General features: G+C 39.5%; 4 protein-coding genes across 4 annotated transcripts; all 4 read left to right on the top strand.

The window, feature by feature from the left end:
* The first annotated feature begins 2,445 nt into the window (after positions 1–2,445).
* LOC134312438 (SUN domain-containing ossification factor-like) lies at positions 2,446–37,861 on the top strand. The gene is made up of 23 exons (XM_062994387.1): positions 2,446–2,582; positions 5,081–5,204; positions 6,067–6,168; positions 10,234–10,433; positions 12,801–12,902; positions 14,280–14,391; positions 16,190–16,301; positions 16,466–16,587; positions 16,976–17,043; positions 18,158–18,265; positions 18,651–18,756; positions 20,695–20,750; positions 22,131–22,213; positions 22,464–22,529; positions 22,714–22,791; positions 23,726–23,810; positions 24,791–26,122; positions 28,350–28,437; positions 29,167–29,271; positions 32,614–32,771; positions 32,900–32,988; positions 34,276–34,331; positions 35,493–37,861. Exons 1-23 carry the CDS (start codon positions 2,518–2,520, stop codon positions 35,928–35,930), a joined length of 3,855 nt encoding a protein of 1,284 aa, XP_062850457.1. The 5' UTR covers positions 2,446–2,517; the 3' UTR covers positions 35,931–37,861.
* Positions 37,862–41,197: 3,336 nt separating this feature from the next.
* Positions 41,198–50,250, top strand: LOC134311958 (zinc finger protein 620-like). Its single transcript, XM_062993609.1, is given in 6 exon segments — positions 41,198–41,527; positions 45,807–45,879; positions 46,414–46,456; positions 47,033–47,267; positions 48,776–49,691; positions 49,694–50,250. Coding segments are annotated over 6 exon segments (1,713 nt in total). The 3' UTR covers positions 49,810–50,250.
* Positions 50,251–54,833: 4,583 nt separating this feature from the next.
* On the top strand, positions 54,834–76,821 carry LOC134311957 (carcinoembryonic antigen-related cell adhesion molecule 5-like). Its single transcript, XM_062993608.1, has 14 exons — positions 54,834–54,900; positions 60,895–61,164; positions 66,723–66,983; positions 67,157–67,429; positions 68,509–68,784; positions 68,875–69,189; positions 71,741–72,019; positions 72,464–72,709; positions 72,803–72,907; positions 74,071–74,172; positions 74,320–74,370; positions 76,017–76,088; positions 76,576–76,638; positions 76,763–76,821. The coding sequence occupies exons 1-14, from the start codon at positions 54,834–54,836 to the stop codon at positions 76,819–76,821; spliced, it is 2,439 nt and encodes an 812-aa protein (XP_062849678.1).
* Positions 76,822–87,450: 10,629 nt separating this feature from the next.
* LOC134311956 (Fc receptor-like protein 5) lies at positions 87,451–111,315 on the top strand. Its single transcript, XM_062993607.1, has 15 exons — positions 87,451–87,472; positions 87,581–87,616; positions 88,173–88,442; positions 90,471–90,731; positions 93,135–93,404; positions 95,832–96,101; positions 97,185–97,493; positions 98,700–98,960; positions 99,215–99,487; positions 101,231–101,506; positions 101,596–101,910; positions 109,976–110,254; positions 110,548–110,793; positions 110,938–111,048; positions 111,198–111,315. The coding sequence occupies exons 1-15, from the start codon at positions 87,451–87,453 to the stop codon at positions 111,263–111,265; spliced, it is 3,267 nt and encodes a 1,088-aa protein (XP_062849677.1). The 3' UTR covers positions 111,266–111,315.
* The last annotated feature ends 11,342 nt before the right edge of the window (positions 111,316–122,657 follow it).

Below are 122,657 nucleotides of genomic sequence, written 5' to 3'. Positions count from 1 at the left end.
TTCTTAGTAATAGATGACTAAACAAAAGCATATATGCACAAAAAAGCAAAGCATAAAATAAATAAATAAATAAAACAGAGCAATAGCTTCACCTGGTGGTAAAACTTTTGCCTTGAGTGAGTATGTTGGAGTATAACAAATGAGATACAGGTCAGGTTTAGTTAAAAAAAATAAATAAATAAAAAACTGTCATTGTTTCAAAAACCTGTTTGGTTCTATTATAAAGTAACTTTTCCATATTCCATTGCTTTGCTTTCATAAATGTGACCTTAAAAATAAAAACACAACACACCAAACATAATTTATGCAAAAAACCACTGTAACATATTACCAATAAACCAATATTACCAGTCAAGCTTGCAGTACATAAATCTCATCTTGAAAATTACCTTCAAGGTCAAGCAGTCATGCTATTTTTATCATGCCACAATTATTTGTCTGTAAATTCTTATTTATTAACAAATAGTTGTATAACTCCACCGTTAAAGCTATTACTTCCAAATGGAAAAATTCAGGACAGTAATAACTCACAATTATCACTGAACACAATTTTGAGCAAGTGAGTGTTAAGAGTCTTGCTCATGAACCCAACAGCGACAACTTGGCAATGGTTGGGTTTGAACCTGCAACCTTTTGATTACTAGGTTAGTACATTAACTCTGAGCTACCACTGCCTACCAGAGACTTGCCAGCTGCTTGTTGATTATCAGTAGTGACTAGATAGATAGATAGATAGATAGATAGATAGATAGATAGATAGATAGATAGATAGATAGATAGATAGATAGATAGATAGAGATAACATAGAGAGATAGATATAGATAAGATAGATAGATAGATATAGATAACATAGATAGATAGATCCCGTGGAACCGCATATATTTTAGACTAATGTAAAATAATGGGGTTGTTTCTGACACTTATACACTGAAAATAACACAAAAATAATATAAAAAACACTTAAATACAATTAACAAACAGTTTAAAATCAATAAAAAAAACAATAAACCTGTTATTTACCTTTACTTCTTTATTATTTACTTATGCTTGTTAATTAGTGGAGAGATCTTACAGAATAAGCAGTAATAATTAAAGTTTGGTGTTTCTATGTTGTTATTTTATTACATTAAGTCATGTTAAGCTTTTTAACAAACATTTTAGACTCTCGGAAAAGCTCTTACAATTTCTCAGAACCTCGAGCTGTAACACAAGTTTAAAAGGGAAACAGGAGGAAAATCCAGATAAACACAGAAACATGTGGAGCTTTCAGAGTGAATCAGACGGTTATTCCAAACAAATGCAGTTTCGTCTCATATTCGCACTTTGATGACGTATTACTGCACCGCTCAAGCCGAGCACTGAACAAAGCAGCAGTTGCACACACGTTTAGTTTAAGGGAAATGTTGAGTTTAAGGGTACAAGTTTCTTGACGAAGGGTGTTGAGTTTTAAAGATTTTGAGTTTAGGGGACGTTGATTTAAAAGGGGGCGGAACGGTGGCTGAGTGGGTAGCACTGTCGCCTGACAGCAAGAAGGTCCTGGGTTCGATCCCCAAGTGGGGGCGGTCCGGGTCCTTTCTGTGTGGAGTTTTCCGAGTTCTCCCTGTGTCTGTGTGGGTTTCCTCCGGGAACTCGGGTTTCCTCCAACAGTCCAAAAACATACAGTCAGGTTAATTGGAGCAGGGGTGTAACTACTGGGGGGTACACGACATGTACTTAACCCCCCACCGCAGTGACAGCACTGCCCCCCCATTGGCTGCACTCACCAGGTCGTTATTATTATATTACAATATTTTCATTAAGTAAAATATTAAAAGTGAGTGAATACTTTTAATTCATTCTGCTATCAGCATACAGCATTTATATTTTATGTTTCACATATATATATATATATATATATAGTATATATATGAAATTTGTTGAGGGGGCCCAAATTAGTTTGTTTTTTTGCACTGGGGCCCATGAGCTCCTAGTTACACCACTGAATTGGAGACACAGAATTGCAGTGAATTTCCCTATAGGTGAATGGGTGTATGTGTGTCTGCCCTGCGATGGAGAGGCGCCCCGTCCAGGGTGTTACTGTGTGCCTTGCGCCCACTGAAAAGCTGGAATAGGCTCCAGCACCCAACCCTTGGCTGATTTACAAGGTACGACTGTATTTAGTGTAGGGGGCTCTTTAAAGAGGCGGGAGCTTCTACTATCATCTACGTCACGTGTATGCGCTGATCTGATTGGCTGACGGATTTGTACACAACGTCAGCTGTCCGAAACTGCGCGTTCGCTTGTCCACGTAACCTGCTAATGCTAATGCTAACGCTAATGCTAACGCTAATGCTAAAGTTCATAGTGCTAGTTCCACAGAGAAACTTGCTGTGTGACTCAGATGACTAGACGTTTAAATAACCGCGGTTTGTCCTGTTCACTAAATAAACCGGTACAGAACTGATAAACAGCAGCACTTTGGTTGTGTGTTAGAATATAGAGGACGCCAGTAACAATGTGTCTCTTTACTTTTGGAGTATGATGAAGAGACTCAGATGTGACATCACATTGTTTTGTGTGAGCGCTGTATTGCTGTGTCATTGGTAAGTAAAGTATTTCATTGCTCTTTATAGCCTAATTTATTTATTTATTTATTTTAATTGTGGTAGGTGTAAGTCACTACATGAACGTTGTGCTAGCACTTACACAGTGTCTGAGCTAATGATGGTTACAGGAGGTGCAGCAGGTGCTACCTAGTTCACCTTATTTACTTTATTAATAGTTTTTTATACATGTGCTTTAAATAACATCACTCAGATTTATTGTTATAGACTTTAAACATTCTGTCTGATCGTCCTTGTTTGTTTATTAGGATTTTAACGTCATGTTTTACACTTTGGTTACATTCATGACAGGAACGGTAGTTACTCATTACACAAGATTCATCAGTTCACAAGTTTAATATCGAACACAGTCATGGACAATTTAGTGTCTTCAATTTACCTCACTTGCACGTCTTTGGACTGTGGGAGGAAACCCACAGACACGGGGAGAACATGCAAACTCCACACAGAAAGGACCCGGACCGCCCCACCTGGGGATCTGGGCACCTACTGTGAGGCGACAGTGCCACCCACTTAGCCACCATGCCGCCTGTATACATAGAGTATATTTAATAACTAATATGAGTTTAGATGTTACACTCATAACTTGGGAATCATGTCTGCTTATGGCTAGCACGTATAGTGTTACTGATACAGCATAACAGTAATTCGAGTTCATCTCGAATTTCCCCCATGGGGATCAATGAAGGAATCTTATCTTATAAAGTCATTGTAACACACACATAAAATGCTACAGAAAGCAATACTGGATCTTATCTAAGCTTAATAATTTATTGCTAGACAAAAGGTCTTATTACATGTAGCATTTTACCCAGTGTAGTTTCAGCCATGCCCTTGTTCACTCATGCTTATTTTGTCCCTATATGCCCTGTATATAGGGCTGTGCGATATGACTAAAAAACTTGATATGTCTTTGAGAAGTGGCGATATGCAATACGATACGATATAATGTAAACGTAAAGTACAGTGGCAGACCACTGCTCGTATTTTAGCTTATATTGTTTATAAGTTATCTTCAAAACACAAAACATTGTAGTTCTGATCAAAAGAATTAGTGTATTATTACAGGCTGTATTTGTATTCATATTGACAATATTTATATCAAACAAACAAGCAGAATTTGACATTTATGCTGCCCGTTTTACTTCTAATAAATGAGCATCAAAAAAATCCCGAAAAAGTTCAACATTTAATAATGCTTTACTATCCTTGCAACCGCACCGCGACCCAGATCAACCACACAGCAGCATAAAATCATAACTGCTTACCTGCGTGTTGTTTCATTAGGGATATAATTACCTTGTTTTTCTTCTTGAAAGCCACCTTATATGTTTCCAGAATATTTTCAGAATATATTAATACATTTTCAACTGTGTTTATCCTCCTATAGAGTAAAAAGCTGAAACCAATCAAGAGAGAGATTGGAATTCCACCCAAAATCTGAATTCGGAAGCTCTGATTGGTTCATACAGCTGTTTTTCAAGGCTTGAACCACAAATGAATCTCGTCAACAAATGAACTGATTCATTTGTGTGAGCAAAACAAATGAATCTTTACCATAGATAAGTGCACAGCTCCCTGATTCGATTCCAATGAATAATTCGTTTGAAAAGATTCGTTTCTGACTCTACTCAGTGATTTAGTTTACTACAAAACTACAAAAAACACAAACAAACATGATCCTGACCAGGTGTAAAAATGAATGCATTGGTTTGTTTACAGACAATAATTAGTCTTCTAGGTCAAAGACTTGTTTCACAGGATCTGAATTTGTTTACATTGATGTTACATGATAAGGGTTGACTCGTATTTTATACGTGTTTGGGTGATTGTACATCTGGACTTTACCCCATTCTGCTCTAAAGAATTAAAACAGTGTTTAATGGAAGAGCAGGTGATTATTAACAGCAGGTGGAATCATAAAAAGCCTTCTCTGAAGAGAATAGATCACTATGTGCAGCTATGAGGGACAGAATGCTTTAGGATTTAGGCTGAACAGTGCATGCCTGTAATACATTAGTGATTTAGCTACGACAGCTGCAACACAAGATATTTCCGCTTTTGCTTTGGGAGAAATGCCTCAGTGAATGATGGTGCCTGGTTTGTTTTACTGGACTGAATAATCTACATCGCCGTTAGCTATAGTCCTCAATCTTATTAAGTCCTTGTGTTTAACAAAGCGCTCAAGCCATTTCAGCTGCTCCCATATTTAGAAGTAACCAAATCTGATCATTCTGGTCCACAAACCTGATTTGGCACAGGTTTTATGTCAGGTGATCTTTCTGGCGCAACCCTCCATATTTTAATTCAGGCTTGGTACTGACACTAAGAGCGCACCTACAAGTGCACTTTCCAAGGACTAAGCTGTTTGATTTACTGCTGTACAAGTGCCAAATATTACATTACCAAAAGTTTGTGGATGAAATTCATTCTTTACAAGATCAAAACAGTGATAAAATATTCTGGACTTTTTACAGGTACCCTATTTTACATGGCTATTGCTCAGAGCAGAATGAACTTGATTTACAAAATCAGCCCCAGACCACACCGGACATCCCTATGCAGCAGGATGGGAACAAGGAGAATGAAAGCCATGACAAGGTACAGTTTCTGGTAGTTCTTTTTATAGTCACCTTCTGGTATATTTACAGAAATGTTCATTTTATCCAGTTTCATTTTCATCAACTGTTTTATCTTGGTTAGGATTGCGGCTGGTCCGGGTCCACCAGAAAACACTGAGATCAAAGAAGGAATACTCTGAATAGGTTGCCATTCCATTATAGGGCTTCGGTTAACTCGAACACCCCCTCTTCCCTCACCCACTTAGACATAGCCAGTCAGGTATGTGTAGACTCTGGGCTGGCCAGCAGCATTTCTGAGATTTGAAACCAAGTCTCAGTGGTGGTACACTATCATAACAGACCGCCACACCACCAGTGGGACCTCTACACAAACATGTCTGTAGAATTTGTACACATTTACCAAAACCAGCAGCAAAGAGTGACTGTACTGGATTCCGTTATATCCAAGTAGATTTTAAATGGATCCTTGGATGGTGCAGCAGTAAAATATTCTAGCCCACGACCACTGAGATCCAGGGTTTTAATCTGAGCATTGAAATTGGCAGATTGGGTGTCCACACCGACATGATTGCCAGTGTCTGGGAAGGGGGTAAAGGGGTGTGGCCAAACAGCTTAGCCATTGGGATGTCCACTTCTCAGAGTGCTCTTGGTTCCAGTCCCATTGTTTGCAGAACAGAATGATCCACTGTGGCGACCCATAAAATAAAATACGAAAGCAGCTGAACGAAAAAAAATCTGCACATTTCAAATGCAAATGTAATGCAGTTAGTTAAAAAGACAGGCTTCAGAAACCTCATCCAAAACCTACTTTAAAATCCACCATGGAATATTTGCTAGCTGAAGCTTTTTTGTGTTAATGCTCTGGTTTTAATGTTGAACAGGACCTGCACCAGAATCCAATTATAGATCAAACACAGGATGACACGGAACCAGTAGAAGAGCTACACACACAGGAAGCTGGACAGCAGCAGGACAATGAGAAGGTAGATCAAATCAAATCAAGGTTTATTTGTCACATACAGTCATATACAGTACAACTGGCAGTGAAATGCTTTTGTGACTGCTTGTCCACAGTAGTTACTAAATAAACAAAGTAGACAAAAATATATATTTATACAATGAAATAGCTTAAAAAAGCTTAAATATAATTTAAAAATAGAAGTAATTTAAAGTGAACCAAGTGTGCGAAAGTGACAACAGTTGTGCAAGAACTGAACATAATACTGAATCTATATTGTGCAACATAATGCAGTAAGAGTTGTGACTATTGTACACAAATACAAATCTCTGTCTCACTCTCTCTCTCTCTCTCTCTCTCTCTCTCTCTCTCTCTCTCTCTCTCTCTCTCTCTCTCTCTCTCTCTCTCTCTCTATATATATATATATATATATATATATATATGTGTGTGTGTATATATATGTGTATATATATATATATATATATATACAGTGTATCACAAAAGTGAGTGCACATCTCACATTTCTGCAATTATTTTATTATATCTTTTCATGGGACAACACTATAGACATGAAACTTGGATATAACTTAGAGTAGTCAGTGTACAACTTGTATAGCAGTGTAGATTTACTGTCTTCTGAAAATAACTCAACACACAGCCATTAATGTCTAAATAGCTGGCAACATAAGTGAGTACACCCCACAGTGAACATGTCCAAATTGTGCCCAAAGTGTCAATATTTTGTGTGACCACCATTATTATCCAGCACTGCCTTAACCCTCCTGGGCATGGAATTCACCAGAGCTGCACAGGTTGCTACTGGAATCCTCTTCCACTCCTCCATGATGACATCACGGAGCTGGTGGATGTTAGACACCTTGAACTCCTCCACCTTCCACTTGAGGATGCGCCACAGGTGCTCAATTGGGTTTAGTCCATCACCTTTACCTTCAGCTTCCTCAGCAAGGCAGTTGTCATCTTGGAGGTTGTGTTTGGGGTCGTTATCCTGTTGGAAAACTGCCATGAGGCCCAGTTTTCGAAGGGAGGGGATCATGCTCTGTTTCAGAATGTCACAGTACATGTTGGAATTCATGTTTCCCTCAATGAACTGCAGCTCCCCAGTGCCAGCAACACTCATGCAGCCCAAGACCATGATGCTACCACCACCATGCTTGACTGTAGGCAAGATACAGTTGTCTTGGTACTTCTCACCAGGGCGCCGCCACACATGCTGGACACCATCTGAGCCAAACAAGTTTATCTTGGTCTCGTCAGACCACAGGGCATTCCAGTAATCCATGTTCTTGGACTGCTTGTTTTCAGCAAACTGTTTGCGGGCTTTCTTGTGCGTCAGCTTCCTTCTGGGATGACGACCATGCAGACCGAGTTGATGCAGTGTGCGGCGTATGGTCTGAGCACTGACAGGCTGACCTCCCACGTCTTCAACCTCTGCAGCAATGCTGGCAGCACTCGTGTCTATTTTTTAAAGCCAACCTCTGGATATGACGCCGAACACGTGGACTCAACTTCTTTGGTCGACCCTGGCGAAGCCTGTTCCGAGTGGAACCTGTCCTGGAAAACCGCTGTATGACCTTGGCCACCATGCTGTAGCTCAGTTTCAGGGTGTTAGCAATCTTCTTATAGCCCAGGCCATCTTTGTGGAGAGCAACAATTCTATTTCTCACATCCTCAGAGAGTTCTTTGCCATGAGGTGCCATGTTGAATATCCAGTGGCCAGTATGAGAGAATTGTACCCAAAACACCAAATTTAACAGCCCTGCTCCCCATTTACACCTGGGACCTTGACACATGACACCAGGGAGGGACAACGACACATTTGGGCACAATTTGGACATGTTCACTGTGGGGTGTACTCACTTATGTTTCCAGCTATTTAGACATTAATGGCTGTGTGTTGAGTTATTTTCAGAAGACAGTAAATCTACACTCTTATACAAGCTGTACACTGACTACTCTAAGTTATATCCAAGTTTCATGTCTATAGTGTTGTCCCATGAAAAGATATAATGAAATATTTGCAGAAATGTGAGGGGTGTACTCACTTTTGTGATACACTGTATATACATATACAGTGTATCACAAAAGTGAGTTCACCCCTCACATTTCTGCAGATATTTAAGTATATCTTTTCATGGGACAACACTGACAAAATGACACTTTGACACAATGAAAAGTAGTCTGTGTGCAGCTTATATAACAGTGTAAATTTATTCTTCCCTCAAAATAACTCAATATACAGCCATTAATGTCTAAACCACCGGCAACAAAAGTGAGTACACCCCTTAGTGAAAGTTCCTGAAGTGTCAATATTTTGTGTGGCCACCATTATTTCCCAGAACTGCCTTAACTCTCCTGGGCATGGAGTTTACCAGAGCTTCACAGGTTGCCACTGGAATGCTTTTCCACTCCTCCATGATGACATCACGGAGCTGGCGGATATTCGAGACTTTGCGCTCCTCCACCTTCCGCTTGAGAATGCCCCAAAGATGTTCTATTGGGTTTAGGTCTGGAGACATGCTTGGCCAGTCCATAACCTTTACCCTCAGCCTCTTCAATAAAGCAGTGGTCGTCTTAGAGGTGTGTTTGGGGTCATTATCATGCTGGAACACTGCCCTGCGACCCAGTTTCCGGAGGGAGGGAATCATGCTCTGCTTCAGTATTTCACAGTACATATTGGAGTTCATGTGTCCCTCAATGAAATGTAACTCCCCAACACCTGCTGCACTCATGCAGCCCCAGACCATGGCATTCCCACCGCCATGCTTGACTGTAGGCATGACACACTTATCTTTGTACTCCTCACCTGATTGCCGCCACACATGCTTGAGACCATCTGAACCAAACAAATTAATCTTGGTCTCATCAGACAATAGGACATGGTTCCAGTAATCCATGTCCTTTGTTGACATGTCTTCACAAACTGTTTGCGGGCTTTCTTGTGTAGAGACTTCAGAAGAGGCTTCCTTCTGGGGTGACAGCCATGCAGACCAATTTGATGTAGTGTGCGGCGTATGGTCTGAGCACTGACAGGCTGACCCCCCACCTTTTCAATCTCTGCAGCAATGCTGACAGCACTCCTGCGCCTATCTTTCAAAGACAGCAGTTGGATGTGACGCTGAGCACGTGCACTCAGCTTCTTTGGACGACCAACACGAGGTCTGTTCTGAGTGGACCCTGCTCTTTTAAAACGCTGGATGATCTTGGCCACTGTGCTGCAGCTCAGTTTCAGGGTGTTGGCAATCTTCTTGTAGCCTTGGCCATCTTCATGTAGCGCAACAATTCGTCTTTTAAGATCCTCAGAGAGTTCTTTGCCATGAGGTGCCATGTTGGAACTTTCAGTGACCAGTATGAGAGAGTGTGAGAGCTGTACTACTAAATTGAACACACCTGCTCCCTATGCACACCTGAGACCTAGTAACACTAACGAGTCACATGACATTTTGGAGGGAAAATGACAAGCAGTGCTTAATTTGGACATTTAGGGGTGTACTCACTTTTGTTGCCGGTGGTTTAGACATTAATGGCTGTATATTGAGTTATTTTGAGGGAAGAATAAATTTACACTGTTATATAAGCTGCACACAGACTACTTTTCATTGTGTCAAAGTGTCATTTTGTCAGTGTTGTCCCATGAAAAGATATACTTAAATATCTGCAGAAATGTGAGGGGTGTATACACTTTTGTGATACACTGTACATACATAAAATATATACATATATATATATCTAGATTGGAGTAAAAAAGGCACAAAAGTGTTTCCCAGACCGTAACAAAGAAAACAGTCCATTGCTGAGATTTCACTTTATTACAGCATTACATTACATAATTAGCTTTGTGGACCTGTTTTATACATTTTGGGGACTTGTGTATAAGTAAGTGCATGTGTTCTTCTCATGCAGAACATACAGAAGTAGAAAGATATGCTGGTAAAGTCTTGGTAGAGATACCACAGCACTCCTTTAGATGTCTTGTTGAGTCCTTTTAGTTTGTGGACAAATTTCAGAAACAGTTGCAATTCTGTAATGTCTTAAGTGAAATTATTTATTTATTTATTTTTACTATATTCAGGTGGATGGGACTCCAGAGGGAGAACCTACGGTACCCGAGCATGATTCGAGATCGGAGTCTTCCAGTGCCTCAGAGCAGGACGCTGACTTTCAGAGCGCTTCCCTTTTACCCCCAGAGACTGTGACTGCTAGTCAGCCTGTTCTTGACTCTGAGGACATTTCTTTAACTTCCACTGATCTACCCAGTTCATCTACATACAGGTAAGAAGCTGGTCAGAACTAACCAGGTTATGCCTAGTTCACACGACTGCCCTGATTTTCGCTTGCCGTCTGGTTTTGCTAGATTTGCCGGCGATCGAAACTCGCTATGTGTGAACTGCTCAACAACTCAGTCCAGGCGGAGTGCTCGGCGACTGAAAATAAATGTCTAGCTTGCTAGATATCTAGATATGAGTCGGCAGACTGGCAATGAGTGTCGAACAGCCAATGAGAACGCAAGATACGGGTTGAGGGGAAACACAGGGGAGTTGTAAACAGGTGGGACCGGGGCACACAATCAAGTTTTACAGTATTTCTGACCTTATCGTTCTCTATAAAACATAACACCAACGTTGCATTGCAAAAAATTTTTATTAACCTCCAACTCACTATAGAACAAACAATCCCTGCTGGCCATGTAGCCAAATCCTGGTCGTCACTTCTCGTGTGTGTTTTCGTGACAAAATGTAGTTTGGGAGACCATCTGAGATTCCTCCTGGTGATAAATGGTGTAGTGTGAACCCCCTATCGCCGATTAGTCGTGTAGTGTGAAAGCCACACCGACTTAAAAGACTCCCGATTACAAGAGATCCAGTTGTGTAGAGTGAACTGTACAGCGACCTGACGACTTGGAAAGTGGTGTAGTGTGAACTTGGCATTAGTTTCACAACATGTAGGACTGGAAAATATAATATGAGCTTAATGCTGCAATAAACATTGTACTGAGTAGTCTTGAATTTAACAGGACCTAATATCCGGAATACACGAGAAAGTCTTTTTATGACCTGGTAACAAAGCCTGTAAATGCAAGTGGAGGCTACAGGTTTGACCGTATACACCCTGTCTATTGTAGTCTGTGCTTTTTTATTGTCTGATGGAGCTCATTTTATAGCACAAATAAAATAGCATCAGCAATTTTTATGTCACAGCTAAGCTTGAAAGCACATTTTAGTGATTGTCTTTTACACACACATACCCCCCCACATATTTTACCACTGGTTTGGTTTTGTGTGTAGTTTGGTCAGTGCCATTAGAGCTTATTTTACATTCCTATCAAATTTAAAGATGATCCCCCAAATTTTTACATGTATGTTCTCATTAATAGTTGATTAGTCAATGAATCAATATGTATCTGTATAGCACTTTTTACAATAGACACTTTATAAGCAATTTACAGATTTCAGGACTAAAAAACTTTAATGAGCCAGCAGAGGGCGACAGTACTTTTAACTTTTAGGAGCTGTTAACTGAGCTACTAAGCTAACTGTTAACGTCACAAACACATTAATGTGTACTACATAGTGCACTAGATAGTGTAAAAGATAATAGCTTTATGTTCCTTACTTAGTGCACTAGATAGTGTACTAGATAATAGACTTATGTTTCTTACATAATGCTTTAGGTAGCGTATTAGTTAACGGATTTAGGTTCCCTACATAGTGCACTAAATTGTATATCAGGTAACGGATTTATGTTTCCTACATAGTGCAATAGATAGTATTTCAGATATGAATTTATGTTCCCTACGTAGTGCACTAGATAGTGTATTACATAATTAATTATGTTCCCTACATAGTGCACTAAATTGTATATCAGATAACGGATTTATGTTCCCTACACAGTGCGCTAGATTGTATATCAGATTTAATACACAATCGGGGAATAAAGTCTTTGTCGCCTGCGTGTGCGTTTGTGTCGCTCTTGGCCGCTCGTTCTAGATTCCAGGAGATTTTATCTGACTTGTGGACATCAGGGAGCCGCTATGTATATGCGGGAGACTCCCGGAACTTACGGGAGACTTGGGGTGTGTGTGTGTGTGTGGGGGGGTGGGTGTGTGTGTGTGTGTGTGTGTGTGTGTGTGTGTGTGTGTGTGTGTGTGTGGTGTGTGTGTGGTGTGTGTGGGGTGTGTGTGGGGTGTGTGTGGGGTGTGTGTGTGTATCAGAGTCCATTGTGTGTGTGAGTGTGTGTGTGTATCAGAGTCCATTGTGTGTGTGTGTGTGTGTGTGTGAGAGTCCCATCGTGTGTGTATCAGAGTCCATTGTGTGGGTGTGGGTGTCAGAGTCCACACAGTTTTGACTGTGTGTGTGATTTACAGATAGATTAACATTTCACTGAAATTAGCGTTTTCAGATTTTTTTTAAAAAATCATAATGTCCAACTCTAGTAAAATCATAATATTTTATAAATCTGTTTTTGTACTACTTTCAAGCTAATTGGATACCATCTGACCAGGCATCTTTATCATTTAAGCTTATTGAATAATCTAATTTTAAAAACTCCACTTGTAGATCACATGGCACGTTATCATAGTTTATCATAGTTGTAAAAATCCTTACCCATCTTTTAAAAGTGCTTTTCTTCTCTTTTCAGCGTTGGTGATGACTCCTGTACCTCTACTTCCATCAGTGGTGTTTCTCCCACAGCTGCGTGTGATGCAGGAGAAAACCCATCATATGACACAGACCTCACCAGGTGTGACCCCCTTACATAAGTGTTGGTAGAAATCAAGCACAAGTCATTGTTGAGTTCAAATGTTCTTCTAATGTTTTGTTTTCTCTTAAGTTAAGCATTTTGCACACATGTACAGTTGCAATCGAAAATATTATACACCAATCAGCCATAACATTGAAACCACCTCCTTGTTTCTACACTTATTGTCTATTTTATTGGCTTCAATGACCATATCTACAATTACTGACTGTAGTCCATCTGTTTCTCTGCATGCTTTGTTAGCCCCCTTTCATGCTGTTCTTCAATGGTCAGGACTCTCCCAGGATCATTACAGAGTAGATATTATTTAAGTGTTGGATCATTCTCAGCACTGCAGTGACACTTACATGGTGGTGGTGTGTTAGTGTGTGTTGTACTGGTATGAGTGGATCAGACACAGCAGCGCTGTAGTGCTGAGAATCATCCACCACCTAAATAATACCTGCTCTGTGGGAGTCCTGACCATTGAAGAACAGGGTAAACAGGGGCTAAAAAAGCATGCAGAGAAACAGATGGACTACAGTCAGCAATTGTAGAACTACAGAGTGCTTCTATATGGTAAGTGGAGCTGATAAAATGGACAAACAAGGATAAAATGTAGAAACAAGGAGGTGGTTTTAATGTTATGACTGATCAGTGTATATAACTCCTTAAAGAATACAGCAAATGAAGAAAGAAAATAAATAATGTCAACTCCTACATAATATCACTGATCTTAAAACCTACTGCTAGTCTGTATGACCTAAAGTTGGTTTTCAACATGATTAAACCAGTGGGACTCAATAACCACCCTTCATTTACTTCAGCTGTGTTGTGTTATATAAACACCACCCAGTGATTTAAGTGTCCAAGGTGTGTTGCAACCATGGTTAAACCTATTAAGTGATATCAGTGTATCAAAAGGGCAATTTTCAGAAACCTTGAACATTTCAAGTGACACTATTGGGAGTTTCGTCCAGAAGTTCCAAACTTTTGGCACAGCAGCAAACCTGCCCGATTATGGAAGGAAAGCCTTAAATTTTTTCCAGAGGCATTAGCAACATCATCAGGACAATAATGAAAACCTAGTGTTACTGCGGAAGACTTACAGGACGACCTAATAAAGGCTGGAACAAATGTCTCCACAAGATGATGAGTTGATCATCTGGGACAGTGTTCTATGAAGTGACAAATCAAAACTGGATGTGATTGGCCATATGGATCAGCAGTTTGTCTGGTGCTATAATGGCAGGGCTTATGAAAGGTTTATGAAAAAATATTATCCCTCTGGTTAAGCATGGAAGGGGGTCAGTGATGATGTAGGGATGTTTTTGAACATATTTAGGTTTAACATATGTACTTTTTTTATATTTACACTAGTCTTCCCATTGCTTTGGAAAATGGCAGCACCCACGGGACAGGAAAAAGTACCAAGGCTGGTATAAACAGAGGCAGTAAGGGAACCAACGCCTCCAGCATGCTGAAAGAACAGGTGAGTGCTGCAGTGCTTATGGAAACAGTGTCCATGAGAACAGACATGTTGTTTGGTTAAAGCATTTCAATTTGTTGATCATTACTAGACAATAAAAAAACAACCCCCACATAAACATTCATTCTTCATTTTACCCATTCTGGCCAAAATGTTTTCTTAATTTCATGCTCTGTTGATTCCCCCCTAAAATAAGCAGGAAGTACAGGTACAGGGTCTATATATAGAGTTGGGGCTATTAACAGAAATAATATGTATTTTGGTGAGCTCGGGTGGTGCAGTGGTAAAACCAAGGTTCGAACCCCTAGCTGGGCTAGCTTATTGTCAGGAGTCTACATGCTGTATTGATTTGGTGAGGTATGTGGTGAGGGGCATGGGATGGGGCATTGCCAAGGCCCTGTGATGGATTGGCAACCTGTCAAATGTGTGTTACTGCATTTTACCCAAAGAAGTATGGGGACACAGGATATACCCCAACTTTGACCAGGATGAAGTGTTGGTAAACGATGAAAATTAATGAATGAATTTGGTGATTTTCCAAAATGTAAGTGCACTTTTTACAATATTTAAGTAGCAAAGAGCTTTTTGAGTTTTAAAGCACATCACAACATTAAAAGACAAAGACTACATATGTCCAAACATAAAAAAAAAAAAAAAAAATTCCAATCTTTTCCCCCCAATTTTCTGTAATCTAATCTAGTCACTGATTCAACCCTCCACCGCTGACTGAGGGCGCTTCTCAACTGACACACGCCCCCTCCGACACGTGCTCAGTACAGACTGCATTTTTCACCTGCATGAGTCGAGTTCATATATACCAATCAGCACTGTGCACGGAGAGCCACACCCTGATTAGCATTATTCCTCAGCCCTGTGCAGGCGCCATCAATTAGCCAGCAGGGGTCGTAATTGCACCAGTTATGAGGACCCATGATCCGGCTTGTCCCTAACCCTATGAACAACAGCCAATCGTTGTTCATGCAGCCGCCCTGCCCAGCCAGGTGGCAGAGCTGACTTTTGATACGATGTATTCGAAAACCCAGCTCTGGTGTGCTAGCGTGTTTTACCGCTGCGCCACCTGAGCGGCTTCCATATGTCCAAACATTAAACGAAACTCTCACATAGATAATACAAAAATAATCATCAATTTATTTAATAATATGAAACTGAAAACATGTATATAACACAAAACAAATAAAACTAGCATAAAATTCTGCTGTGAATATCATTAATATGACAACATGGTGCTTCACAATCTGACTATTATGATTTATTTATTTTTTGTTTATTTGCTTTGTTCTGCTATATTTGGAAAAACTTGCAGCATGCCAGGATTGCACCCTGGACTGGATGCCACTTAATCTCAAGACACTGCACAATTGCTCATTAACTTGTTCACACCAAGGAATGAGAGAAATACACACTTACATTTATAGCATTTTAGCAGACAAATGTATTCCAAGCGAATTACAACTGTGACTGAACATAATCCAGTCAATTCTGGGTTAAAGGCCTCGCTCATGGGTCCGTCAGTGGCAACCTGGCACTGGTAGGGCTTCCAAATACTAGTCCAGTACCTAAATTGTTAAGCTATTGCTGCACTTTTACAATATAAAGCAGTCAATACACCTGCTGCATGTATTTGGAAGGTGGAGAGAAACCTAAGTACCCAAAAGAAATTCACACTATAAGATGCAATAAGAACATACAATGTTTCTCAGGTGCCACTGTGCCACCTAAGAAAATGAAACTTATTTACAATTTAAATCATGTAATTTGAATAACATTGCCTTTTCAACAGAGGGTTCATGGTACCACAGAACCAGATCCCACTCCTCCCAGCAAGGATGCCGAAGACATTCCTACTTTTGATGAGTGGAAGAAGATAATGATGGAGGTGGAAAATGAAAAAAGTAAGATACTTTACAGCTGTTGTCAGAACTCCTGTTAATAATTTGAATGTAAAATGTTTTATTTGTTTACTTAAAAATACCCTTCATGATCTGTTGTGATCTGCTAAACACAGTATCTTCTTAGGGCTTGTTTTACTCTAAAGCTTCTCCCTCAACTTTTCCAGGTCAAAGCACACACACGTCCTCCAATGGGGGTTCAAGTGCTGTCAAGAAAGTGCAGAAAACTACAAACTACGCTTCTGTGGAATGTGGAGCTAAGATTCTGTCTTCTAATCCAGAGGCAAAGGTATTCAAGTCATTATACAAAATATGACCAAAATCTCAGATGTTTCAGCCACAATCACACACACATTCAACTTTCCATTTTTGAATCAAATCTATGCAGCCACTGTTGGGCCCTTGAGCAAGGCTCTTAACCCTGTCTGTTCCAGGGGTGCCATACAATGGCTGACCCTGTGCTCTGACCCCAGCTTCCAAACAAGCTGTGATGTGTGGAAAACTAATTCCATTGTATTGTACACTATATATATATATATATATAAAACAGATAAAGCCTTCTTGTTCATATATTGATCATATTTGGACTAGAATAAACATTCTGGGCTTTACTGCAGTATAGAAGAGGTGCGTTGGACCTAAAAGTTTCCTTTACGTGTGTTTTTCTTTTCATTAAGAGCACTTCAGCAATCCTTATGGAGAATGTAGATGTGTACATGCTGAACCCCTGCAGCAACAAAATATGGTGAGTCTGACGCTAGATGTATTATAATGAGCTTCTTGTGATTGATATTCTTCGTCTCTGTACTGTCAAAGTGTTAACTAGGCTTTGGACCACATGTATTTTTGTTTAATTATTCTTTGCCATAAAAACACTGTGGAATGAAAAAAATAATGTTTAGCATTTAATGTATTCACACTAAAGCATTCACTTTAGCATTTATTTTAATGTCTATAGCTGCGTCCGGAATCGCATACTTACATTTCGCGTACTATTGAGTATGGAAGTATGCGATTCCGGACGCAGCTTATGTTTTTCTGAGCATCAAGCCTTGTGCCTTGTGTGACCTTTTGCGAAGTGTGAAATGTATTCATAGATGCAGACTCAGATATCTGCTCACCACAGAGTTTTAGTTCACATTTATTTTTCTTAGTCTGTGGATGCACAGACACGCACACTTAATCGTTATTATTTCATATCACTTCTTCTTTTTCTTCTGTCCATCGACACAAATTTAAATACTATTAATACTTACATAAGCCACACACAGCTGGCTTATGCACACTGAGGGTGGGTAAGGTTGCTTTTCAAATTAGCATCGTCATCAGCACTGAAATCCTAACACTACACACATGCAAATCCAGACAAGAGAATGTTTATCTCGGTGGGTAGGTCCATGTAAATGGCCACATCCACCTCAGTGCCAGCGTCCACTTCAGCGGGAGTGTCCACCTCAGTGCTAATGCTTATTTCATCTGTTACATGCACTTTTTCCCGCCATGTCCACCTTGAAATTAAGCCTCAGCATTTGAAAATACATGTAAATGACTTTATTGTAGGTTAGCAGATCATTCTGGTCTTATTTGCTTATTTGCCACAGTTTTTATGCCCTTCCTGACTTAATCCCCCTATTTTTATCTGGGTTTAGGACCAGCATGTAGAGTAAACTGACAATAACTAGGCTGTTCCAGCCTTTTTTAAAATCCCACATAATATGCTTCAATCAGACATTTACCCCTCACTCTGATATCTTCCCTGTCCTCTCTTCCCTTTCCTCATTAATTCTTTTCTTCTTTCATCAATAGCATTCACAGTTTGTTCAAGTTCACCCAATCTCTTCCTCTCTGTGCACCTTTAGGTTTATCATTGAGTTGTGTCAGCCCATTCAGCTGAAGCAGCTGGACATTGCCAATTTTGAACTCTTCTCTTCAACCCCCAAAGACTTTCTAGTTTCAATCAGTGACAGGTCAGAACATTTCAAGTCTTTGATTTTTTTTTTTCACTGAATGGACTGATCTAATCACCTTGTAGAACATGTTTTAGATTATTTTTGATAGTTTCAGTTTGGCACTTGACGCCTCAGATCTTCTAGGGGTTTAGGTGCATCCATGCTGGGTATGATGTGAAAAATATCTTCATGTGTTTATTATTGCATAGCTTTTTTATTATCAGATAATTATAGTCCAGGGATTCTGCAGAAATGCACTAGCTGACTGTATGTGGACAGACCTTTTAATTATTGGGTTCAATTGTTTCAGCTGCATTTATAGCTAACAGGTCTTAAACAGGTCTTGTAATTAGTCTGTAATTAGTCTGTAATTAGTCTTGTAAACTGTCTGGTTTGTCCACAGATATCCAACCAACAAATGGGCCAAGCTTGGGACCTTTCATGCCCGCGATGAGCGCACAGTTCAAAGTTTTCCACTGGATGAGCATTTATATGCCAAATACGTCAAGGTATGTAAGCAGTAGCCTGTAATTCTGTTTTCTGTCAGCTAATAGCCTTTTACTGTGAACATCTGATCCTCAATGTATGCATTTGTAAATGTCCTGGTGTGCAACCTTTTACCCATGCATCACTTTTTTCCTTTCCCAACTCTGTGTGTGTTTTTCTTTTTCTTCTGCTTCAGATGTTCACCAAGTATGTTAAGGTTAGACCTCTCTTTCTCTTAGATGTTCTTGGTTGAGTGGGGGTAACAAGGTTCTGCCCTGTGGTTTGTCACACTACTGTAATGCGCCTCACACTGTGGTTAACTGCTTTCCTAATGCTAAACACTGTGTGCAGCACTTAACACTTCTTAAACTATATGTGCTCACATTTTGAACTTGCTAGTTCAAGTATCGGCTTAGCTATCAATTAGCCGAGCGTCTGCACAGACATAATAGGCTTAAAAAATAAAGAGGGCTGGAGGGATTCCTCATAATTGCTGTAATTATGGCCTCTGTTGGCTAATCAATGAGGTCTGCACAGAGACGGGGGATAATGGGTGACTCGCTGTCCATGATACAGATCTCCATTTGATCCCACCTGGTGCAGATGAAAATAAGCGGTCAGCTACTGCACATGTGTTGAAGTTAGTTATGGCCCTCAGCCAGCACTGGAGGGCGGCAGCAGTAGAAGTGGCCAGCGACTACAGGTGTAGCCTAGTGGTTAAGGTACTGGACTTGTAATCAGAAGCTTGCTGGTTCAAGCCCCACCACTGCCAGGTTGTCACTGTTGGGCCCTTGAGCAAGGCCCTTAAACCTCAATTGCTTAGACTTCATGAGCTAAATGCTGAAAATGTAAATGAAAATGTCAGCTACACAGCCCCATACACAGAAGGGTTCGAGGCACTGTGTGTTGTGACACATTTATCTCATCACCAGTATTAACAGCAATCTGAGCTACAGTGGCATTTTCATTGGTCCGTATCAGATGGCCAAAGCTCCACGATAGACTGGCGTCCTGTCTGAGGTGTGTTTCTGGATTGCGCCAAGTGATTCCAGGTAAACTGGACCTGACATGTCCTTGACCTGGAAACTGCGGTGGTAAAACATGACAGTAAAATGCTATACTGTATTATTTTGATTGATTCTGATAAGGGTTGCTGCAGGTTCGGTTCCACTGGGTAGCACTGGTGGGAAACCAGCCTGGTCAAGGAAACGAATCATTGCAGGGCTTCGAACCCGGATGTCAGCTGTGGTGGGCAAGTGTAAAAGATCACTGTGCCATTGAGCACTCTCTATAACAGTATTATATTTAAAAAATAGTTTACATTTTGTTTCCTTGCACTGAAACAGTATAAAAATGAAACATTTTATTGGAAGTAAACAAAAAATTGTAATTTGAAGAAAAACAATATACCCTGCTGGCCTCCCACTTTGTTTCAGAACCTTTGTGGTAAATCCTTCAGTATTTTGTGTAAATAGATTTCGTCATGTTTTAGGCATTGGTAAGTTTGTGTTTTTTTATTTAACTGCACTAACAAACCTGAATGCTTCACAAGCACACTGTTTTTACCCAGTAACACAGTGCCTTAAATATTTTACCTCATAATACTGTTTTCTCTTTGGTTATAAATTTAAAACATGGTTGCTTGGCTTTTTGTTTTGTTTTTCATTTGATCCAATTGAAGGTTGTGGGTTCAAATCCTGGGTCTGCCATACAGCTATTGTTGGGCCCTTGAGCAAGGACATTTTCACTCTCTGCTCCAGGAGCGCCATCAGGCACTCTGATCACAGCTTCCAAACAATAGCAGGGATATGTAGAAATGAATTTCGTTGTACTGTACACATGTACATGTATAAATGACAAAGCCATTCCCTTCCTGTTAATACTGGATGTGTGTTTTTCATACACATATGCTACCATTTCATGTCAGTGGAGTTACTGTCTCACTTTGGCTTTTACTGTAGGTGGAGTTGCTGTCTCACTTTGGGTCTGAGCACTTCTGTCCCCTCAGCCTCATAAGGTAAGTCTAAAGAAACATTCTAGTGATTCTTCTAATCATTCTTTAACCGTTAATTAGTCACTTAGTTTAATATATTTTTGGTCAGGTTCCCGTTCCACCTGAAACAGTAGCTCTGATATTCAAACTTTAGGTCTTAGTTGTTAATATACACCGATCAGCCATAACATTAAAACCACCTCCTTGTTTCTACACTCACTGTCCATTTTATCAGCTCCACTTACCATATAGGAGCACTTTGTAGTTCTTCAATTACTGACTGTAGTTCATCTATGTCTCTACATACTTTGTTGGCCCCCTTCCAAGCTGTTGAAAGGACCACCACAGAGCAGGTATTATTTGGGTGGTGGATGATTCTCAGCACTGCAGTGACACTGACATGGTGGTGGTGTGTTAGTGTGTGTTGTGCTGGTATGAGTGGATCAGACACAGCAGCGCTGCTGGAGTTTTTAAATACTGTGTCCACTCACTGTCCACTCTATTAGACACTCCTACCTAGTTGGTCCACCTTGTAGATGTAAAGTCAGAGACGATCGCTCATCTACTGCTGCTGTTCGAGTTGGTCATCTTCTAGACCTTCATCAGTGGTCACAGGATGCTGCCCATGGGGTGCTTTTGGCTGATATATTTTTGGTTGGTGGACTATTCTCTGTCCAGCAGTGACAGTGAGGTGTTTAAAAACTCCATCAGCGCTGCTGTGTCTTATCTTTTTATACCAGCACAACACACACTAACACACCACCACCATGTCAGTGTCACTGCAGTGCTGAGAATGACCCACCACCCAAGTAATACCTACTCTGTGGTGGTCCTGGAAGAGTCCTGACCATTGAAGAACAGCATGAAAGGGGGCTAACAAAGCATGCAGAGAAACAGATGGACTACAGTCAGTAATTGTAGAACTACAAAGTGCTTCTATATGGTAAGTGAAGCTGATCAAATGGACAGTCAGTGTAGAAACAAGGAGGTGGTTTTAATGTTATGGCTGATTGGTGTATATACATACACATTTAACCTCTCAAACTGGATCATTTTGATTGGTTAATGTATGGAATTCTTAGACTGGTATTGATTTGTGGCCGAATAGCAATTTTTGCAATAAATAAAAGGAAACCAAAGTATTCATGTGTTTAAAGCACATAGTATAGGGTTAAAGTGTTATAAAGCATAAGTGTTTATAAGCATAAATTGTTTGATACCTAATTTTTACAACAGTTGTTGTCATGTCAGTTTTAAAATGAGTGACTGGGCAGTCAGTGTAATCCCAGCCTCACAGCATATTTATGATCACCAATGAATATAATTCAGCCAATGAATTAAAGCCTGCATAGCATTTAAACCTGTGTTTTTAAGACAGCATCTGCTTCTGCTTTGTGTGTAAAGGGTTTTTGGCACAAGTATGATGGAGGAGTATGAACTGAATTCTGAGCCCTCAGAGAGACTCACTTCTCAGGATGAGGATGATGGTAAGGACAAAGTGTTAACCTCTTAACTGTTATGGAATGATGTATTAGAGGTCAATAAGCACTAAACCCAGATAAATCATATCATTATATTCTATAAACAATCTGAGTCTACATGTACTACACTGATTGAGGCTTCAGTAGACTACATACTTTGTTATAAACATCTCTTCTGTCAGCATATTTGTTCTTTTTGGGTTTTTTATTATGTATAGAACAGTTCTTTCATCCTGCATTTTATGTTCTTCTGTAGACTGCCCCCCTGGATATGTGCCAACAGATGACAAATCTTCAAAGAATCTGATTGGTTCTGCCAAGGGTGAGTTTTATAGCATTTCTTTTTATGCCACTCTTTTAAATCTATAATGGCAGTGTTATGGTTCAGTACAGTCATTAAAGGCTATATAAGGCTCTGATGCTTTACAAAATTTGCAAACTACAATATAATGCACTGTTACTGTTACTGCCAGCAAGAACTGAATGTTTTGTGTATATCTTTATAGATGTTATAATAAATATGGTGAACAATATAGCCGCTAATGTGTTGGGTGGAAATCCAGAAGGTGTGGATCAGACTGGAGGTAAAGAATTTTGATGTTATTTGTCTGTCTGTTGTCTATCCATCCATTCACCTATCCACCCATTCACCTATCCACCCATCCACCCATCGCCCTATCTCATCTGCCTGTCTTTGTATCTGTCTATCTCGTTTGTCTGTCTGTCTGACTTTCTTTCTGTTGGTTAATTTGTCTGTCTTTGTCTCTTATCAATCTAATCTGACTTGTCTGTCTATCTATCTATCTCTCTCTCTCTCTCTCTCTCTCTCTCTCTCTCTCTCTCTCTCTCTCTCTATCTATCTATCTATCTATCTATCTATCTATCTGTGTATTTATCTATATCTTTCTTATCAATTAATCTCACCCATCTCATCTATCTCATCTGTTAACACATCCATCCATCCATTCAACATCCATCCATCCATCCATTCAACATCCATCCATCCATCCATTCAACATCCATCCATCCATTCATCCATTAACATCCATCCATTAACATCCATCCATCCATCCATTAACATCTATCCATCCCTCTATCCATTCATCCATCCATCCATCCATCCATCCATTAACATTCATCCATCCCTCTATCCATTCATCCATCCATCCATCCATCCATCCATCCATCCATTAACATTCATCCATCCCTCTATCCATTCATCCATCCATCCATCCATCCATCCATCCATTAACATCCATCCATCCCTCTATCCATTCATTCATCCATCCATCCATCCATCCATCCATTAACATCCATCCATCCATCCATTCATCCATCCATCAACATCCAGCCATTTATTCATTCATTCATCCATCCATCCATCCATCCATGCATTAATTCATCCAGTCATCCATCCATCCATCCATCCATCCATTAATTCATCCAGTCATCCATCCATCCATTCAATGCATAATTAGATGTTTATTGCCCTTATTTTTGTGTGTGTGTGTTTACCAGGCAATTCTTCCTTCCTGGATTTAAATTTGACAGAGACGACTGGAACTCCAGTTCAGAGCGTCTCCTCTACATCATCCAATATAATGTAAGTACTTGAAAACTAGAGAGAAACTATATGTTACAAAACACTGGTTTACCATAATTCTGTGACTATTCAAGAAATGTGTTTTTTTTTTTTTTTTTTTTTTCATCCAAAAAATTTTTTTTTGCAGAAACTGTAAGATGTTCCTGCTTTTGTGGCTTTATTTTTAGCTGACAGTACATTTACATGTTTACCATTTAGCAGATGCTTTTATCCGAAACAACTTACAGTTGTGACAGTCTACAATCTAAGCAATTGAGGGTTAAGGGTCTTGCTCGAAGACCCAACAATGGCAATCTGGCAGTGGTGGGGCTTGAACCGAGAACCTTACTAGTCCAGTACCCCAACCACTGAGCTACAACTGCTCCCCCCAGAACAATAAAACAATAGTTTATAACCAGGGGTCATTAATTGTAGATATTTTAGTAGTTTGTGCATTGACCCAAAGATCTCTTAAAACTGCTTTATCTTAGTTAGACTGTAGTATGTCCACATCTTATGAGCAAAAAGTGTGTCTTATGTTTTAAAATGATTTATTAAGTGTATAGTTGTTTTATAGTATATAATTGTTATATTAATATGCCAATAATTAGGTAGTTTTGTCAATCATGTCTGTGCATGTGCCCAACTGGCCAATACCAGAGCTGAGAGTTTTTAAAAGTCTGTAATTCTTATGAAGTTTAGTTTTGCAGTTTAAGGAAAGAAACATTCTGATTGCTCTGTTCTTTATTCCTTCTTGGTTTTCAAATGCAGAATCAATAAATCTCTCTGGATTTCTTTTTACATTCCAATAAATGCATTAACCGAATAGTGCAGCTAATAAATAATGAATGGACAATATTAGGCTTTATAAAATCTATCTAGCTTTATAAAAAAAGGTTCTTGCTGTCTAGTTTTAACCAGATTTAGTTTACAGTTGTGAATCATCAGTCTATTGGATGAACTATGACTTTGTTTTTGTTTTTTCATCTTCCATAATATAGCTTGGAGAGTTTGGAGGTGGAGCAGCATGATGTGAAAACGGTCACAGAGATGACTTCTATCCCACAAGACCAGGACATGGACCAGACCATTACTTTATCCAAAACCCCAATTTTAGAAGCTTTATCAGCAACACCAACAGTCCTAGAGTCCCTCAGCCCATCGCCCATTAAAGAGGAGCAGATTGTCACTTTGCTGCCGGAGGAGGAGGGGTCAGGTGAGACGGACCAATCCGAACAGCTCTTCAGCTCCAGACCACAGGATGAGGAACAAGGAGTTAACGCTCAACAGGATCAGCAGTTCGACCGAGTGCTCGAGAATGTAAAGTGCCGTAAGGACTCCACTGATTCCTGCTCTTGTCTCAGTTCTCTACAAGAGTATCTCCTGCATAGATGCTTTCCTCCTCAGGTTCACCAGGAGAAAACGAGAAAGACGTCCCAAAAATCACAATCTCAACCCAGCACTCATTTTCAGCAAACCAACACTTTACTTCCTCTCATGAGCTCATCATTTCCTGTGCATGCACTCCACACCTGGACTACGGACACACCATCTTCTATAGAAGCTTCCGTTGTGGTGGTGCCATCATTGTCCGAGAAGTTCGATGCTGGTTATCTGGAACTCACTCCTAGTCTCACTTCAGCCCTGGCGACAGTCACTTCCACTGACAGTTTTGCCTCTCAAGCTACCCATGCTTTGGATTTCTTGGACCCTTCAGTGGTTGATCTGCCTGTCCTGAAGCTTCATGAGAAGAGCAAAGAAAAACAGCCCGGAGCTAAAAGGACTCCACTACCAACATGCAGCTTGGAATCACCATCTAATCAAGAGTCAACCACTAAAAGTGTCGAGAGGGATCATGACCAAAATACTTTTCCTCCAGTAGAGAAATCCAGCTCAGAAAGGAACTCTTTGACTCCCAGTATGACAGCCAGCACTGTGGAACAGGCAACCTCGACCCCTCTGTCACCTGTAACTGACCAGCCCTTAGTCCAGCCAGATGAAAGTGAAACGGTAGCACCTTCTGTGGCATTGACAGCTACTCCAGTAACAGAACCATTAGAGGCAGCCACAGTTGTAGTAGAACCCAAAGCTGAGAATCTGCTAGAGGAAGCTTCTCCTGGGGACAACAGTAACATTCAGTCAGCTCTAGGTAATGGACAACCAGTTCAGACATCCACTTCAGACTTCTACGCTGAAATGCAAATCAGCAGCGAAGCTCCAATTCATGGATCCAATCAGAAGGAGTCTGTCTTCATGAGGCTCAATAACCGGATCAAAGCCCTGGAGGTGAACATGTCACTCAGTGGACGATACCTGGAACAGCTAAGTCAGAGGTAAATACTGTCATTGAATTACAATTAAGCAATAGAACACGAGAGGGAGTGTGTTATAACACACAACCTCGAGTGTTCTATTGCTTTTATACAACAGTTTTTACAAAATAAAGAAAGAAAATAAATCAAAAAAGCCCTGAATTTCATAATAAATATGCTTTAATATTGACAATACCTTTCGCCAAAAAGTAGTTCCACAACGAATATAAAGTACAAAGTAGTATAAACAAGTATAAAACACTACAAAGCAGACATTCCAAGTTGCAAAAACTCATTTCAGGGAGGTAAGAACAACAAGAAGAAAAAGGTAAGAACCTCTGAAGGGAAAAAAAGAAATAAAAAACCTCTCGTACACACCAAAGGATCTGGGTGATAACAGGACTGCTAACTGGGCTATTAAGCTAACCGTTCACGTTACAAACACATTAATGTTCCCTACATGGTGCACTAGATTATGTATCAGATCACGGATTTATGTTCCCTACATAGTGCACTAGATAGTGAATTAGACAACTGATTTATGTTCCCTACACAGTGCGCTAGATTGTATATCAGATAACGGATCTAAAAAGGCTGTGTCGCCTGCGTGCGCGTTTATGTGCATGAAGCTTGTGCAGTTGTGGTGTGAAAAGACCGTGCTGTTATCACGAATATCAGCACAGTTAGAACGCTTCTCAACCAATCAGATTGTAAGGTCGGAACTACCTGTTGTATAATTTTGGATATATTCAGTTCCTTTATGCATTTTATTGTGACACTTGTGAAGCCATGGCCACCGCTGGATTTGAGTTCTAACCCATACTGAGAATCGCTCTGCATTCTGATACCCTACCTGACCTTGTTGGTGGCCCCAATGAGACTCAAACTCGAGGCTCTGCTGTGGTTGGGTAGTGCATTAGACTGCTGTGCTGCTTGACACACTCCCACATTGCAAGCGAACAGCCATATGCTGTGCTGTAACATTGCACTGATTTCACCATCAGATTCATGTTGTCTTTTTGTTTCACAATGTTATCATTTTTTAATACAGATGTAGGGGCAGGGGTAGCTCAGCAATTAAGGTACATGACTAGTAATTGGAAGGTTGCTGGTTTAAGCCTCACATTTGCCAGTTTGCCACTGTTTGGCCCTTGAGCAAGGCCCTCAACCCTCAATTGCTTGTAATGTACACTGATCAGCCAAAACAATAAAACCACCTCCTTGTTTCTACACTCACTGTCTATTTTATCAGCTCCACTTACCATATAGAAGCACTTTGTAGTTCTACAATTACTCCCAGGACCACCACAGAGCAGGTATTATTTAGGTGGTGGATCATTCTCAGCACGGCAGTGACACTGACATGGTGATGGTGTGTTAGTGTGTGTTGTGCTGGTATGAGTGGATCAGACACAGCAGCGCAGCTGGAGTTTTTGAACACTGTGTCCACTCACTGTCCACTTTATTAGACTATCCTACCTAGTTGGTCCACCTTGTAGATGTAAAGTCAGAGACGATCGCTCATCTATTGCTGCTGTTCGAGTTGGTCATCTTCTAGATCTTCATCAGTGGTCACAGGACGCTGCCCACGGGGTGCTGTTGTCTGGATATATTTTTGGTTGGTGGACTATTCTCAGTCCAGCAGTGACAGTGAGGTGCTTAAAAACTCCATCAGCATTGCTGTGTCTTATCCACTCATACTAACACACCACCAGTGTCACTGCAGTACTGAGAATTATCCAACACCACCTGTGGTGGTCCTGGGAGAGTCCTGACCATTGAAGAACAGCATGAAAGGGGGTAACAAAGCATGCAGAGAAACAAATGGTCTACAGTCAGTAATTGTGGTAGGTGGAGCTGATAAAATAGACAGTGAGTGTAGAAACAAGGAGGTGGTTTTAATGTTAAGGTTGATTTTAATGTTAATGTTGGTTTTAATGTTAAGGTGTATACTCTCAATTGTAAGTCGCTTTGAATAAAAGGTGTCTGCTAAAATGCAAAAAATGTAAATGTTACAAAATGATCATGCATTTATTTTTGGCCATATTTAACTAGCTTGGTTTAAATACCTGAACAGCAGCATGTAGAAAGTAGCATGCCATCTGAAACAAATAGCGCGTCCTCTTTACATTTTTGCCCAGTGTGTGTCGGTGGAAAGGAAATCACAAAATTGTAGTTGGGTGTTTTTTAGTTGTTTAATTTAAAACTTTTGTGTATATTTTCATTTTTCCATGTGTTCTATGTGTAGATATCGAAAGCAGATGGAGGAGATGCAAAAAGCCTTTAACAAAACAATCATCAAACTCCAGAACACTTCAAGGATTGCAGAGGAACAGGTGAAAATAGTTTTAAAAATCATTTTGGGGGGCTCAGGTAGTATAGCAGCCTAATGCACTACTGCAGAATGTTTGATCTTATGAGTTAGAATGTCAGTAGAGCCACTATGGAGTATAACATGGTTCTCTGTACAAGATGCAGCTGTGATAAGAAGCTGCTGGAACTAGACTAGACGGTCTGCAGCACTCCTTGGCCAGATCGGGGGTTATGCAAGTGACAGCAGAGTTGTAATTGGGAACTGGAAATGACTAGATTGGGAGAAAAAGGGGAAGAATTTTGCATGGCTTAAACTTGTGTGCTGACCTTGACATTGTTTCCCATAGAGTAAAATAGGGGGGTGGTTGTAGTGTAGCAATTAAGTGCTGGACTAATAATCGGAAGGCTATTGGTTCAAGCGTCATTACTGTGAGCAGGACCCAAACCTTTAATTGCTTAGATTGTATGCTGTCATAGCACTGAAATCTGCTACATGTCGTAAATGCCACTAACCTTGCCTTGTCATGCACAACCAACTAGTGTACAACCTGTAGGGAGGGCTTTAGGTTCAAATATCACCTGTGTTACTGGATCCACAGTATGAGGACCACTGTAAAGGAGGGATGATTCTTTATGCTTTATCAGTACTTTCAGTATGGTAATTTTCATAGTAAGAAATGTCTGAAGGACTGGTTATGCATCAAATATGCAAAATTCCTTGGGCTTGATTGTTGTTTTTTTCTTCTCTGTAGGATCAGAAACAGACCGAATCTATACAGGTACTACAGAAGCAGCTGGAGAACGTAACTCAGCTTGTTCTTAACCTCTCAATGCGAGTGAGCCAGCTTCAGACTGAGGTATTTACCAATTTATCAAAATTAGCACCAACTCTGCCATCTTTGGGGCATCCAGTGTCCATATGACACTATGTTTATTAAGTACAATACAATAGCCATAGGGGTAAGTAAGTAATAGGTTTATTTCGGCCCTGCACCTTGGTCTTATAGCATCAGTTGTGTATAATTTTGAATATTTACTTATTTAATCATTTACATAATTTGCTTTATTTTGGTCAGGGTTTCAGTGGGTTTGGTTTCCCCTGGAATCACTAAGCACCTAGCAGTAACACCTGGGACAGGACGCCTATCCATTGCGGATCCTTGGCCACAACCCCCAGATATTGTCACTTCTGTATGTAGACACCTGATCAGCCGTTATCACCACTAGAGATTCAAACCCTTAATCCCAGTGGTAGTGGGCTTACATCATTTACCACTGTGCTAGCCAAACGCCTTTCAAGTCAAGTCAACTTTATTTATATAGCGCTTTTTACAATAGTCGTGGTCTCAAAGCAACTTCACAAAATCCAGAACCAACAGATACAAAAACCCCTGTTGAGCAAGCCGAGGGCGACTGTGGCAAGGAAAAACTCCCTGAAAATTACAGGAAGAAACCTTGAGAGGAACCAGACTCAGCAGGGCCCATCCTTCTTGGGTGGCCTGGAGGTTTCCTCACTTTTATATTTTGGTTGGAAACAGTGAGGGCGGGAGGAGTAGTAATTGGTCAGTGTCTGAGAGACTGAGAGACGCTTATAGTCCGGATTTAGTGCCATCTGATTTCCACCTTTTGAATGCTCAAAGAAGCTTTAAGGGGAAGAAGATTTTCATGTGACGATGATGTGAAAGCAGCGCTGCATCATTGGCTACACGCTCAACCAAAAAAATTTTTTGCTGATAGTATTAAAATGGTATGATGCTGGGAAAATGCATCGCAAAGGAAGGTGACTGTGTAGAAAAGTGATGTCATTTGTTTTGAAATTCTTAATAAATAGAGTTTTAAAAAGTGCGGAAACTTTTTGAAGAATGTTCGTATAATTATCTGGCTAAAGATAAGACTATTATATATTTTAACTCACATTTATTAATTTCATTCCATTTTCATGTTTTACCACTACTTTATCTCAGTCAAAGTCAGGGTGTGTCTGGATTTCCCTAATCACTGGGAGCAATGCAGTAACACACCCAGACAGGACGGCAATCCATTACAGGGCCTTGTCATCCCTCTCAGACATTGCCAATTATATCTGTATGTAGACCCTCAACCGGCCATTTGCACCAGCGATTAAAACCCAGTAGTTTATTTTAAGATGAGACTGTTAAATATTTTGTGACAGATGTGGGTATTTTGTGGGTCCAGTTTTCCCAGAGTCACTGAATGCAATGCAGTAACACACCCTGGACAGGACAGCAATCTATTGTAGGGCCTTGGCATCCTCCTTAGACATAGCTAAGCATGTGTGTATGTATGTAGATGCCCAAGCAGCCGATAGCAGCACTGGTGATTCAATCCTTGTATCCCAGCGGTAGTGAGCAAGCAAAATGTACCATTACACCATAGTGCCCTGACTGATTTAGATCTTGGTTTGAGGCAGAATTTTTTGTTTATTGTTATATTTGTTATATTTGTGGCACTTTATATTTATGTATTTATATGGGGGTTTTTTTGTGTGGATGTTTGCATTCTTATGTAATTTGATATATGAATAATTGTTTTTATTCGCATGTGTTTACTCTAGGGGTGGGTTTATAAAATCGATTTTTCGATTCGAATCGATCTTTATTTGAATTATCCGATATCGATTCATATAAACGTGAGATCGATCTTTTAAATACGCCCCTTTTTACGGTGTACACGGAGATCTGGGCATTGTACGGCCCGCGGGCCACATCCGGCCCGCGAGACATCCCCAACCGGCCCGCATGAGGTTCGTGGCAAATACAAATTAGACGTAAATAAAGGTACATCACACATGCAATATAACAGGATTGATTTTGACGGGAGCGCCGTGTCTTTAAATATCCGGAAGTTTTGATTCACGTATGCGCATGTGTGCGCGAGTGTGTGGAGCTTCACCGTAACAGAACAGAACTGAATGTGACTAACCGTGAAGTTTTTAACAAGACATGAACTTCTGAAGTATTTATTAAGTCAGGTGTAACGCTGGTTAAGGATCCCAATTTAGGCTTTAAATCGCGGTACAAAACAGAAATACAAGAGCATGAATGATGCGGAGCATCACACCTGAAACTTTTATAAAGTTTAACACATCCAGAACTGAAGCAGTCAGGACCAGCTTTGTGATTTTAATAAGAATATCCAACAATAACAACGGACTGAAATTAGACTCAAAACAAAATAGTATAAAAACCTGCACATTTTGTTCACATTTGTTTTTTTTTAAATTTTATTTATTTCTTTGTTTAAATAGTGAAATAATGTTGACGTTTTTTGACGCTTACTTCTAATTTTGTGATTGTAACATCTAAACATTAACAGCTTATCAAAACTGCACAATTTACTGCTTTTAATAAAGAGTGGGCAGTAGTCTAGTGCTTAAGATACTGGACTAGTAATTAGAAGGTTGCTGGTTCAAGCCCCTCCACTGCCAGGTTGCTGCTGTTGGGCTGACTCTAGCACGCGTCTGTTCTGTACCATAACAGAGAAGGTGAATAAAGTTTTATGCTCCCGACGATCTGTTATGTGCTGTGTATTTGTTCCTTTATTAATCCAGTGCATTACTAAGACACTCGGTTACAGTAGTTTGGGAGAGTAGACAGACTCATCTGAGATTCTTCCTGGTGATAGATGGTGTAGTGTGAAACCCTCTATCACCGATCACTCGTGCAGTGTGAACTGTACAGCGACCCGGACCGGCAAATCAGAAAGTCGTGTAGTGTGAACTTGGCATAAGCTGTGCAACAGCCAGGTGTATGTTTACATTACATGTACACTGTTGTAGCGTGTCAGACATATAAAATAATAATAATTAAAAAAATAATGTTACTGTTTTTTGTTTTGGATAAATTATTTATGTAAAAACAAATATTTTTTAATAATAAATGTTCTTTGTACAATTATCACATTTGTTCTGTGAACATCTGTACATATTTAAACAAAACCTGTTAATGTAACTCAAATATGCCTAAATGTGTTGAATCGAAATTGAATCGAAAATCGAATCGAGAATCGAAAATCGAAGATCGAATCGAATCGGGACCTTGTGAATCGGAATCGAATCGATCCAGGAAATTAGTGGCAATACCCAGCCCTAGTTTACTCTATATTACAGTACAGTAAACTCTTCTCTGCAGTTTGGTTTTGGTTAAATAAAAACCTGTGTAAACTACTGTGTTGTGCAGGTTTCTGACAGGCACAGCTGCCTGCTGCTGTGTGTGGTGCTCAGCTTGCTCATCTGCATCATCATCTTCGCCAAATTTCGGCGTCTGTCGGCTGTGAATTCCACTCCAGAGCCTGAGACTTCCACACCAAACATCTACAGCAACTTCTGCCCAGACAGGTCAGTTTCTGTACATCCACACACACATTGAGGCCTGCGTTTCTATGTGCCGTATACAGTTGTACTTTTGTTTGCTTTGGGTTTATATCTAATGTTACCTAACAATCTAACAACCCTGCTGATTCTAGAGCTTCCTGTGATTATGAAGATGTGAACCCTAAGCGGAGAGCGTCTTATCCGTTTGCACAGTCGTCTTTACAGATTGCTCCGACTGAAGGTAAAACTTTACCTTTTCTCCATTAAGCAAATGCTTTTATTTAAAGCTATACAGTTCCATTAGAGAATTAAGAGTTGGGACCTTGGCTAATTTGGCAGCATGACTAAGAGGGGTTTCAACCCTTCTGAAAAGTAATCCAGAACCCTGAATACTGAGCCACTGTTCTCCACCTGCTTAATCTTTCAACATATCTTCTATAAAAAAATAATAATCCACCTCCAGCTTCCAACCCTTTGCCGTCGGCACGAGATCTGAGTGGCTGTTATATCTTGGACCATTTGAGTGCAATGCTGAGGGTTCCTACTTTCACCTTGCAACTTGTTTACATTAAACCCATCTCTGTTTTGTAGCCTAGCGGTTAAGGTACTGGATTAGTAAACGAAAAGTTTGAAGTCCCAACACTGCCAGGTTGCCACTGTGGGCTCTTGAGCAAGGCCCTTAACCTTCAATTGCTTAGACAATATATACTGTCACAGTACTGTCAGTCGCTTTGGATAAAAGTGCCTGAAAAATGACTCATTTGCCAGCCTAAACTGCTCCAAAGGGAGTGTCATGATGTTTAATATTCAACCACAAAATCTCTTAAATAAATATGTACCAGTAAAGTGACATAAAAATGACCTATATGCTGTTAGCTATTCAACCTTAGCTTACCATCTCAGAGGCTGTATTCTGTGGTTCTGGTCCCACTCTTACCCTGACAGTAGATCACTAGCTACTTACTGTGTTGGTCCCCCTTTTGCTGCCTAAACAGCCCTGCAACTGTGATGCACTGTGTATTCTGACATCTTCCTATCAGAACCAGCATTAACTTCTTCAGCAATTTGAGCTACAGTAGCTCGTCTGTTGGATCAAACAACAGGGGCCGGCCTTCGCTCCCCACGTGCATCAATGAGCCTTGGGCACCCATGACCCTGTCACCGGTTTACCACTGTCAATAGGCCACTTGGACCACTTTCGATAGATACTTACCACTGCAGACCAGGACACCTCACAAGAGCTGCAGTTTTGGAGATGCTCTGACCCAGTCGTCCAGCCATCACAATTTCGCCCTTGTCAAACTGGCTCAAATCCTTATGATTGCCCATTTTTCCTGCTTCTAACATCAACTTTAAGGATAAAATGTTCACTTGCTTCCTAATGTATCCCAATCAATAGCAGGTGCCACGATGAAGAGATAATCAGTGTTATTCACTTCACCTGTCAGTGGTCATAATGTTATGCCTGGTAAACCATGGACTGAACATGTCAAGGTCTTGGTGTATAATTTGTGTTTATTTTTTTCAGGGCCCAATATGGCATATGATGTGGAAACACGGAGGAATTCAACAGAGAATAAAAAGGTATCATGGCAGATGTGGTTAATGGCTTGATAAAATAGTGATAAAATACTAACCTACATCAGAGGTTGAACAAATAACAAATGTATTAGCAAGCCTGGCAGTAACAGAAGTGCATTAGGGTGATGGCACTGATTCCAGAGTCAAACTTTTTCCAGATGCTGATCAAATCATTCAGCTTTAGATTTTTAACATCCCTCAAGTTCCTGCCAACAGGAAGACATTGTGACATCTTAAACTATTAGCACATACACTGATCAGCCATAACATTAAAACCACCTCCTTGTTTCTACACTCACTGTCCATTTTATCAGCTCCACTTACCATATAGGAGCACTTTGTAGTTATACAATTACTGACTGTAGTCCATCTGTTTCTCTGCATGCTTTTTAGCCCCCTTTCATGCTGTTCTTCAATGGTCAGGACCACCAGAGAGCAGGTATTATTTGGGTGGTGGGTCATTCTCAGCACTGCAGTGACACTGACATGGTGGTGGTGCTGGTATGAGTGGATAAGACAGCAGCGCTGCTGGAGTTTTTAAACACCTCACTGTCACTGCTGGACTGAGAATAGTCAACCAACCAAAAATATCCAGCCAACAGTGCCCCGTGGGCAGCGTCCTCTGACCACTGATGAAGGTCTAGAAGATTACCAACTCAAACAACAGCAATGGATGAGCGATCATCTCTGACTTTACTTCTATAAGGTGGACCAACCAGGTAGGAGTGGACAGTGAGTGGACACTGTATTTTAAAACTCCATCAGCGCTGCTGTGTCTGATCCACTCATACCAGCACAACACACACTGACACATCACCACCATGTCAGTGTCACTGCAGTGCTGAGAATGATCCAACATCCAAATAATACCTGCTCTGTGGTGGTCATGTGGGGGTCCTGATCATTGAAGAACAGGGTGAAAGCAGGCTAAAAAGGTATGTAGAGAAACAGATGGACTACAGTCAGTAATTGTAGAACTATAAAGTGCTTCTATATGGTAAGTGGAGCTGATAAAATGGACAGTGTGTGTAGAAACAATGAGGTGGTTTTAATGTTATGGTTGATCAGTATACATCGTATACAGTATACATAGTATCTCTACATCTGTAACCCAAATTGTGTGATTGTGTACATTGTTCACAGTTACTCTTTGTGTCTTTGCAGAAAAAGCGATGTAAAATGAAGACTAGCAGAAATCCGGAGACGATAACTCCGACTGCCCTCTCCGTCTCAGCGGTCCCCAATGGCCATCCTTCTCACAGTTTGAACTTTAGGTTGCCTTTGTGTGGCACTGGTCCTCCTTTCTCCCCCTTAAGGAACCCTTCATCTGAGGAAAGCTCGGAGGATTCCTCGCAGTCCGACGAGCCTTCGTTCTGTGGTATCGCTCCATGCAGCCGACTCTGTGACACCCTGTCTCCCCCTAAGTGCCGCCCTAAAAAAAAGGGCCGTTTAAAAAAGAAGAGCTCGGTGCTGAAGCAGCTTCTTCAGCCTGTGGAGTGTAAAGGCCCGCCGGTCGCGCCTAACTTCACCCTGCAAGGATTTTTCAAAGGCACCACAGAACTGCGCTTGAGCGGGCCTGAAGTACCTCTGCTTTCTAAATAAGAACAGGTTTAACTGATTGTGCTGGTGCAGCTGCTAATTGCTTAGCAATCTTAGCAATTAAATACACTGTGAGTAAAAAATGGACCTCTGTACCTTTGCTCATAACTTGTGATCAACAAATGTTGTTAACTCTTCAATTTTTTTTCCCTGTTGTGTTAAGAGTAAGTGGCACGGTGGCTCGGTGGGTAGCACTGTCACCTCACAGCCAGAAGGTCTGGGTCCTTTCTGTGTTGAGTTTGCATGTTCTCCCCATGTCGGTGTGGGTTTTCTTCCACAGGTCCAAATACATGCAGTCAGGTTAAATGAAGCTACTAAAATTGCCCTAGGTGTGAAGGTGTGTGTTTATGCAACCTGGCCAGGGTATTTCCTACATTTCGTCCGGTGAATGGTACCCACCGCAACCCTGATTAGGATAAAGCAGTGGTAAAACAGACAATGAATGAATGTTGTATTCAGAATTTAATTTACAACAAAGTCATTATTATTGCCAACCTTATTTTAAGCCTGTACCTAGAATACAATGTGAAATGATTTTTACAGTGATACAGTGATATTTCATATTCACGATACACAACAGCTTTAACAGTGAGCTATAAAATGTCAGTTTGTTACCAAATTCAACATCAGATATCTGTTTATTTTTAATTGCAAGTTACAAACGATGTTTGGCAAATGTTGATCAATTTTCTTTTACACAAGTTATGGGCAAAGGTACAGATGTGTCTTTCCCACAGTGCAGTTTTTTTTCAGATGCTGTTGTATTAAGATTATTCTGGGGATAATAGATATTTTCCGTGGCTGTGGGAAACCCAAGATTTTAGGAGTTGGACTATGACAATCTTTTGTATTTCTGCCAAGCAGAAAGGGATCAAAGCTGAAAGCACGACTCGAAAATGATTTAAATGCACTGCTGCTTTTAGAAACGGTCTTAACCTGCATTATTTTTAATCTAACAGAGATGGCTTTTGCTTGATGCTGAGTTATCGACTGTTGAGTGTACATTTCAGTAAATCATCTTGTAAAGCAATCAGACAAGAGCAGATTTTTTAGTTATTACGTTTTTTGTTTATAGAATGAATGTGAAAGTTTTCTAAATAATTTATCTGGAAAGTTTCAACTCTTCCTGTATCCCTGTATGTTTTTTTTTCCAGCTACACCAGTGTCCTCCTGCAATCCCACAGTCATGGATTAGTTACTCTAAGTAGGCCTGGAATGGACTGGCAGTCCATTGAATGTGCTAGTGAGTTAGTCAGTCAGTCAGAGGAACAACACTTAGCCAGTATGAGGACAGGTCTTGTGGTACTGGGTCTTTTATATGATTGTAAAATATAAGCTTCAGAGTAATGGTCATACGAATAAATTCCAATCATTTTATTTGTTTTTCTTGTTGACTGAATGGTTGTTATATTTTATCATTCAATTTTAATCTTTTTTATAACCGCTTTACCCAGATTAATCCTGAAGATGTTCTGGTTCTGGGGCTGGGTCCCTCAGACATAGCCAATTATGTCTGTATGTAGACACCTGACCTGCTGATAGCACCAGTGGGAATTTGAACCCTGGATCCCAACAGTAGTGGGTTAGTGTAATTTATCGCTATAACACCTTAGGGCCTGTTTTATTTATTATATGCTGGGTTGTGATCGCCAAGTGCATACTGCACTTTAGAGTAAGATAGTTATAACACATCCATGAGTAATGCACAGATCTTACATAATTTTAACATTTCAACTTTATGCAATTTCAGATGCAGCAAAAACGGTGGTGGTTGTGCTTTATTTTGTGGGATAAAATGGGTGTGTTTTGAAATTGCTTACTAGTGAATATGCATAGATTCGAGATTATTGAGAGTGAATATGCAAAGATGTTTGTACACCTGTTTTAATATGTTCTTGGGCATTAGGAAATAAAACCACACTGATTTAAAAGCACTTTAATGTCTCACGACTTTGATGTAGTACTTTTTACACACTCCAGTATTTATACACCGTTACATACATCCAAGAGTTCTTACCAAATTTAGCATTGCTACATGCTTTCTACTTCTATTTAAAACTAACCTTTTGATACACATTAGTTTTACTTGGACACAAAAAAGCTTATGGGTGAGGTTAGTTATGGAGTATTTCACTTTCCTTTACACTGAAAATAACACATATAATATAGAAAAACACTGAAATACAATTGAAAAACAGTAAAATACAGTAATACCTGCACTTAAGCTTTACTTCTTTATTGTTTATTTATGCTTCTTAATTGTGGAGATGCTTCATCTTGGAATACCGAATTACATTCAGTAAAGGCGCATTCACATGAGAAGTGGCAAAACAGCTTTTGCACCGGCTTTGCCGTTATTTCCTATGGAGTGTGGCTGTGCACAAAGCTTAACGTGACTTATTGTATTAAAACAACGGGCAAGAAATTTTATTAGTGGAAAGAAATTTTAAGCAGTAATAGTAATAATTAAGATAGGTTAAGTGTTTCTATGTCATTCCTTTATTACATTGTCACTTTTTTTTTTTTCTTTTTTTTTTTTTCTTTTTTGAAAGATAAGCATTTTAGACCCTCCCGGGAAAGCTGATTCCCACCATTTCTCAGCACCTATTACACAACACAAGTTTTAAAGTGAAACAGGAAGAAAATCCAGCTAAACACATATACAGTCGAATCCGGTTAATTGGACCACCGGTTAATCGGACCAGCCGCTTATTCGGACCGAATCCTAAAGTACCGAAACAAATCCTATTATGTACGTGTAATATTATTCGCTTATTTGGAACAAAATTCCGTTTAATCGGACCAAAGAACGTGAGAGCGAATAAGAAAAAGAAGCCACAAGTCGCCACTTAGAGCGGATGCAAAGCGGGTCAGCGAGATATGGGAGGATTCCTGGGCTCCCCGGGAGAATTTATGCTTTTATCAAAGGTCAGGAAATCCGAAAAGTTGTGTTGACAAGAGCAAAACCAGCGGGAGGTGAACACGCCCACCACTTTCTTTCCCACAACGAAGCACCCAGTAGCCAGCAGCGTGGTTATTGGATCCATCTGCATCTCCGCTTTTCGGCGAAATGAAGTCAAGCGTAAACAAGAGTGTCCGGCAACACGTGCAAGGAATTCCCTCCAGTCAATCACGATTAAAGTCTACACGAGAAAGCTATCATTCCACTATCATTCCTTGTAACATAGGGCATGTTCGTGTAATCGGACCAGCCAGTTATTAGGACCAAAACGATCGCGTCCCGATGTGGTCCGATTAACCGGATTCGACTACATGCTGATGCTTTCAGAGTAAAATTGTTGGTTATTCCATACAAATGCAGATTCGTCTCATATTCGGACTTTGATGACGTTTTACCACATCGCTCAAGCCAAGTGCTGAACAAAGAGGCAGCTGCACACACGTTAAGTCTAAGGGTACAAATTTCTTGACGAAGAGCGTCGAGTTTTAAAGATTTCGGGTTTAGGGGAAGTCGAGTCCTACTGTGTTAGGATTTTAAGATCATGTTTTACACTTTGATTCCATTCATGACAGTACATGTACGGTAGTTACAGGTTACTCATGGTTCATCAATGACGAACACTGTCACTACTAATTTTGTATCCCCAGTTCATCTTACGTCTTTGTACTGTCGGAGGAAACTGGAGCTCCTGGAGGAAACCCACACAGACACGGGGAGAAAGGATCCGGCCTGCTCCACCTGGGAATCAAACCCAATGATGATGATGTGAGGTGACAGTGCTACGATGTTGCAGTCTGTCTTGTCTCTGAATATCGTAGTCCAATCAGCGTTGACTTTAGTCTGACTGAAAATCGCCCCGGATTGCTCTCATAGAAACTCTCTCATGGTAAAGCTCTTTTTTTCGAACTGCAGGTGCTGCAATGCATTTTGACTTACGTGCTTGTGTCACACGTAATCGTTCCTTATTTGGAAACTAAATGTGGTGTTCCGTATTTTTATCAATGGGAGAGAAATGCTGCAGATTAGACTGAGACAGGGCAATATGTATGAAACAGAAGGAAACTGCTGCTACCGTGGGAATTAAAAAGCGTTTGGTTATTATTTTAAGTAGTGTTCACTTTTAGTCTTAGTAACGCCGTGTGTGCACAGGCTTATCAGCGTAACAACCTGTTATTACTTCAATGTTTGAGTAGCTCAGTGGGTAGAGCGTATCGCGCATATTTTTCTGCCCTAGGTTCAAATCCGGCTTAGGACAAAAGTAAAGTAACACAAGCAGGGCCGGTACTTTTCTCACTGCCCCCTAAGCAACGCAGTCCAGAACCGGGGCTGCATGTCAGTGTGAAGATGGACTATGTAAAAAATATTGTTTGCACTATTGAAAAAACAATGTTACATGATGGTCTTTATGTTGTTTTGCCTAAAATATGGTTCTGATTTATTATTATAAAGAATGAAAATAATAAATGTTAAACAGCCTAAATAAAACATTTTGATAATGTTCCTATGTCGGTGTAAGACCCGTTATAATTTTTATAGGTGCAACCCTAACCGCCTACACCCCGCTCCCGCTCAGGTAAACACCTGCCATCCCACCCCCCACACCTGTGTGGTGTGTCTTTTGTCAAACCGCCAGCCCAGGGTGTTTCTTATTTCCAGTTTTGAAAGTTGGCAACCCACTGACAACCTTTGTAGTCTGACCTTTGCTACTCAAATGAAAACATGATAGATGTCCTTGCTAGGTGGGTGACATTTATCAATACAGTGGTTGACAGGCTAAAACACTAACTGCTTTTGTAACTGAATGAAACAAGGAACGAGTTTTTACTTTAAATAGCAAGTTTTTTCATCCTGGAATCAGTTGTTGTGGTTTTATAGCTCTTCAGTATGATTTAATTTGTTCTTAGATTAAGCGTCAGAGCTTCTTTGTATAAGATAAAATACATTTAATACAAAACTTAATGTAAAAAAAACTCAGTAGTTTCAGTGTTTCAGTTAGTATTGTCAATAGTGTTTATTATTTAAAACGTGTGTACCTTTAAGAGCACGAGCAACGTTTTACTACAGTACTACATATCCCATACTGCATCTGTGCTGATTCGGTTTACGAGGGGCGCGAACCAGCACAGATGCAGTATGGGACATGTAGTACTTTAAGCCCCTCGTAAACCGAACCAGTACATATGCGGTATGGGATATGTAGGACAAACAGTTGATTCGTTTGGTGCGAGTCAGTAGTTTAATGTTTTTGTTTTGGTGAGAAGCGCATTAGCTTTTTATCCACACAGTTAGTAAATAATAAAGAGTCGTTATGCCGACGTGTGCTGTGCAGGGGTGTGGAGGAACCAGAGCTACACTGCACCGTGTCCCACTGAGGAACAGCCAAAGGAAAAATCAATGGTTAGCTGCAATCAACAACCCCAACTATGATGAGAACACCCCGTCTGAGACTCTGAGAAACATCCGAGTGTGTTCCAGACACTTCAAACCACAGGATTTCAAACAGGACCTGAAGTCTGAACTCCTGGGTACCAAACCAAGAACTGAACTACAGGAGGACACGATACCCTCCATATTCCCATGGACCATTTGTGATGGGACCCAGTATACGGAAAGATCTCGAAAGAGAAGCAGAGTCAAGGTAAGAACAACAACCACCTATCACAACGCTACAAGACATACTACAAGATTCAAAGTATGTTGTTGACACCACTCCTAATGACTGAGTTAATGTCTTTCAGCCACACCCATTGCTAACAGGTGTATCAAATCTATACTAGGGAACAGTTTGTGCAGAGCATCTTCCAGTTCTAGCTTTACTGTATCCCAAGGCAAGGCAAGTTTATTACCTTTCATACACAGTGGCAATTCAAAGTGCTTTACATAAGGAAAAATTAAAAGCATTAAAATATTCCTGAGAGCTAGAACCTCAGAAAGACTTCTTGCAAACGTTTAGTTACAATTAAGAGAACATGAAACAGACTCCGTAAGTATAAATAAATGAGGGCCACACAGACTCTCAGTAAATATCAATAAATGGGGGTCACACAGACCCAGAGCCACACAGACTCTCAGTAAATATCAGTAAATGGGGGTCACACAGACCCAGAGCCACACAGACTCTCAGTAAATATCAATAAATGGGGGCCACACAGACCCAGAGCCACACAGACTCTCAGTAAATATCAATAAATAGGGGCCACACAGACTCTCAGTAAATATCAATAAATAGGGGCCACACAGACTCTCAGTAAATATCAATAAATGGGGGTCACACAGACCCAGAGCCACACAGACTCTCAGTAAATATCAATAAATGGGGGTCACACAGACCCAGAGCCACACAGACTCTCAGTAAATATCAATAAATGGGGGCCACACAGACCCAGAGCCACACAGACTCTCAGTAAATATCAATAAATAGGGGCCACACAGACTCTCAGAAAAAATCAATAAATAGGGGCCACACAGACTCTCAGTAAATATCAATAAATGGGGGTCACACAGACCCAGAGCCACACAGACTCTCAGTAAATATCAATAAATGGGGGTCACACAGACCCAGAGCCACACAGACTCTCAGTAAATATCAATAAATGGGGGCCACACAGACCCAGAGCCACACAGACTCTCAGTATATATCAATAAATGGGGGCCACACAGACTCTCAGTAAATATCAATAAATGGAGGCCACACAGACCCAGAGCCACACAGACTCTCAGTAAATATCAATAAATGGGGGCCACACAGACTCTTAGTAAATATTAATAAATGGGGGCCACACAGACCCAGAGCCACACAGACTCTCAGTAAATATCAATAAATGGGGGCCACACAGACTCTCAGTAAATATTAATAAATGGGGGCCACACAGACCCAGAGCCACACAGACTCTCAGTAAATATCAATAAATGGGGGCCACACAGACTCTCAGTAAATATTAATAAATGGGGGCCACACAGACCCAGAGCCACACAGACTCTCAGTAAATATCAATAAATGGGGGCCACACAGACCCAGAGCCACACAGACTCTCAGTAAATATCAATAAATGGGGGCCACACAGACTTTCAGTAAATATCAATAAATGGGGGCCACACAGACCCAGAGCCACACAGACTCTCAGTAAATATCAATAAATGGGGGCCACACAGACTCTCAGTAAATATCAATAAATGGGGGTCACACAGACCCAGAGCCACACAGACTCTCAGTAAATATCAATAAATGGGGGCCCACACAGACTCTCAGTAAATATCAATAAATGGGGGCCACACAGACCCAGAGCCACACAGACTCTCAGTAAATATCAATAAATGGGGGCCACACAGACTCTCAGTAAATATCAATAAATGGGGGCCACACAGACCCAGAGCCACACAGACTCTCAGTAAATATCAATAATTGGGGGCCACTCAGACCCAGAGCCACACAGACTCTCTGTAAATAATAATAAAAATCGGCCACACAGACCCTGGGGCCACACAGACTCCCCTTAAATAATAATAATAATAATAATAATCCCAGTATACAAACCAAAGACCATAAAGACATAGTTTGGTGTGGAGGAATACACAGACTCCAGACCTTAAACCAATTACAATTACAATTTTGGGATACACTAGAATGTCGACTGTAAGCCAGGTCTCATGCGACATCAGTGCCTGATTTTAAAGATGGGCTTTAAATTGTTACAAATCCCCTTAGACATATTCCCAAATCTTGTGGAAAGCCTTTTCAATAGAAAGGAGTCTGTTATAACCCTAACAATAATATCCATGGCTTAGGAAGGAATTTTCCTCACACTTATGGTCCACATACCATTGGCCATATAGTGTACACTAACGTGGGTCAGGCTGGTCCAAACCACGACACTGACATGATACAAAGGTGATGTAAGTGAAAACATTTTGGACAGTTGGCAGCTATTCTTCAGACATGTGACCATTGTTCTTTTTGCTAAGAAGTTTGTCCATGTTTTATTCATTTGAAGTCTTTTAACAGGTTGTAGCAAAGAGGATCTTATTCTCACCTTGATACATTGTCATTGTTATTGTCTATTTATTTTCTACCACCTATTACCTGGTGATGTGTACTATTACAGTGATCTGATTCCTTTAGACTGCAGGATTATTTCTGGAGGAGAAACTGCAGGAGGTGGGGAGTTCCAGTCTCTGGCTCAGTGCAGACACAATGACATCATTAGTCTGGCCTTTTTAGCCTTTCTTCTTGGAAATGATTTTGTATGATTTTTTTTATTAAAGCTTTGGCATTTTAGAACATTTTTCTTAAGAAATAGCCAAATGCAGCTGTTTTCTTTTAAAAGTTTCAGTAAAGTTTATAAACTGATGTGGCTCAAAATGTAAAGGTCTTACAGCATTAGACCTGATATTAGTCCCATGTGGATCCTGTGGCATTAATGTGACTCGTATTGGGGTTAATAGTCAGCAATGTCATACTTTCATTACATGTTCTAAGGGTGCCTTTAAGGGCTGAGAAATTGTTAGAATCAACTTTCCTGTCTACAATGCTCATAGTGTTAAAAAAAAAAACCTTAATGTGATTTAATGTATTCAAAGAATGACATGGGAACATTAAACTTCTCTTAATTATTACCGTTCATAAGTTCTCTCCACTAATGAAATTCCTTGTTCGATGTTTTCATACATTAAGTCAACTTGAGCTTTGTTTATGTTCAGCATTATTTGTTTTACTGCATCATATCAAACAGTTTGTCTCATTGGAGGAGCTTTGAAAAGGTCAGCGGCAAACTGGGTCAAAGTTCAAGATGAATGAGGTCAAGAAAGAGCAGGAGTAGCTCAACAGCTAAGTTACTGAACACTTTCTGCTCCGATCTTCAGAGGACTGATGGTGCTATGACATTCCTCGGAGGATGTGCCATCTGAAAGTATTGGCACCCTCAACAGCCCATGTTCAATTTGCTTTTCTACTTCATCAGTTTTTGTTACATTTTCATCTTGTTGTTACTTTGTTGTTGGGTTATGTTGCCACTGTTGGGCCCCCAGGCAAGGCTTTTAGCCCTTTATTGGGCTTTGCATTGTATACTGTCACCATTGTAAGTCGCTTTGAATAGAAGCCTCTGCTAAATGCTGTAAATGCGGTGAAAGTAGATGACAAAAATGTCAAATTATGCTGTAACACTACAAAATGTAAACAAGTAGTATGAATAGTGCAAGACATTCTAGGTAACCTCTCACCTAAACCAGGGTTTGAGCCAAGGTCACCTCACAGAAAGAAGGTCCTGGGTTCGATCCCCAGGTGGCATGGTCTGGGTCCTTTCTGTGTTTGCATGTTCTCCCCGTGTCCGTGTGTGTTTCCTCCGGGCTTTGGTTTTCTCTGACAGTCCAAAGACATGCAAGTGAGGTGAATTGAAGACACTTAATTGCCCAAGACTATGATAAAACCTTGTGAACTGATGAATCTTGTGTAATGAGTGACTACCGTTCCTGTCATGAATGTAACCAAAGTGTAAAACATGACGTTAAAATCCTAATAAAACAAACAAACAAACAAATAAACTTGTACGTGAACGCCATCTTGTGGAGGCTTTATGTCACATCTTGTATAGCGAGAGTAATATGCATTGTGTTGCCTGTGTTGTGCAAAAAATTATGGACAAAATGTGGGTCTCTTAAAATTTTTTTTGATAAACCCTGACCTAAACCACCCATCATTCAAGCATTTAACAGTTTAACAAATACCTTAAACATGGAACCTAACTAATGGCACTGTCTTGTCCTGACAGGTTAAATTTTGCACAATGGCTTGCTAGGGTCCGCTGGCATACTGACTCGTTTTTCCACAGAGCCAGTACTGTCAACCTGGAAGATGACACACAGTCTGATATTTAACTCACATTCTTATTTATCTGATGAGTTTTGCTTTTATTATCTTAAAGGTACCACCTGAAAAAGCAACCACACCTTCACTCTCATTGTGTTCTGAGCTGGAAGAGAAATCCTGGCCCAAAGGTAGGTAAAATGAACTTGATTCCTCATGTCTACAGATGTAACACGTATACAAGGCCTTTAGAAAATATAGGGTTTTTATTTTTTATTTTTTAAATGAATATTTGAGCACCATGGTGGCTCGGTGAGTATTACTGTCGCCTCATAGCAAGAAGGTCTTGGGTTCGATCCCCAGGTGGGGCAGTCTGGGTCCTTTCTGTGTGGAGTTTGCATGTTCTCCGTGTCTGCGTGGGTTCTTATTCTGGGAGCTCCAGTTTCCTCCCACAGTTCAAAGACGTGCAGTCAGGTTATTTGGAGATATGAAATTGTCCATGACTGTGTTTGATATTAAAGACTTGAACTGATGAATCTTGTCATTATGCAACCAAAGTGTGTAAAACATGACGTTAAAAATCTTAATAAATTTTAATGATGAGGTAATGATGGTATACGCGAGGATTTCCATAGAATTTAATGATTTTTTTTATAGCTACATGCTGTAGAACACACTTCGTTTCTTGTGTAATTATGTGTACTAAAGTTTGTTGTCCTACACAGCTGTCAAGAGTCTTCAAACTCAGCAAGGATCTAGTATTTTTAGGTAAGCTACTTAATCCACCTGCAAACTCCCCTCTTATGTATTGTACATTTACACTATTTAGCACACGCTTTCATCCTAAGTAACTTGCAATTGTGACTGAATACAATCCAAGCAATCGAGGATTAAGGGCACCAGCAGTGGCATTTGGCAGTGGTGAGGGCTTAAACCAGCGACCTTCCGATCATCAACCGTTTCACACTGGTCAGGCTTATGCCAGGCAGGAACATTCTGCACAGGTCGACAGTCCATTGCAAGGCTTCGGCCACCCACCCAGACATAACCGTAGTCATGTATACGTAGACACCCAGCCGGCCGATAGCACAGCTGTGACTTGACCCCAGATCTCAGTGGCAGTGGGCTAGTTTGGCAGACCACTGCACCACTTGAACGCTTTTAAATCAGTTGTTTAGTATTTTAACCGTTTCGCTACCATTGCCCCATATTTAACGTAAACCGTACCTCTTCATGTTCCTAATATGTTTTATGTGTTGTCATTCTAATACACAAGCATTCAAAATACCTAAATACCATCACATTCTGTTTAGTTATCAGTGAGAAACAATTCTTCTTTTTCAGGACTAGTGATGTATTGGTGAACACACAGTGTCTGCTGGAGCTCTTTCAGCTCTGCTGGCTGTGTCACAGAGAGTGCTGCATCACTATAGAGGGCAACGAGAGGCTGTTTTCAGTTACTCAGGACTGCCAGAGCTGTGGATACCACAAACAGTGGAAAAGTCACCCTACCTCTGCTAATGATGCAGAATTGTACCCTGAAGCAGAACCTACTGTGAAATATGATAATGATGAAGAGGTGTGTGTTTCTTAATTCTATAACCAGCCCTAGCACCAAAGGTGTGTGTGGGAAAGGGGGGATAAGGGGTCTTAGCCCCTTTAATAGAAATATTTAATTTAAAGTAGTCATATTTATATATTTTTTGACCATTGTTTTATCTTGTTTGCATAAAACACTATTTATATTATGGTTAGCAGAGTTTTACCTTTATACTGAAGCATGATTCAAAATCTTCACATTGTAAGCACCCAGGTGGCGCAGTGGGATATTCCGCTAGCACACCAGCGCAGAGATTCTGAACTCCTCGGTTTGAAACTGGGCGGCATCTAGCGGGCATAATTGGTAGTGCCTGCAGCAGACTCTGGCTACCGTGTCTGCTAGGGTGGGATGACCGGACTATGTGGGTGGGGTCTTCTAACGCTGTGCAAGGACCCTGATTAGTAGATAGAGGCACCTGTGTAGTAAGCCTGGGTGAAAAAGAAGGGGTCCGCTAAGGACTGCAGATAGAGGCACCTGTGCAGTAAGCTTGGGCGTGAGCAGGAAATATACCTTCCTCAGATGCAATCAGGGATCCCCAGCAGCGGAAGACAAATTAAATGCATAAATAAATATAAATAGGCATAACATTATGACCACTGACAAGTGAAGTGAATATCACTGATTATCTCTTCATCACGGCACCTGTTAGTGGGTGTGATATATTAGGAAGCAAATTAACATTTTATCCTCAAAGTTGATGTGTTGCAAGCGTAAGGATTTGAGCAAGTTTGACAAGGGCCAAATTGTGATGGCTAGATGACTGGGTCAGAGCATCTCCAAAACTCCAGCTCTTGTGGGGTGTTCCCGGTCTGCAGTGGTCAGTATCTATCAAAAGTGGTCCAAAGAAGGAACAGTGGTAAACCGGCGACAGGGTCATGGGCAGCCAAGGCTTATTGATGCACGAGGGGAGCGAAGGCTGGTCCGTGTGGTCCGATCCAACAGACGAGCTACTGTAGCTCAAACTGATGAAGAAGTTAATGCTGGTTCTGGTAGAAAGGTGTCAGAATACACAGTGCATTACAGTTGCAGGGCTGTTTAGGCAGCAAAAGGGGAACCAACACAATATTAGGAAAGTGGTAATAATGTTATGCCTAATCGTGTATATAAATACATAAAGTTCTGATTAGAGATTGTGATGCGGCTGCATGCACAGCTGACTCATGCACTAAATAAAGCGCTGAGTTTCAAATCAGCGCTTCTTCTTTGTAGTGCTTTTTAGTTCCGCTCTCTAGACTCGAGCACAGCTGTTGGAAATGAATTTTACTGACATTTACTGACTGAATAATCTTTGACGGCCCTAATTTAAATGAGCCATTATTTGTATTTCCATTTTTTGAGAAATGTTGCTGAAACCTGCAGTGTTCTGAGTTCATAGAAAGTAATGGTATTTAATTATAAGCTTTTATTAGAATGCTACTTTATGTAAAGTATCTAAAATGAACCATGAGACGTCCATACTAACCCCGGTGCCTTTCTGTATTCTGCAGGTTTTGGTGAAGATTGTGTCCTCTGAGAATGAGGGCATAGACCCAAGCTATGAGCAGACATTCTCAGAAACTGATGTATCCAGCGGTGAGGAAGAAACTGAACTGCCGGATGAGGAAAGCGAAACAAAAAGAAAGAGAAAATCTGAGAACCAGGACAGGTGTGATGAGTGGAAACCACATGTGAATGAGAAGGACACAGACTCTGATGTATCCATGGATGAAAACCTCTTCACGGTGTTGAAGGAGGATCGTCAGCTTAAAGTTGTGGTGTGGTGTGTAGATTGTAAAACCGACGCCTCACTTTCCTGTTCCCTCCGTCGACACCATAAAGTGTTCTGCTGTGCCCGGTGCTGTGATGAAGCTGAGGTTTGTGATTTTGAGAAGTTCTCTGTTCGTTTCAATGACTTTTTAAGTTTTCAGAGACATGCTGAAATGGAACACGGAGCCAAACAGATTCATAAACTGTGCCAGCAATGTGGGAAATTTGCTATAGCAGATCCTGAATCTGGAGATCACAAGTGTGAACACAAAGCCAAACAAACTGTCTGTACAGAGTGCGGGAAACATTTTTTCACTGATATCGAGCTGAAGAGGCACTACGCTAAACATCACGAGGACTCCATCCAAACCAAGCCATCCAAACTGGAGCATGAGCAGAATCATCTAAAGCAAAAACAACCATACAGCTGACCAGACTGTTTAAGGAGGTTTCATAAACAAAACGACCACCTCAAGTTACACAGCAGTCCATAAAAATCTGTGTGAGATACTTGTGAGAAGGGTTTTAATGACCTTAACAGGCTAAAGAAGCACAAACTCATTCACTCTGGAGGAAAACCCTTCGAATGCCAAGTGTGTCTGAGTTCCTCTAACCAAATGGAAAATCTGAACTCTCATATGTGTCTTCACACAGGAGAGAACCCTTAATGTGTACAGAATGTGGACAACGTTTGAGCCAGAATGTCAGTCTAAAGAACCACCAATCACAGCACCAAAATGCAAGGCGTGACTCAGAAGAAGCCAAAGTAATCTAGATCAGTGGTCCCCGACCACCGGGCTACAAACTGGTACCAGTCATTTATTACCGGGCTGCACAGAAAAATGCAATAATTTTTTTTTTTTTCTGTTTTATTGACAATCACACTCTGGAAGTTGTTTTATTAAAAAAAACTAAAAACTGGGACTGAAGCTCCCAGTGATTAAGTAACGGTGTAGATCTCAAAATAGCTGTCAATCAAAACGGGATTCAGCCTTTCGACTGATCCTTCAATCATCTTGCAGAAGCTCAGCGTTCAGACCCGCCCACAGCTCCATTCACCCCAGAGACGCTCAGCGTCGGGGGCGGAACAAAATCGTGGCATTTATCCAATGACCGGCGAGTTTCAAAGCAATGAAATATGTATGAGAAGTTCGAGTCAGTGATTTGTGATAAGTAGCTGATTCTGAACGAACTCGTCTTCGAGATGAACGTGTTCTAACGCATTTGTAGTCAATAAAATGTTAACACAACTGTACATATTTGACCATTTAATTTTTATCGCCACTGACTCAGACGAATGCACTGGCTCCCGGTTCATTTCCGCATCCAATACAAAATCCTTCTGCTGGTATTCTACTGGTACAGTGGGGCCAAAAAGTATTTAGTCAGCCACTGATTGTGCAAGTTCTCCTACTTAGAAAGATGAGAGAGGTCTGTAATTTTCATCATAGGTACACTTCAACAATGAGAGACAAAATGAGAAAAAAAAATCCAGGAAATCACATTGTAGGATTTTTAAAGAATTTATTTGTAAATTATGGTGGAAAATAAGTATTTGGTCAATAACAAACAAGCAAGACCTGTAACTTCTTCTTTAAGAAGCTCTTCTGTCCTCCACTCGTTACCTGTATTAATGGCACCTGTTTGACCTCGTTATCTGTATAAAAGACACCTGTCCACAGCCTCAAACAGAGAGCATATGGATGATCCAGAAGAGGATTGGGAGAATATCATGTGGTCAGATGAAACCAAAATGGAACTTTTTGGTAAAAACTCAACTCGTCGTGTTTGGAGGAAGAAGAATGCTGAGTTGCATCCCAAGAACACCATACCTACTGTGAAGCATGGGGGTGATAGCATCATAATTTGGGGCTGTTTTTCTGCAAAGGGGACAGGACGACTGATCCGTGTTAAGGGAAGAATGAACGGGGCCATGTATCGTGAGATTTTAAGCCAAAACCTCCTTCCATCAGTAAGCGCATTGAAGATGGAACGTGGCTGGGTCTTCCAGCATGACGATGATCCCAAACACACCGCTCGGGCAACGAAGGAGTGGCTCCGTAAAAAGCATTTCAAGGTCCTGGAGTGGCCTAGCCAGTCTCCAGACCTCAACCCCATAGAAAATTTGTGGAGGGAGTTGAAAGTCCGTGTTGCCCAGCGACAGCCCCAAAACATCACTGCTCTAGAGGAGATCTGCATGGAGGAATGGGCCAAAATACCAGCTACAGTGTGTGCAAACCTGGTGAAGACTTACAGGAAACATTTGACCTCCGTCATTGCCAACAAAGATTATGTTACAAAGTATTGAGTTGAACTTTTGTTATTGACCAAATACTTATTTTCCACCATGATTTACAAATACATTCTTTAAAAATCCTACAGTGTGATTTCCTGGATTTTTTTTTCTCATTTTGTCTCTCATAGTTGAAGTGTACCTATGATGAAAATTACAGACCTCTCTCATCTTTCTAAGTAGGAGAACTTGCACATCAGTGGCTGACTAAATACTTTTTGGCCCCACTGTATCTCTCAATGGCCTGGCTCCACCTTATCTCACTAATCTGTTGGTTAGACACTCCCCTTCGCGCTCCTTTCGGTCCCCTCCTCTAGATCGCGTACTGTCGGTGATGGAGCTTTTAGCATTGCAGGTCCAAAACTGTGCAACTCCCTACCACTGCACCGTCGGTCGTGCTCGACAGTCACCTCGTCACTTCCCTACAACTAATCTGTTTATTTACTTGTTCTGTTGTTTATTGCTATGTTTTGCTTTATTGAATTTGTTTTAGTAAATAGATTGTTGCTGGTTATTTTATTTGTATTTATTTATTTAGTTATGTATGACTATTAATTATTTCCATGCTGTTTTTAGGCCTGTGTTGTACAGTGTCCTTCTGGTTTTTCTGAAAGGCGCTTATAAATGAATTATTATTATTATTATTATTATTATTATTAATATTAATATTAATATTAATATTGGTCAGTCAAAACAACCTTATTTTAAAGAGACCCTTTATGTAAAGGGACCAATGGTTTAAACCACTCACTCACTCACTTTCTTAACCGCTTATCCAATCAGGGTCGCTGGGGGGTGCTGGAGCCTATCCCAGTTTTTCAATGGGCGCAAGGCACACAGTAACACCCTGGATGGGGCGTCAGTCCATCGCAAGGCAGACACACATACACACACACATTTACACACCCATTCACCTATAGGGCAATTCGGTGTCTCCAATTAACCTGACTGCATGTTTTTGGACTGTGGGAGGAAAACAGAGCTCCCAGAGGAAACCCATGCAGACACTGGGAGAACATGCAAACTCCGCACAGAAAGGACCCGGACCGCCCCGCCTGGGGATCGAACCCAGAACCTTCTTGCTGTGAGGCGACAGTGATACCCACTAAGCCACTGTGCCGCCCATGGTTTAAACCATGACAGCAAAATTTCACTTAATGCATAATAAAAATCCATTATTTATATATCACTTTTAATGAGATCTTAATCTTTAATAAACAAGTCTTCTTATACACGCCATAGTGCATGGTAAAATGTTTAATGTCTGAATGCATCTGCACTCATTTCTCACCCAGCTGTAGCCAGTGGCTTTGTTTACATTGTGGCTTATTCTATCTCAGCCATGCTTAGATCTGTGGCTTCACATTGTATTATTTCGTGTAGCACTTTCTATAGCTTTGTCACCTTGTATAACCTGGTGCTTGTTGTGAGGCTTGTGAAGCAATTCACAATTGGCTGATCCCCTCTACTATAGTCTTTTTGTAACATGAAGGCTTGTACTCTTACGGTTAATTTTAAAAAGCTGTTAAGAATATGTGTTTTAAAATCAGTCTATTTAACAGCAAGCACCCTGCTGGTCATACTTGCAGTTTTGCCATGTTATAGCTAACCCACACTTTAAGAATGAATTCGATTTTTGTTTTGTTTTATTTATTACTTTTTATTTATCTTTTACCTTTATTATGGTCATGGTTGCAGGTTGTCCTGCACTACCCAGAAACACTGCGCCCAAGGCAGGAATTTACTCTGGAATGGATGCCAGTCCACTGCAGGGTAACACACACATACACACACACACATACCTATTCAGTCACATTTAGAGGGGCTCATTAAGAGTACTCAGACAACCTTCTGGCATGTTTGGGTTTGAGGTGAAAGGAAACTGGAATCCCTGGAAGAAGCCCATCAAGACGAAGCATGATCATATCAAGTGCTTTACAGACAGTGTCTTGAGGAATAATTGATAAGAATTCATTGGACCTGCACTACCTGCCACATCATCATGCCATCCTATGAGTATGCAGACTAATATTGCACGATTTAAGAAGTTTTGAACCTAATACCAAAGTTGGGCCACCAGATTGCAAATATTTAATTACTGTGTCAGAAAGTAAATGCATCACATGTAATGTTGTGTGCTTTTATGTAGAATTGCAATAGGTGTACTGTTCCACAAATATTTTCTGTATAGAAATGACTCCTATTTTTAGTATTCCTATTTCCTTATACTGTTTTTGTTTTATTAAGCTACTTGGTTTCCAGCTGGCTGTGGTTGTGCAACACTTGATACAAAATAGAAAACTAACTGTTTATACTATTTGCAATTACTGTAATTATGCTACACCCTGCAATTATATGCAAAACTCATTTTAAGTGCCCTGTCATCAAATTCTCCACATTTGGGGTCACAGTTTGTAATGGACCTTTTATTTCCCTGCATGGAAATAAAAGGTCTCCTAAACTAAAAATATCTCAAATAGAACCTGTGCATCAGAAGCTAAAACAGAGAGAACCAGGAAGAAACAAAGAATATAAAAAAATACGTCAAGCTAACAAGTTTGGTAGTGATGTGAGAGTAAGATGATAAAGACAAGCTTTTAATTTTTTTTAAATTATGCTGTTAAATTTTGGTAGCAATATTATATGATCTTTAAATAAATCCCTGGATGTTTGTACATGTTATCTACTCAAAAATAAAAGGAAATTCAGTTTTGAATATCTTTTATATGCTACAGGTTGGAAAGAAAACGCATTGTGTTTTTAACTACCAAGAACCAATGTGGCACAAAAAAGGAGGTGCCTGTTTAAATAGTAAAAAGGCAGTCAGGGTAATATACAGTGAAGAGCCAAAATATCTGGTACCTTGCCAATAAGCTGTCAAAACATGTCTTCCAAAGGGGCCACTCAGGTGGCGCAGTGGTAAAACTTGCTAGCACACCAGAGTTGGGATTTTGAAACATCGTATCGAATCTCAGCTCTGCCATCCGGCTGGACTGGGTGGCCACATGAACAACGGTTGGCTGTTGCAGGTAATAATGCTGATCAGGGTGTGGCTGTCCGTGTTCAAGGCTGATCCGCGTATGAACTCGCCTTGTGCAGGTGAAAAGAGAAAGTCAAGACTGTTGGAGGGGGCGTGGGTCAGTTGCAAAGCTCCTCAGTCAGCAGAGTAGGGTTGTATCGGTGGAGGTGAAGCATAACACAATCAGGATAATAGGATAGGACTATATTAGACTAGAAAATTAAGGGAAAAATTTCGGAGAAACAGAGCACACAAAAATATGTCTTCCAAAACAGTCCTGTAGTACTTGGTACCGGGACCAGCAGCAGCTTGTTCATCCACTCTATTTTGCAAGGTGGATCTTACTACAGTACATCCTGGTGTCATCTTTTCCTCGGATAAACGATGCACATGTGCCTAAATGTTTACATAGTCTTACCCCATTACAAAACCACAAGAATTAATATGTTACTGGAGTTTCTCCACAGCAACCTCTGCAAACCATACCATGGATTTTGTGCAGAAGTGTGTTAGCCAGACTGTTGACACATCATGGAAAGGAGACTCGGACAATGGTGACCACAGACTGTTAAACAGCTGAAGTTTCGTATCAAGCAAGAATGGACAAAAATCCACTTGTAAAAATTCATTAATAGGAAAGGTGATGGAACAAAGGTAAATATGCCTCTGTCCCAGCTTGTTTGAAGTGTGTTGCAGGCATCAAATGTTGTTTATATTTACAAAATATAATTAGGTAGGTCACTGAAAACACTGGGAATTGTTTGTCCTTTTGTCAGTTAAATAATGGTTTCAGCAACTTTCCTGGGTATCTTGGAAAACACGTTTTATTGGTTTTAACGTTCTGACTGATTCGTGTGGAGGAGATGTGAGTCTCACAGTAGGTAAAGCCAGCTAGCCTAGTGCATTATTAGGTTTGTTTAAAAACAGTATATAATTGTGACATTGTGAAATGTAAAAGCAGTTAACAGACTTAATATGATTCTAATTTTCACAATGTATCGGCTATGATTTGTAATCAGTAAACAAACAAAATGTTCAGACTCTCTGAGTGTAGGGTGATACGTTTCCACCTGAGGATTAGAAACACTGTAATGTGTTTAATCTGCACAGGATATTCTTCATGGTTTTTACCACACAGCACTGACACTGTTATTGTATACTTGAAAATAAATGACACGTCTGTATGATGCAAGGAAGAACTCAACTCCCAAGAATCAATGTGGCAGCATGAAAACACAGAAAATAATATATATGGTTCTTTATTGGAATATGAGGTTGTAAGGTGATGAGTTACCATCTTTTCAAGATTCTTCATGACTTCTACCATGCAGAAGTAACACTGAGGTGAGCATACTGAACAATCAATTTTTATACAATGATGAAACTTGGGTGACACTGTTCATAGTCGAGCAAGCTGTACATCATACTGCACTTAGAGGATATATGCTAAAAAATGTAAAGCCCCTTTTGTCCATGTGATCAGCATCAACTTTCCGTCAACTTTTAAGATGCCAGTTTTATGAACGTTTTTTGTTTTGTTTTGCACATCACCAGCCACTATGTGTACAGCAATCAAAACTTGCTTGATTGTGGACAGTGTTTACCTTTTTTAGCAGCTTGTACTTGTTGCACCAGACTGGTTTTGGTGGTTACTGGATTACGTTCAAAGTTTCAGACAACAGGAAGCTGAGTTGAGTTGGGATTTTTTTTTAAAGCTTGGCAAGACACTACTGTTTAATGCACTTTTCAAGAATTTAATTTTGAAATATGTGCTTTTATACTGCGAAATTAGATCAGCCTGTGATTAAAACTTTTCTCCTTAATTTTTCAATGTGCTTTTAAATCTAGGCCTTTATGGACTGATCATTTTGGTTTCGGTTTGGTTTTATTTTATACACCTGTTGGCAATGGCTGTGGCTAAAACGCCAAAAGTCAAAACACACATTTGGCCATATACTAAATACTGCTGATGCTACTTGTATTTTTGTGTTTATTTACATTTTGTACAATAGGAACATGACAACTGTCTCCTATTGAAAATGTATGTCACATCATGAAGCACTAAAAATCTGCTTTTTAAATGAAATACACTGAAATGTTTTGTTGAAAAGTGAAAACACAGTGGTAAACACCCATTTTTGTTCTTAATTTAAATCAAATCCTTTTTTGACTGGCATTTTACCTACATTTTGTCAGTGGTAGTTTAAGATACTGGACTTCTGACTAAACCCCTAGCATCACCAAGCTTTCACTGTGAGGCCCTTAACTATGAATTGCTTCTATAAAAATATCTCATAAATGCCCACAATTTATAATTATTACTGATATCAGTTGTATGTTTTGGTTATTAGCCTGCAATATAGAACGTACGGCTCGTACATTATAATTCTGTAATCACTCTGGTGAGATTAAGTTGGTTTCTGATGTCACCTTTTATTTTTGCAGCAAATTCTTAATAACAGAGAAATGAAAAAAGTCTGATTGTACAAAAAGAAAAAAGTTCAAACATATCTCTCTCTCACTTGTTAGTTTTTTCTCACACGCTATGAGAACAGGAAATGTTGGAGCTTTATCACGCACTATCGCTTTGTCATTCAGTCAGTGATCAGTGGGGCAGGATGGAGATCAGTCCACTCTCTCTGATGTTCTGTGAGTACATGTTCTCTCTGGATCTTCATTAGAGTGATTAGTGGGTATAAAGTATTGGGTATTTAAATGTGTTTTAAATTTAAATGTAATTGTTCAGGTTTAACCAGTGTGTACAACACTATCTAAATGCAGTTTCAACAAGTAAATGTAAAATATTTACCCTACGTGGGCAATGTATCCTGGAAGATACAAACTTTAAAACTGAGAAATAATCACATTTTGGAAAAAAATAATACAATTGTGTAATTTAATCCCTAAAGTATTAAAATAGCAACAAATTAATTTGCTAAATTGCACATGTTCAGTACAAAGTACATACAAAATTGTTATCTGTATAATATTTAAAAATGCTGGCTTGTTTTTTTTTTTTACCCAAATGCTGGGTTAAGGCAGTTGGGTTGCTTTTCTGGGTTAGTTCTCACTCAAATAACCCAACTGTTGGGTTATTTTGTCACCCCAGCACTTGGGTTAGTTACCATGTTTGGGTAGAAAAAACAACCCAGCATTTTTTAGAGTGTGATGCTACTGTTTAGTCTGGAGTCTTTTTTGGAGTATCTGTACTATTTGAATATAAAAAAAAATTGGCAACTTTAAATTTTTTTTAAAAAACTCACGACTAATATTTCTTCAACCAACTTCTGTAATACACCGGCAGAGGAAAGATTCATTGATTCATTGAGGAAAATGCACTCTTTAACCCTTTAATGGTCTCAAACTAGAAAATATTGTTTATAAAAGTATTTCTTTGCCTTTTCTAATTTTCAACTTTTCTTGGATGATTTTTCAGCTGCTAGCTTCAAGTTGACATGTAAGATAGAAAGGGTGTCAACCAAGCAGTAGATACGGTCCAAACAAGATTATTTAAATACAGCTTATTTTAACCCATGTATTTAGACACAAACTCAGCTCAACAAAATGCTTGAGCAGACCATTAAAGGGCTAAAAGTGCCACACGTTTTGTTAAAGAGATGTGCTGCAAATTAATTCTGTCAGAATTCAGTGGTTATAGATTATATATATGACTTAAATGTACAACCCAGGTCAGAAATCATATTGGGACAGTATACAAAATGCAAATAAAATAGATGCAGTGTTGCTCACATTTAAAGTGACTCATCCATTTTATATGAACCCAACATATTTCGTGTTTTGTCTGATGTGATTTCAAACAGGTAATGTGAACAACAGATTGTTATCATGATTTGGCAGAAATCATGTTTAGATAAAGAAAGAAAATGTATTTTGTTCTATAAATTCTTATGTTCTGTAGGTGTAAGGTAGGCTCAATTGTTAAGGTGGTTTACAGGCTCAATAGAACAATCATATTTTTCAAAATTCTGACCACTTGCGATTTCATTAACAGCATTTACTAGTACTTTTATTACTTAAGTACATTTAATATCAGAAAATTACTTTTGATACTTAAGTACATTAAACATCAAATACTTTAAGGATTTACTCAAGTAATATTTTAAAAGGTGACTTTTACTTCTATTAAAGTAAATTTCTGGTAAGATACTTGTACTGTTACTCAAGTATGGCTTTCAGGTACTTTATACATCACTGCTTAACTGTAGTAAATTTTCTGTTCTGAAGTGCACGGGGTTCTGCTTGTACACACACAAATTCTTGTAAATGTCATGAGATGTCTTTTGACCAATCTTACGTCCTCTGCATCTTTTTGACATCGCTGGAACTAAAACAAAAAGAATGTACAACATACCCATAAAACAAAGCAGAATGTAATAGAAAGTGTAACTAGGCTTTAGCTAAATATCAGAGCTTGAGCATTCAATCTGATTTATTTACTTTAGTGTCTCTGTTAACTTAAAAGATAATACCTGCAAGACATTCTCAGCATCAGGGCTCCTGCACACAATTTATATAGCAATAAACTTAAGGTAGAAATGTAAAACTAATCTGGTTAAATACTTATTTCTGTTTGATGAAGGTAATTCAGTTACTGTTACTATACATATAACATGTAACAACTGATAACAGCCAGTCTATTATCAACCAAAACATCTGTATGATTAGATAGACCCTGCACATGTATGCGGTGCACATGAGGAAGTGAAAGTCCTAAAAGCAGAGACAAGTTGGCCTGCTGTGGTTTAGCTTCTACTGGCATCTGCAGTAAAAATGATGACAAGGTGCAAATGTAAGATTGAGATTGATTGACCACTGCTACTTATTCCTAAAACTCATTATACTGAGCCAAAAGCAAACATGTTCACACATCAGTTTGTGCTTAATTCTACATGTAATGCATACGTGAGTCTTGATAGTTTTGATACTGAAAATGCAGCAGTTGCTGGTTTACTGTCATTTCTGCTGATTTTTTATCACATACACATCACCAGCCCACGCTGCTTTAGACAGTGATTACTTGTGATTGTTATCAGCAAGACATTAACAAACAAGACTCTCTTTGCTCTTTTGTTCATGCTTTGTTTCTCAGTGTGCACCGAGACAGCGGTAGAACCTGAAAACATTCAGGTCTGTTTTTTAACATTATTACTGGCCATAAATTTCCGGACTGGATGTAGTATAACAAATGAAATAAAGTTGATCTGACAAAAGATATGTTGCGTTCATACAGTCTGCAATTAAATAAAAGTCAAAGTAACAAACACTGTATTTTTTATTTGCATTTTTTATACTGTCCCAACTGTTTTGATCAAATGTCAACCTTAAAACCTAAAACTTGTTATGGTCATTGTGTGTCTGAAATCTATTGTTTTATTTTTTTGTTGTAGAAATAAATTATTTACATAATTTTCTCTGTTTTCTCTCTTAGTGCTGATTTTACTTGTCCAAGTAGGAAAATCTGAAGGTAATTGTACTCTTTATGTTGTGTTCATGATTAATTGTATTGGATTAATGTGTGTGATTATTATGCAGAATTCAAACTTTGTACAACTGCTGAGGTGCTTATGCTGGTTCCTACTGTGCAGCCTGTTGTATCACAAATAATCTTGAAGGTCTTCTCAAAGAGGGAAAAAAAAACATGGATTTAAATGTTCAAAAAGATTATGGTTGGGTGTCCATATTCTTTCTAGCATATGATGTAGTTTCATAGCTTCTCTTGGATGAAATTAGTTGATGAGAGAACTTGACACAGGGGTGTTTTCTGTTGTCGGGTCCTGTGAGTTGTGGGTGGACTGCTTTACCTCTACATTGGAGATATCATCCTCTGTAATGAATGGAAACTTGGCATTAAATTAGTAAATCAGTAACAGATAAGTGGTAATGGCTATTTGGGTAAAAATAACGAAATAAAACTAACTAACTAACGAGAGGAATCTAAACGTAAACAAAAAGGGAAAGTTGAATAAGCTTAGGAGAGTTATATATACAGTATATGTATCCCGATCAGGCATAACATTATAACCAACTTCCTAATATTGTGTTGGTCCCCCTTTTGACCAAACAGCCCTGATCGGTCGAGGCATGAACTCTACTAGACCCCTAAAGGTGTGCTGTGGTATCTGGCACCAAGATGTTAGCAGCAGATCCTTTAACTCCTGTAAGTTGCTATGTGGGGCCTCCATGGATCGGACTTTGTCCAGCACATCCCACAGATGCTCGATTGGATTGAGATCTGGGGAATTTGGAGGCCAAGTCAACACCTCAGACTTGTTGTGCTCCTCAGTATTATTCACTTCATCTGTCAGTGGTCATAATGTTATGCCTCGTCAGTGTGTGTGTGTGTGTGTGTGTGTGTGTGTGTGTATATATATATATATATATATATATATATATATATATATATTGGAATTTTATTTGTAATTAACCTTAATTATAATGATTATATAGAGCTCACATTACCAGAGCAGGATGAGTTTATAACATGTAGAACTGGTTTGTGATCACATTTATTTGGTGTAACTGTACAGAGAGACCAAAAGCTGTTCTGAACCTGCTGCCTGGTGGACGAATATTCAGTGGAGAAAAAGTCACTTTCACATGTGAAATACAAGACACAAGTGAGGACTGGATGTACAACTGGTTCAAAGATTATCAACAACTTAATTTTGCTGTTGAGAACAGAGAATATTCATTCACTGCTACAGAGTGGTACAGTGGTCGCTACACCTGCAGTGGAGAAAGTAAAATTCACTCCCAGAACTCAGAGATCAGTAATACTGTTACACTGACTGTATCAGGTGAGTGTGTTCATCTCTTCTACACACACATACTCACTTTAGCATTACATCACATTATGATCATTGAAAAGCCAGTAGATTTGATCACAGTGTTATTTTGTCCAGTATTAAATTCCAGACGAAGTGGTGCAATCTACAATTTATGACCAAAAGTATGTGGACACCACTCCTAATTATGGAGCTCAGTTAGTTTATGAACACCCATTGCTAACTGGTGAAAAAAAACAATATTATAAATGTTATGCATTTAACTTTGTGGCAGCAGTTCACCTGTTTTACTTTACCTGTTTTACAACCCCAAATCAGACAAAGCTGGGACAGGATGGAAAATGCAATTAAAATAAAAACACACACTGTTTCTTACTATTATTATTTATTTTATTTCAATGTAGACAGAATGAACCCAAGATATTTCATGTGCTGTCTGGACAAATTAACTTTACATTTCAAATGATGTTAAATGATTGAATAATTTGTACATGTTGCTGCCACACAGATAAAAAAAAAGCCGTCAGTATGTCGTTATAATGAGAAAAGCATGTCGTTATAACGAGAAAGTATGTCGTTATAACGAGAAAGTATGTCGTTAAAACGAGAAAGTATGTCGTTATAACGAGAAAAGGATGTTGTTAAAACGAGAAAAGGATGTCATTATAACGAGAAAATAATGTCGTTATAACAAGAACATGATGTCGTTAAAACGAGAAAATGATGTCCTTATAACGAGAAAAGGATGTCGTTATAACGAGAAAATGATGTCGTTATAACGAGAAAATGATGTCGTTAAAACGAGAAAAGGATGTCGTTATAACGAGAAAAGTTCATTACCTTAAATGCTGCATAGCTGATGGAAGCGTATCTGCTGATGGAGAGACAGTTTGCACACATGCATGATGCTGTAGTTTGTGTAACCTGCAGCTTGTTGTGCTGATCAAGATTCTCCTTTAGGAGCAACAATGTCTAAACTTAGTTTAATATTCAACATTTGTCTGACATTCGGCATTCCCATCTAAATAAGTGGTTGAAAAAACACATAAGACCCACTTATTTTATGATTTCTTACACGAATGAAAATAGTCAACATACTACAAAAACAATTTTATGTTAATTTTAAGATTACGTCTATTTATCTAAAGAAAGGTTATAATGAAACCGTTTATCAAGCTCCCACTTCATCTAATGAGTTAGATAACTAACGGTGAAACGTAGGAGACATTTACTCTGCACTTATCCAGACAAATAAATCAATTTAAATCTTGTATGATTTGTATATTTGGAAATATAATTTGTATATTTCAAATAAATTTATTACAGATTTATTGATTTTTATTTAAATGTAATGTAAAATAAATACTATGTTATTTCAAAAAATAAGGTGTGTGTAGTAGGTGAGAAATATTGATGTGTTTGTGTAAAAATTGTTTGACATTAATCATCAAATCATACAAGATTTAAATGGATTTATTTGACTGGATAAGTGCAGAGTAAATGTTTCCTACGTTTCTCAGTTAGTTTTATGACAGTCCCTAACTCATTAGATGAAGTGGGAGCTTGATAAACGGTTTCATTAGAACCTTTCTTTAGATAAATAGACGTAATCTTAAAATTAACGTAAAATTGTTTTTGTAGTATGTTGACTATTTTTATTCGTGTAGAAAATCATAAAATAAGAAGGTCTTATATGTTTTTTCAACCACTTATTTAGATGGGAATGCCGAATGTCAGACAAATGTCGAATATTAAACTAAGTTTAGACATTGTTGCTCCTAAAGGAGAATCTTGATCAGCACAACAAGCTGCAGGTTACACAAACTACAGCATCCTGCATGTGTGCAAACTGTCTCTCCATCAGCAGATACGCTTTATCAGCTATGCAGCATCTGAGGTAATGAACTTTTCTCGTTTTAACGACATCATTTTCTCGTTATAACGACATCCTTTTCTTGTTATAACGACATACAGTATTTTCTCGTTATAACGACATATTTTCTTGTTATAACGACATACTTTCTCGTTTTAACGACATACTGACGGCTTTTTTTTAATCTGTGTGGCAGCAATACGCTTCCGTACAAACGTTTGGGCACCCCTGACCAGTTTTAGTTTTCATTTCATTTTCAATTACTTCCTTCTGCATGCGTGACAACACACTAGCTGTGAAGGGCCACAGGCTAGCACACACTTTGTCCAACACACAGCAACCGACTACATATTTTTACTGCTTGCTGGCTACAAAAACATTTGCAAATGGTTAACAACAAATGTGTCTTAACTTTTGCACATGTACAATTACTATTTTAGCTTTTTATATTTATGTTCATCAGATTTTACCTTAACCCTTGTGTTCTGTTAAGATTGCCTTTACTGCTTTGCTCTTGGGGTCCCCAGTGTTGTGTGGGTAAAAAAAAACAAAAAAAAATTAACAAAGTTCAGAATGAACCAACTTACTTAACCAAATTAACCAGAGAGAGAGAGAGACACAGAGAGAGAGAGAGAGAGAGAGAGAGAGAGAGAGAGAGAAGTGGGTGATTTCGTAAAGGGTGTGTGTATATCTATTGTCTTTAATTTAAACAGATTTTAACTGGGCTTTCTGTGACCCCAAACAGAAGTGGATGAATTAGGATGTGTTTGGAACACAATTTTGTAGCTAATTTAGTGCCAAAACTTACCAAATACACAGAACTTATTCTGTAAATATAATACTGCGCCGACCGGTCGGTCCTTGTACAAATACATCGCCCATGAACCGTAGGTGGCGCTGTGGGTGCACGTTACAAGATGTGACTGTGCGTCAGACAGGACAGAGAACACCACCTGTAGATGTCACTCAGTTCATATCAAGCCATTCTGATGTATCATTTCTAAATAAAGGCCTTCCATGAAGTGGAAATGTTCTGTGGAAACAAGAGAATTCCTTTTAATAACAGTCTCTATATAAAATAATAGAAATGTGACAATATAAAGGCCTTTATTTAGAAATGATACATCAGAATGGCTTGATATTAACTGAGTGACATCTACAGGTGGTGTACTATCATTATAAAGTGGAATTGTTCTGTGGAAACAAGTAGATTAGATTCCTTATAATAACAATATATGTAATCAAAATTATTCCATTTAATAACAATCTAAATTAAAACGGAAAAGAGCTTAGATGACATTTTAGTTGACTTTAAATTTAAAGTAAAATCATAATGTCCAGTTATTACCAAAGCTTTTATTTGAAAGCCTGAAATTGTATCCCAAATACAGTTTGCAGGTAGAATTTTTAAAAAAAATGTATTTATTAATTTTTTAACTGATATATTCACGTTGTCAGTGACTTTTTTTTTAATCAGTTCCGCCAGACGCTATTACTGTAATGTTTAGTATACGCACATCTTTAACAACAACGTGGGGGCTGATTTGACTGAGCATTTTAAAGTGGAGGCTGGCTTGACCGCAGTAGTTTTGGACAATTTCCTTCCTTTTTTGTTTTTCAAATGAGCAAATTCTCATGACTCCTCATTCCAGCCCAAAATGGTCCCCTACAAGTCCAGTGCTGAGTTGTTTTTAGAATAGCATTATAAAATGTTCCTTTTCAAAGTGGCCAGAAAATGTTTTAAATAGTTCATAGCAGTCAATATTTAATGTAGGTAAAATCTTCATAAAACTTGCTATTCGGCCACCTTAGGAGTTTCTTGGAATCTGTATTTAGCATCCTAAATCCTATCCTGGACGCAGGTTACTATTAGAGTCTCAATTTGCATAATTATCAAAAATAGTCTTTCTATAATCTGTACTTCAATATTACAAAATAATGTTTTATATATAATATATATATATATATATATACAGTGTATCACAAAAGTAAGTACACCCCTCACATTTCTGCAGATATTTAAGTATATCTTTTCATGGGACAACACTGACAAAATTACACTTTGACACAATGAAAAGTAGTCTGTGTGCAGCTTATATAACAGTGTAAATTTATTCTTCCCTCAAAATAACTCAATATACAGCCATTAATGTCTAAACCACCTGCAACAAAAGTGAGTACACCCCTAAGAGACTACACCCCTAAATGTCCAAATTGAGCACTGCTTGTCATTTTCCCTCCAAAATGTCATGTGATTTGTTAGTGTTACTAGGTCTCAGGTGTGCATAGGGAGCAGGTGTGTTCAATTTAGTAGTACAGCTCTCACACTCTCTCATACTGGTCACTGAAAGTTCCAACATGGCACCTCATGGCAAAGAACTCTCTGAGGATCTTAAAAGACGAATTGTTGCGCTACATGAAGATGGCCAAGGCTACAAGAAGATTGCCAACACCCTGAAACTGAGCTGCAGCACAGTGGCCAAGATCATCCAGCGTTTTAAAAGAGCAGGGTCCACTCAGAACAGACCTCGCGTTGGTCGTCCAAAGAAGCTGAGTGCACGTGCTCAGCGTCACATCCAACTGCTGTCTTTGAAAGATAGGCGCAGGAGTGCTGTCAGCATTGCTGCAGAGATTGAAAAGGTGGGGGGTCAGCCTGTCAGTGCTCAGACCATACGCCGCACACTACATCAAATTGGTCTGCATGGCTGTCACCCCAGAAGGAAGCCTCTTCTGAAGTCTCTACACAAGAAAGCCCGCAAACAGTTTGCTGAAGACATGTCAACAAAGGACATGGATTACTGGAACCATGTCCTATGGTCTGATGAGACCAAGATTAATTTGTTTGGTTCAGATGGTCTCAAGCATGTGTGACGGCAATCAGGTGAGGAGTACAAAGATAAGTGTGTCATGCCTACAGTCAAGCATGGTAGTGGGAATGCCATGGTCTGGGGCTGCATGAGTGCAGCAGGTGTTGGGGAGTTACATTTCATTGAGGGACACATGAACTCCAATATGTACTGTGAAATACTGAAGCAGAGCATGATCCCCTCCCTCCGGAAACTGGGTCGCAGGGCAGTGTTCCAGCATGATAATGACCCCAAACACACCTCTAAGACGACCACTGCTTTATTGAAGAGGCTGAGGGTAAAGGTGATGGACTGGCCAAGCATGTCTCCAGACCTAAACCCAATAGAACATCTTTGGGGCATCCTCAAGCGGAAGGTGGAGGAGCGCAAAGTCTCGAATATCCGCCAGCTCCGTGATGTCGTCATGGAGGAGTGGAAAAGCATTCCAGTGGCAACCTGTGAAGCTCTGGTAAACTCCATGCCCAGGAGAGTTAAGGCAGTTCTGGGAAATAATGGTGGCCACACAAAATATTGACACTTCAGGAACTTTCACTAAGGGGTGTACTCACTTTTGTTGCCGGTGGTTTAGACATTAATGGCTGTATATTGAGTTATTTTGAGGGAAGAATAAATTTACACTGTTATATAAGCTGCACACAGACTACTTTTCATTGTGTCAAAGTGTCATTTTGTCAGTGTTGTCCCATGAAAAGATATACTTAAATATCTGCAGAAATGTGAGGGGTGTACTCACTTTTGTGATACACTGTATATATATATATATATATATATATATATATATATAATGTATCAAATGGTTCAAATAAACTGATAATGTTAATTTGAAATAGAGAGACCAAAACCTTCAGTGGACATAAATCCTGATAATCTGGTGTTCACTGGAGAAACTGTCACTCTGAGATGTGATATACAGGATGGAGGCGTCTCTCTCTGGCAGTACAGCTGGTATAAAGATGGTTCTGATGTCAGTAGTAATCAGGAGTACAGAATCAGTGGTGTTGACGTGACCCATGCAGGAAGTTACACCTGTAAAGGAACATCAGGCTCACGTTCTACACACATCAGTGATGCTGTTATACTGACTGTATCTGGTAAGTATGATCATCTCCATAAGGAACTCAGTACTGATGTAGAAATGATTACAAACCTACATCACACTGCAGTTACAGAATTACATGGTTTGATGTAGACGTGCCTCTCTGTAGAAGTGATAACTGTGGTAAAGATCTTACATCCTGCACTGTGTGTTTATCTTCTCCAGCAGTGAAGCCTAAACCTAAACTCACATCCAGCCTTAATGGAGCAGCACTAACAGGAAACTCAGTGACTCTGTACTGTGAGCTGGATCCACAATCTGCTGGATGGAAGTTTTACTGGTTTAAACACACACAGAACCATCAGACTGAATCTACAACACACAGCTACATCATCAGCTCAGTTAGTGTTTCTGATGTGGGTCAGTACCAGTGCAGAGCTAGGCGAGGAAACCCAGTCTACTATACACACTACAGTGATGCACTCTGGGTAAATGTTACTGGTGAGTGACATTCATTCAGTGATGGCATAGTTACCTTGAAAAAGTAATCTGATTACTGATTACTCCTTTAAAAAGTAACTTAGTTACTTTATGGATTACTTGATTTTAAAAGTAACTAAGTTAGATTACAAGTTACTTTATTAGTTATATAATGCGGAATATTTCAAAGATATTCCTTTGCAATACTTTATCATTTGGCTGCCAACTTGTGTGTACTGATGAGACTCAATTGAATCCCAGAACATGCTAGTGTGAATGCATGGAAAACAAATTTTAATTTTCTTTCAAGAATATGATACAGACTGACCAACACTATTACGCTAAATAAGCATTGAAAATTGACTTTACTTTTAATAGCCTTCTACAATGCTGGAGCTTCTTAAAACGGAAGATTTTCTTTTAAATAGAAGTGTTATTTACCTGCTATTAAATTGTTTTCCAACAAAATCCACCCAATTTGGCGGATAATCGCCCAATCTGGCAACACTGGAATGCGCAGAGCCAGCTGGCGCTTTTACTCGTAGCGCGCCACGAATACTACTAAATAGTACTACTGTACTTCTGTAATGGTGTTGGTGGTTGACATTTATGTTGAGTGTATTACTGCACTGTTTTGGTGAAGAACTACTCATCTGAGGTGCGCTGCTCCTGCCTGCAGAAATGCTTCCGCAAAAAAATTGCCGGCAAAGCGGTGGTGGGGGGGCCAGGGGGGTGGCCGAGTATTACTTTATGGTGGCCATGGCAACCACTGGCCACCCCCTGGCTCCGCCCCTGCCAAGAAGAAAGCAAAAATATCTTTTCACTTAGGAAAATGACAAAAATAGTAACGCACAGTAACTTGGATAAGTAACTTTAATCTGATTACTGGATTGGAAATAGTAACGCGTTAGATTACTCGTTACTGAAAAATGTGGTCAGATTAGAGTAACGCGTTACAGACCATCAGTGCATTCATTCCTGCAAATACTAAAGCATTATGTTCACTACATTATTATCACTTAAATATTGTATGTAGTACTACAAATGTAATTGTCCCATGCGTGCTGGTTTTAATAATAGATAAGTTAATATTTTTGCAGAGAGTCCTAAAGCTGTGGTGACCATAAAGCCTGATAATCAGGTGTTCAGTGGAGAAACTGTCACTCTCAGATGTGACATACAGAGAGGAGGAGATGCTGAGTGGACATACAGCTGGAATAAGAATAATAAAGACATGTATCCATACAGCAAAACACAGGAGTTCAGTATCAGTTCTGTTAGTAAGTCTCATGGGGGTAAATACACCTGCAGAGGTGAGAGGAAAAGTGACTCCGAGAAATCAGAGATCAGTGATACTGTTATACTGACTGTATCAGGTGAGTGTGGCAGCATGTGCCTCTCTTTATTGCAAAAAATTTTTTTTTGAGTAAATTCAGATATGATATTTTGTATTTCCTGTGTAACAGACCGACCACAGCTGGTACTGAATGTATCTGTACAGAACTGGCTGACTGAAGGAGACTCAGTGACTCTAAGCTGTGAGGTTCGAGGCTCCACTACAGGCTGGATATTCAGCTGGTACAAAGTGATTCAATACAGAGGAGGCTTCATTAAAAGAGAAGACTTAGTTCTCCTCTCAGACAGCAGCAGAGGAGCTGGAGGCTCGTACACTCTCAGCCCTGCTGTTCTCAATCACACAGGGGTTTATGTATGTGGAGCAGAGAGAGGAGAACCAGCCTATCACACACAGTACAGCCAACCACAACCACTGTGGATCACTGGTAAGAAAATCTAACAATAAAAGAGTTCAGCTCACTAATTATCCAAAAGTATGTGGACACCTGTCCTATTTATTGAGTCATTGCTAAAATGTAGAAAATCAATTTTCTAAAATAAATTGTCTTTTAACATTGTGGCAACAGTTTGGGGAAGGTCCTCCCCTGTTCCTGCAAGATTGTGCCCCTGTGTACAGATGTAATCTTTGGTTTGAGTTTGCAGCGAAAGAACTTCAGTCACTCTGACCTTAACTCCACCGACCACCTTTAGGATGAATTGAAACATTGATTGTGAAACAGGATGTGCTTATTTTACATTAACACTTGGACTCGTAAATGTTCTGTTGACTAAATAAGCACAAATTCCCACAGACACACTCCAGAATTTAGTGCAAATACCTCCCTAAAGAGTGGAGACTGTAGTGGCCACTAACAGGATCGGTACCTACATTTTAATGTCCATGATTTTAAAATAGATTTCTAACAGGCTTATGGTCAAGTTTCCATAAAATCTTTGGTTAGTATTTATAGTAGTACTACAGTGGTGCTTGAAAGTTTGTGAACCCTTTAGAATTTTCTATATTTCTGCATAAATATTAACTAAAACATCATCAGATTTTCACACAAGTCCTAAAAGTAGATAAAGAGAACCCAGTTAAACAAATGAGACAAAAATATTATACTTGGTCATTTATTTATTGAGGAAAATGATCCAATATTACATATTTGTGAGTGGCAAAAGTATGTGAACCTTTGTTTTCAGTATCTGGTGTGACCCCCCTTTGCAGCAATAACTGCAACTAAACGTTTCCGGTAACTGTTGATCAGTCCTGCACACCGGCTTGGAGGAATTTTAGCCCATTCCTCTGTACAGAACAGCTTCAACTCTGGTATGTTGGTGGGTTTCCTCACATTAACTGCTCGCTTCAGAATCTTCCACAACATTTTGATTGGATTAAGGTCAGGACTTTGACTTGGTCATTCCAAAACATTAACTTTATTCTTCTTTAACCATTCTTTGTAGAACGACTTGTGTGCTTAGGGTCGTTGTCTTGCTGCATGACCCACCTTCTCTTGAGATTCAGTTCATGGACAGATGTCCTGACGTTTTCCTTAAGATTTCTTTGATATAATTCCGAATTCATTGTTCCATCAATGATGGCAAGCCGTCCTGGCCCAGATGCAGCAAAACAGGCCCAAACCATGATACTACCACCACCATGTTTCACAGATGGGATAAGGTTCTTATGCTGGAATGCAGTGTTTTCCTTTCTCCAAACATAACGCTTTTCATTTAAACCAAAAAGTTCTATTTTGGTCTCATCCGTCCACAAAACATTCTTCCAATAGCCTTCTGGCTTGTCCACGTGATCTGAAGCAAACTGCAGACGAGCAGCAATGTTCTTTTTGGAGAGCAGTGGCTTTCTCCTTGCAACCCTGCCATGCACACCATTGTTGTTCAGTGTTCTCCTGATGGTGGACTCATGAACATTAACATTAGCCAATGTGAGAGAGGCCTTCAGTTGCTTAGAAGTTACCCCGGGGTCCTTTGTGACCTCACCGACTATTACACGCCTTGCTCTTGGAGTGATCTTTGTTGGTCGACCACTCCTGGGGAGGGTAACAGTGGTCTTGAATTTCCTCCATTTGTACACAATCTGTCTGACTGTGGATTGGTGGAGTCCAAACTCTTTAGAGATGGTTTTGTAACCTTTTCCAGCCTGATGAGCATCAACAACTCTTTTTCTGAGGTCCTCAGAAATCTCCTTTGTTTGTGCCATGATACACTTCCACAAACATGTGTTGTGAAGAGCAGACTTTGATAGATCCATGTTCTTTAAATAAAACAGGGTGCCCACCCACACCTGATTGTCATCCCATTTATTGAAAACACCTGACTCTAATTTCACCTTCAAATTAACTGCGAATCCTAGAGGTTCACACACTCACAAATATGTAATATTGGATCATTTTCCTGAATAAATAAATGACCAAGTATAATATTTTTGTTTCATTTGTTTAACTGGGTTCTCTTTATCTACTTTTAGGACTTGTGTGAAAATCTGATGATGTTTTAGGTCATATTTATGCAGAAATATAGATAATTCTAAAGGGTTCACAAACTTTCAAGCACCACTGTATATGATTTTCATTTATTTGTTCTGCTTTATGAAAGTAGTTTTCATAGGCCGCTCAGGTGGCACAGCGGTAAAATACGCTAGCACACCAGGGCTGGGATTTCAAATACATCATATCAAATCTCAGCTCTGCCATCTGCCTGGGCTGGGCGGCTACATGAACAATGATTGGCTGTTGTTCACAGGGTGCGAATGCCGGACCAGGGTTCCTCATAACTCGTACAGGCTGATTGATGGCGCCTGCATGTAGCTGAGGAATAATGCTGATCAGGGTGTGGCTCTCTGAGCACAAGGCTGATCCACATATAAACTCGCCTTGTGCAGGTGAAAAGTCAGTACTACACACATGCTGTAGGGGGCGTGTGTCAGTTGCAAAGCTCCTTAGTCAGTGAAAAGTAGTTTTCATTTTTGTGTTTAAGGAGAATCTGGTCCAGTGTCTTTGATCATCAGTCCCAGCAGAACTCAACACTTTTATGCTGACTCTCTCTTACTGAGCTGTAAAGGACAGAGAAACTCCACTGGATGGAGAGTGAGACGATACAGAGAGAGTAAAGAAGTGTCAGATTGTTTATCAGATTGGGAATCAGCTCCTGGATCCACATGCAACATCAGCTTTCTCCTCATATTTAACACTGGAGTGTACTGGTGTCAGTCTGAATCTGGAGGCAGCAGTAATCCTGTCAACATCACAGTGCGCAGTGAGTCTGTGTGTTTATTGCAAAGTGTGAAGTAAATGCTTAATCAGAGAATATTAATAGGAGAATATGTTCCTGGTTTACTTATAGGAAACATGCATGACCTTAATACAGCATCACTAAAGCATCGTTGGGTTTTTTCTTGAACTGAATATAAGATTTGAGTTTTTCATCCCAATTTAATGGCACATATTAATCTAATATCTTGTATCCCTAAATACTGTACCTATATAATTTATTTAAGAAGGGAAACACAGTGAATGAAGAAAAAAGCTTCAATTCATTCAAGATTCAATTTTCTATATACACTTAAATTACCTCTTTTACTTTGGTATTATTAAATGTAAATGTTCTTTACACACACAAACCCTTAGTAAATCAGGGTCATAGTGTAATATCACTGTCAATTATGTAATTGTTGTAAATTTTTTAAAATCTCTGTTCTAGATAGTAAAGTGATCCTGGGGAGTCCTGTCCATCCTGTGACTGAGGGACATTCTCTGACCTTACACTGTTTAGCTCGTTACTCAAAACTCATAACCCACCATAATCATTTCTATAAAGATGGTTTAGTCCTCAAGAACGAGACAGAAAAGATGATCATCCACAGTGTATCAAAGTCAGATGAGGGTTTCTATCACTGTAAACACCCAGAGAAAGGAGAGTCACCAAAAAGCTGGATCTCAGTACGAGGTAAAAAGTTATTTTATGTTACTTAGTTCATGTTAAATAGAACAGATTTAATGTGCAGTGATTTATTTACGTTCACATCTCTTGTTTTTCCAGGTTCTGGATCCAGTGGTTTAATTATAGGAATTGCTGTGGGACTGAGTTTGTTCTTGTTGTTCATCATCTCAGTGATTCTGCTGCGCTGCTACAAAACCAAGAAAGGTCTGATAATGGATTAAGCTAAATTTTTTGGATACAAAGAATAAAATATAAAATACACTATATGGACAAAAGTTTTGGGACACCCCTTCTAATTTGTCATTTATGTGTTTTGGCTACAACAATTGCTAACAGTTATAATAAAACAGTTCTGTAAAGGACATTTTATACTTTCAACTTTGCGGTAACAGTTTAGGGAGGGCCCGTTACTGTTCCAGCATGACTGTGCCCTTGTGCACAAATAAACTCTATAAAAACATGAAGAAAAGCTCGAGCGTAGCCTTGACCTCTGCGCACTTAACAGCTATGGAATGACTCTTTTGACTGAACGGGCACAAATTCCCACAGAAGAAATATACAAAAAAATCTTGTGAGAAGACATCTCAGAAAAATGTACAAGATCACATAGCTCTAACACTCTATATCAATAAGCACTGGTTTTTGAAATGGATTGTTCAACGAGCTTGTGGTCAGGTGTCCAAATTCTTTTGGCTAAAAAGTGTAATTTAAATAACTATTAGTACATTACCAAGTATAACATTTTTGTAAAAATAATAACATGGATTACTTTATTAATAAGTGCTGAAATAAAATAAATAAAATGCTGAAAATCCTGGGTTTAGTCATGCTATTGCAGTATTTATTTTAATAGTTTGTGAGTTTTTATTATTGAAAATCAGATTAATCAAATTATGGTAAGGTCTGATCCCTAACAACATAATATGGCACTACATCATTCCTTTCCTATTCCTTTTCATATTTTTACCACAGCACAAGTAAAAACTAGCTGACTAGCTGAGAGTATTGTTGTGCTTTACATATACAAAACATTCTTCTTGGTCCCCAGTCATGTTTCTTAGATCTGTGTTTCTGATTTATGCTCCCAGTCCTGTTGCTTGTTCCCAAGTCCTAAGCCTGTCTTTTGTGTGTATTGCTCTTCCTGTTTTGATCATTACATGTTTACTAGACTATGATTGTGAATTTGCCTACAATGACTCTGTCTACCTGTGCTAGGAATTATCATCATGTTTCTTAATGAATCTGATGGTAAACCTGGTATATCTGTTCATCCTACCATCACAATGCCATGCAAATATTCATTTATTTTGTGCCAAGTAAACCAAGGTGTTATGATTTTTGACTGAAGATAAAATCTGGTTCTGCAGGAAAGCAGCAGAACACCAGTGAGAGATCAGGCCAAAACCAAATCCAGTCCAGAGATGAGGACTCTCAGTCAGGATGCAGACCACTTCAAGACTTTCTTATAAGTATAATTTAATGCAGAACTGTTTTAATTATTATGCTAAAATAATTACTTTAGTTTATTCACATACATTTAATTCATTCATTCCACTAGCACTATTACCTTTGTGTATAAATCTAGGAATTATAAATGTTCAATCTGTTTTCTGTAGGAACTGAACATATTAATGACGATGTAAAGCCAAAGCCTAACAGTGACACAGGTAGCTTTATTTATGGTCAAATATTTCCAACCTAAATAGGAGACTTAAATGTAAATCAACATGTACAGTGGGAGAAATAAGTATTTGATCCCCTGCTGATTTTGTAAGTTTACCCCCTTACAAAGACTTGAACAGTCTATAATTTTTATGGAAGGTTTATTTTAACAGAGAGAGACAGAATATCAACAAAAAATCCAGAAAAAAAAACATTAAATAAAAGTTATAAATTAATTTGTATTTAATTAAGGGAAATAAGTATTTGATCCCCTACCAACCAGCAAGAATTCTGACCCCCACAGACCGGTTATGTGCCCATGAGGCACACAAATTAGTCCTGTCCCTGTATAAAAGACTCCTGTCACAGAATCAGTTTCTTCCGTTCAAATCTCTCGACCACCATGGGCAAGACCAAAGAGCTATCAAAGGACGTCAGGGACAAGATTGTAGACCTGCACAAGGCTGGAATGGGCTACAAGACCATCAGCAAGAAGCTTGGTGAGAAAGAGACCACTGTTGGTGCGATAATTCGAAAATGGAAGAAATACAAGATCACAGTCAATCACCCTCACTCTGGAGCTCCATGCAATATCTCACCTGGTGGGGTAAGAATGATTCTGAGAAAGGTGAGGTCAGTCCAGAATTACACGGGAGGAGCTTGTCAATGATCTCAAGGGAGCTGGGAGCAGAGAAATGCTGGATATGACCCCAAGAACACCATTCCCACCGGGCATTTCTTTGCCTCCAAACACGGCGAGTGGAGTTGATGCCAAAGAGCTCAATTATGGTCTCATCTGACCATATCACATTCTCCCAAGCTTTCTCTGAATCATTCAGGTGTTCATTGGCAAACTTCAAATGGGCCTGTACATGAGCCTTCTTGAGCAAAGGGACTTTGCGGGCACTGCAGGATCTCAATCCATTACGACGAAGTGTGTTACTAATGGTTTTCTTGGTGACTGTGCTTCCAGCTCCCTTGAGATCATTGACGAGCTCCTCCCGTGTAATTCTGGACTGACCTCACCTTTCTCAGAATCATTCTTACCCCACCAGGTAAGATCTTGCATGGAGCTCCAGAGCGAGGGCGATTGACTGTGATCTTGTATTTCTTCCATTTTCGAATGATCACACCAACAGTGGTCTCTTTCTCACCAAGCTTCTTGCTGATGGTCTTGTAGCCCATTCCAGCCTTGTGCAGGTCTACAATCTTGTCCCTGACGTCCTTTGATAGCTCTTTGGTCTTGCCCATGGTGGTCGAGAGATTTGAATGGAAGAAACTGATTCTGTGACAGGAGTCTTTTATACAGGGACAGGACTAATTTGTGTGCCTCATGGGCACATAACCGGTCTGTGGGGGTCAGAATTATTGCTGGTTGGTAGGGGATCAAATACTTATTTCCCTTAATTAAATACAAATTAATTTATAACTTTTATTTAATGTTTTTTTTCTGGATTTTTTGTTGATATTCTGTCTCTCTCTGTTAAAATAAACCTTCCATAAAAATTATAGACTGTTCAAGTCTTTGTAAGCGGGTAAACTTACAAAATCAGCAGGGGATCAAATACTTATTTCTCCCACTGTATATCAACTCTATATAGTAAATTGCAAAAATCTCTGTAGTTATTAACACACTCCACTCTGTAATCAGATGATGCTGCAGCTGGACCCAGCAATGCCATTTACTCACAGGTCATCAGGAAAAACAAGAGAACAAATAAAGGTAAACTCATATAATAAATTTAACTCATATAAATTTAAGTAGATAGTTCCATTATATACTGTATATTAACACACTCCACTCTGTAATCTGTAATCAGATGATGCTGCAGCTGGACCCAGCAATGCCATTGATGCTCTGGTAATCAAGAGAACAAATAAAGGTAAACTCATAGCAGCCGCATTAATATGGCGGCTTTCAAGATGGCGGCCATTTTCCGAACATAGCCTAAAAGATAGGCTCCCTCACCCATTACTTGCTGGGGTATTCAGAAACTCACACAGGGAGAGGCTCCCCTCCCCCCTTTCTACGTAAAAGTAAAGAACATGTACCATGGTAAAAACAGTTTTCAAATATTAATTAGTCTGCTTGTTTAACAAAATAGTTCACTCAAAATCTTTTGAACTTAGTGTGAGCAATGTAAATAGGAATATTGTTACAGATTACAGGTTACATCTGTATTTGCTTTGTTATTTCACTGCTATTACAGATGAGGATGCTGGATCCAGTGACCTGACTTATGCCGAGCTTGATCTGAAACCAAAGATAAAAGGTAAATAAAAAATGATAACATCAACTGCTTCGAAAACTTGGTGTAACATCATAGATCACATGCTTTCTAATTTACCTGTTTTAATCATTATTTTCATGTAAATCATTGTTTCATTATTTTAAAGTTTTTCTAAAGGCTAACAATGAGGATGAAACTGTGTACTCAGTGCTGATGACCGACTAAGAGGTAATATTTTGATCCAAAAGCAACTTTTAAGATGAATAAAATTAGAAACCTTAATAAATGTAATTTAGTTGCTTACTTGTTTGTTTATCTTGCTTGTTCTGTTTTGAAGTACTGGAGAAGAGCCACGTTTTGAGAGAAGACACGAGAGAGAATTTTCTGTCGCTTGTTTTTTTTTCTGCTAAAAGCTACTTTTGCTTTACTATTGACTCTCAGAACATATTATTACAAATGTTACCGATATTTGTGCACCTTGATACTGATACTGTTAATCCATGTATGCCATGACTTTTCTGTTTGTCCTTAAAAATGTGGTATGGCGCAGTGAAAAGTGAAGGAAAAGGAGAATACCCCAAACCCTCCTGTACTGGTGTATGGAACTACACCAAACTGTGGTTTGGTGCACTCCAATCCTCACCTACACCATACTCACTGACTTACACAATACCGACAACGCCACTCAAAAAAAGGAAGGGGGGGGGGGGGGGGGGTCTACCTACATACCAGAAGTACTTCTGCAGCACTGGTGGGTTCTGTGTACAAGTGTGCCTAATAATAGTGCATGCTCACTAGGTAGGTTTTCTACTTCTGGTATGTAGGTAGGACCCCCCCCCCCCCTTCCTTTTTTTTGGGTAGCGTTGTTGGTATTGTGTAAGTCAGTGAGTATGGTGTAGGTGAGGATTGGAGTGCACCAAACCACAGTTTGGTGTAGTTCCAAGCACCAGTACAGGAGGGGTTGGGGCATTCTCCTTTTCCTTCACTTTTCACCACACCATACCACATATTTTAGGACAAACAGGAATTAGCCACCAGCAATAAATAGCAAAATAAATGTATATCCCAACCTATTTATAATTTACACATCCACCCTAATTTTACCAGGTGGAGACAAAATTGCTTTATCCACCATCTCCCTCACCGTACCACAATTCTTGTTATTATGGTATTGTTTTGTTGCATTTACATAATGTCCCGACTTTTCAGGAAATTGGATTTGTACATAAATAAATGTATAGAATCAAATGTAATGTTAACAAACGTACGGGTGTTTCTAGTAAAGTGGATGAAAAGTACGATTTGATTCAACCTAGAACTGAACTAGGATGGATTTTTGGATTTGGTACAATAAATGTGAGACTAGATAATCAATCCCTGCTTTCTTATTATGTGTCTGAAGTAGTTATCACAGGCTTTATGTATTGCTATTTGTAATACAATTGGTCACCACAGCCTATAGTTTTTGGTATTTTTCTTCCAAAGAAACAACTGTGTAGTTCTACAATTACTGACTGTAGTCCTGTAGACTGTAATCTGTTCATCTGCATACTTTTTTAGCCTGCTTTCACCCTGTTCTTCAATGGTCAGGACCCCCACAAGACCACCACAGAGCATGTAATATTTATGGTGGATCATTCTTAGCACCGCAGTGACAATGACATGGTGATGGTGTGTTAGTGTGTGTTGTGCTGTTATCAGTGGATCAGACACAGCAGCGCTGCTGGAGTTTTTAAATACTGTGTCCACTCACTGTCCACTTTATTAGACACTCCAACCTAGTTGGTCCACCTTGTAGATGTAAAGTCAGAGATGATCTATTTGAGCTGTTTGAGTTGGTCATCTTCTAGACCTTCATCAGTGGTCACAGGACGCTGCCCATGGGGTGCTGTTGGCTGGATATATTTTTGGTTGGTGGACTATTCTCAGTCAAGCAGAGGCAGTGAGGTGTTTAAAACTCCAGCAGCACTGCTGTGTCTGATCCACTTATACCAGCACAACACACACTAACACACCACCACCATGTCAGTGTCACTGCAGTGCTGAGAATGATCCAATGATTTGGCTGGACCGACTTCAGTCCGTGAATCTAAGTAATAAGTTAAATATTCCAATAAACAAGTGATTAAACACACTGGTGTTCAGTATGTGGCTAATTTCATGCTATTATTATTATCAGTAGTCGAGGTATAGATTAGTAATGCAGTATATTTTCTTGTAAGCAAAACAACAATAAAATATAGTTATATATTATTAATTTATTATTATATTACTAAAATGCAAATGCTTACAGGCTACTTCAGTACTGCACCACTTAAGTGCCACTGAGGCTGCCTGACTGGGTGAAGTTACCGTGGCAATTTGTTGTTGACCATCCCCCTTGAACTCTTGACCCATTAATATACCCATCTGATTGGTAGGTGAGTCCACCTCCCTCTCCCGCATGATCAAGATTCCACTTAGAAAAAAGTGTCAACTTGTCACTGATAAGAGAAGTGTGAGGTGCCAAGAGAATTAAGAGAGAAGGATTTATTTACAGAAGATGAGTGCATATAAGACAAGTGATATTTGGATACATTTTCATGCAGTAAATCAATTTTAATCAAGATGTCAGTACAAGTGACTCAAGTGAACCGGATCACATTACTGAGTGACTCAGATTAACCCGAGTCCATAAAATGAACTGAATTTACCACCACTATTTTGAATCTAGGCCTTTATGGACTGATCATTTTGGTTTGGTTTTATTTTATACACCTGTTGGCAATGGTCGTGGCTAAAACACCTAAAGTAAAAACACACTTTTTGCCATATACTAAATTCTGCTGATGCTGCTTGTATTTCTGGGTTTATTTACATTTTGTACAATAAGAACATGGCTCAGCTGCTTCCAATAATAACATAAACAACTGTCTCCTATGGAAAATGTATGTCACATTATAAAGCACAAATAATATCTGCTTTTAAAATGAAATAAATTGAAATGTTTTGTTTAACAGTGATAACACAGTGGTAAACACCCATTTTTGCTCTTCATTTAATTATTTTTCAAACTGTTGTATTTTTTAACTGGCATTTTACCTACATTTTGTCAGTAGTTTAAGGTACTTGACTACCGACTAAACCCCTAGCATCACCAACCTTTCACTGTGAGGCCCTTAACTCATAATTGCATCTATAAGAGCATCTGATAAATGCCCACAATTTATAATTATTACTGATATCAGTTGTATGTTTTGGTTATTAGCCTGCAATATAGAATGTGCGGTTCATACATTATAATTCTGTAATCACTCTGATGAGATTAAGTTTGTCTTCTGATGTCACCTTTTATTTTTTGCTACAAATTCCTAAGAAGAGAGGAAGTAACAAAGTCTGATTGTACAAAAGGAAACTTCAAAGACATCATTCTCTTTTTCTGTCTCTCATTAGTTGTCAGGCTATGAGAACAGGAAATGTTGGAGCTTTATCACACACTATTGCTTTGTCATTTAGTCATTCAGTCAGTGATCAGTGGGGCAGGATGGAGATCAGTCCACTCTCTCTGATGTTCTGTGAGTACATGTTCTCTCTGGATCTTTATTAGAGTGATTAGTGGGTATAAAGTTCTGCTTCTAGTCTGAATGAATAAGTGAGGAAGTTTTTGTGAAATTACAACACTGTACCTCAGAAGCACTGATCAGTGTATCGCTGTATCTGATCGTAGCCTAGTGGTTAGGGTATGGGACTACTAACCAGAAGGTTGCTGGTTTAAGCCCCACCACTGCCAGGTTTCTACTGCTGGGCCCTTGAGCAAGGCCCTTAACCCTCAATTGCTCAGACTGTATACTGTAACTGTAATGTAAGTTGCTTTGGATATAAATGTAAGACTCAAGCTGAAACCTTATCACATAAAAAGGTCCAATCCAGCACAGTGTTGGAGCAGGTGCTGTACCACACAGCACCAGGGTCCTAGTTACTCTTGTTACTGTCTGAGAGATGTTTGGTATGTCCTCTGTGTCTGTTTTCTTCCACTTTTTATAGATGCAGGAGTGTTGGTAACTAAATTGACATTACTTAGTGTATATTAAGTGATGTGCAGTATGTATGGTTCATCATTAAATAACTGATTATCTAGCTACATGATCTAGCATGCTTTGAAAATAAAAATATATGTTTAATATGCAATACTATTTAACTCTTGGTTAATATTGATTTTTTTATACATTTTTAACATTTTGAGGTGATTCTTTTATTACACTTGTTTTCAATCATAAAATTATATGAACATATTGAGTTGAAAGTTTTAAATATTAAATTAAATGTATTTATAAGATGCTATTTATTCATAAAATTATCAATCTTTAAATTTAAGCTATTAATACATCAATGTTTTCTGGAGGTTCTGTTAAGAAATTTTAAGATTATTGTTATTACTGATGTAAATTTAATTGTTGAAATTATTATAATTATAATTATCATCACTGTAATTAAGATTGTTATTATTACTTGACTTGACAGAATTCTCTCAGGTGTAACAAGTGCAGAATGAGGCTTTGCATTGTCACTGTACAAAATGCTCGTAACTGCTTTACTTTTAGCTTTTACTGCTAACAAGATGTTGGTATTCAGAAAGCATATGTTTTTAATGAAAGTTAAAAAATATATATTTAAATAAATCAATCTAAAAATCAGTTTTTCAACAAGCAAATGTTAAATATTTACCCTAAATGTGCAATGTATCCTGGGAGATACAAACTGCACAAAATTGTTATCAAGCCCGAAAGTATTAAAATAGCAACTAAGAGCATAAATAATTGTTATCTGTATGATATTGTTAAATGATTATGGAATGTTTTACTATTACTTAGATTTATTTAAAATAAAAAAGACTACAGTTTGGGTTTTTAAAAGTATTCCTTTTTGATGTACAGTGTATCACAAAAGTGAGTACACCCCTCACATTTCTGCAGATATTTAAGTATATCTTTTCATGGGACAACACTGACAAAATGACACTTTGACACAATGAAAAGTAGTCTGTGTGCAGCTTATATAACAGTGTAAATTTATTCTTCCCTCAAAATAACTCAATATACAGCCATTAATGTCTAAACCACTGGCAACAAAAGTGAGTACACCCCTTAGTGAAAGTTCCTAAAGTGTCAATATTTTGTGTGGCCAGCATTATTTCCCAGAACTGCCTTAACTCTCCTGGGCATGGAGTTTACCAGAGCTTCACAGGTTGCCACTGGAATGCTTTTCCACTCCTCCATGACGACATCATGGAGCTGGCGGATATTCGAGACTTTGCGCTCCTCCACCTTCCGCTTGAGGATGCCCCAAAGATGTTCTATTGGGTTTAGGTCTGGAGACATGCTTGGCCAGTCCATCACCTTTACCCTCAGCCTCTTCAATAAAGCAGTGGTCGTCTTAGAGGTGTGTTTGGGGTCATTATCATGCTGGAACACTGCCCTGCGACCCAGTTTCCGGAGGGAGGGGATCATGCTCTGCTTCAGTATTTCACAGTACATATTGGAGTTCATGTGTCCCTCAATGAAATGTAACTCCCCAACACCTGCTGCACTCATGCAGCCCCAGACCATGGCATTCCCACCACCATGCTTGACTGTAGGCATGACACACTTATCTTTGTACTCCTCACCTGATTGCCGCCACACATGCTTGAGACCATCTGAACCAAACAAATTAATCTTGGTCTCATCAGACCATAGGACATGGTTCCAGTAATCCATGTCCTTTGTTGACATGTCTTCAGCAAACTGTTTGCGGGCTTTCTTGTGTAGAGACTTCAGAAGAGGCTTCCTTCTGGGGTGACAGCCATGCAGACCAATTTGATGTAGTGTGCGGCGTATGGTCTGAGCACTGACAGGCTGACCCCCCACCTTTTCAATCTCTACAGCAATGCTGACAGCACTCCTGCGCCTATCTTTCAAAGACAGCAGTTGGATGTGACGCTGAGCACGTGCACTCAGCTTCTTTGGACGACCAACGCGAGGTCTGTTCTGAGTGGACCCTGCTCTTTTAAAACGCTGGATGATCTTGGCCACTGTGCTGCAGCTCAGTTTCAGGGTGTTGGCAGTCTTCTTGTAGCCTTGGCCATTTTCATGTAGCGCAACAATTCGTCTTTTAAGATCCTCAGAGAGTTCTTTGCCATGAGGTGCCATGTTGGAACTTTCAGTGACCAGTATGAGAGAGTGTGAGAGCTGTACTACCAAATTGAACACACCTGCTCCCTATGCACACCTGAGACCTAGTAACACTAACAAGTCACATGACATTTTGGAGGGAAAATGACAAGCAGTGCTCAATTTGGACATTTAGGGGTGTAGTCTCTTAGGGGTGTACTCACTTTTGTTGCCGGTGGTTTAGACATTAATGGCTGTATATTGAGTTATTTTGAGGGAAGAATAAATTTACACTGTTATATAAGCTGCACACAGACTACTTTTCATTGTGTCAAAGTGTCATTTTGTCAGTGTTGTCCCATGAAAAGATATACTTAAATATCTGCAGAAATGTGAGGGGTGTACTCACTTTTGTGATACACTGTACATATTTGTTTTGTGGATTTTGGTTAGTGCATTTTGTGATGCTCCTGTTCCGCCTGAGGACAGGATAATGAAAGCATGGTTACCGTACATGGTTATCATCACTGACAGCTTGTACTTTTTAATGCAGTTTTTCAGTGTTTTACATAGAATTTAACAGTAGTACACGTTCTGTTCTGAATGACATGAGTTCAGCTTGCAGACACATAAGAAGACAGTGTTTCTTAAGAGCTACTTTGCAAATCCTTATAAATTTCATGAGGTGTCTAATAACCAATTTTACCTCCTCTGCATCTCTTTGGCGTCGCTGAAACTAAAACAAAAAGATTTTACAACAGATCCATATGAAAACAAAGCAGAAATTAATAGAAAGTATATGTTAATGCACAATGCAATTAGGCTGTAGCAAAAATATCAGTGCTTGAGCAGTCAGTTTAATTTATTTATTTACTTTTGTGTTTCTGTTAACTTAAAAGATATATGATAAGATACCAATGTGGCATTTTCAGTATCAGGGCTCCTGCACAAAATTTTTTACACATGTAAAATGATTACATAGCTTTCATTCAGCCTCTGAAAGGCATATGGTTATGTCTTCATGCAGCATGCTCTGACATCATGGGTAATAGTTGTAGTTGTGGTTATTTTAAGGTGTTAAGCTCCAAAGATGCAATAATTAACAGCTGGTAAGCTTTTTTATATGAACTGCTTCTTGTTCTTTTCTTCAAACATTATAGTACATATTTTACGCATTGTGGCCAAAAAGTCTAAAAGAGTAAAGTTATTAAAGAGTACATCTTCTCTCTGTTTGATGAAGGTAATTCAGTTACAGTTGCTGTACATTTAACATGTAACAATAGTTTTAGCCTGATCAGACAGACCCTGCACATGAGGAAGTGAAAGATCTAAAAGCAGAGACACGTTGGCCTGTTGTGGTTTAGCTTATATTCTTATTGACGTCTGCAGTAAAATATGATGATGTCCAAATGTGGAGATGTGGGGGTAACTGACCACTGCTACTTATTTCTTAAAATAAAGATACTGGACTATTTTCCAATTTACATACTGGACAATGCATCACACCCCTTCCATGACCTCCTAGTCAGACAGCAGAGCACGTTCAGTTCCTTCAACTGTAAGAAGGAATAATACAGGAAATCGTTTGTAGCAACAGCAATAATGCTGTATAACTCATCCCCACTGTGCCGGAACATCATTGCACACTGAGTCAATACCAGGACTATCAGGACAGACTCATAAAGCATGATCTATCACTCTGTTTATGTCATTGCACATCTATGGATATTTAGTTTACTTTTATAATTTTTATATTGTATATATACAGTGTATCACAAAAGTGAGTACACCCCTCACATTTCTGCAAATATTCCATTATATCTTTTCATGGGACAACACTATAGACATGAAACTTGGATATAACTTAGAGTAGTCAGTGTACAGCTTGTATAGCAGTGTAGATTTACTGTTTTCTGGAAATAACTCAACACACAGCCATTAATGTCTAAATAGCTGGCAACATAAGTGAGTACACCCCACAGTGAACATGTCCAAATTGTGCCCAAATGTGTCGTTGTCCCTCCCTGGTGTCATGTGTCAAGGTCCCAGGTGTAAATGGGGAGCAGGGCTGTTAAATTTGGTGTTTTGGGTACAATTCTCTCATACTGGCCACTGGATATTCAACATGGCACCTCATGGCAAAGAACTCTCTGAGGATGTGAGAAATAGAATTGTTGCTCTCCACAAAGATGGCCTGGGCTATAAGAAGATTGCTAACACCCTGAAACTGAGCTACAGCATGGTGGCCAAGGTCATACAGCGGTTTTCCAGGACAGGTTCCACTCGGAACAGGCTTCGCCAGGGTCGACCAAAGAAGTTGAGTCCACGTGTTCGGCGTCATATCCAGAGGTTGGCTTTAAAAAATAGACACATGAGTGCTGCCAGCATTGCTGCAGAGGTTGAAGACGTGGGAGGTCACCCTGTCAGTGCTCAGACCATACACCGCACACTGCATCAACTCGGTCTGCATGGTCGTCATCCCAGAAGGAAGCTGACGCACAAGAAAGCCCGCAAACAGTTTGCTGAAGACAAGCAGTCCAAGAACATAGATTACTGGAATGCCCTGTGGTCTGACGAGACCAAGACAAACTTGTTTGGCTCAGATGGTGTCCAGCATGTGTGGCGGCGCCCTGGTGAGAAGTACCGAGACAACTGTATCTTGCCTACAGTCAAGCATGGTGGTGGTAGCATCATGGTCTTGGGCTGCATGAGTGTTGCTGGCACTGGGGAGCTGCAGTTCATTGAGGGAAACATGAATTCCAACATGTACTGTGACATTCTGAAACAGAGCATGATCCCCTCCCTTCGAAAACTGGGCCTCATGGCAGTTTTCCAACAGGATAACGACCCCAAACACAACCTCCAAGATGACAACTGCCTTGCTGAGGAAGCTGAAGGTAAAGGTGATGGACTAAACCCAATTGAGCACCTGTGGCGCATCCTCAAGTGGAAGGTGGAGGAGTTCAAGGTGTCTAACATCCACCAGCTCCGGGATGTCATCATGGAGGAGTGGAAGAGGATTCCAGTAGCAACCTGTGCAGCTCTGGTGAACTCCATGCCCAGGAGGGTTAAGGCAGTGCTGGATAATAATGGTGGTCACACAAAATATTGACACTTTGGGCACAATTTGGACATGTTCACTGTGGGGTGTACTCACTTATGTTGCCAGCTATTTAGACATTAATGGCTGTGTGTTGAGTTATTTTCAGAAGACAGTAAATCTACACTGCTATACAAGCTGTACACTGACTACTCTAAGTTATATCCAAGTTTCATGTCTATAGTGTTGTCCCATGAAAAGATATAATGAAATATTTGCAGAAATGTTAGGGGTGTACTCACTTTTGTGATACACTGTATATAATATATATATATATACAGTATATATATATATATATATTATATCACATATTGCATATATATTTATTACCTACCAACATTGTACTGTAATACTTGCTTAATATTTCTTATGCACATTGAGGCTTACTTAAATAATAATTTTAAGTCTTTTACTTACTTATTTCTTTTTATAATGTATCTTGAGCTGTTTTAATACTTGACTTTCCCTCTGGGATTAATAAAGTGATCTATCTATCTGTCTGTCTGTCTGTCTGTCTGTCTGTCTGTCTGTCTGTCTGTCTGTCTGTCCATTAAAACTCATTATACTGAGCCAAAAGCAAACATGTTCACACATCAGTTTGTGCTTAATTCTACATGTAATGAATATGTGAGCCTAAGGTTTGATAGTAAATATGCAGCAGATTTATAGTTAGTTCTGCTCACTTTTATCACGTACACATCACCAGCCCACGCTGCTTTGGACAGTGATTACTTGTGGTCATTATCAATAAAAGATTAACAGATAAGACTGTATATCCTCAGTGTGCACTGAGGCAAAGGTAAAACCTAAAAACATTCAGATCAATTTTTTAACATTATTACTGGCCCCAAATTACCTCCATCCATTTTTTTGAATGTGTTGTAGACCTGAAATGCAGAACTGGATGTAGTATAACAAATGAATTGAAGTTTATCAGACAAAACATGACATAACTGGGTTCATACTGTCTGCAGTGAAATAAAAGTCAAAGTAACAAACACTGCATTTTTATTTGCATTTTTATACTGTCTGAACTGTTTTGATTTGGGGTTGTAATGAAAAAAGCTTCTGAAATGTTATCGTCCATTTTTTTTAAGGATTATTGGTGGGTTGTGGGAGGATTTTAAAGTATAAAATATTCCAGTTCTACTCTACAGATAATAGGATAATCCTCTTGATTTTCATTGTTACTGTAACATGTTTAAAGCCTCCAGTCCCAGAGGCAGCAAAGCAGCCCCACAACATTATGGATCTTAAGTTTTACTGTTGGTAGGGTTTATGTTTCTTTCTAGTCTTTATTTTACGGTCAACTGTATTTGACTACAACTGTACAAATAATTATGTACAAGGTAGCACCAGTTGTCAAAATGAGGAGCTTCAGGTAGGTAGGTAGATTAGATTAGATTGGATAGGATCTATGTGATTTAATATACAGTATAATTAAGTGACATGTAAAGTGACACGTGTAAACTGTAAGCATAAACAGGTCCATAATTACCAGTGGTGTTATCTGTGCAGGTCATTAATAATTGATATCAGTTCACTTCAGCAACAAATATTATTTTATCTGGCAAATACATTAACTGTTAATTTCTTCACATCATCCTGAGTAGAGATAATAACGACATGAAAAAGACTTCAGTCAAATGTACTAAAATCATTTCATCTCAACTCAAAACCTAAACATTGTTATGGTCAATGTGTGTCTGAAATCTATTGTTTTAATATTTTATTTTATCTCTGTTTTCTTTCTTAGTGCTGATTTTACTCGTCCAAGTACACAAATCTGAAGGTAATGCTTAAAAATCACTCTTTATGTTGTGTACATGGTTAATGGTATTGAATTAATGTGTGTTGATTATGACGCAGAATTTGAGCTTTGTACAGCTGCTGTGTTTTTAATGAACTTTTACAGAGGTGCTTATGCTGGTTCCTACTGTTCAGCCTGTTGTATCACACATTTTGTGATAAGGTCTTTGCAGGTCGTCTGCATACTTCTAAGCATATAGTTAAGGCCCTACATAATTCACGACCATGAAATGAGCATTTTCCTGTGTAATATGTAATTTGCTGTGAAATTCAAAAGTAAAGGTTTATTAGCATGTTTAGCGATTTAACATTTTTTATTTGCTTAGCATTTAAGTGCCTCATGTTTACAGGTTAATTTGCACTATAAGATGATCCTAGCAATCCTACAGTAATATATTTAGCAATCTGTTAGTCAAAATGTCTGAGATTTTGACTCAGATTTTGACTCAGTTTCTACCACTTTCATATTGTCAACGATAAATGTGTTGTTAAGTTTGTAGAACTGGTTGTGATCACATTTATTTGGTGTAACTGTACAGAGAGACCAAAAGCTGTTTTGAAACTGCTGCCTGATGGACGAATATTCAGTGGAGAAAAAGTCACTTTCACATGTGAAATACAAGACACAAACAAGGACTGGAAGTACAACTGGTTTAAAGATGATCACAAACTTTCCTGTGCTGGTGAGAACAGAGAATATTCATTTGTTACTACAGAGCAGCACAGTAGTAGCTACACCTGCAGTGGGCAGAGAGAAATTTGCCCTCGGAACTCAGAGATCAGTAATACTGTTACACTGACTGTATCAGGTGAGTGTGTTCATCTCTTCTACACACACATATTCATTTCAGCATCACATCACTACATTCATCACAGATTATGATCATTACTTTAAAATGTAGTCAGTAGATTTTATCACACAGTTATTTTGTCCAGTAATGATTCCAGACACAGTGGTACAATCTACAATATATGGCCAAAATATGTGGACACCACTTCTAATTATGGAGATCATTGGGTTTATCCACACATATTCCTAACAGGTGGCAATAAAACAATAATATGAATTATATTCAATTAACTTTGTCGAGGTTTGTGGGAGACCAAAATCAGAACCCCAAATCAGACAAAGTTGAGACATTAAGTAAAATGCAAATAAAATAAATACACTTATGGTTTCTTATGGTGGTTAGATGCATTAATATCAATACATTTAGAATCTTCTAGAACAAATTTAGCACTATTTCTAATGAAGCAAGCTTTACATTGCTATGGCCTTTGTGATTTTTGATTCATTCAAAATTAAGCATCTTTTAGGTGCCCAGGTAGCACAGTGGAATATTCCAGTTCCAGAACATCTCAGTTCAAATCTCGGCTCTGCTACCAGTCTGAGGGCACAATTGGCAGTGCCTGCAGCAGACACAAATTGTCCACCCTGTCTGCTGGGTGGGGAAATGACTGGACTAAGTAGGTGGCGTTTTCAAACACTGTGCAAGCACCCTGGTTAGCAGACCGAGGCGCCTGTGCAGAAAGTGGAAGAGGCATAAAGAAGGGGTCTGCTAGGACTGTGCATGCGTTGGAGGGTGTGTGAGCAGCAATATACCCTCCTCTGACGCAATCGGGATCCACACCAGTGAAAGACAGATTGACTACGCTAAATTGGGAGACAATGGGAGAAAATGCATAAATAAATAGAAAAAAATAAGCATCTTTTACTGCTTTCTTTATCCACAGGATCAGAAAAACAATACAGTAAAGCTTTTAGATGCTTGTTTTGGAGCAGTTGTATTACAAATTACTACAACCCCAAATCAGAAATAGTTGGGACAGTATGGAAAATACAAAAAGAAAAATCTAGTGTTTCTTACTTTGACTTTTTTTTCACAGCAGACAGTATGAACCCAAGATATTTAATCTTTTACCTGAACATCCTCATTTAATTTGTTAATATACCGTACATCCATTCCTGCATCTCAGACCTGCAACACATTCCAAAAAAGCTAGTTTGGGTCTAGCAATGAGATAAAAAAATAACTTACTAAGCAATAATGTGATTTCAAACCTGTGATATAAACAGGTGATTGTTATCATGATTTAGAACAAAAGCAGTATTAAGCACTACAGAGTTTTATTTACAAATGGCACTTAAAACCTTACCAAAAGCCGGGGTCTGTCATGGTATGGGGTGTCAATGCCCCATATAAAAGGTCATTTACATTTCTGTGATGGCAGCAATACAGAAAAGTTTACTTAGCAATTGTGAAATAAGATTAGACAGAAAATGTTGTGGAAATATAATAAAAAAGTTCCTTTTCTACCACAAAACATTAAACATTTTACAAACAGTTTAGTAATCTTTAATTTGTATATTAAAAAAATTAGGAATGAGGAACCAGATTATATGTTTGTAAAATTCATTTCTTTTTGCCCTTTGGTGGTATGTCGCCCGATCGCTTTAAGGAACCAGCCACCCATGCATTAGGGGACCTCTGACCCCTGATCTTTGATTGCCCTTTTTACATACCTAAAGAGAGATGCACTTGCCTAATGATGTATGTGGAATAGAATTATTTCTTTCCTTTTGATTTTAACATAAAGAAAAGATTTTACACCAATTACAGGTAATTAAAGGTAAAAACACCAAAACAGTGTTTAATTTTTAAGATTTGATATCATAATTTATTAACATTTTATTTATAATCACTTTATCCAGATCAGGGTTTAGTTTAATTTTACACTGTAACATTTTAATAAACGATACAGACACAAAGCATCAGTTGAAGGTGAGAAATCCTCTGTTTATATTGTAAACTCTGATATTTTTATTATTTCAACAGCAAAACCCAAACCAACTGTGACTGGAGTTCCTCAGAGCTTCATCTACACTGGAGAAGCTGTTACTCTAAACTGTGAGCTGCAGGAGCAGCAGTCTACTGAATGGACATTTAACTGGTACAAAATAACTGGGACTCATTCGACAAACACCAACTCACTCAGTGTGCCGACCACTAATGCAGGAGAAACAAAGTACCAGTGTAAAGCTCAAAGGAGAAACTACGACTCAGAGTTCAGTGATAGTGTCACAATTACAGTTAAAGGTATGACATGTTTTCTACTCTTTCTTACAGCTAGAAAGTTAGAAGTGCATTTAAGAAACAACAATTCAATTTAAAATAATATAAAGGGTCACAGGCTAGCACACACCTCCGACAACACACGCAGCAGCAGACAACATATTTTTACTAATGACAAGTTCCCACTACACAACTGAAACTTTTGCACTCGGGAGTCTTTCAGTCGGTGTATATTTCACACTACACGACTAATCGGCGATAGGGGGTTTCACACTACACCATCTATCACCAACTGGAATCGCAGGCGAGCTTCTCTGGTCTACCAAACTACGTTTTTTTTTGTTTGTTTTTTTTACACACGTGAGAAGTGACGAGGGGTTTTATGACACCACGTCCAAAAATGCATGTCAACAAGTAGCGAGCGAACAAAGTTTGTGTGCTGATGTGCAGCGTAAAATCAAGGAGGAAAAATAAATTAATCTGAGTGGATTTGGCAACATGAACAGTATGGATTGTTCTATAATGAGTTGGAGGTTAATTAATATTTTTGCAATGCAGTGTTGTTGTTATGTTTTGTAGTGAACGATCAAGTCAGAAATACTGTAAAACGTGTGTGTTATATTCTGTTATAAACTATATTATATATACAGTGTATCACAAAAGTGAGTACACCCCTCACATTTCTGCAGATATTTAATTATATCTTTTCATGGGACAACACTGACAAAATGACACTTTGACACAATGAAAAGTAGTCTGTGTGCAGCTTATATAACAATGTAAATTTATTCTTCCCTCAAAATAACTCAATATACAGCCATTAATGTCTAAACCACCGGCAACAAAAGTGAGTACACCCCTTAATGAAAGTTCCTGAAGTGTCAATATTTTGTGTGGCCACCATTATTTCCCAGAACTGCCTTAACTCTCCTGGGCATGGAGTTTACCAGAGCTTCACAGGTTGCCACTGGAATGCTTTTCCACTCCTCCATGACGACATCACGGAGCTGGCGGATATTCGAGACTTTGCGCTCCTCCACCTTCCGCTTGAGGATGCCCCAAAGATGTTCTATTGGGTTTAGGTCTGGAGACATGCTTGGCCAGTCCATCACCTTTACCCTCAGCCTCTTCAATAAAGCAGTGGTCGTCTTAGAGGTGTGTTTGGGGTCATTATCATGCTGGAACACTGCCCTGCGACCCAGTTTCCGGAGGGAGGGGATCATGCTCTGCTTCAGTATTTCACAGTACATATTGGAGTTCATGTGTCCCTCAATGAAATGTAACTCCCCAACACCTGCTGCACTCATGCAGCCCCAGACCATGGCATTCCCACCACCATGCTTGACTGTAGGCATGACACACTTATCTTTGTACTCCTCACCTGATTGCCGCCACACATGCTTGAGACCATCTGAACCAAACAAATTAATCTTGGTCTCATCAGACCATAGGACATGGTTCCAGTAATCCATGTCCTTTGTTGACATGTCTTCAGCAAACTGTTTGCGGGCTTTCTTGTGTAGAGACTTCAGAAGAGGCTTTCTTCTGGGGTGACAGCCATGCAGAACAATTTGATGTAGTGTGCGGCGTATGGTCTGAGCACTGACAGGCTGACCCCCCACCTTTTCAATCTCTGCAGCAATGCTGACAGCACTCCTGCGCCTATCTTTCAAAGACAGCAGTTGGATGTGACGCTGAGCACGTGCACTCAGCTTTTTTGGACGACCAACGCGAGGTCTATTCTGAGTGGACCCTGCTCTTTTAAAACGCTGGATGATCTTGGCCACTGTGCTGCAGCTCAGTTTCAGGGTGTTGGCAATCTTCTTGTAGCCTTGGCCATCTTCATGTAGCGCAACAATTCGTCTTTTAAGATCCTCAGAGAGTGTGAGAGCTGTACTACTAAATTGAACACACCTGCTCCCTATGCACACCTGAGACCTAGTAACACTAACGAGTCACATGACATTTTGGAGGGAAAATGACAAGCAGTGCTCAATTTGGACATTTAGGGGTGTAGTCTCTTAGGGGTGTACTCACTTTTGTTGCCGGTGGTTTAGACATTAATGGCTGTATATTGAGTTATTTTGAGGGAAGAATAAATTTACACTGTTATATAAGCTGCACACAGACTACTTTTCATTGTGTCAAAGTGTCATTTTGTCAGTGTTGTCCCATGAAAAGATATACTTAAATATCTGCAGAAATGTGAGGGGTGTACTTACTTTTGTGATACACTGTATATAACAACTTAGCTGCTTTGGTTATACATAATATCACTTTCAGTTTTTACTGTGCCAACATTTTTGTAATTTTATTTGTAATTAGACTTATTCACTATGATTATACAGAGCTCACATTATCAGAGCAGGGTGAGTTTATAACATGTAGAACTGTTTGTGATCACATTTATTTGGTGTAACTGTACAGAGAGACCAAAAGCTGTTCTGAAGCTGCTGCCTGGTGGACAAATATTCAGTGGAGAACATGTTACTCTCACATGTGAAATACAAGACACAAGTGAGGACTGGAAGTACAACTGGTTTAAAGATAATAAACAACTTTCCCCTGCTAATGAGAACAGAGAATATTCATTTGTTACTACAGAGCAGCACAGTGGTCGCTACACCTGCAGTGGAGAGAGTAAAATTTACTCCCAGAACTCAGAGATCAGTAATACTGTTACACTGACTGTATCAGGTGAGTGTGTTCATCTCTTCTACACACACATATTCACTTCAGCATCACATCACTACATTCTTCACAGATTATGATCATTACTTTAAACATTCTACTATTAGCCTATAGTCATTGGGAGGTGCACTTGCTTGTCCCAAGCCCAGATAAAATAAGGAGTGTTGCATTAGAAAGGGCATCCGCTGTAAAAACTGTGTCAAATTATGTATGTGGACCAAAAATATTTCTTCCTTTTTGATTTTAACATAGTAAAAAATTCTACACCAATTAAAGGTAATCACCAATACAGTGTGTCTTCCAAAAGTTTTTACAACTTTAAAAAAAAAGATTTTATATCATATTTGGTTTGACTTTGTAACATTTTTAATCAACGTTAAAGACACAAAGCATCTGTTGAAGATGAGAATTCCTCTGTTTATATATATGTAAAAGAAAAGTAAAAAACTCTTATATCTTTATTATTTCAACAGCAAAACCCAAACCAACTCTGACTGGAGTTCATCAGAGCGTCGAAGAAGAAGCTGGAGACGTTGTTACTCTGTACTGTGAGCTGCAAGTGCAGCAGTCTGCTGAATGGACATTTAACTGGTACAAAATAACTGGGAATCGTCTGACACCTGTAACTCCAAACACCAACCCACTCAGTGTAAAGAGCACTAATGCAGGAGAAACAAAGTACCAGTGTAGAGCACGCAGGAGAAACTATGACTCAGAGTTCAGTGATAGTGTCACAATTACAGTTAAAGGTACGACATGTTTTCTACTTTTGTTACAGCTATTCAATTTAATTCTGTTATTTTACACTGATGTTAAATGATTAAATGATTTATAGGTTTCAATGTTTTTGTCATGTACTGATGTTGAGACTAAAATCTGATTGTGTTCATCTGTGTGATCCAGACTAGCTGTGTTATCAAGAAATATTTTTAACGCGGTTTTGTTTGTTTGTGGTTTTGTTTGTTTGTTTTATTATTTTTTTTTTAATTATCTGTTGCTCTTGCTGTTCTTTCTGTATGCAAGTCACTACGCCAGCCATAAAGGGTCACATGCTAGCACACACCTCCGACAACACAAGCAGCAGTAGACAACATATTTTTAACAACCTAATACAAGAAAAGACTGTCAGCTGCCCACAGAAAGCATTTGCCAACTGTTATATCTGTCAAATGTGTTAACAACAAAGTCTAAACCTTCGCACATGTACAATTACTATTTTAGCTTCATCAGGGTTTGTAAATAAACCTTTTTCCTTGTGTTCTGTTGACAATGACTTTTCTGGCTTGTTCTTTGGGCTCCCAGAGACCCCAATGCTGTGTGGATAAAATAAAATGACATTAATTTACATTACATTAAGTTTAAAATTAACCAAATGAACTGAAGTGTATGTTGGTGTGATGGGGGATCCACTTATCCCTTGCTGGAAGTTTCCTACAGTTTTCTGTCTTTTCTTTTTTCCAAGAGCTGGCCTTGTCGCGGATGGCTACAGTAGCCTGTCACATCGCAACACCCAGTTCTTATTTCTTTCCCATTACTATCCACTTTCTCTATTGCTGGTTGACAGTTACTGTGTCTTTATTTTTATACTTTGTTTCTAGAGCCCCATTTAGAAAAAGAATAATATGGAAAATGCAATTACAAAAACACAGTGTGAATATCCATTCACACATTTTATTTACATCCATAAATCTATTACAATTCTTTAAGTTGTATATAGAAAGACAAAAATGTTATTTAGGGTACATTAGCATTTAGAGGCAGTATGGATTAATTCAGGGCTATTTGTTAAAAAGTAAAATAAACAAATTCCCATGACCCCTTGTGCCAGCCCACAGTGGCCTCCTACAGGTCCATTGCTGATTCATTTTCAAGACAGCATAATAAAATTTGCCATTTCAAAGTAGTCAAAAATGTATAGTCAATTAAAATGTATTTGTATAGCACAATAAACATGGTCTCAAAGCAACTACAGAATCCAAGACTGACAGATCAAAAATCCCTGCTGAGCAAGTGAAGGGTGACAGTGGCAAGAAAAAACTTACACAAATCATTCATGCACAACATTTATTTAAACTAAAAGATATAATTAGCAAAAATAATAAACAAGCAATTGGAGTCCTTTTTTTTAGTCCAGTCTGTAATAAAGTCATTATAAATCAAATGATCAAAACACTTCAGTCAACATAAAAAGGTTAAACTTTATTGCACTGCTTCACAAAGGGTAAATTTGAAATATACAGTAAATCCATGGGTGTATTATTTTTTTAATATGACCAAATCTGCAGGGTCTAAAATGTACTAAATGAAATGATTGATTTGTTGTAAACAATTTGTTCTATAATGTAATTTATTTGGTTCACATTACCAGAGCAGGATGATGTTATAACATGTAGAACTGGTTTGTAATTACATTTATTTGGTGTAACTGTACAGAGAAACCAAAAGCTGTTCTGAAGCTGCTGCCTGGTGGACAAATATTCAGTGGAGAACATGTCAAACTCACATGTGAAATACAAGACACAAGCGAGGACTGGATGTACAACTGGTTTAAAAATGGTCACAAACTTTCCTCTGCTGTTGAGAACAGAGATTATTCATTCACTGCTACAGAGCGGTACAGTGGTAGCTACACCTGCAGTGGACAGAGTAAAATTCACTCCCAGAACTCAGAGATCAGCAATACTGTTACACTGACTGTATCAGGTGAGTGTGTTCATCTCTTCTACACACACATATTCACTTCAGCATCACATCACTACATTTATCACAGCAGTGGCAGCTGCTGGTCTTTCAAAGAGGGGAAGCTCATTGTCGGCTTACATCATAAAATTTGTCAATTTATTTATACATAAATTCTGCCCTCCGTTCCTTTTCAAGAAAATGGCCTGTGATCCTATCGAAGAAATGGGTTGCAGTTTGTCTTTCGACTTCACTCGCAAAATCCGCGATGGGACTGAAGCTCCCAGTGATTAAGTGACAGTGTAGATCTCAAAATAGCTGTCAATCAAAATGGGATTCAGCCTTTCCACTGATCATCCAATCATCTTGCAGAAGCTCCGCGTCCAGACCCGCCCACAGCTCCATTCACCCCCAGAGATGCTCAGCATCCGGGGGCGGGACAAAATTGTGGCATTTATCCAATGACCGGCGAGTTTCAATTAAGCAATTAAAGCAATTACAAAAAAAACGTCTATGCAGTCCCGTTGAAGTGAATAGACGCTGATTCTGAACAAACTCGTCTTTGAGATGAACGTGTTCTAACGCATTTGTAGTCAATGAAATGTTAACACAACTGTACATATTTGACCATTTCATTTTTGACATTTTAGGGGAAGCTGAGCTTCACTTGCAGTCTTAGAGAAATCGCCACTGCATCATAGATTATGATCATTACTTTAAACTTTCTACCATTAGCCTATAGTCATTGGAAGGTGCACATGCTGGTCCCAAGCCCAGATAAAATAGGGACTGTTGCATTAGAAAGGGTATCCGACGTAAAAACTCAAATGTCAAATTATTTCTTCCTTTTACATTTTAACATAATAAAAAGATTTTACACCAATTAAAGATAATTTAAGGTAAAATACCAATACAGTGTCTCCCAAAAGTTTTTGCTAAATTATTAAAAACCTTCATTAAGATTTTATATCATAATTTATTAATATTTAATAACCACTTCATCCACATCAGGGTTTAGTTTCATTTTACTCTGTAACATTTTTAATAAGCATTACAGACACAACACATCTGTTGAAGATGAGAATTCATCTGTTTATATTGTAAAAGAAAAAAAAAGTTCTAATATCTTTATTATTTTAACAGCAAAACCCAAACCAACTGTGACTGGAGTTCCTCAGAGCTTCATCTACACTGGAGAAGCTGTAACTCTGTACTGCGAGCTGCAGGAGCAGCAGTCTACTGAATGGACATTTATCTGGTACAAAATAATTCACAACCAACTGACACCAGTAACTCCAAACACCAACCCACTCAGAGTGCCGACCACTTATGCAGGAGAAACAGAGTACCAGTGTAAAGCACGCAGGAGAAACTACGACTCAGAGTTCAGTAAGAGAGTCACAATTACTGTGAAGGGTACGACATGTTTTTTACTTTTTCTTATGTTAAAGAAACAACACTTCAGTTTAATTTCATGTTGTTTTATATTTGAAATGATGTTAAATGATTAATTGATTTGTATTTTTTTTGTTTTTGTTATGTTCTGACGTTGAGACTAAAAGCTTATTGTGTTTTTCTGTGTGATTCAGACTGGCTGTACTTTTTACAAAGTAAAGATGACAATGATGATTACATAGTTGTTTGTTAACGTAACATTTGGGCACCCGTGACATTTTATGTGGTTTTGTTTGTTTGTTTGTTCATTGCTAATTTATTTTCAAAATAGCCTTATTATTTTTTTCAAAATAGCCAAAATGTAGTATGGCACTTATTATTTAACGTAGGTGAAATAAGAATTAAAAAACTGCTATTCAGCCACCTTTGGATTTTCTTGGATTGTGCATTTAGCAGATTAAAACTGAAGGCAGGTCACTGACTATTTCAGTGTTTAAGTCTTAGTTTGCATATTTTAGAAAATATTCTGTAACCAGGAGTTTAAGCTCACAGCTAAAAGGGCTGGTGATTATTTTTATTTGTATTACATTTGGGCTTGTCATAATTGGGCTTGTGCTAATTTAACTGTTTTCGGTACATGGAGGGAGATGTTAGCAGGTTGTGTCTCCTCAGCCCATTGGTTTGAATGGCCTGAGACTAACTGTGTTAGCTTATGAAAAACTGTGATGACATTATCGTGGTAACTGCTTAATAAGTAGTGCTTCTAAATAATTTGCCTAGTAAGTTTGATATCTTATTAGAATCCTCTCTAGGAAGCTGCCTAGGTAGGCTGTAGCCAGCAAGGCAGCTCACTAGGTTTTTATATCGCTGCAGGTGCTAGACTGGCCTGTCTGCAGTGCTAACATGTCTTCCATTAAAAGTGTGAGACATCTTATGAAGAGCAATATACAACAATATAGATCTCTGATATTTGATCAGCTTAGGTGGTAAATCAAGCACGAATGGGAAAACAATTTACATTCACAACAATAGCAGTTGGTGACCTCAGTTCTCAAACATTTACAGAACATTGTATAAACGTATATGTATTTACAAAAACTCTGAACTTGGTTAGTTGAGAAATATTTTGTCATCCTGTATTACAAAGTTATTTACTCTATTTACACATTAAAGGACATTCATCAAATGGTTTAATCTTTAACTGAGGTTAATCTGTTTTTATCTTAGAGAGACCAAAACCCTCAGTGGACATAAATCCTGATAATCTGGTGTTCACTGGAGAAACTGTCACTCTGAGATGTGATATACAGGATGGAGGCGTCTCTCTCTGGCAGTACAGCTGGTATAAAGATGGTTCTGATGTCAGTAGTAAACAGGAGTACAGAATCAGTGGTGTTGGTGTGACCCATGCAGGAAGTTACACCTGTAAAGGAAGATCAGGCTCACGTTCTACACACATCAGTGATGCTGTTACACTGACTGTATCAGGTAAGTGTGATCATCTCCATAATGTCATTAACATCAGCATTGATTCAGCAGGAACTCAGTACTGATGTAGAAATGATTACAAACCTACATCACACTGCAGTTACTCTCTAACACTCACTCTGATCAAACTGATGTGGTATTTTACACAGTTCTCTCCAGAATTACATGATTTGATGTAGACGTGCCTCTCTGTAGAAGTGATAACTGTGGTAAAGATTTCACATCCTGCACTGTGTGTTTATCTCCTCCAGCAGTGAAGCCTAAACCTAAACTCACATCCAGCCTTAATGGAGCAGCACTAACAGGAAACTCAGTGACTCTGTATTGTGAGCTGGATCCACAGTCTGCTGGATGGAAGTTTTACTGGTTTAAACACACACAGAACCATCAGACTGAATCTACAACACACAGCTACATCATCAGCTCAGTTAGTGTTTCTGATGTAGGTCAGTACCAGTGCAGAGCTAGGAGAGGAAACCCAGTCTACTATACACACTACAGTGATGCACTCTGGGTAAATGTTACTGGTGAGTGACATTCATTCCTGCAAATACTAAAGCATTATGGTTCCTACATTATTATATATTACAACCCAAAATCAGAAAAAGTTGGGACAGCATGGAAAATGTAAATAATAAAAAAACACAGAGTTTCTTACATTTACTTTGACTTTTATGTGATTGCAGACAGGATGAACCTGAGATATGTCATGTTTTATCTGCTCAACTTTATTTCATTTATTAATAAACATCCATTCATGCATTTTAGGCCTGCAACACATTTAAAAAAAGTTGGGACAGTAAAGCATTTACCACTTTGTAATTTTGCCATTCCTTTTCACCACACTTAAAAGAGGTTTTGGCACCGAGGAGACCAAGTGATTTAGTGTTTCAGCTTTTATTTTGTCTCATTCTTCCTGCAAACGCGTCTTAAGATGTGCAACAGTACGGGGTCGTCAGTGTCACATTTTTTATTTTAAAATTCTTCACACATTCTCTGTTGGGGACAGGTCAGGACTGCAGGCAGGCCAGTCCAGTACCCGTAACCTCTTCTTCTGCAGCCATGTCTTTGTGATGTGTACAGCATGTGGTTTTGCATTGTCTTGGATGTCCCTGGAAAAGACGACGTCTTAAAGGCAGCATATGTTGCTCTAAGATCTCAATGTACTTTTCTGCAATAATGCTGCCATCATAGAAGTGTAAATGACCTTTGCCAAGGGCACTGACACAGCTCCATACCATGACAGACCCTGGCTTTTGGACTTGTTGCTGATAACAGTCTGGATGGTCCTTTTCGTCTTTGGTCCAGAGCACACGACGTCCATTTTTTCCAAAAAAGACCTGGAATGCTGATTCATCTGACCACTGTGTGATGGCCTATCCTAGATGCCTCTGAGCCGCGAGAAGTCGTCGCTGCTTCTGGACATGGTTAACATAAGGCTTCTTTTTTTGCACAGTAAAGTTTAAGTGGCATTTGTGCATGTAACTCTGTATTGTAGTGCTTGATAAAGGTTTACCAAAGTAATATTTCACACATGTGGTTATATCAGCTATTGTTAAGTGGTGGTTCTTGATGCAGTGCCGTCTGAGGGATGGAAGATCACAGGTGTTCAGCTTAAGCTTGCACCCTTGGCCTTTACACACTGAAATTCCTCCCGATTGCTTGAATGGTTTAATGATATTATGCACTGTAGAAGGAGAAATATGCAAATCCCTTCCAATCTTTCTTTGAAGTTCATTGTTTGTAAACATTTCAATGATTTTCTCACACATTTGTTGACAAACTGGAGATCTTCTGATCATCTTTGCTCATCAAAGACTCAACATTTCCTGGATGCTGCTTTTGTACCAAACATTAATTTGAAAAAACATGAAAATTGCATAATTATTTATTTTTTTCACCTCATTACTAGCCCTAAATTGCCCCCATCCCAACTTTTTGTGGAATGTGTTGCAGGCCTGAAATGCATGAATGAGAGAATATTAACAAATGAAATGAAGTTGAGCAGATAAAACATAAATATCTTGAGTTTAAACTGTCTGCAATCAAATAAAAGTCAATGTCAATGTAAGGAACTCTGCATTTTTATTTTATTTGCATTTTCTATATTGTCCCAATGTTCTGATTTGGGGTTGTACTAAAGCATTATGTTTCCTAAATTATTAAACATCACTTTATATATATAAATATATGATGTATTACTATAACAGTAATTGTTGTGTACGTGTATGTGTGTTGGTTTTTATAATAAATAGTAAATATTTTTGCAGAGAGTCCTAAAGCTGTGGTGACCATAAAGCCTGATAATCAGGTGTTCAGTGGAGAAACTGTCACTCTCAGATGTGACATACAGAGAGGAGGAGATGCTGAGTGGAGATACAGCTGGTATGAGAATAATAACAACATGTATTCATACAGCAAAACACAGGAGTTCAGTATCAGATCTGTTAGTAAGTCTCATGGGGGTAAATACACCTGCAGAGGTGAGAGGAAAAGTGACTCCCAGAACTCAGAGATCAGTGATACTGTTATACTGACTGTATCAGGTGAGTGTTTGTTTTGATTTTTATTGCAAAAGGGTTCATATTGAGAAAATAAATCACAGATATGATATTTTGTATTTGCTGTGTAACAGAGCGACCACAGCCAGTACTGAATGTATCTATACAGAACTGGCTGACTGAAGGAGACTCAGTGACTCTAAGCTGTGAGGTTCGAGGCTCCACTACAGGCTGGATATTCAGCTGGTACAAAGTGATTCAATACAGCAGCAGCTTCATTAGAAGAGAAGACTTAGTTCTCCTCTCAGACACTAGCAGAGGAGCTGGAGGCTCGTACACTCTCAGTCCTGCTGTTCTCAATCACACAGGGGTTTATGTATGTAGAGCAGAGAGAGGAGAACCAGCCTATCACACACAGTACAGCCAACCACAACCACTGTGGATCACTGGTAAGAACATCTAACAATAAAAGAACTCAGTTAAAGTGTAACACACTTATTTTTCAAAAGTATGTGGACACCTGTTTTATTTATCGAGTTTAGCTGTTCCAGCCACAGCCATTGCTAACATGTAGAAATCAGTGATCTAAAATAAATCATATGCCTTTTAACATTGTGGCAACAGTTTGGGGAAGGCCTTGTCCTGTTCCTGTGTAATTGTGTCCCTGTGTACAAAGCAAGGTTCAGACATTATCTTTGGTTCGATGTTGCCGTGAAAGAACTCCAGTCGCTCTGACCTCAGAATGAATTGGAACATTGATTGTGAAACAGAATTTTTTATTTTACATTAATGTCTGGACTCATAAATTCTCAGACACACTTCAAAATTTTGTGCAAATCTCTTCCTAAAGAGTGGAGTCAAGTGTCCACAAATTTCTGTTAGCTGGTGTATGTGCATCTTAATTAAAATCAGAGTTTTTTTTTACTTAATAATATGTACACTCATCAAGCACTTTATTAGGAACCTGCCTTGAATGTAAGTTCATTTGCCATTTTTTGAGCTACACCTACTGCATAGATGCACTGTGTGGGTATACACTGATCACTCATACCATTAAAACCACCTTCTTGTTTCTACACTCACTGTCCATTTTATCAGCTCCACTTACCATATAGAAGCACTTTGTAGTTCTACAATTACTGACTGTAGTCCATCTGTTTCTCTACATGTTGTGTTAGCCCCCTTTCATGCTGTTCTTCAATGGTCAGGACCCCCACAGAGCAAGTATTATTAAGGTGGTGGATGATTCTCAGCACTGCAGTGACACTGACATGGTGGTGGTGTGTTAGTGTGTGTTGTGCTGGTATGAGTGGATCAGACACAGCAGTGCTGCTGGAGTTTTTAAATACTGTGTCCACTCACTGTCCACTCTATTAGACACTCCTACGTAGTTGTTCCACCTTGTAGTTGTAAAGTCAGAGACGATCGTTCTTCTATTGCTACTGTTTGAGTCGGTCATCTTCTAGACCTTCATCAGTGGTCACGCTGCCCATGGGGCGCTGTTGGCTGGATGTTTTTGTTTGGTGGACTATTCTCAGTCCAGCAGGGACAGTGAGGTGTTTAAAAACCCCATCAGCGCTGCTGTGGCTGATCCACTCATACCAGCACAACACACACTAACACACCACCACCATGTCAGTGTCACTGCAGTGCTGAGAATGATCCAACACCTAAATAATACCAACTCTGTAGTGGTCCTGTGGGGGTCCTGACCATTGAAGAACAGCATGAAAGGGGGCTAACAAAGCATGCAGAAAAACAGATGGACTACAGTCAGTAATTGTAGAACTACAAAGTGCTTCTATATGGTAAGTGGAGCTGATAAAATGGACAGTGAGTGTAGAAACAAGGAGGTGGTTTTAACGTTATGGCTGATCATTTACTGACTGTAGTCTGTCCATTGCTCTGTACCATTTATCAATGGAAATAGATCCCCACAGACCAGATGTTGTTTGAGTGGTGTACTGTTCTCAGCACTGCAATGAAACAAACAATGTAGTGACATGTAAGTGTGTGTTGTACTGATATAAATGTATCAAGTGCAGCAGTGTTGTTGGGATTTTTAAACACGTCATTGTAAATACTGCGAGAAGTATAAAGCTACAACCAAAAATATAAAGCCAACAGCATCATGAGATCAAAAAGTGTCTATTGATGAAAGATTAAAGGAGGATTAACATGAATTGTGCAAATCTTCTGTAATGAGTAACTACTGTTCCTGTCATGAATGTAACCAAAGTGTAAAACATGACGTTAAAATCCTAATAAACAAACAAACTGTAACGGGTCGATTACTTTTGCTCAGCGCATCTTGCAGCAAAAACCGTAGATCGTCCCATTCCCATGGCAAGCGGACTACAAGTCCCAAAAACACTAGCGCTAATCAGCGCTAACTCGCAGCACCTGTGGGTTTGCTATTTAAGGAAAGCCAGAGCGTTGCTCTGTGCTGAGTCAATCCCTCAGTCGGTACGGTAGTTGGCCGGTGTGCGTTCGCTCGCTACTGCTTTATTTATAAAGCGTACGTTTTTTCATTGTTTCTATCAGAGTTATCGCTCTGTAGATACGTTCGCTACTTCCGTGTTTAGGAAGCTATTGTGTTTACGTGAGTGAATCGGCTCATGAATCGGTTCCGCAGTTGAATCCGACTCGTGAGTCGATTCCTCTATTTAACTCTTTTCTCGTTACGGTTTTTTGTGTTTGTTTTGTTTTCTTTTTAGGATCCAGGAAGAAGCATTCGGGATCTTGCGCCGTGGGTTGGTCGATTGGTGGATCGAGTAGCTGGTCGGCTGGCCGCGGTCGCGGGTCCCACCTAGCGCTCTTCCTCTTAGTACTTAGGAAATTACCAAAATAAAAAATATACATTTATTGTTATTTATCTCCATTCGTCTCTTTTCTGTGCTCTGCACCTTGGGTTCCGTCTCTCTCAGTGGGTTGTCAACTGTATCAACCCACACCGTTACAGATTGACTCAGCCGTTGATTATGGACCCAGCGGAGCTAGAAAAGATGAAGGTGGCAATCCAGCGACAGGGTGCCCAATTGGGCCAACATGAGGAGGTTTTAAGTCAGATCCTCAGCCAGCTGCAGATTCTGACTAATGCTCAGTCGGCAGTTCAGGGGCCCGAACCTCCTTCCCCTGTATCTGCCAATGAACCCCCTCTACCCACGCCTTGCCACCATCCCGAGCCACAATTGCCTGCGCCAGAGCGCTTTACTGGAGATCCGGCTAGGTGCAGAGGATTCCTTCTCCAGTGCTCATTGGCTTTTGAGCTTCAGCCGTCACGCTTCCCCACCGAGCGGTCAAAAGTGGCTCACATAGTGGCCCTACTAACAGGTCGTGCTCTTTCCTGGGCAACTGCCATCTGGGAGAACTGTCCTGACCTGTGCTCATCAGTGGATCGTTTCACAGATGAGTTCAGGCAGACCTTTGACTACCCAGCAACTGGTAAGGAGTCCGCTAATAAGCTCCTCCATATTCGCCAGGGTCAGCGCTCTGTAGCGGAGTATGCGGTGGAGTTTCGCACCTTCGCTGCTAGGAGTGGCTGGAACCCAGAAGCACTTATGGCGGCCTTCCAGGAGGGGCTATCGGAGCAGCTTAAGGATGAGTTGGCCACCAGGGACTCCCCAACCTCATTGGATTCCCTGTATGAGCTAACTATCCGCCTGGACAATCGCCTCCGAGAGCGGCAACGTGAGCGCGGGGCCAGGGCTCATGGGCCTTTGAACCGTGCTCAAGGCCCATATTATCCACCTTCCCATTCCCTCCCACCACAATCTGGAACCTCTGATCGGGATGAGGAACCCATGCAAATTGGGAACACTGGACTCCCGCACGCCGAGATGAAGTCTCAGGCCTGGAGGAGACCACGTCACACTACCAGTACCCAGGAGTGTTCCCCAGTTTCGGGCAAGGAGGTTGATTTAAAAGCCAGGGCCCACCACAGGCAGGGGGACCTGTGATGGGCCAATTAGTTGCCCCCCGGTCTGCAGGGGTGTTCCTGGAAGCCACACTTCTTTGGGGTACCCGGCAACAAAAGAAGCTTTGGGCTTTTGTTGATTCTGGATCAGCTGGAAATTTCATAGATGCCAGCCTGGCTAAAGCTCTCGGTATCCCAACCACACCCCTGCAAGCTCCACAGCCCATAATGAGCGTGGACGGTAGATCATTAGGATCCGGGGCGGTTACTCGTAGGACTCGGCCCGTGGTGTTGACTCTGGGTAATCATTCCGAAGAAATATCCTTTCTTCTCACCCAGGCCCCTGATCTTCCCATAATCCTGGGGTTCCCCTGGCTCCGGCAACATAATCCCAGGATTGACTGGTGCACACGCTCGGTAGCACTGTGGGCACCTCTCTGTCACAAGACATGCCTCAGGGACTATTCGTGTTTTCTTCCCTCTGTGAAGGGCGCACCAGAAATTGTTGACCTTTCAAGGGTCCCAGAAGAATACCATGATCTCCGAGCAGTCTTTTGCAAGCATCAAGCGCTGTCACTTCCACATCACCGTCCTTTTGACTGTGCCATTAACCTGCTACCTGGCATGGTTCCACCCCGTGGCAGGCTGTTTTCCTTATCAATCCCAGAGACCAAGGCTATGGAGGAATACATTAGGGACTCTCTGGCCTCTGGTCACATTCGCCCATCGTCCTCCCCGGCCGGAGCAGGTTTCTTTTTTGTGGGGAAAAGGGACGGCACATTGCGCCCTTGCATAGACTACCGGGGCCTCAATAAGATCACTGTTAAGGACCGGCATCCCCTTCCTCTGATGAATTCCGCATTTGAATCTTTGCAGCAGGCATACATTTTTACCAAATTGGATCTGCGCAATGCCTATAATCTCATCAGAGTCCGGGAAGGGGATGAATGGAAGACAGCCTTCATAACGCCATCGGGCCACTATGAATACCAAGTGATGCCTTTTGGGCTTATGAATGCCCCTGCTGTTTTTCAGCGGTTTATTAATGAGGTCCTTCGGGAGGCTTTGGGGCATTATGTCTTTGTCTATTTAGATGACATTTTGATTTACAGTCAAACTCTAGATGAACACATAAGTCATGTTAGGTGGGTCTTGCAGCTGCTTCTAAGAAACCACCTTTACGTTAAGCTTGAAAAGTCAGAGTTTCACGCTACCTCGGTTACCTTTCTTGGGTTTGTGGTTTCCAGAGACAACCTGCAAATGGATCTGTCAAGGACCAAGGCCATCAATGAATGGCCTCGCCCCACCTCGCTTAAGCTTGTCCAGCGCTTCCTGGGCTTTGCCAACTTTTTTAGGCGTTTCATTAGAAATTTTAGCACTATGGCGGCACCGCTTACGGCGCTTACAAAAAAAACGGCCGGCAAATTTCTGTGGACGTCTAAAGCCCAGGAGGCATTTGATCAAATCAAAAAACGCCTCGTTACTGCCCCAGTTTTAAAACTACCCGACCCCGAGGTCCCTTTCATCGTAGAGGTTGATGCCTCGGATGTAGGGGTCGGGGCAGTTCTCTCTCAACGTGGGGGCTCCAACAACACCCTAAATCCATGTGCGTACTTCTCCCGAAGATTAACTTCTTCAGAGAGGAATTATGACGTGGGTAATAAAGAACTGTTAGCTGTCAAGCTCGCGCTGGAAGAATGGAGACACTGGCTGGAAGGCACTAAACACCCGTTCCTGGTCTGGAAAGACCATAAGAATCTGGCCTACATCCAACAGGCTAAGCGTCTTAATCCCCGTCAGGCCAGATGGGCATTATTTTTTGGTCGCTTTGATTTTGTCCTCTCATATCGACCTGGTTCAAAAAACATCAAACCAGACGCTTTGTCACGCCAGTGGGAGTCTCCATATCTTTCTCTCTCCAGCGAGTCTATTATCCCGGAATCCCAGATCCTGGCACCTCTTCGATGGGGCCTCGAAGAGGTCATACGGGAGGCTCAGCAGCAGGAGCCAGATCCTGGGAACGGCCCCTCAGGTAAAGTATTTGTCCCATCCTCAGTTCGGGGACAAGTTCTGCAATGGGGGCACTCCTCCCCCTTTGCAGGCCATCCTGGGGCCAATAGAACACAGGAGTTTTTATGCAGACGATTTTGGTGGCCATCGATGGAAAGGGAGGTGAGGGAGTATGTTGGGGCATGTGAGGTCTATGCTCGTAATAAAGAGCCCAGGACACGCCCTCCAGGCCTTTTACATCCTCTTCCCATCCCATCCCGTCCCTGGTCTCATCTGTCCCTTGACTTTGTTACTGGGATGCCCCCCTCTAGGGGTAATACAGTCATCTTAGTCATTGTAGATAGATTTTCGAAGGCTTGCAAATTTGTCGCTCTGCCCAAACTCTCCTCGGCCAAAGGGACCGCCGAGATCCTTCTGGATAAGGTTATTCGTGTCCACGGTTTACCTAGTGACTTAGTTTCTGACAGGGGACCTCAATTCACAAGTCAGTTCTGGAAGGCCTTCTGCCGACTCCTCGGAGCCTCTGCCAGTCTATCCTCTGGTTACCATCCTCAATCAAATGGGCAGACAGAAAGAGTTAACCAAGACCTGGAGCGTACCCTCTGGTGTTTAGTTTCGACCAATCCTACATCATGGTCAAGCCACCTGCTCTGGGCAGAATATGCTCATAACACCTTATGGCACTCCTCCATTGGGATGTCACCTTTTGAATGCCAATTTGGGTACAAACCCCCCATGTTCCCAGAACAGGAGGCAGATGTAGGGGTTCCCTCAGCTCAGCACTTCGTTCAGCGCTGCAAGAGAGTCTGGCAGAAGGCCAAGAAAATCCTAAGGACCACCACAGCCTCCAGAACAGCTGCTGCTAATCGTAGGAGAAGGGTGGGTCCTTCTTTCCGTGTAGGGCAAAGAGTGTGGTTGTCTACCAAGGACCTTCCTCTTGCCCTAGAGTCAAAGAAGTTAGGACCCAGATATGTGGGACCTTTCAAAGTACTCAGGAGGGTCAATCCAGTAGCATACACTCTCCAATTGCCACGTACCATGAAAATTAATCCCACATTTCATGTATCGCGTCTCAAGCCAGTACTCTGCAGTTCCCTGAACCCCCCTACTCCTCGAATGGTTGCCGGAGCCCCTGCCTATACAGTTAAACGCATCCTTGATGTACGCCGGGCGAAACGTGGCAACCAATATCTTGTCGACTGGGAAGGGTATGGCCCGGAAGAACGCTCTTGGGTCCCCACACGACACATTTTGGACCCAGAGCTGATCCGGGAATTTCGCCGCAACCGATCAGCAGGCTTGGGAACGTCAGGAGCCGTCCCTAGACGGAGGGGCTCTGTAACGGGTCGATTACGTTTGCTCAGCGCATCTTGCAGAAAAAACCGTAGATCGTCCCATTCCCATGGCAAGCGGACTACAAGTCCCAAAAACACTAGCGCTAATCAGCGCTAACTCGCAGCACCTGTGGGTTTGCTTTTTAAGGAAAGCCAGAGCGTTGCTCTGTGCTGAGTCAATCCCTCAGTCGGTACGGTAGTTGGCCGGTGTGCGTTCGCTCGCTACTGCTTTATTTATAAAGCGTACGTTTTTTCATTGTTTCTATCAGTTATCGCTCTGTAGATACGTTCGCTACTTCCGTGTTTAGGAAGCTATTGTGTTTACGTGAGTGAATCGGCTCATGAATCGGTTCCGCAGTTGAATCCGACTCGTGAGTCGATTCCTCTATTTAACTCTTTTCTCGTTACGGTTTTTTGTGTTTGTTTTGTTATCTTTTTAGGATCCAGGAAGAAGCATTCGGGATCTTGCGCCGTGGGTTGGTCGATTGGTGGATCGAGTAGCTGGTCGGCTGGCCGCGGTCGCGGGTCCCACCTAGCGCTCTTCCTCTTAGTACTTAGGAAATTACCAAAATAAAAAATATACATTTATTGTTATTTATCTCCATTCGTCTCTTTTCTGTGCTCTGCACCTTGGGTTCCGTCTCTCTCAGTGGGTTGTCAACTGTATCAACCCACACCGTTACACAAACAAAACATGCATTGTGCATGAAAAATAATAACATGAAGTCTTAACATATTATGTGTTCCTAATAAAGAGGCAAGTAGGTGTCAACAGTTAATAAAAATCCTAACAGCACTGCTGTATCAATATGGTATGTGTAGCTTATGAAATTGCCAATGAATGTATGTTTAGAAGAAGAAGAAGAAGAACCTTTATTTGTCATTACACTTGCACACAACAAAATTTAGTTTGACACTCTCCAAAAAATAAAAAGAAGAAGAAGAAAAGAAAAAGTATTTACATAAACATATGGATATTTACACAGGATAACCAGTACAATTCAAAGTATGGATTTCAAGATAAATACAATAAATTATGGGTGAATATGAATATATAAAGTGACTGTGCTCTGTGGAGATACCAGTTCAATTTAAAAATGATGATTTTATATTTATGACTACAGCTTTGTTACTAACTGAAGCGTTTGTTGTTTTATGTATTTTTATATTTAATATCCAGAGCTGAGAATGTTAAAAGCAATAAAATATTCAATTTTCTGCTTTATCAAAGTAGTTTTTATTTTTGTGTTTAAGGTGAGTCTGGTCCAGTGTCTCTGATCATCAGTCCCAACAGAACTCAACACTTTTTTTCTCACTTTCTCTCACTGAGCTGTAAAGGACAGAGAGACTCTACTGGATGGAGAGTGAAACAATACAGAGAGAGTAAAGAAGTGTTAGATTGTTTATCAGATTGGAAATCAGCTTCTGGATCTACATGCAGCATCAGCTATCTCCATACATCTAACACTGGAGTGTACTGGTGTCAGTCTGAATCTGGAGACAGCAGTAATCCTGTCAACATCACAGTGCACGGTGAGTCTGTATGTGGTGTGTTTATTGCCAAGCATGAAGTAAATGCTCAATCAGAGAATATTTACAGCAGAGAAAACTATTTAGGATTGTTCCTGGTTTATGCTCATATTAAACATGTATGACCTAAATACAGCATCACTAATGTGCAATTGTGTTTTTTCTTAAGCTAAATTTAAGATCTGAGTCTGACACCCCAATTTAAAGTCACATATTAATCTAATATCTTTTCCCCTAAATACCTGTATTGTATAATTAAGAAGATACAATAATGTAATTGCTTTTCTCTGTTCTAGATGGTGATGTGATCCTGGACAGTCCTGTCCATCCTGTGACTGAGGGACATTCTCTGACCTTACGCTGTTTATATGGCAAAATAAGGCCTGTAAACCTCCAAGCTGATTTCTATAAAGATGATTCAGTCCTCAAGAACCAGACAGAAAAGATGATCATACACAGTGTATCAAAGTCAGATGAGGGTTTCTATCACTGTAAACACCCAGAGAAAGGAGAGTCACCAAAAAGCTGGATCTCAGTACGAGGTACAAAAACATCCTAATATTAAATAACAGATTTTATGTATTCAGGTTAGCTTTTTCATGTAATGTGTATAATAAAATTAAGTCTATGAATAGTGTAGTATTTGTATGTATCTGAAGTGTTAATTTAGTGTGTGTTTAATTTAGTGTTAAGTCGATCACATTCAGAAGACCTGCTGTGGGTGCTCAGGCTGATGACAGTGTCTCTGTTTGTGCTGTCCACCATCATTCTGGTGAACATATATTACAGAACTCGAGGTAAGGACCCACAGTGTTCCTGGTCATCATTTATTTTAAAATAAACATACTTCCTGCATCAGAGACATTTATTTATTAATCATATAATTACAGAATTACATTTAATACTATAGATTTCATTAAAATGATTATTGATGTGTATTTTACAGCTAAACCTGATGAAACAGAGAGATGGAACAGAGAATATGAAGTAATTGAAGCTGAAGCTTCTTGCTGAGTGATAAATGGGTGATGAAGCTTCTACTTTAGAATTAGAATTCATATTGAATTAAGAGCAGATAAATCAGTAAAACGTTTCATATGTTTGTGGACGTGATCTGTTAGGAAATGCAGGATAGGTGATACACGACTGTGATGCAGTTGAATTAATGGGAATTAATGGGATGGGTTCAATCCCCAGGTGGGGCGGTCTGGGTTCTTTCTGTGTGGAGTTTGCATGTTCTCCCCGTGTCCATGTGGGTTTCCTCTGGGAGCTCCGGTTTCCTCCTACAGTCTAAAGACATGCAAGTGAGGTAAACTGGAGACACTAAATTGTCCATGACAATGTTATGACCATGTTTGATATTAAACTTGTGAACTGATGAATCTTGTGTAATGAGTAACTACCAAAGTGTAAAACATGACAATAAAATCATACGTAGGGAAATTTAGTAGCTCCAGTTGGCCTGACTGCATGTGTTTGTACTGTGGGAGGAAACCGGAGCACCTGGAGGAAACCCTCACAGACACGATCAGAACTCCTCACAAAAAGGACCTGGACCACGAATCAAAGGTGACAGAGCTACCCACTAACACTGCCCTGTTCATTATTGTTATTATTATTATTATTGTTTGTTGTTGCTGCTGTTCTTCTTCTTATTATTATTATCATTATAACTGGAAACACTGGTTTCCTCTCACTTTTCAAAAATATACAGAAGGTGGCTACTCTAAATTTCTACTAGGTGTGAGTGAAGGTACGAGTGTGTGCTGCTCTGTGATGGATCAGCACCTCGTTCCTGACCTGCTCCCAATGTTTCTGGGTTGCACCAAATTCACCAAATACTCTTATCAGAATAATGCAGCTATTCAAATAAATAAATCCACTCCACATTATATTTGTATGTTTTATATAATACTTGTATTAAATATATTTTTCATTGTTGCTAATCTTTAATGTATTTGCTTTTGTATATTAATAAAGTTACAGTTTTCTAAATACTGTGTTTACTGTGTTTACTCTGAATAGAGCGTGTACAGTAAAAGTCTTGATTTAACCGTTCAGAACCTGGAAGCTCATTTCAGTTCCACATGTTTATAAAGTGTTATTAATAAATGCTGTATAAATACTTTCACAAACAGATCAGTGTGGAGATGACATGCTTACAAATACGTCCCTGCACACACGCACACACACACACACACACACACACACACACACATCCAGCTGTTTGAGCAACAGTATACACCCCCCCCCCACCAAATACATGCTTGTATCTGTGTAAGAAAAAGTATTCAATTACATGCTTGCACACACACAATCACATATATAAGCAAAAGTATTCACACCCCCTACAAATACTTGCATACACCCTAGTAACCACCTACAACATGATAGCAAGCACCATAGCAACCAACTAGTAACAGCTCAGTAACCCAAGTACACCTTGGCAAACAAGATACCTTTTAGCAACTGCATAACTACACTTTAACATTCAACCCGTTACCACAGCAATCGATATACTTAAGCAACCAAAATTACCAAAAGTCTTTACACTTTTGGGGAAATATTGTGGAAATCAAGCTTACCTGATGTATTCCACTTGTCTCAGTCTGTGCAGACGTCACATTAGAAGTGGGATTCTGTGGCAGAACTAGGTGATCTCTGTAATTAAACTGTGTGTAAAGTTTGTTAATTGTTACAGTTGTGGTCAGTTCATACAAGAATTATAATTCTGTAATTGGAATGCTAGTAAACTAAAATATTTAAGTACGGTGTTCCACAGGGGTCAGTATTGGGACCTCTACTATTTGCAATTTATAAGCTATCATTAGGAATAATTATTAATCATAAACATGGTATCAATTTTCACTGCTATACAGACGACACACAGCTGTATATATCAGCCAAAACCCAATGACATTAACACAGTTAGTAAGATTGAGGATTGTGTAAACGACATAAAAGACTGGATGTCATGTAATTTTTTTCTACTTAATTTAGATAAAACAGAGGTATTATGTTGGATCTACGTCTGTAAGAGATTAGTTGTCTAACCTGGTGCTAAACCTAAACATTTTCTCTGTTACTCTCAGTTCAGTTGTATAATAATAATAATAATAATAATAATAATAATAATAATAATAATAATAATAATAAAATAATAAATAATTTCACTAGAGTTGCTTTCTCTCAGCTGCGTAATATCTCTAAAATAGGAAATGACCTGATCCATGCAGCTATAACTGTAATGCTCTTCTCACTGGATGCTCTTCTCACTGGATGCTCTGGTAGATCCATAAACAAACTTCACTTGATTCAAAATGCTGCAGCTCGAGTGCTAACTAGAACAAGAAGGTTTGATCATATTAGCTCTGTTCTATCATCTCTACACTGGCTGCCAATTAAATTCTGCATTAATTACAAAATACTTTTATTAACCTATAAAGCGCTACATGGCTTGGCCTCACAGTATTGAAGTGAACTTATTGAGCACTAGAACCCAGCATGTTTACTTTGTTCACAAGGTGCAGGGTTACTTAAAGTAAAAGAAAAAAACAGTAGGGAGAAAAAAAATTCTTTTTCTTTTTATTATTTTGTTTATGCATTTTCTCCCCTTTCCCCAACTGCATTACTGCATTATGCTTCCTGATGTTGATCTCCACTCTGGAGTCGAGACTGACACACGCCCCCTCCGACACGTGTGCAGTAACCGACTGCATCTTTTCACCTGCAGGAGGTGAGTTCATATGCAGATCAGCTTTGTGTACGGAGAGCCAAGGTCACTTTGAGAGTGAAGTGAAAAACGCTTCTTACGTCAATGAATTAAAGAAAACAACAACTGTGACAAACACGTCTACGTCTTCTTATCACCAACAGATGAGCGATGCTTTTTGCATGAAAACGATCATCTGTAATAACTGCACAAATGTTCACAGGTAATCTACATGCTCCGCCATCATGTCACTACTCTTTAGATAGATAGATAGATAGATAGATAGATAGAGAGATAGACAGATAGATACTTTACTGATCCTGAAGGAAATTTCACAACTTTCACAACAACAGGAAGTTACACAACTTTCGTTGTGTAACGCCCACCATTGATGACACAGGCTTGGTTCCCAAAAACTGGTGGAAACGCTGGTCGGTTCTCTACAAAACTGGAACTACTAGATTACGTTTGTCTTCTGCTCTCATCTTCTCTTTTTGCAAAATGTTTTTTAGAAAGAGGAAGAAACAAAGTCTGATTATACAAAAGGAAAGTTTAAATACATCTCTCTCTCTCTCTCTCTCTCTCTCTCCCTCTCTCTCTCTCTCTCTCTCTGTCACTTAGTTTTCTCTTACATACTATGAGAACAGGAAATGTTGGAGCTTTATCGCACACTATCGCTTTGTCATTCAGTTATTCAGTCAGTGATCAGTGGGGCAGGATGGAGATCAGTCCACTCTCTCTGATGTTCTGTGAGTACATGTTCTCTCTGGATCTTCATTAGAGTGATTAGTGGGTATAAAGTTCTACTTCTAGCCTAAATGAATAAGTGATGAAGTTTTTTGTAAAACACTGTACCTCAGTGTGTGTGTGTGTGTGTGTGTGTGTGTAAAGATGGCTGTAAGACTCATGCTAAAACTTACATAAAAATGGGCCAATCCAGCCTTGTAGAAGTTACTGTAGGTACCACACAGCACCAGGATCCTAGTGTCACTCCTATTGCTATCTGAAATAAGTTATGTTCTCTGTGTCTGTTTTCTTTAACTTTTCATAGATAAGTAGGAGTGTTGATAACTAAATTACAACCCCAATTACAATGAAGTTGGGACGTTGTGTAAAACATAAATAAAAACAGAATATGATGATTTGCAAATCCTTTTCAACCCACATTCAATTGAATACACTACAAAGACAAGATATTTAATGTTCAAACGGATAAACTTTATTGGTTTTTTTTTGCAAATATTCACTCATTTTGAATTTGATGCCTGCAACACGTTCCAAAGAAGTTGGGACAGGGGCAACAAAAGACTGGGAAAGTTGAGGAATGCTCAAAAAACACTTGTTTGAAACATTCCACAGATGAACAGGTTGATTGGAAACAGGTAAATGTCATGATTGGGTATAAAGGGAGCATCGCCGAAAGGCTCAGTCATTCACAAGCAAGGTTCACCACTTTGTGAACAACTGCGTGAGCAAATAGTCCAACAGTTTAAGAACAACGTTTCTCAACGTGCAATTGCAAGGAATTTAGGGATTTCATCATCTACAGTCCATAATATCATCAAAAGATTCAGAGAATCTGGAGAAATCTGTGCAAGTGGGCGGCAAAGCTGAAAACCAACATTAAATGCCTGTGACCTTTGATCCCTCAGGCGGCACTGCATTAAAAACCGACATCATTCTGTAATGGATATTACCACATGGGCTCAGGAACACTTCAGAACACCATTGTCAGTGAACACAGTTCGTCGCTCCATCTACAAGTGCAAGTTAAAACTCTACCATGCAAAGCGAAATCCATATATCAACAACACCCAGAAACACCGCCGGCTTCTCTGGGCTCGAGCTCATCTGAGATGGACTGACGCAAAGTGGAAAAGTGTCCTGTGGTCTGACAAGTCCACATTTCAAATTGTTTTTGGAAATCATGGACGTCGTGTCCTCCGGGCCAAAGAGAAAAGGACTGTCCGGATTTTTATCAGCGCAAAGTTGAAAAGCCAACATCTCCGATGGTATGGGGGTGTGTTAGTGCCCATGGCATGGGTAACTTGCACATCTGTGAAGGCACCATTAATGCTGAAAGGTACATACAGGTTTTGGAGCAACATATGCTGCCATCCAAGCAACGTCTTTTTCAGGGACGTCCCTGCTTATTTCAGCAAGACAATGCCAAGCCACCTTCTGCACGTGTTACAACAGCGTGGCTTCGTAGTAAAAGAGAGCAGGTACTAGACTGGCCTGCCTGCAGTCCAGACCTGTCTCCCATTGAAAATGTGTGGCGCATTATGAAGCGCAAAATATGACAATGGAGACCCCGGACTGTTGAGCAACTGAAGTTGTACATCAAGCAAGAATGGGAAAGAATTCCACCTACAAAGCTTCAACAATTAGTGTCCTCAGTTCCCAAACGCTTATTGAGTGTTAAAAGGAAAGGTGATGTAACACAGTGGTAAACATGCCCCTGTCCCAACTTCTTTGGAATGGGTTGCAGGCATCAAATTCAAAATGAGTAAATATTTGCAAAAAACAATAAAGTTTATCTGTTTGAACATTAAATATATTGTCTTTGTAGTGTATTCAATTGAATATGGGTTGAAAAGGATTTGCAAATCATCGTAATCTGTTTTTATTTATGTTTTACACAATGTCCCAGCTTCATTGGAATTGGGGTTGTAGGTAGGTGAGTGTGTGGTGGTGTTGGATGTTTGTGGTTCTGTACACAATGTGTTTATTTTTCTGTAGCTTACTTAGCGTATATTAAGTGATATGCAGCACATGTTGAGCATAATGTACTTTTTGATTCATTTATTGTTGCTGCTGAAACACATAATTTAGCCTGTTTTGAAAATCTTATTGTGCAAGAATACTGATCTGTTGGTAAATTTTGATTTTTAACTAATAAAAGTAACTACATAACAACTATTGCTATAACAAAAAGTTATTATTATTATACAATATGTTGAGGAATCTTAAATACTGTTTCTGTGATCAATTATATAATCATATTAAACAGTAATGAATTCTATGGTCACAGTTTTAGTAATCTTAACAGAAATGTCTGTATCCCTGGTGACATATTGCCCAAATAGGGGTAAAAAAACCCAAATCACTGCAAAATCAGCTAAATTAACACACCAGCCTAAATAATTTCTTACATTTACTTTGACTTTTATTTGATTGCAGACAGGATGAATCTGAGATATTTCATGTTTTATCTGCTCATCTTCATTTCATTTATTAATAAACATCCATTCCTGCATTTCAGGTCTGCAACATATTCCAAAAAAAGTTGGGACGGGGCAATTTAGGGCTAGTAATGAGGTGAAAAAACTAAATAATGATGTGATTTTAAACAGCTGATGTCAACAGGTGATCATGAATAGGTACAAAAGCAGCATCCAGGAAAGGCTGAGTCTTTGATGAGCAAAGATGATCAGAGGATCCAGTTTGTCAACAAATGTGTGAGAAAATGATTGAAATTGTTAAAAAACAATGAACCTCAAAGAAAGATTGGAAGAGATTTGCATATTTCTCCCTCTACAGTGCATAATATCATTAAAGCATTCAAGGAATCGGGAGGAATTTCAGTGCGTAAAGGCCAAAGGCGCAATCTTAAGCTGAACACCTGTGATCTTTGATCCCTCAGACGGCACTGCATCAAGAACACATTAAAGGGTTAATTTGGTTAAGACAGGAGTGCTTTATTTTTATCTACCTTTAGTGCACATATTCACTTCACATTTACACACATAATATATTTATATTAATAACAATCACTAATGTATAAACTAATGTAATCTATATTAATATTCTATATCCATTACAATATTTGTATAAAGTGGTTGAATATTGCTCCCACACTGAATTAATAAATAATAGGTGAAATAAACACATGTAAAGTAATTGCAAAGCTTTCTTACAACCTCTGACAGATATATGGTTATGTCTATAAAATGCACCATCATTGTGACAGCCAATAATTCGATCAGTAATCAGTGGGGCAGGATGGAGTTCAGACCACTATCTCTGATGATCTGTGAACAAATGTTCTCTCTGGATCTTAATGATTAGTGTGTATAAAGTTTTCATATACAGTCTGAATGAGTGATAGTTTTTATGTGAGAGAAGAACATTGTCTGTATTTCAGTAGCACTGCCACACAAACATATAGCACAGTGGTGTCCAAACTTTTTTCTAGGAGGGCCAGATTTGATAATGTGAAAGTGCCTGAGGGCCAACAGTCCCTGATGACATTATTTTAAACAATAAAATATGCAGGCCGCTCAGGTGGCGCAGCGGTAAAGTATGCTAGCTCGCCAAAGTTGGGGTACATCGAATCTCAGCTCTGCATTTCCAACTAGGCTGGGCGGCTGCATGAACAACAGCGATGAAGGGTCGAATCAGTATAGCGGACGCAATCAGGGTAATTGGACATGACTAGACTGGGGGATAAAAATTGGGGGACAAAAGAGGAAAATAATAATAATAAAAAAACAATAAAATATGCATATAATATGCTGTTATTTAATTATTTTATTTTCACACAGCGAACAACAACCAAATGTAAGCATTCAGGTGCCAAACATGGTTTGGGTTTAAACTATAACAATGCATGGCTACCTTTGGAGTATTTCCTGGCATACATAACCATAAGACAAAAGAGAAAAGAAGACGTTCATACTGAACAATCCTTGACACTGTGCTTAAGTTTTGTGGTGTGGTTTACTTTCATTATTAAGCATTATTTGGCTGTCCTGCGTGGTGCTTTTATTGTGTTGTTTGCTTTTCTTGACTCTTAAATTTCTTTACCTGAAAATTGGTCAAAGTTTAAAGTTAAAGGTGTATTAAATGAGCTCAGATGAAAGGGGAGGAAAGAGACTATCAGTGGTTCTTTCTATGAGAGATCTTTAAATTGTAGTACATGATAATCAGATCCTTAGGGTTATAAATAGTCCATATAAATATCAGACACAGTTAATAATATCAGATATGTTTTTAAAAAAACTACAAACATCACAAATATAAATCATCTTTACAACCATGTGATTGAATAACCTGAATAAACTGTAGAGATGAAACATTATGCAGCAAACGAGTTTCACTTCTCTCTCAAACAGTCGCGGAGGGGAGGGAGGAGGAGATATGCGGTTTGATGGACGGGTCTAGCAGCCAATAAAAAATACTCGTTACAGAGAATGCGTGATTTCATTTATCTTTTAATTAATCATTTTGATATTTGCTGCTATGGACAGACAGAGATTTATACCCACAATCAACACATGTTAAAAAAGTGAAAACAGCTAAAAGTGTTTTTAATCAGACAGCGACGATTTTTTTTTTTTTCTGTTTGACTGTGCTGGCAGGCCACAAGTAATGCAATTTAAGACAGAAGGCACGGGATTCAGCCTTTTGACTGATCCTCCAATCATCTTGCAGAAGCTCCGCGTCCAGACCCGCACACAACTCCATTCACCCCCAGAGACGCTCAGCGTCCGGGGGCGGGACAAAATCGTGGCATTTATCCAATGACCGGCGAGTTTCGAAGCAATGAAAAAAACCCCTCCATGCAGTCCCGTTGAAGTGAATAGACGCTCAGCTTCTACGGGCAAACGCACTGACGCTACGGGAATGTGAGAAGTTAAAATCGAGTCAGTCAATTTGTGATAAGTAGCTGATTCTGAACGAACTCGTCTTCAAGGTGAACGTTTTCTAACGCGTTTGTAGTCAATGAAATGTTAACACAACTGTACATATTTGACCATTTAATTTTCGACATTTTAGGGGAAGCTGAGCTTCCCTTGCAGTCTTAGAGAAATCGCCACTGCCACCCCTGTGTGCTGGGTTTATTTTTGGTATACTGAATGAGGTTTTTGCCCTTCCTGGTCTTTAAGATCTTGCCTTGACTAACAGTTCAGGGTGTATTTTTGCTCATCATACACAACCTCTGAACCAGCCCAGATTGTTAAAATATGAATATACTTAATACAATTATGTAAACATATTGTATTGTTCTTTTCAAAATGTCATAATGCAATTTGCCAATTTTCTACAGTCTTGGCATTACAGTTTAATTTACCTTTGCTAAGTCAGGGCTAATTTAGCAATGAACTTAAGGTGGATTTATGCACTAAAAGTGGTTGAAATCTTCTCTCTGTTTGATGGAGGTAATTCAGTTACAGGTACTGTACATATAACATGTAAAATAGTTCTAGTATGATCAAACAGACCCTGCACATGAGGAAGTGAAAGATCTAAAAGCAGAGACAAGTTGGCCTGCTGTGGTTTAGCTTCTATTCTTATTGGCTTCTGCAGTAAAACATGATGATGTACAAATGTGGAGCTGTGAGGTAACTGACCACTGCTACTTATTCCTACAACTCATTATACTGAGCCAAAAGCAAACATGTTCACACATCAGTCTGTGCTTAATTCTACATGTAATGAATATGTGAGCCTGAATTTTGATAGTGAATATGCAGCAGTTGCTGATTTACTGTCATTTTTGATAATTTTTTATCACATACACATCACCATCTTATGCTGATTTAGATAGTGATTACTTGTGGTCATTATTAACAAAAAGATTAACAAATAAGACTGTATTTGTTCATGCTTTCATACTCAGTGTGCACTGAGATGGAGGTAAGGTAAAAACATTCAGGTCTATTTTCTAACATTATTACTAACCTTAAATTGCCCCAATCCCATTTTTGGAATGTGTTGAAATATCTTGTTTATACTGTATGCAATTAAATAAAAGTAACAAGCACTGCATTTTTTATTTATTATAAAAAATTATTTATAATTTTTTTGATTTGGGGTTGTAATAAGATGTGTTGATGTGTTAAATACTGGATCATTGAACAAATATCCAGTAAAGTAGTTTGATCCCAGTCAGTGAGCTTCAACAGTCACCACTGTCCTCTTTTGCTGATGTTGTTTGTTTTTGTATGACATAAACTGCCATGACATGAGAGAGTACCTCTAAAATAATAAAATGTGTATCAAGTTTATCTTCATGTCATATTTTCATGTGCAGCTATTTTCTGTATTGTCCACCATTGTATTCTTCAGTCCTCAAACAAGGGGCATTTGGGTGGTCTCTTTCTCTAGCCAGTTATCTGAAAGTGCATTTGTGGTAGCCGTTAGTAGTAAAAAAACTAAGTTGATGTTATTATTTTGTATTTTGTATTTATTATTGATTTTGTGTTTATAAATTTATTACTTATGTTGGGGGGGGGGGGGGGGGGGGGCGTGTTTTTGGTACGTTACACCCATACGTAGAGTACGTGATAAAACGGGGAAGAAAGGTGTTTGATGTGCTAAATGTGGGTAATGCTGTGGGAACAAACAGTTTAGATCACTTTGCGACGTGTTGGAACTTGGAATTATAAAGACATTTAAAGAAATCATTTATTTTGTGGATGTAACAATGAACAATAAACCACTATGCACTATACATAAACGCGTCGACTGAAGTGTGTACAACCAGGCAGCAGCTACCACATTTAAAGTCTAAGCTTTCCCTTTGGATGGATTACGGGATGCTGGACAAATGATATGGAAAACCTTGAGTAAACGGGTGTTTGCGAAGAACGAGCCGCCGCGCTCGCGTGGTATGATGTAAAGTGCACAGTAACCAAGGTTTTAATTGTTTTAAAATGGGAATGGAAGAGGTTTCTGAACAAGTGGTTGAGGAGGAAGAGAAACTTTTAAAGTTAATCGCTAAGCGAAGGGGGGAGCTTGGTGTTTTAACGAGGAAACGAAATGAAATAAACGCTCTGTTTGAAGCTGGTGAAGATAAAGAAACAATAGTAAAACATGTTGCACTCTTTAATACTTATCTCACTGAGTTCACTGCTTTACACCAATCTGTGCAAGCTCTGTTAGATGATAAGGAAAAGGAGGCCGATCAGTGTGACTGGTATGAACCAAAAATAATATGTTTTAATGAATTTATGGATGCTGTTCAGTTATGGATGGAAAAACCTGCTACAGATCAAAACGATGATGTTGTAATAACTGATAACAATGATGATGCAAACATGTACCTACACAGAACAGTATAAATGAACAACAAGATGGTGACATTATGCCTGATGATAGTGCATCTCAAACGTCTTCAAAAGGATCTGGTGCATCTAGTAAATCAAGCAGAATATGCGGTTTTAATAGCAAAAACCCAGGCATTGGAACAAAAACATGCTTTGGACATAGAGGAGGCTCAACTAAAAGCAAAGAAAGAAAAATTAGCCTTGGAAGTTAAAATGGCTGCAGCAAATGCAAAGTTAAAGGTCTTTAAACAATCCGAATCTGTACAACAAGGGTCAAAGTCAAGTGATTCTTCTATATCTGGCCCTTCAACCGAGTACATAAACCCAGTAACTCCTTTCAGACAACAAACACCTCAAAGGCACATACATACCACGCCTGCTGAACCAAGTGCATTACCACCACCATCAGAGAGTGTTAAACAATTAAAAAGACAGTGCAAAACAGAAACAGAAAGAATTGAGGTGCATTATTCTCAAGGTGCTGAACCTGCTGGCTCATTTGGGTATAATGCATTTGCAGATGTTATGGCAAAGCAAAATGAAATAACTGAGCTGCTTATTAAACAAAATATGTCCCTTCTTCCAGCAATAGAAATACCTGTCTTTGATGGTAACCCTCTTCAATACAGAACTTTCATTA

Source organism: Trichomycterus rosablanca, chromosome 4 (genome assembly GCF_030014385.1).
Source record: "Trichomycterus rosablanca isolate fTriRos1 chromosome 4, fTriRos1.hap1, whole genome shotgun sequence".
Lineage (NCBI taxonomy): Eukaryota > Metazoa > Chordata > Actinopteri > Siluriformes > Trichomycteridae > Trichomycterus > Trichomycterus rosablanca.
Note: the sequence above shows the minus strand (reverse complement) of the source record. Positions and strands in the feature narration are given on the sequence as shown.

Excerpts from the sequence above, each read along its gene's own strand:
- LOC134312438 (XM_062994387.1), top strand. The coding sequence starts at position 2,518 with ATGATGAAGAGACTCAGATGTGACATCACATTGTTTTGTGTGAGCGCT. Across the intron at positions 12,903-14,279 it reads TATGACACAGACCTCACCAG|TCTTCCCATTGCTTTGGAAA; the intron begins GTGTGACCCCCT and ends TATTTACACTAG. Across the intron at positions 28,438-29,166 it reads CAAGGATTGCAGAGGAACAG|GATCAGAAACAGACCGAATC; the intron begins GTGAAAATAGTT and ends TCTTCTCTGTAG.
- LOC134311957 (XM_062993608.1), top strand. The coding sequence starts at position 54,834 with ATGGATTTTGTGCAGAAGTGTGTTAGCCAGACTGTTGACACATCATGG. Across the intron at positions 66,984-67,156 it reads TGTTATACTGACTGTATCTG|TGAAGCCTAAACCTAAACTC; the intron begins GTAAGTATGATC and ends CTTCTCCAGCAG. Across the intron at positions 72,908-74,070 it reads CTGCTACAAAACCAAGAAAG|GAAAGCAGCAGAACACCAGT; the intron begins GTCTGATAATGG and ends CTGGTTCTGCAG.
- LOC134311956 (XM_062993607.1), top strand. The coding sequence starts at position 87,451 with ATGAAAAAGACTTCAGTCAAAT. Across the intron at positions 88,443-90,470 it reads TGTTACACTGACTGTATCAG|CAAAACCCAAACCAACTGTG; the intron begins GTGAGTGTGTTC and ends TTATTTCAACAG. Across the intron at positions 93,405-95,831 it reads TGTTACACTGACTGTATCAG|AGAAACCAAAAGCTGTTCTG; the intron begins GTGAGTGTGTTC and ends GTAACTGTACAG.